Here is a 141,670-nt window from a genome sequence, read left to right as displayed (position 1 = left end):
TATGTGTATTTGTTGATGTGGTGTTTGCTTACATGTGTAAATTACTTTTCAATCTTGTGATTACTTTTTTCTACATTTAATTATTTTAATTACGGCCCAGCGCACACACAGAGCAAAGAACCGGGGAGCCCGGCTAACCCGTTCCCGCCATTAGTTTAAGGAACATGGCTGCTCTCTGCTGGGGGACTGCCACTGAACTTAAGATGGTTGATTCATTCCTAACTATGCGATATATAATTAGTCGTTTTATTATTCCTCTGGAATAATTTCCCCAGTTTGCCAGTTCAAAAATGTTAAACCTTAAAGGCAACTCTTCAGCTGGCAACATGTTTTTAAACTCAAATGAAATCGATTTCATTTCCCTATTTTCCGACATTGGATGATAGAAATTTCGTAATTTCTACAAATTAAACCTTGAACAATTTTGCTAGCTTGAAGGAACCCCAAAATCATTCTTCCCTTAGAAAAAACTTTAATTTTTTCAATAACATAATTAAAACATAATTTATAACAAAAAGTGTAATGTTATGGCTGAAGAAATCCAAGAAATAAGTTCGATTAAGCACTCCTTCCTGTTCACTTTAATTGAAAACCTATATTTTAGACATAAGTCCTTTAAAATTAAATTGAAAGGAGTACCTGACTTTTACATCAAATGCATTATGGACCTTTTGATATATCCATATTTCTAATGTCTAGTATCCATGATCATAGCTACTCCAACTATTGGGAAAAACCCCTCCAAGAATACATCAACCTACGATTTCTGTTGACGCAATCAATAAATTAAGTTACTATTGATAAATATTTCTCGATACAAGATATTGAAGAATCCTCTCTCATAGGATTCGACCCACTTCGCCATAGGCAGGCTTGGCTCAAAAGAAAATTAGTTAGTATCAAAAGATCAGTTACTCTATCGAATGCCACTGAGCGCACGTAATTCGTCAGAAAACTATTCTTATGCTTTATCAGATTAAATCTGATCTGGAAATATATCAACTAAAATAACTAATCATGAATAAATGGCATATGAATTGAATTATATAAACTATTTCATCTATCGATAGGAGCCCCGGCAATGTTCAGTCCATTAGAAAATAAAATATTTTATAATGGGCCGTTCTGCACGATTTGATATGTGCTCATGTTTTATTTGCGGAGATTTAAGCTGAATTCAACCAAAATTAAAGCAAACTTTTGCGAGCTTCGTCATCAACAATCAAATAGCATAATCGATTGATTGACAATCCTCCACAACTCTAAAATCTCGATCTCAATCTACGAATAACTAATCTGAGCGCAACAAATCTCTCAACTATTTCCTCCCTCCAGAAAATCGTATTCACTTAACTGCAAAAAAAAGCACACGCACACACGCAGGAGCGCTCCACTGCGAATTCCAACAGACCCATACTCAGCGGCAGTGTTATCAGAATTAATATCAGCATTAGTACTACTAGTAGCATCAGGAGTATCTTTAGATGCGGGTCGGTAGTAGTAGAATCCACCGTAGTATAAGCCGTAGGAATCGGAGATATCAATCGGATAATCAGTATCAGTCGTAGCTTCAGCAGCAACGGCATTCCCTAAAGTATCCGTGCCTTCCACAACTACTCATGATGCTGCCACTGCTGCTGCCACTGCTGCTGCCACTGCTGCTGCTGATGATGATGATCGATCGACCGATGCAAGTTTGACAGCTGCTTCGGCCACGAGTAGATGCGCTTTGAATCACAAGTCCGTCTGTCCACCTGTCCGTGCGTCCAAGCGTCCGGCGAATGCGTCAAGCACTTTGGCAAGTTGCGTGGCAGCTCTTAGTGATGCTCTCATGGCCACTGCTGATAAGACGGGACTACTTTTAATGGTTGGGGCGCCAGAGCCCCGGGTTGGATCGATCTGTGTTGATCGGCGCCCAGCGATGACTACGGGATCAGCGGACCGCGGACTACGGACCACGGACCACGGTCCATGGACTCTAGACTTGAGTCGACGACGGGATAAAGTCATTTGTGGGCAACCAACGCTGCTGCTGCCGCCGCTGCCGTCGCTGCTGCTACCTCTGCCGCTGTTGGAATTTACAATTAGAGAGGCCCCGAAATGAAAGCCAAAGCAGCGACTGGCGGGCGGCTGACGGAATGCGCCGTATCGCCCTGCGCCCTTCGTCATTCCGTCCACGTCTGTGCGATTTTTTCGGAGATATTTTTTGACCCGAACCCGAACCCGTCGCAGTCGACGTCGCAGCCGCAGTCGCAGTGTACAAGGGGTAGGCAGTGCGCCTTCAGCTGGGCACTGCGCCGACTCCGTAACTGGCATATAACTGTGCTACCAGCCGCTTTGGCACTGTTCTACATGTGGGTGACCAAACAGGGGAAGGCAGCAAAGGGCCACGAAAACCGTTCGGCTTTACTCCGAAAACACGACGCTGACGCCGTCTGTGGCAGCACCATCAATTCTCGGCTGCGACGGCGACAGCGACGCTGGCATCGACGCAGACGTCGACAACATTTTTGGCTGCAGTTTTCTTCGCGTTCTAAGAGTTCGACAACTTTGGGAAAACTGTCAGTTGGCAGCGAACTTAGAACAGGTAGACACGCACGTTGTCGGCCTTCCTCCTGGGCCCCAAAAAGAGAGAGTAACGGTACGCGACGCGACGCGAAGCGACGCCGAAAACGAAGCGAAACAGTATAGAAAGGAACATCGTCAAGACCCGAAACCCACACGAGAACCGACCAACCAACCCCCTCGCCAAAGCAAACGAAGTGTAGGCGCAGCCGAAGTGTGTGCGTGTGTGTGTGTGAATGTGAATGTGAATGTGTCCGAGTGCAGTCGTGAAGAAGAAGCAGGATCAAAGGAAGAGGAAAAGCAGAAGCAGCAGATTAGCTGGGAATCCCCCGGACAGGCTCCAAAGTGTTCCGATGCGTTCGTTCGACCATTCCGTTGGTTCGTCGTTTTTTGTTGTTTGTTGTTGTTGCTGCCGCGTCGCTAGCTCCGCTGCTTCTGTCAGCGCCGACGCCAACTGAGCTGGTCGCGCTGCTGCCGATGTAAAATTTTATTACCCCAAAACGCATCCAGCAGTCGGGTTTTGGACGTCCGGACTACACCGCCGCCTCGCTGAGACAGACGACTTTTATTGCAATTCTCTCGCCCAAGCGGCGAAAAGCGGCCCCAGACCCAGAGGGCAACCTCGTTTGAGAACTAACGGACGGAGACGGAAATACGGAGATACGGAGAAACACGGAGAAATACGGAGAGCAGCAAACAAAGACGGAGAAACAAAGAAATACAGAGAAGCACGGAGGCCACAGAGACATTCAAACTTTTGCGCGGCATCAAAGTTACGAGAAAAAACTTTTCCAAACTACGCGCAAAACTAAAATCAACTCTTCCGGAGGTCATGCTGCTTATAGACATAGACTAGCCCCTTCTCCCGGTCCCAGATCCGCAACCCCCGCAGCCACCCCCTTCCCGGCAGCACCCTCTTTAAAACAGTGCAGTGAAACAATAAGAAGAATTAACCAAAGTATAGTGGAAACAACAATTGTCCAAAAGTGGAAAGTGCGCGGCCTAATTGATATTGTGTATACGCCTCCGATGCCGGAAAAGTTTAACACCCTCCATCGGCCGATCAAGCCCTCTACCAAGAACAACTTTGAACTTGCAAATCCTTGAAGACCTCGCAGACGCAGACGCCGCTGCCGAGCCGAAACGTTGACAAAATTTCAAACAAATTTGACCCAACAAAGTGAGTGCCTAATAAAAAGTTATTTCGTTTCTCTAGTTTGAATTATTTTTGGTAGTTTTTCCTTGTTTTTTTTTTTGTTTGTTTTTGTGTTTTTTCTGGTGTTTTTCCATGTCAGTTTGTGTGTGTGAGTGCTTGTGTGCGTGCAGGTGCCTAGGTGTGTGTGTGTACGTGGAGGCAACGAAAAGATGAAGATCAGCAGCAACATTATCCAGCAGCAACTTCAGCAAAGCAACAGCAGCATTCACAAGCCAGAAGAATAACGAATGATAAAAAGACACAACAAATAAGAAAATCCCAAAAGGAAATCGAAGAGGAAAGCAAAAGAAAATGTAGAAGTGTCCAAGTTGAAAGTGTTAACAAAAAAGAATCAAATGCTTATAGAAAATCGTAAACACAATCGATATAGTCAACCGAAATCGAAACTGAAATGGAAAAAATTTACAAAAAACACACAAAAATAAACTGATACGAATATCGAAACAGAATCCGAAAAAATCTGAAACCAAACTCAAAAACAAAATCGAAACTGAAACAGAAACAGAAACAGAATTCACAAAATAGGTAAAGTTCATATATATTTGAATCTGTAATCAATCCCCTAGCCAATTTTGTCTCTCTCGTTAACCCTTAAAAGATTTCGAGTTTCTCGGAACGCCAAAGAACCGAACTGATCCCAAAACAGACCTTACCCTTAATTTAGCCACATATTTGTCCCGCCCCAGCCCCAAAAATCAAAAACTATCTGAAGCAAACCAAAAACAGAAATTGAAAACTGAAATTGAAACGAACGAAGCAGAAAATGATCCGCAAAAGAAAACCAAAAACGAAACTAAAAGCGAAATATATACAAGAAATTCAATGCAACAAGAATAATCACATTGAGAATTTGATAAATTGACAAACGATTATCGAGATTTTTTTAAGGGTTTTACTCATATTCGATGGATCGCATTTAGGCCATATTAGTGTGTATAACGAGTTGGTACCCAAGGAATGTTCCACACAGGAACCGCCAGAGAAGCAGAATGTAATTTCTAGAATAGAAGTCCGAATATCTGAATTTTTTCAGATACTGCGGATATTATAGATCGTTATTAACTACCAAAATTTCAGTAAACTTAAGATTTATCTTTCACATCACTATTAGTATTCGCTCGAATGAAACACATACATACGGGGTCCCAATCTTAGCTCCCACACATTTTCAACACAAATTATGAAGTGTTTTCATCGCAAAGAGTGCAGTTTTCAGCAGCTAAATAACTAAGAATTGTATTCGAATCGGCTTCGAATATTTTGACAGCCCAAGTCACAAACACTTCATTTCATTCAGGCAATTTTTCATATCCTGCAAACCTAATTATTCATATATACAAACATTATCAAAAAATAAGAAAGAAAAAAAGCAAGTACCTAGAAGTTTACCCACCTAAATTTAGTTTTTTTTTGGGGCCGTTATTTTTAAATGTACAAATGAAAAAAATTATGTTTGAAAGCAGTCTTTTAAATTTTAGAATATGTACCAGCGGATGGTTTTATAAACACACAAAATCATATAGAGCATATAGTAGTTAAAAGCAGACGCCCCATCTCAAAACAGGCAGCTAATGCAATCCATTAGGGATGAAAGGAAGGAAGGAAAGGAAAGGATCCGAAAGCTCGAATTCCCCATAAAACCGCAGTTCTTAATAACTCCCAAAGTTGATTGATATAATAAAGCCCACCCTGAACGTTAGAACATGGCTCTTCAGATTCGGTTCGATTTTGTTTAGTGTGGTACCGGGGCAGTTTCCTCTGCAAGCGATCCGATCTGCAATCTACTGGGATTACGGATGCTGATGATTCTGATGTTGAAAATAATGATGCTGGTTGCGCCGCTCCTGTTTACACACACAAGTTTCATCACGCTATCAAACACAACCATCAAAATTTTATTCAAATCCCAAACTCGAATCTGAATCTCTTCTGATCAGCGAACTGGCTTAGAGCAGAAGGGCCCACCACAAGATGGCGCTTTCCAAGCGTCCACTCACCAAGGACACGCCCTTGGCCGAGAGCAATAGCAACAGCAACAACCACAGCGGGGGCAACACCAACACCAGCAGTGATCTTGAGGCGACAGCCATAAAGCGCAGGAAGCGTTGCAGTCGCGATGAGGACGCGGCCCTCAACAACAACAATAACAACAACAACAACAGTAATAGCAACAATAACAACATATTGCCACAAAAGAAACGAAAACAGGGCCCCATCCCGGACAGCCCTGAGAGTCCTCCGCCAAGCATCCCCACTGTCGGAACAGCCGGAGTGGCTAAAATGACAGCCGCCGATGCAGATCAGGATGATGAGACCCTCATTCGGGAGACGCAGGCGGCATTGAAGAGTCTGTCCGGTAGCTGGCCCGATGCCCGGGCCAATCTGTACAGATTGCAGGAGCAGGACGAGAATCCACCGCCCTTCCAGAACCTCTTCGAAGAGAAGCAAAAGTATGAGGCCATTGCACCCAGAACTCCCACAACAACTGCAACTGTATCCCTGTTTCCACGTTTCCACAGACAGAAGGAGAATGACCAGGCCCGCCTCAATGCCGGCGCCACTCTCGAGGATCGCGAGCGGGGCAAGAAGCTGGCCCCGGTCACAGCCACAGGCACCGCTCTGGGTGGTGGACCAGAGGACATGGATCTGGAGGGGGCCGCCAGCAATGTGTACGCCCAGGCCGCCTCGGCCTTCAAGCCGCCCATCGACTTTATCAAACGCAACTATGCGGCCGCTGCCCACGCACATGCCCATGCCCAGGCCCAGGCCCAGGCCCATGCCCATGCCCACTATACGACAAGCGCCTACAATGCGGCCGCAGCAGCAGAGTCCGCCGCCGGATTGGCCTACTATGGCTATGCGGCAGCCGCCGCCGCCAGTCAACAGCAACAGCAGCAGCAGCAGCAATTGAGCCTGGAGCCGACTCCATTGCCGCCACGGGCCGCCTTTGACATAGCCAGCCAGCTGGGCGAAAAGCCCTCAAAGAACTCCAAGGAGCCGCTGGCAGGAGCATTGCCAGGAACGGGCGCGGGCTCGGGCACGGGCACGGGCACGGGTCATGGTGGGTCCCAGGTGGATGCCAAACAGTATACGATCCTGCAGCCGGCAGGCGTGGGCAGTCGAGCAGCCTCAGTGATGCAGGACATTGCCCGGGAAGGTGTTGTGGGTGTACCGCTGGTCGCCACTCCCCCATCCACGAGTAGTCCGCCCACAGGAGGAACAGCAGCATCGACAGCGACATCGACATCGACGCCGGCACCTAGCTACTCGCCGGGCAGCCAGAATCGCGGTAAGTTCTTCATAGTAAGCATAGTAAACGAGATTTTACAGTTGACTGTGATTTGGTGTGAATCAAATCCCGGACACTGTGCTCCAGCATCACAGTACTGTGATTCGTTGTGGTTCGGTTTGGTCTCCGGTTACGGTTCAACTGATCGATCGGCTGATGATGTGAGCGAGACTTCTTGTTGCATTGAGTTTACCACTTCAATTGGCAAAATCAAAAACAGAACAAAGCCCCACCCCCCAAAAGTCTCAACCCGTCCCAACCCTGCCCAAAAAGTGACAGAAACTGAGAGAGTGTTCCAGTGTGTGTGGTTTTGTGGATGAAGTATTATACATATGGATGTATAGAATGAGCGAGCGGCAGTACTGTACTCACTCGCCGCTTCAACTACATGACAGACAGATAGAGAGAGACTGAGTGCCCAAAAAACTCAATCTTACCCAACGATACAGCGGGCGATGACAGATGGAGTTCCTGTGGTGATTTGCCAACCCAATTATGAGCAAATTTCTGTGATGTGTTTTGATCAAAGAATGACCGATTACCCACCCACTAAAGAACCAACGAGTAGCGATGCTGTGTCTAACTTAATTACTCGCACATTCCTAACGAGTAAAAGGTATCCACTCAATTTGAATCAAAGAAAGGACAGCTGTGATCATTCATACTCGGGCAATAACCAGCGAGACTTACGATCAACGCCGAGAATAATATATTTATAGTACGGTGTAGTTTACCCTTGAAATTGGCACTTTTAAACTGTATTTATCTAAAAATCAGAATCACTTTTAATGTTAAACTAATTTATAAAAAAGTGTAATCCACACATCACCTCTTTGCTTTTGATGGAACACTTTATAAAACTTTTTTTCGTATGAGTACCAGATTTATTTGATTCCCTCATGAGAAACGTGCTATAGTGAAGCAACTTTCTTCACATAATTTGGACAATGGAATGTCGCGAAATGACGATTAGTGCAACCAGGCATGCTGTGATCACAGCATCTTAATAATTTTCAGACCCATTAGAATTCTGAATGAGAGAGCCACTCAATCTGCTTGCATAATAAGCAACATTAGGACCATTATTACAATGTTGGCTTTTGTTGTTATTATTTGCACATTTCACTGCTGCCACAGCACCCCAGATTCACCTAACCACCTCCTTGTATGACCCTTTCCAGGCATATCTAGCATATCTAAAAATAAAACCCTTTTTGCAGCTCATTCAATGCGCTCTCTCGATGGAAAGGAAAGGAGCAGGAGCGTGTGAGGGTGTGAGAGTGTGGGTGAGGCAGCCAAAAGACATTAAGCGATTTTGTCGTTATGAAAATGGGATCGGGAATGGGTATGAATATGGGGTATGGGAATAAGGTATGACTGGTGGCAGGGGGCAGCAATTTTGTTGGCTAGAATGGGACACACAACAACAACTAATGGCTTGTAAACCCTTTATACCACAACACACACACATTGAGAGCTAGACGTAGACATAGACAGACACATCTTCTGGCTGAGCGAGTGCCTCCTTGGCCTGGCAAGGCCTTGAGCTTTGCCTTTTACTAATTTCGCTGTACAATTTCCACAGACTGTCAGAAGTGGGTGGGAAAGCGAGGGTGTATGATTAGATATAAAGCATTATGAGCACGTTTTCCTTCAAAACCACTTTTGCATATTTATTTTGTCATTATGTTTTGGCATTAATATGCTGCAGAGGACCGCCGCCTTAGATGAGCCTTGAACATGAATACATATATAAATGTACGAGTAGGTAGGGTCTGTGTCTCTCTCAGGCTTGACTTTGGTATTCATATAATTTGAATGACTTTTTAAATAGTTGACAGAAGGCTCTAAAGCTCTAAAATAGAGGCAGTTTCGAGTGTTCGGTACGTGTGTGTGTGTGCCTGTGTGTTTGTGGCACGAAATAAGTCATTAGCGTGTGGCAGGCACTCATATTCCCCATTTTGTTGGTATTATTGTTGCTGCCTTTCGCTAATGTGGCTTATTAGGCTTAACCCTTGAGCAGCCTCATCTCCAGATATCTTTAGTTTCTTTTTATACCCTGCCAGATGGTATCTATCTCCTGAGTAGACGCTTGTAGCGCATAGAATAGGTATATCTGAAGCCATAGAGAACGAGTATAAGGCCCAACTAAAAACAGGATCCATAGTGAACCATCTTCAAAGTATCTAGTAGATGTAGTATGTTTATTATAGTCTTATGCCTGATTATATGCACACATGTCTTTCAGTTTTAATGACTTCTTTGATACAGATATTCCACCCTAATCTTAAAGCTGCAGTTGAATATGTTATATATATAATTATATATAGAAAACGACAAGGGTATCGAATGCTTCGGCCTGCGAGGCTGCCAGGTCCCAGGTCCTAACGTATCTCTTTTTGACTACCATTTTTGGTTAGTGGAAAATATTCTAATGCACAAACACTTGGCTCTCCACATGCTTCAGCCTCCTACTGCCACTTCCCCCTCCTTCATGGTTTTAATTAAATTCTAATTAGAGTCGAGTTGGTTTTTACCTTTTCCGGATGCCGCTGTTCTGGCTGCTGCTGCTGCTGCCGCTGCCGCTGCCGCTGCCGCTGCAGTTTGACATTTTGCCCGGCCACGTAATAGACACAACAACAAAAAGCAGGCAAGAGCAAAATATTTCGAAAAGTATTTCATTAACCAGGCCACCCTCCACCGCCACCGCCACCCACCCCCCGCACAACTGTCTAATATATATCACACACGTAGATTGTATGTACGGGCCGGAGGGAAGGCAGGATGGATGTTATCTTGGTAGGAATATGCGCTTAGAAAAAGGCCAAGTTTTTCCGTCTGCACGACATGGTTTGGCTCTGGGTCTGGTTTGATTTTTGAAAGATGTCGTACCCGGCCCCCACTTCCTCTACCCCCCTCCCTGGAGCTGTCTAATGTGTGTGTGTGTGTGTGTGTGTGTGTGTGTGAGCTTTTTAAAGTAAATAATGCAAAGCTGTTTTCCATCAAATTTTAATTAATTATTTAGGCTAAAAGAATTCGTACGTTCGCTTTTCCAGCATTTCTTCTTCAAGGTTGCTTTTTTGGAGAGGTTTCTGTGAAGTGAAAGGGTGGAAAGCGGGGCTAGCATAGGTAAAGGCATCGGGGGAGGGAAGCGAGTATGGATAGAGTGGTATGGGAATGGGTATGGACAACGTCAGGCTTGTCTTTCGCTGTCGCTTCCCATATAATTAATTAGAAAACCGCTCGCTCTCTCGCTCACCCCAGCTCCAGCTCCAGCTCCAGCTTCATCCATCTATGCCACTTCCACACTCTCGTGTCTGTCTCTTTCTCTCTCTGTGTGTGTGTGATTCTCTGTCTGACTCTGACTCACACTCAATCGCTTTGCCCAGAGCTTCGTTGATTTCACCTTTTTACTGTTAATTGGTTAATTGTAGATGGCGCCAAATGCCCCACACCGCATTGCACTGGCCAAGGACATGTCACCGGATTGTATTCGCATCATCGCAGGTACCGTTGCACCGTTTATCTCGTGTTGTGGTGTTTTGCGAAATCAATCTACATATCTTTCTCCCACTCTCTCTCTCTCTCTCTCTCTCTCTCTCTCCCTCTCTTTCTCTCTTCAACACACTCTCTGCGTCCTGCTCGAACATGCTTGGCCTGGGCAGTTTATCGGGTTGTCCGAAGCGCGATAAGGTTACCACAGAATGTAAGTTGTCCATTCCTATGCGTAGTAGATGATATATCTCTCTGCATCTATCTCTGTCTCTGTCTTTGTGTGTGCCTCTCTACCTCTCTACCTGTCTACCTGTCTCTCTCTTTCACTGGCTGTCTATCTCTCACTCTCTTTACACTCCGCTCATTCTTGCTTGAATGAAGAGTTCGCTGAGCTTTCAATTTTTCCCGTAGCGAAAAAAGCATGTTGTCTATGTTCATTTCTGTGTCTGTGTTGCGGAAGCTTTCCTGCTTTACCCTCTCTTCTAAAGCGTACATATAGCCGGCTAAAGGATCTACCTTTTAAATCTTATTTCTCAGATCAAGAGCTTTACGATTCACATTTCCAGATCTTGTTTTTATCGTAATCTCCTCAACGAAAGTGTCAGTCTTTAAATTTTATGATACACCATTTATGACATCTCATATTAAATCTCATTTATCTTTAAAATGGAATTTTTCGACATGGGCCCTTCTTTATCAATGACTTCCGTAACATTTTTCTTGGAAATTACTTTAAGATCTTTTCTATAACATATTTTCAAGAAGGTTATTCTTTTGTTTTCTGAGATTCTTCAGAATATAATTTTCTACTTATTTGTTTTACATCCACTTTTTAGTTCCACAGCTATTTTAAAATATAGTCTCTGCTTCTTTCCTTGCCCTTTAGTCCCCCTTTAGTCTCTTCCTTTCTCTTACCTCTCTACACCTCCAACTTTCTTTAGTTGCATGTTGCTTAGGGGCTGCGAAGGCTTCCTTTAGGAAAGCTTGATACATATATCGTTAGATGGCTCTCTCCTTCTCTCTATCCATAGCCTTTGTGGTGGACGATCTCTTTCTCTTTGTCTGACTGTATCTCTCTCTCTCTCTGTCTCTCTTTGTGTGCGTGCCTCTCTTTCATGCCTTCACTGGTTGTGGTATGCCTTTCTATTTGATGTTGCGTTGTAGTTGTGATAGTTAGAAAATCGCTGCCATTTCACCGCTGATCGTTAATGAAATTTCCCATCCACTCTTAATCGAAAACCCCGACCCGAATCGCATCGAATCAAATCGAACAGTGCTGGCACTGCACGAACAGATACTGAAATGCCCTACACCGGGCTGCAACGGACGCGGACACGTGCAGCCGCACCGCAGTGTGCACCGCAGCCTCTCCGGCTGTCCGCGCGCAGTCCGTCGCTCTGCCAGTCGTCGTCTGAATAGCGAGCCCTCGACCATTGATCGAACAGGTGCGTCCACGAGGCCACAGGGCCAGTAAAGTCCACGGAACCACCAGAACCACAGAACCACTACGCTGAGATTTGAAAATTCTCCAACTTCTTGAAGAATGATCCTTTAACCCGTCTCTCTCTCTCTCTCTCTCTTTTTCTACACTTTCTCTGTTATTTCTCGACATTTATTTATCATTTTGTTTGGGATTAAACGACTTTAGCGGACTTGGAAAAGCACGAAAAAGAGTTGCATCCATTGGATAAACTGAAGCTCACCTCCAGTCACTATCTGAACAACAACAACACCAGTTGCATCAACAACAATAACAAGTTGAGTGCAACAACAATGCCCATTATCAAATCGGAGTACAGTCCTGTAGCGAGCATCAAATCGGAGTACAACAAAAGCCCAATGCACTCATATCTGGCCAACGATGCAGCCGGCCCCGCCTCCAGTGTGACGGCCAGCGCATCCACGACACCGGGCACGGCCCGCACTGCGTCCGGCAGCGGGGCAACGAACGGTGGTGGCAGTGGCACAACCTCCTCCAATGGTGGCGACGCTAATCTGCATGCGCCGCACTTGAGTCGCTTTGTGGGGATGCAGAGTCCTCCCCAGCCACAGAGCCACCATCCACATGCCCACCACGTTCAGCAGCAGCAACAGCAGCAGCAGCAACACACACTCCACCAGCAGCGCGGACCCTTCATAAACGAGGGCAACGACGGTCCCGATCCCTCAGCCAGCTACCACACAGAGCACCAGCAGCAGCAGCAGCAGCAACAGCAGCAGCAGCAGCAGGCTGAGGAGCGACAGTACGAGCAGATGCGTTACGCCGTGGGCGGAGAGCTGCTGAGTAGCAATGGTGGAGCCAATGCCAGCGAACTCTCACCTGGAACGGCGCGGAGTGCCTACGAGGCGCATCCGCATCCACACCCACATCCGCATCCACATCCGCACCCGCCCACCTCGCTCAGCTCCCTCAGCAGTGCATCGGTGGTGGGGGCGCCCGCCTTCGCCACAGTGGACTCCGTGTCAGCGGTGACCGTTTCCGCTGGAGCCGGCGGCTTCGAGCGGTACGACCCCAACTGCTGCCCCAACGGACAGCGTCAGGTGGCGTCCGTGGCGGGCGTGGCAGCTGCCTCAGCATCGGCAGCGGCGGCGGCGGCAGCCTATCACTATCTGCCCCAGAGCGCCGACGATCTGCAGGTGCAGCAGCAAAAGTATCTGCAGGAGCAGCAGCTAATGCTGGCCAAGGCCGAGCACGAGGAGCAGTTGGCCAATGGCGGCGGTGCGGGGCCGATCTATCCACGGCCCATGTACCATTACGATCCCACCATGGGCCCCCTGCCCCCGGGTTTTTCCGCCATCAATCTGTCCGTGAAGATGGCCGCTGCTCAGGCGGCCGCCGCTGCAGCCGCCTATCAGAACCAGCAGCAGCAGCAGCAGCAACAACAGCAGCAGCAACACCACCAGCAGCAGCAGCAACAGCAGCAACAGCAACAGCAGCAGCAGCAGCAGCAGCAACACGGCAAACAGAGCTCCTCGCCCACCCCGAACGTTGGAGGCGTGCCAGCGCCAGCTGTAGACCTATCCGGGTCCACATCGGTGACCTCCAGCAGTCCGCACGGTTTCAATTCACCAGCCTCCCACAACCAATACAACCAGCGCATGGGCAACGGCAGCCCCCAGCCGGGGGCCAGTCCGAACATAGCCAGCCCCCAGGTGCCCAGTCCGCAGGGCCAGACCCTGGACCTCAGTGTCACCCGGCTCCCACACAGGTAAGCAGACAGCACTCGACAGTTTCCAGCACAGCATCCACCAGATCACTCATTAGTTGGGATTACAGCATCATCACCAGTCCCCAGTACGGCGCCGATGGCCTTGTCGTGGGTCATGCCCAGGGATTTGGCAGCGGAGCGCCCGGCGCCCTGGGTCCCAACGGACCGCCACGTTCCCCCCAAATGGAGCCCGTCGACTTCAGCGGCCCGCCGCGACCATTAGGCTTCGGACTGGTCGGACACATCAGTGGACCGCGGCCCTACAGCCGCGAATCCACACCGGACAGCGGCGGCTCTCATTACATCGAGACGTACAGAGATCCGAGCGGTAAGTAACCAATAAAAAAGGACGAAACAGTTTTATTGTACCCTTGTAACCCGTCGGTTTAACCATATGCCTCGTATTCCAGTTGAGTGCAATACATTTCCATGCTTACTGTCGGATATGTGTAGTATTTAATAATGTGAAACATTCTTTGGAAACACCCATCACCAATCCGGCAAAGAATACTTACACATAACGCCGCGAACATGCCTTTCCAGGACCAGCGTTAAATATGATCTCTTTGTTCTTCCAGGGTACTCCCCGCATCCCGGATACGGTATGGTGGTGCAGTCGGACTATCCACCGGCGGGCTATCATGGCTATGGTCCAGCCGCGTATCAGTGCAGCAATCCGTATGCCACGGCGGTAGGCCCCGGCGGCTATCCGACACCCGTCTCCGGCGGCTATTCGCCCAGCCCGGCCACCTGCTACTCGATGCCACCGCCACAGCACATACCGCAGCACGACAAGACCAAGGATGGGTAAGTCCGCGCTTAGGATGCGCCTCGGAGAGATGCTCCCTGGGCCTATAGTCAATGAATTATGCAACAAGGGACCATGTGTGAAAATATCCTACACTCGACAAAAAACTGTTCCAAGTTTATTCAACGGACAACTTTTCTAGTTGAAACAGCTTCTAAATATTAAATTTTTCCTTTTATTATTGTGGGAAATATGAATTTGGGAACATGGAAAGAACAGAACAAAATGTTTATTGTAGATTATTTTGTCTATGTATTCTATATATATGTACATCCCATCTATCTATGTCCCCATCACCCATCTATGTCACCCGAAAGTGTTCATCGGACAGTGTCCCACCACCACCTGATCCGAGCTCCGCTTCAAGAGAAGGGTCATTAAAGCTTTCAGGCACATCACTGGCGGACCACTGTGTCACAGACCCGGGACTTTAATATTTATGATTACGGCGGAGAGTTGACGCAGAGCGGTCATAAAACCAGTCCCAGTCTTAGTCCCACTCCCCACTCACAGGCAGATGGTTTAATGAAACTTTAAAACTGAAAGTTTCAAGACCAAAGTCTTAGCCACCACACACGCAAGCCCCCCCACGCCGTACACACTCACAAACACACATAGAGAGAGCAATCTTATCTGGCCAAGAGCACTCTTAGCACTCTTGGCCTGATTTAATACTTTTGGGTCAGCCAGTAATCCCTTTGTACGTATGTTCCATCCCGAACCATCCACAGATTGACGGGCTGCTCGCGCTCGGACCGGAATCATCTGCAGTCGCACTCGCAGGAGCTCAAGTGCCCCACGCCCGGCTGCGACGGCTCTGGCCATGTGACCGGCAACTACTCATCGCACCGCAGCCTCTCCGGATGTCCCCGGGCCAACAAACCCAAGAGCAAGCCGCGCGATGGCCAGGACTCGGAGCCGCTGAGGTGTCCCATACCAGGATGCGATGGCTCCGGTCACTCCACCGGCAAGTTCCTCTCCCACAGAAGGTGAGTTGGGTTTGGCGATTTGGGATGTGGGCTGTTCGATTCTGCATTGGTTTTCTATAAAAGGGATGGATATCTGTCTTTTCCAGTGCTTCGGGCTGTCCCATAGCCAATCGGAACAAGATGAGGGTCCTGGAAGCTGGGGGCACTGTGGAGCAGCACAAGGCCGCTGTGGCAGCTGCCACAGCTATGAAGTTCGATGGTAAGATCCCCGAAGACCTCAACAGAAGCTTTAATGATCCCCATCGCTCTATTGAACTATTTTTTCCAATCTTCCCTCTGTTTTTCTCTTTCTTCAGCCTGCACCACTGTTGGAGGCCAGGGAATCAAGAAGCCCAAATTCGACGAGGTCACCATGGTCTATCCCAAGGGTTATACTGGTAAGTGTCAAGGTCTCTATCTCTCCTTCTCCTTCTCTCTCTGTCTCTGCATCTCTCTCTTGCGCGTTTTTTTTCTGTTATGAACTGGGCCCATTGCCATTATACTACCCCACCTCCTCTCAAACAGGGCGGAGGTGGGGTCATAATGGCATTTTCATAAAGTCTGCAACACACAGAAGAATAATAAGTCCGAACCCGAAATAAAATGATGAAATTATTTGTTATAGTTTTAAAAAGTGATGATCGCCGGTCCTATGAGAAAACTATCTTTAAAATCCACTAAATATGGTTCCAAAGGACTCTCAAATTCCCAAGAGACAACCACCAGACAGTGGTCTCCTTCAAAGTCTCCTGATATTGGATATGCAGTATTATTGTTAATTTTAGATGAAAAATCCACGGGCGTTACGTCCAAAGCTCTTGATCTTTTAAATGATTGGAATCACTTTAGCTTCTTGACAATTTCCACTAGAAAAAGGCCGTTCTTTTCAGAAAGAGATCCTGAGAGCTAAAGCCCCTTTAAAGTGTAACTTAAGTGCTAAAATGTTAGTCATCTTCATGCATTCCAACTTTCATCGCTTCCACTATAGAACTACCCTAAGATTCGTAGAAGTCTCTTTCGAAAATATTTAAAAAATATTAAAAATAAAAAAACTAATCGAAATGGATACTGAGAATTAGGGTTCCGAAATTCTTCTCTGTTGTTGCTCGCTTTTAATCGAAAAAACTTTCGGTTGGAGTTTTGTGTGCGTGTGCTAACGTCAAAAAAAGTATACAAACAAAAAATTGAAAAAGAATAGATAAACGTAATCGTAAAGACATGAGTTACAAGTATATTCAAAGATGAAACACTTTATTTTTGGTTTTGGTTTCGGAAAATGCAAAAAATAAAATAAAATAAAACCATACGAATAGGAAATATAAATTCAAGACAAAATTTATCGTTTTCAAATTAAAGAGGATACGGGCTATGAAAAACCCCAACAATCCAACACCAAAATCCCCAAAACCCCACTCCACAAACCAACCAATAAATCCTCTATTAACCCGGTACATAACATGAACGATCGACCCGTTGAGATCTCTAAGCACGCACACACAACTGTATCCTCTGAATATCCTTGTGTGTGTGTGTGCCTAGAGAACAAGAGAAACTAAAGCAACCAAGAAGATAATACAAAAAGAGAAAGAAACAAAAGAAAAAGCAAAACATTTAAATTCCTAGTTTTAATTCTAATTTAATTCTGTGTTCCTTCTTTTCGTTTCGTTTCATGGTTTTTGTTGGCGTTTTCTTTTAGATTACGCAACATTTTGTATCGGTGCCGAGTATCTACTGTAGATAGAAAACGAAACTGATCAAAAACAGCCCGAAATACCGAAAACATGAAACCACAACCACCAACCAAAAATAAATGAAAATGCAAATGAAAAACGAGAAAACGAAAAGCGAAAAGCGAAAAACGAAACTGCAATTGCAATTGCACCAGCAAACAAAATCAAAAGATGAACCGAAATACAGAAATACAGACACCCCCAAATAAAACAAATAAAACAAAAAACATAGCATACATGTATGTGTGTATATAAATACATGCATATATATATGTAGTACATAGAGAAATGTTGTGTATATACACATATATACAGCAAATTGTTATACAGCCCACACAAAAGTCAAAAAATTCAAGTCTACCACAAAAAATGTACATACAAATATTCCCAGAAGGTCTGTCGATCAAGGTAAGCCCCGAAGATACATACATCCATACAAACATATGTCCATTAAAGATGAAAACACACACTGCCAATCATATCCAATCACGGCCACATCACCAGTCCCCACCACTCAGAGCCACACCTATACTCGTACACCCCAACACACACCACATCACAGCCCAGCCACTCTACTCAGGGCACAGCGATTCACTCGGTGTTTGAGGCACATTCTGTAATCTACTCGTACCCATATAAAGATAACTTCCTGTTTCCTGAGACCGTAGCTTTCGAACGCAGCTTCACCGAAAGGTTCCATTCGACGTTGACGCGTGATTGTCGATTTGCCGTTCAAACGAAATAGAAAAGCTTATTTTCCGACTCAAAGAGTACAATGGAATGGAACAAAAAGTGAAAAACAGAACATGCTCTCAATAAAGTGTTCCATATTCCGCAGTGCCTTCCTCAGGCATCCTAATGCCAAAGCATGGTTCCACGTTCAGTGTTGTACGAGTATTTTACTTTCAATGTTTTAATGCTGTAATTTCCAAGGGGGGTTTCACGCTCAGCGATGCATGTGCGTTCAGTATTAATTTAAGATCAAGCTGTTCCACATTCTCTGTCCCACGCACTCTATGATCCCCACTCACCCACCAACCCAACCCACACACGCTCCGATTGAGTTGCTAGCACACGCGCACATAGAAAACCCGTGGAATGCCAGAGACAAGACTAAAAAAAAACTAAAAATGAAGATTAAAAACAGAAGAAAAACAAAAAAATAGATCCTAAGAGAGCGCTATCGGCTACACCCACTAACTGTGTCCTTTGACCTACCCTTCTCTCTCCCATCAACCATCCTACTCCACCATGCAGGAGGAAGCGGCCTGGACATTGTCATGAGCGGCGTGGGCAGCTCCGGCGGTGTTGGCGGCGTGGGCGGCATTGGCCTCAACGTCAACGTTGGCCTCGGAGTCACCAGCAGCAGCAACAGCGCCCACAGCAGTCTCAGCAGCAGCAACAACAACAACAACAACGGAAACGGAAACGGCGGAAACAACGAGAAGAGCGGAACGGCGCCAGCCTCCGGCAACGGTAGCGACGATCTGAACACTCTGGAGGCCGAGATCTCCGAGCTGCAGCGAGAGAACGCCCGAGTCGAGTCGCAGATGATGCGGCTCAAGTCCGACATCAATGCGATGGAGTCGCAGCTGAGCACCAGCGATCGGGTACGTAGGCTCAGGTTCGTTGACGGCAACAAATTATGAGAACAAACACCATATCTAACTAGGCTAAGTGCACCCTTTTCCCTTTGCCCTCTGTAGCGTAATATGATGGTCATAGGGAAAGTTTAACGCGCCGGAAAGTTTGGCCAGACTTGTCGGTCGGGTGGGGGCTGGGGTTGCCTAAACTTTGACTCAAAACGAGACTTTGAGTGGAGTTCTTTCCCCCGAGTTCTTGTTATTTTTTTTTCATTTTTTATTTTTCTTGTTTTGCCCGAAGTACTGTCTATCGGCACCTGAGTTTTGTCTTAACACTTTTCAAGGACGTCTCCAAAGCGCCCGACAAAGGGCTGAAACAATGAGCCCAAGTACAGTAAAGTAAAGTAAAGCGGAAACTTTTATCAGCCGCCGTCAACGTCGACTCGTCATTGAACTAACTGTATTAACTTTGTCAAATTGTCGACTAAAAAACAGGAAAGGACTCTCGCGGTCATTCCTATAAGCAGCCCTAATAGTGGTCCGATTCCAATTAAACTGTTATGGCACAATAATCAAAAAAGTTTTGATGGATTAACCTTAGAAACAAGTAGGTAAGACTATAATATAATTGCACAGTGAAGGGCAAAGTGATGACAGCAAATGCATTATTGTGTCCTTTGCGAAGGAAAGCCTTGGTCTGAAGTGGAAAATGAGCCCCAAATTCCGTTTTAAAGTATGTACATATGGTGTGTATATATGTATGTCAAAGCTATGGATCTTCACAGCGTTAAGCGCAATATATATATCCATTGAATTTTTCCAGTAGGAATTATTTACGGTTCCAAGACGAGAAGGAATCAGCGCTAGATTTGAAACAACCCGAAATGCAGTTTTGACGTTCACCCCTCTCCATCAGAGTGTGACAGCCAACCAATCGGTGACGTTGCATCCGCACTGCATCTGTGGCAGCGAATCAGATTCCACTAGGTAGCAGGAGAGTGGAGAGGTGGCAGGAGACAGACACACCCCTAAACACAAGCGTCAAGCTCCCATATACACACACACACACGCATGTCCCTAGACCACAAGGAGTGTGAGTGTATGTGTGTGTCAGTGTCAGTGTCAGTATGTGTTTTGGTGTGTGTGATGCTGGTCATGCGCAGGCAGCTGCAGCCCCGTCAGAGGCGAGGCGCCAGCCCAACACGCAGCCAGCAAATCGCAGAACACCATTCGATTTGCTCCTAAAACGGACAAAGAAAAAAGAAAGAAAGCAGCACCAAAAAGAAATACACCAAATAACTGTGCTACGGTCAAAGCAGAGCATCGGCAGAGGCAGCGGCAGCAAGCAAGGGAAGAGGTGAAGCAGTACAAGCAGTACAAGCAGTAGAACAAGCATCGGAGAAAGCACCAGCCAAAGCAGAGAGCCAGCAGTTTTTCCGCAGTAGCAGAGCACAGGCAGAAGCAGTGGCAGAGGCAACGGCAGAGGGCACAAGCCGTATCCGACGCAGCAGCAGAGGCAAAGGCAGACAGCATTAACCTTTCGTAGCCTCCGCAGTGGAGAAGGGGGGACATGTGCGTGTGTGTGTGTGTGTGTGAGTGTCAGCTCAAACAACTCCGAATAGCGAAAGGCAAAGCTGAAAAAAATAACGGAACCTGCTTTTCCTCTCTCCCTCTCGTTTGTGCTCGTGACGGCATCGTCGATGATTCGTCCTCTGAACATTTTTTTCTGCTTCTCTTATTGTTGTTGTGCCTCCTTCTTGCTCTTCATTTCTTGTCACCCACTCTCCTTTTTTATTCGTGTGTTTGGTGCGTCCTTATTGGAATTTCAATTTGCCTGAGATACATAAATCCGTACATACATGCTCGTATGTGCACATAACGAATCATGAGTGGGTGTGTGTATGGGTGGGAGTGTGAGTGAGCGAGGTGCATACATATGTTTAGAGGTAGCAAAGTCCAACCCTCCCCATACCACAGGGTCGCCGACAGCCAAACGACTGGCCAGCCCTCAAATTCCAATCGAAAGGAACAGCCCTAACCTTCAATTCGAAACGAAACAGACTACACCTCCATTTCGATAATATCCCCAAGTTCCATTTGAAAGGAACCTAGTTCGAACTCCTTTCGAAATGGACAGCACCAAGCAAATAATTACAATCCGAATTTATCTATCGAATCATTCGCGCATCGACATTAAGATACACGGCACTCAGTTTCTATAGGAAATGAGACTTGCTTAAGTGTAATATCACAGAGATCTGATTGGTCCCTAGGTGTCTGGGGTTTGAAGAACATAGTTGAAACCTTCAGCCGTGACCATCGTATTACAATAGTACATTGCCCAACTCCATCCCTCGCACCGCCAGCCTTAAGACTTTCTAACCACCTCAATAACCTCTTTTCTTCCCATCCCCATAGGAGGCATCTCCATTGAGCGGCCATCAGCAGCAGCAGCGCTCCTCCAATGTGGCCATGGCTTCACCCAGCGGACAGTCGCCTTTCGCCAGCGTCAGCTCCACCAGCGGGACCGGAACAGGTCCCGCAACCAGCTCCAGCAACAACAACGGAAACGGAAGCAACGATCTGGGCCACTCGATCAGCAGCCTGACGCCAGGTTCCGGGAACAGCAACCCAAACACGAATGTGGGTGGCATGATGTCGCATGCCCCCGTGGACGGGAGTGTAGCCCCGCCCAATGCCAACCTAAACAACTACTACGAGAGCTTGCGCAACAACGTGATCACGCTGCTGGAGCACGTGCGTTTGCCGCCGCCACCGGCACCACCCACTTCGGTCTCCGTCTCGGCCTCGATCGCCGGCGGCCAAGTGGTGTCGGGGCATGGCTTGGACAGTGTGTGTGCCGGGGGTCAACTGGTAGCCGGAAGCGGCGGAGATCACGCCACGGCCTACTCCACATTGCTGCCGCCACCGCCACCACCCCCATCGGCCAGCAGCGGGGGTATTGGTGGCGGAATGTACGGTCATCAGGGTGGGACGGGTAGTGGTGGTGGCCCGCCACCGGGTCCGCCGCCGGTGCCACCGCATCATGCCTACACCGTGCATCACCCCGTCAGCTATGCCCACCCACACTCGCATCCGCACGGACATCCGCACGGTCACCCACACCCGCACCCGCATCCGCACGAGCATTTCGACTCGTACATCTCCAAGCTGCAGTCGCTCTGCGTTCCGCCCGATGTCTATGCCCTGCCCGACGACGCCGAGCGGACCGTCTACAACTCGGTGAAGCCAAGCATGCACCAGGACTACGGCAAACTGATGCCGACACCCATCTAAGCGAGGAGGATATCAAAGCAATAGTTGGTAGCCCCGATGTCCCGTCCAGGGTTCGTGAGTGTAAATATACTACCTATAGAGTGGAGAAGTGGAGGCTTCAGTGTCGGCCCCATAAAACGGACTATAAGAATTGTGGGGTGGGGATATCTGCTTTAACCTGAAGAACAAGACATCTCCCAGCCCAAGGATCTTTATGTAGCGCATAGATATCTGTAGAAATCTACGTATATATTGAGTCCGCCTGGAAAACGGACAGATCCTTTTCCTAGTGTTAGATTGAGCTGTTGCACATCCTATATCCTAGACGCTTTCGTCGTGTTGATAGAAACTGTATAAAAATTAAAACCTAAAGTAAGTGAGTAATAATATTCATAATACGATTTACGATTAACATTTTTTTTGTCTGTATCAAATACTAAAAAAAAAACAACTATAAGTTATAGAAACTTATAAATAGATATAGTAGTAGGAGTTTGAAAAAGTATATGTTTAATGTAGGCCATTTGTTTGGTGTTGATGTCTTGGTCAATTTTTTGCATACGAAATGGATAATATTCTTAAATATTTAATCAGCTCCTCCACCCACACACAAAACCCCACCCCCACCCTAGCCACAAACCCGAGCTCTAGCCCCTCAAAGTAAGTTTAGTTTAGAGGAAAAGTCAAACACCAAAAGTGGAGATACAAAAATAATAAAAACATAAACGGGAAATATATTCAATACCAAAGTTAGAGGATGTAATCGTGTTACTTTTTTTTGTTTTTTTTTTTTGTAATATTGGAAATTAATGGAAAAACGTGTGTGTAATATCAAGAGAACACCTACAACTAGATGTATGGTGTATGGGTATGTATGACTTTTGTGGTTGAGAGCAGGGAATACATATGAATATTCCATAAAAGATCATACACGAAGTATATGAATATATATATATGCGTGGTTGTCTCTGTAGGATCATAAGTTTTAATGTGACCCCATTGCCGGAATTGGCAAAAGGCCCCCCAACCAAGCCCCCACAAACGAAAAGCAAATTGGGAAAAAATCAATGAAAATAAATAGGCTAAAATTCAGTGCAATACATTCAAAAACGAATAGCGAAAAACCAAAAGCATAAATAATATAATTGTGTAATCTTAAGTAACAAAAAAGTAGTTGAACATAATGTCACCTTTTTTTGTATCGTCTTACGTCTAATCATAACATTAAATATAACTAAACGAAAAGAAGAGGGAGATAAGGAAAATAAATCGCCAGAGAGACGGAGAAGAGGGCACCCAAACCAAAAGGTAATTTAGACGAATTTTAAAAAATTAAATTAAATTTAAACAAAAAAAACAAAGCAAACCAGAAAATTAAAACCGGAAAACGGAAAGCAAACAGTATGGAATAATAGCAGGCTTAAAAAATTCATTGTACTTAATGAAGTCATAAATTATGATGATAAACAAAATTACACTAAAATAAATATAAATAAAAAAAATATTATATATATATATATATGAGTATATATAATATAATATTGTATTGTATGACAAGAAAATTCTGTAATTTACAAACGAAAAATATTTTATGTGATCATTGTCATTTTTTTTTTAATATTACAAGAAATAAATAATTCGAATACCAAATAAAGGATATACACAACATGATGTCTGGATGTTTCCAATGCGGGTCTTCGGGGAATATTTATATGGGACTAGAGACCATCGATCGGAAGATTCAGGACACAAACCAATCAATCTTTATGGGAGACTGATTCAGATAAATAAAAACAAAAGCAGCGTTTAACCGCTGAGAGAAAGCGTTCAAGGCTTATGCCAGAAACCCACTACCATTTATGCTCATATATTTTTGCTTTTTCCAAGTTTTAGAGGTCCTTGTTCTGTAGGAAAGCAGGGAGGAAAGCAGAGAACTACTTGGGTACTACGTATGTAAACCGATCTTCCCCAACCAGTTTGTAAACTATAATTGTTTTGGAGTTTTGGTACCACCAACGTGTGAGCAGTCGTTTCTAGAGTGTATGCAAACTCATAGACTACCTCAAAGGGGGCCCGCCCGGTGTCTTCAGCACTCTTCACCATCTTATCCTTTTCTGTTAAATAAATAAAAAGGTACAAATAAAAGTCGGATCAATGCTATTTACATCTTACCTAGGTACATAGGGTGGGTACATGTGTACGTTTTGCTCTAAAACTCTTCCTGATATTTCATTAGCCATTATAATAATTTTTCATTGTTGTTGATTGTTTGGTTGTGGGCACAACACCTGATTTCGTGTTGTCTTGAACGCTAATTAGAAATAAATTATTTAATAGATTAATTTATAATCTTGGATGTTTCTAATATAGCCAGTGAACTTCCGCTCCCGTTGGTGCGTAAAAAGGATCGATCATCATATGATTTTTCTTCAGTAATAAGCAGCACGTTACTGAATATTTTACAACTTAATTTTACTACCACAAAAGTAAATATTTCCCAAATGAAGTCCGTTGTGCTGTACAGCGGTTAAGATTTGTTAGGCTTGAATCTTGCTGTTGCATATTTCGTGGTGTTTGAGCCACGGACTGTACTTTTTTTTGTAAGTAATTACCCAGGGGCGGTGAGTACATTTACTTTAATTTAATAGTTCACTAATAAGTAGGCAAGGCTGATATGGACATCGGTTAGCAAAGTAAAAAGAGTATCATATATTACCTTAAATGAGGCCCTTGTACAAAAGTTTTACTAAAAACAACGTCTACCATCAGTATTGTCTTTGGTAGACACCCAACTATTGATTCAGATATCTGTCCGAACTAAAAATACTCGATTATTTACCTAATTGATTCTTTTCGTTTATTAATTTGCTACAAATATTCCAATATTTCCTCTTTTCTTTGCCTTACATTAGCATAAATCAGTAGGAAAATTTTTTTCTTTTTTTTTTTTTTGGTGTGGATGGGTTTTGGCCGGGCAATCGAATGAAAAATGCTCAGCAATTTCTTGGCAACATTTTTAATTTCAATTAGCCCGGGCACTGACCAGGAGAAAGCTCCGTCCACCGCTAAACGATGAAGGATGAAGGCGAACCCATGGGGCATAGAGGCAGAAATTGGGGACTGGTGAGGATTGCAATGTTTTCTGGTTTGCTGCCACTTGATTTATGTGGCTACATTAGACATTCCGCACATAGAGAGTTCCAACTACATACATACATGTGTACATATGTGTGCGAAAGGGAAATTTAGATGGGTTGAGCGTGAAAAAGAGCTATAAATGGGTTCAGAGTGAGAGGAAGATACACACGCTGTAACACGGAGTAAGAGAAGTAGTTGAAAGTTGACTAAGTGATTGCCAAAAAAAAAAAAACTAAAAGCGAACACGGCCCAACACAATTAGAACCGAAAACGAACTTCAATGAGAGGTTGAATGTGGGTTTGATCTAGTGGAATGGGTGCTCTGTAGTTTTGCTATTGACCAGCATGGAATATTTTTGGCTACCACCTAAGCACTCAAAGGGTTAAGCGCACAGAGGGCTAAGGGGGAAAAAGCGCCTTCTCCAAATGAGGGCAAAGGGTTCTTCGGTTCAGGGTCTGGGTCCCCCGGTCCGGGTCAAGCTTTGGTTTCTGGGTTTGCTCGTGTGAGCCGCAAAAATATTTGCATAGTTACCTTTAATGTGGTTCGACAGCGTTTCAGCAGTGGAGCTCGGTTCAGAACGTTTCAGATTGGTTCGGTTTGGTTCAAAATGGAGTGAAGTGGAGTGGAGTTCAGTTCAGTCTCGATGCAAAAGTTCTTCAACAACAAACGAACAAAAGTTTTCTTTGCACACACACACACACACGACACACATGTGTGTGTATGCGCTGGCATGTAATTTAAAATGAAAAATTCTATTCTTTTGACACAAACACATTCACACTCACACATACACATGCACAAACACATCCATATACGTCAACAAGCATTGATTTCATTTGCATAAATAAGGAAAAACTCGAATGGGGAACTCGACGAAAGTCTGCGGGTACCACGGGGTTGCTGGTCGGAGGTTGCACGGTACAGGGTGTGTGCATGGGGGCACCCTGTCTGTCCTCCTGATAACGTTCAGCAAACGAAACTATTGCCTACTTTTGTGCGCCAGGCATAGACAATCGAAGCCCGACACTGTGGTTCGAGATTCGCTAATCTTTACATAAAAAATCACTTTAAAAAGTGGGAGATTTTGTAATCCAAACATCATTCTACTGAAATATAACAGCATAGCAAAATAAGATTAGCTTCAAGGTTTGTTTTCGTCCTCCGAATTATATTTTCCATTCTCCAACATTACAATGGTCTTGACCGGAAAAAAAACACGGTACATAACGATACATTCTGCGGGTTCAACTGTATGTACATGAATGTTGTTTCTGCTATGATGCCTTTAGGCAATTTTCGTGAAGATTCGAGGATGTTTGGTCTCCAGGTTATATCCCATACGTTGCCCGTTCAATGAATTTAAATTACTCTGCATGTCACTGTGCAACGCACTCTTGCCTCCCCCTCGACCAACCCCCTCTAGATGGATCTCCACCCATTCATACGCTGTGGGCAACAGCAGTCAAAAATCGCATAAATTAAAAAACTGCACACACTCACGCACAGACAGAGATACAGAGAGAAAGCCACGGCGGAAGGAGATTGGGGTGGAGAAATGGCAACCCTTTGTAAAGCTCACACACACACACAGCTGTCGCTCACCACCAAGGAAGTAATAAAGTATCTCGAAAGTAACTTATTAACCATGCTGACAACGCTGCCAGCTCCTGGAGCGCTCCCTCGTAGCTCCAGAGCCGGAGCCAGGCTCTGTCTGTACACATACCTCAAAGACAGACGGGGGATGAGCTGTGAGGTAGTCATGTTTCATGTTTGCTAATTGCAAGTCGATTTTTCATTTCACATTTCTCTCCAGAGTGTCGTACTGGACCTGAACCTCAGATACAACCTGAACCCCAAAACCGAACCTCATCCCAGCTAGAGAGATGGAGACGAAGCACCACAACCTGAAGCTGGACAAGGAACTGATTGAGTCTGGGACTCCCCGGCCGTAAGTGGAATTTGTTGAGGTTTCCGCTGACCCACTCAACTCCAGCCACATCCCGGAAGGGCACACACACGCGCACTGCAAAGGGCAAAAATATTTAATTCAAAACAACAAGAGCAACAAAATAAAAAATCATCATATAATAGCATCGGGAAACGAAGCTTTGAATACTCTTACATATGATAATATTATATATTATACATATGTTTGTCTTATAGTCATCCTGTAACATCCTTAACCCTGAAACAAAAACCACACTAGAAACTAATAAGCTTTTCATCCAAAGATTTATTTTTCCAACGACTATTTTATGATATGTTTGGCTTGGGGGTCCCATTTTATATAGAAGAGTGTGTAGACAGACGACTGCAGAGTACTGACTTTGATGAGGAATATATAAAGTGAGAGGGCTTTCCTCTAGTTAGAATCGTAATAACCCCTGAAAGGGTATTAAACAGAGCAGAAATCATGAGGAGTGGGAGAAAAAGAAAGAGGCAGCAAATGGTTAATTTAATTACAAATTCTTTGCTTTCTTTTCCATTGTATTAAATTTTCATGGGCTCTGACATCAGTGTAACGGTACATCCATGCACACACATGCGTAAGTATGTGCGTGTGCTTGTGTGAATGTCTGTGCGTGCATGTGTGTAGCACCTGCTGTCATTGCCATCTTTGCTACATTTTGGACGCTTAAATACCCAAGAGACTTAAGAAACGGAGAGCATCCTCCTCAGCCATTACTCCCACCACTCATCAGCAATCACCCTCCCACACTCTCTCTTCCTACGACACACAGGCACACACACAGGCACACATGGTCACACTGATTGTCCTTTCAATGAAAAATAGCTCTCATTAATGTTGCTCATTAGCAGCCGCAACGGGCAGGACTTTTCTTGGCTTTGGCTTCGGCTTCGGCTTTAGTCCCGCTCCTTGTTTTGCTCCTGGCATTGACATTTCCCTTCTCCAGATGTCCCCCGACATCCTCCCCAATTTGCCCTCCTTCGACCATTCAGCAAGTGTCAACTGGCAAATGATTTGCCATTATTTACTAATAAAACTCATCGAGTTTCTTCACTCCGCTAATCGAATGTGGTCTCTGTGCCACCACCCACGCATCCGACAACCCATACTCATCTGCTGGACCCACTCTTCTCCTCCTCCACCTCCTCTAAAACTGCTCAAGTCGTCACGAAGAGGAAGATGTCCCAGTCAGGCAAAGGACTCTTAATTCAAAGCGACTCGCATGCTTATGCTCGCCAATGACCTCATTCGACGTGGCCATAGGAGGGGCACGATGTGGAAGAAGATGAGATGGCGAGAGAGGGAGTTCCCCAAAACTTTAGATGGCACAAGCTAGTTTCTCTGAAGCATATCGGATCTTGCAGATGGGAATCCAGAAATTCCCTAGCTCAGTCTTTTGCCGTTCTGGAAGATCTTAACTTTGGTTTGAGTTCGTTGCAAAACAAGAGAGGAAATAATGAGGAAAGAAAAAATATCATCGGATAAGCTATGTTTTATGGTTACTCGTATGTGAGCTTGAACAACAGGACCACGGTGCGCCGATTCATACCTACCATTAATGTCTATTTCGTTACTGGTGACAAATTATAAAAGATATTGATTATTATTATTTACAATGGTGAAGTAAATGCTTAGATCCGTCAAAGAGTAGTCTAACATTATGGCTTTCGAATCATATATACAGCGATTTTGCATAGTCCATGTCGATATACCCCATTCATTTGTTATAAACCAATCAATATCCTATTGGCTAATTGATCACCAGGAAACCTTACATAAGAAAAAGGGAAACAATATTTTAACCGTACTCTGTTCTATACATAGATGAAATTCCCCTCTTAGTTCAAGGTTGATTCCGATATGTGTCAATCATTTGTGGTCCCAAATGGTTTATTGAAGCCAGGGGTGGCCCAGGGTTCGGTCCAGCTACGGCTTCAGCTACGACTTCCACTTGGGCTGCCATTCAAACTCTTTCCTTTTCCGTTTCTTGGCATTTAATTTCGTTTATTCATTCGAATGACCACAAAATGACATTTGCATTTGGGCAGCGGTCAGCCCCAGACCTAGACCCAGACCCAGACCCAGACCATGGTCCACGTCCAGTTTTAGTGCGACTCAACTCCCACTGAGGTCTCATGTGCTCTGGCCTCGAGGGAGCAGGGCCCGACAGCTCTGGAGTGGAGTGGAGTGGAGTGGAGTGGATTGGAGCGTGCGCCTGTTAGAAGAATGGGGAGAGCCAGGGTCGTCTCTGGGGCTGTCCGTAATTCCGTTACAAATGAACGGCACAGTTGCAAAAATTTGTTTTGACAATTGAAGATGCTCGTAGCAGGCAAAGTGTGCAAAATTTATAAAACTATTAACTGGTCCTCCGTTTGTGTGTGTAATTAACTCTCTGCTGATTCGGCAATCGTAGGCCGAACCAAAAAAGCACAATTAAATGCACAGCACAAACACAATGCCCACAGCTTGCCCGGACATGCCACACACTGCACACTGGTCCCAGGTTGATTCTCGCGCTTTGTTCTTGAAACTTTCAATGAGATTAGGAGCAGAATGCGATAGTAAATAGTTTTGGAGGGGGGCTGTATGTAATTTAACATTAAACCACATTTCTTTTGTAGAACTTTTACACAATTTGTACAGAAAATATTGCGAAAAAAACTTGATATACTTATAAGAAAATATATACTTGATAATCGGCTGTTATTGGATTGAGAAAGCCTTCCTTTCTATCCATAAGTTTTATTGTATTATTATTTAACTAAGAAAAAAAACGTCTAAAAAACAATCTTAATTCGAACAGAAGCCGATGGTATAAAAATAATTTGGCAACGATCTACATATCACATATCTTGCACTGTTTTATCACTGTATATCGATTGGATCCCGATGGACCACTGTGCGTTGCAGTTGAACTGAAAACTGAAGCCCCGCTCTCGTCGTCATCAACATTCCCATCGCCATTGCCATCGCCATTGCCGTAGCCAAAAAGCAATTAGCAAAGTTTTCAGTCTCCAAAACACTCACGGTGGGGAAGGAGGACCACTCGTACACTTTGCCGGGCCATCATCAATCTGGTGCAGTTGCGCAACCCAAGCCCAAACCAGCTCAGCCCAACCGGGGACTGCTCCTCCATCCATTATGGTTGCACCTAACTGTGAGCTGCCATGGCCAGGGATTGGACAGGCGCGACCATCGTCATTCCCAATTATTCATGGATAATCTAACCCAAAATGGGACGTTAATTACTGGCGCATGTCCGATGGACATTCGTGAGCCGCTCTTCACACCTCTGCGCCTCCTTCAATGTGTAACTGTATTGTGTGTGGCATGAATTGCAGAAGCATTGCCCCCAAAGCGGGGACGTGAGCGGACCATTTGCTTTTTTGGCTCCAACTGTAAACAGCACAGAGTCACTGGGGCCCCCTCATCCGCATCCGCATCCGCGTCCGGGCCACACTCTTCGTCCATTTATCGGGTGATTAATTAAGCTACACGGATGCAGCGAATTCTGCTGCTGACAACTTCCGACCCCGGACCCTGGACCCCACCAATAGAAAGACAATGCTAAAGATTTACTAAAAATATTGAACTAGAAAGCGCTTAAATATGTAGTCAACGCCAAAATGACTAAAGAATTCCCCAATCTACTTAGGTTAGGTTAGGTTAAGGCGGTAGCCGGGAGGGGGGGGGATAAGAGCCTCCCGCCCCCAAGCTCACTTGGACCTATAAAAGGTCCGTTGTGTTGCCGCATGGGCAAGTGCCCCTTCGCGTTGCCCGAACCGTGAGAGCATACTACTGCAGGTTAAGGGCAGTCCCATCCGGTGGCTTGGATGTATTTGGACAAGGTCCCTGGTTTGATTTCGGACAGGTCCGAAATGTCCGTGAGGAAAGCGGCCCCGAGAATACGAAGACGACGATTTCCAAGGGCTGGGCAGTGGCAGAAGAAGTGGGGGACCGATTCCTCCTCCTCCTCGTCGCGACAACTCCTGCAGAAGTCGTTATGAGGGATTGACAGTCTAGAGGCATGAGTGCCGATCTGCCAGTGTCCCGTAATGGCTCTAGTAACTGCAGAGCACTGTGCTCTGCTGAGTTTATACAGCTCTGCTGTATCAATCTTAAGACTTTACAGGAAACGGTTTGCTGCCATCTCCTATTGGCATTTTGCTCGAACAATTCGTGCGTTAGGAGCCTGCACGTAGCCAAGGGCATCGCTACTTGCTCCCTCTCCGATAGGAGAGGAATCGTAGTACCCTGCCTGGCTAGCTCGTCGGCGGCGTCGTTCCCCTCGATGTCCCTGTGGCCGGGGACCCATATAAGGAAGAGATCTAACTGCTCTGCGATCTCGTGCAGCCATTTACAGTCGCTGAGTTCGACGATATTGAGCCTAGAGCTTTGATAGCTGCTTGACTGTCCGAGAAGACGCACACTAAGTGCGTATCTAGAAGTAGTTTGGAGACGATCGAAATGGCCTTGATGGCTTCAACCTCCGCTTGGAACACACTACAGTGATCCGGGAGCCTGAAGCAATGACTGATGTTCAGCTCGCTGCAGTAGACTCCGCCTCCCACGCGGCCGTCTAGCTTTGAGCCATCAGTGTAGAAGTGGACCGCATTTGCAGGTCCTGGTTCGCCCATCTCCCAGTCCTCCCTAGGTGGGATTGATACCTGGAAGGGCGTCGAGAGGTGATCACTAGGAATACAGTAATCTGTCCTCTCTGGTAATTGCGGAAGTCCCATCAGGATTTCCGAGTGCCCAACCGCGGATGCTTTCCACAGTCTGGCTTCTCTCATTCTGAGGGCGGAAAGTGTTGCCACCTTCTTTCCCATGAGATCCACAGGGAGGAGGTCCAGCACAGTATCCAGCGCTTCCCCTGGAGTAGTGCGTAGCCCGCCAGTTATGCATAGCTCTGCCATGCGTTGAACTCTGCTGAGTTTATTGAGGCATGTCCTTCTGTCTAAGGCTGGCCACCATACCACCACTCCATAGAGCATGATTGGTCGTATGATGGCGGTGTAGAGCCACCGAACTATATAGGGGGTCATTCCCCATTTTAGTCCGATGGCTTTCCTGCAAGTATAGAGGGCCACTGTGGCCTTCTTTACTCTATCCTCTATGCTCAATTTCCAATCGAGCTTTCTATCGAGGATTAGGCCAAGATACTTGGCGTTGTTGCTGAAGACTAGCGTTTCCCCACATAGTCTTGGGGGAATCAGTACCGGAACTTTGTACTTCCTAGTGAAAAGCACCAGTTCCGTTTTAGACGGGTTGACGCCTAACCCGCATTTGTCTGCCCATTTCGACATTTTCGTGAGAGTACTTGTCATGCACTCACACAACGTCTGCGGAAATTTTCCGGAGAATGCTATGGCAACATCGTCCGTGTACGCCACCACACGGCAGCCACCCCCCTCTATCTCCCGCAGCAGTGTGTTCACTGCCACGTTCCATAGAAGGGGCGAGAGGACTCCGCCCTGCGGTGTGCCTCTGCTGACAAATCTGGTACACGTTGACGTCTCCAGTGATGCCTCAACCGTCCTGCATTGTAGCATCTGATCGATCAGGCTCACCGTCCTGGAGTCAACGCCCAGATCCGTCAGTGCGCCCGTGATGGCGGTCGGAAGGATGTTGTTAAAGGCGCCTTCTATGTCGAGGAAGGCTACTAGGGTGTACTCCTTAAAGTTAAGGGACGCTTCGATGATCGATGTGATCGAGTGTAGGGCCGTTTCGGTGGATCTTCCCTTCCGATAGGCATGCTGGGAGTCTGAGATCAGACTGGACGGAATGCACGCCGTGAGATGCAGCCCCAGGAGCCGCTCCATCGCCTTTCGAAGAAAAGACGATAGACTTATGGGTCTGAAATCTTTTGGGGCAGTGTGCGAGGGCTTGCCTGCCTTGGGTATGAATACGACTTTGGTTTGAAGCCAGGTGTCAGGAATGCACCCGTGGGAGAAGATTCCCTCGTAAATTATTTTGAGCCAGTTAATGGCTTTATGTCCCGCGTGAATCAGTTGGGCAGGGAAAATGCCGTCTGGCCCCGCGGACTTGTAGGGTTTAAAGCTTCTGATCGCCCAGGAGATGTTCTCCTGGCTTAGCAGTCTCAGGATGGCATTTGAGGCGACAGAAGGAGGCGCGAGGTAGTTGGGTCTGTTTTCATCGCAGCCAGGGAAGTGGGTATTTAGGAGAAGATTTAGCGACTCATCGCTGGACGTAGTCCACGACTGGTCGGTGTTCCTCAATTAGTCCAGGGTGGGTGTTGTCTTCGAGAGAACTCTGCGCAAGCGTGAGGCTTCGTAGTTACTCTCGATTTCGCTGCAGAACTTACGCCAGGAGGCGCGCTGGGCTTTTCTAAGTTCTTTGTTGTAGGTTGACAGACTGGCCTTGTATTCGGCCCAGTTTTGCTCAACGTTTTCAGCCTCAGCTTTATTGAAGAGTCTCCGGGAGGCTTTCCGGAGTTCACCCAGTTTCGGATTCCACCATTCAGGTTTCTTCCGGCCTCTGTTCTTGCCAGAGGGGCATGCTTTGTCGAGCGCCTTATTGCAGGCGTCGGTAAAGATCTTAAGATGACGAGTCGTGGCCTTCGTGGAGAGCTCCTCCTCAGATGGGGGCTCAGGGAGAACACGACAGAGGTAATCAGAGTACCGAGTCCAGTTTGTCCGCCTGATGTTCCGGAATCGGACTGGCTTCGGTACTGAGAAGGAGAAGACAGTTTCCACGTACCTGTGGTCCGAGAAGGAGTGCTCTTCCAGGATCCTCCAGGATACAATGTTACGCTGTATCTCATGAGAGGCAAGCGTGAGGTCCAGGACCTCCTTGCGGTTTTTAATAATAAAGGTGGGATCACTACCCCGGTTTAATAAGACCATCTGAGTGGTCAGTAAGTAACTGAAAAGGTACTCACCCCTTTCGTTTGTGTCAGTGCTTCCCCACTGACAGTGATGTGCATTGGCATCGCACCCCACAATTAGGCCGATGTCCTTGGCCGAGCAGTCTGCGATTAGAGCCCGGAGAGGCGCGTGTGGAGGGGGGTCTGGTTGTTCATGCCCCATGTATGCGGAGCAGATCCTCAGTGAGCGCTCCTGGCCTTCGAGGCTCACTGCGGTGTGGTCTTCATTGCTGAAATTTGGGAGCAAAAATAAGTGCAACTCTCTTTTTGCAAGAATGCAGGTACGAATTTTACCTGCGGTTTCAGCTACGTATAGCTTGTAGTCAGAAGTCCTCAGACCGGAGACCCTGTTTCCGAGGATCCAGGGCTCCTGAATGAGGACTATGTCGGCTCCACCCTTGGCCAGGTGGAGCAGTAGAGCAGCGCATGCTGCCTTACAATGGTGGAGGTTTATCTGCAGGAGCGTCAACGACATTCCTGAGGCTCGCCTCCACCATTGTTGTTTCTAGATCGCTGTCAGGGGACTCCGACTCCTCCCCGACAACGATGTGGCTGAGACCTCTGGCTAGGTCGCTCTCGTCGAACGCGTAGTCGTCCAAGATGTCGTCCGACATCATGGACGCCGCATCCGACGCCGGGTTGTCTTCCTCGCACGAGGCCCCCTCTTTCGGGATCTCCGGCAGCTCCGGGTCTGGCTCGACCTCCGCTTGCCTGCCCTTGCGATCGGACTTGTAAGTGGATATGGTGACCTTCTTGTAGCCATAATCCACTACACCGTCCGACTTTGCGAGGAGATCAATGGATTCCTCATTTAGGATGAGGATGATCTGGCGCCTCTGCCCTTGGATATCCTCCACCTTTGCCACCTTCCAATCGGCTGTAGGAAGGTGGGGGTTGCAGACCTGCAGTAACCTGAGGATCTTCTCAGGCTCTGCAGGCTTAGCCGAGACCCACGCTCTGGCTCTCGGGCGACTAGGGACATCTTCCCACTTCACGGCCTCCAGTTTCGCCCCTGGATAGACCTCTTTGAGGGCCGCCACCGCCTTCATGTAGAGGGCCGCAGAGCGAGCGTCTTTGCAGGCGATGGCTTTCACCTTGCCTTGATGCCACACTGCGTCCTCACACTTTGGCGGTGGTCCGCCGTTCTCCTCCAGTTCCAGTAGGAACCGGTCCTGGAGCTCGTTCTCCACCAGGTGCCACTTATCGCGAGGGACATGGCCGTCCTCGGCGCCCCTGTCCAGGACACCGATCAGGGTCTTGCCCCTCGCCACCTCAGCGAACGACCGGTTCGTGAGGTGGGTCTTCACCCGCTTGGCTTGCTGGGCTTGGCCTGGCTGATTTGCGGGGTCCTCCGCTGAGCGTTGCCGCTTGTTGGGGGCCTTGGCTGCGCCCTTTCCGGCTTTGGCTGGCTGGAACAGTGGAAGGATTGAGGAGGCCCACAGCCTCTGCTCCTTTCCTTCGGCTGACGCCCTGAAGTTCGGGTCTTCGTTGGACAGGATGAAAGCCGCTCGTCTCCTGTCCTGGTACGACGGCTTTCCTCCCCGTGGTGCAGAGACGCTGCCCGCCGGGGCTCCCATGGGTTCTTCGGTCCCGGTGCGCTTACCAGCCGCGATTACGCTCTGCTTGGCAGCCACCCCGGTATCCGCTTCGCCCTTGGAGCCACCCGACTTGGAAGGACCCGATTGGCCTTTCGGGCCCCCCCTCGCTGCGGCTGCTGCCTGAAGACGGTGGACCGACTCAGTCTCCTTCCCCGTCTTCTTTGGACCCGGTTTTCCAGGCGCTGGTGCAGAGGGATTGGCTTGTCCCTCCGGTACTTTAAGAGGAGTACCGAGCTCCTTTGCGGTTTTGTTGGTTTTTATACCCGATACTCAAAATGAGTATTGGGGTATATTAGATTTGTGGTAAAAGTGGATGTGTGTAACGTCCAGAAGGAATCGTTTCCGACCCCATAAAGTATATATATTCTTGATCAGCATCAATAGCCGAGTCGATTGAGCCCTGTCTGTCTGTCCGTCTGTCCGTCCGTCTGTCCGTCCGTCCGTCCGTCCGTCCGTCCCCTTCAGCGCCTAGTGCTCAAAGACTATAAGAGCTAGAGCAACGATGTTTTGGATCCAGACTTCTGTGATATGTCACTGCTACAAAAATATTTCAAAACTTCGCCCCGCCCACTTCCGCCCCCACAAAGGACGAAAATCTGTGGCATCCACATTTTTAAAGATACGATAAAACCAAAAACGCAGAATCGTAGAGGATGACTATATGTTCTAGAGTGTAAAATCTCAACCAGATCGTATAATTATTATAGCCAGAATCAATAAAACAATTTCATTCTTTCTCGCTCTGTCTCTCTCTAACACACAGGTTTCATGGTCGGCTTTGCCAATTGCAAAATATGAGTTCAAGGATCTCAGAACCTATAAGAGCCAGAGCAACCAAATTTGGTATCCACACTCCTGTGATATCGGACCTTGACCGTTTCGTGTCCAAATTTCGCCACACCCCCTTCCGCCCCCGCAAAGGACGAAAATCTGGGGCATCCACAAATCTCAGAGACTATTAAGGCTAGAGTAACCAAATTTGGTATCCGCACTTCTGTTAGATCTCACTATAAAACGTATATCTCAGAATTTCGCCCCACCCTTTTCCGCCCCCACAAAGGACGAAAATCTGTTGCATCCACAATATTGCACATTCGAGAAAACTAAAAACGCAGAATCATAGATAACGACCATATCTATCAGATTGCTGAATCTGGACCAGATCAGATAATTTTTATAGCCAAAAGGAACAAATCAATTTGCACTGGCTACGCAGCGCCCGACGTCACGCTCAGACTGATTTTCTGTCTCTCTCGCACGCACTCTTTGTCGTGTCGTTTAATATTAGCGGCGTCTGCCGGAGGAGAGCCATACTGACTTAGTATCGGGTATAACTGTAGAGTTGCGGTCTCCGCAGCAATTCACAACGTTCCCCCTCGTTTTATTTATTGTTGGCTATTTCCATTTATTTACACTTATAATATTACAAACTTCAATGAAATAAATGGGAGAGTGGGTGTGGTGCAAGGGGTGCCTCTGGGGCTCAAAATTCTAGACAGAAGTCAAAGCAGCCGATAAATAATAAGATCTCGTAAACAATTCTGTAAAAGCAATGGTGTCAGAGGGAGATGGTGTATAATGCGTACGAATTTAAGAATCAGCATATCTTCGATGCTTACAATTCTTCTCATTTGTTTGATTATTTATCCAGTAATGCTCTCCGGCAACGCAAACTTGTTTATTATTGGTTGGTTTTGCTTGCGGAAAAATAATCATAATAAGAGTTATACAGAGACGATATGCATGCTTGATTCATTTTGTGCCATGCATTCGCTTTCTTCAAGGGGTGTTCAAACCGTTCAAAGGGTATACAAAATTCGGGGGGGTACACACAAATAGTTAAATGTAAAGATAATTGGTATTTTGTCAAAAATCTGAGTTGAAACTCGAAACTCACATATATATTTTTAAAGTGATTCTCTGTGGTATTTCATCCACAATTTCAGGGTTCTTCATTCCAAACACAAAAAAAAAACATTAATTAAAACTAGCTAAATTTCGGCAAGGGCATGCCAAACCTTGACTGTCTTCTTTTTGGTATGATCTATTGCCATACGAAAAATCTTCTGATTTCGGTTCGACACAAATTTACAAATAATTATGTATATAGTTACATATGAACGTCAGATACAGAAAATTAAAATTTTTGGAACAGCTCCTGGGGACAAATGTTCGTCAGATACTTAATTCGTATAAGTAAAATACAGGATCTGTTGTAAAACCTCCAGATAAATCCTATGCAGGCGAAAAAATATGTACTTTCTTTTTAAATATAGATAATATTAAGATCTACTACGGGCAATGTCCATTCTTGATATGGATATGCAATTGCAGATGTTGCTTACGCGTGGGCCAACTTGTCCGCGATAAATTTAATGAAATGGCTGCGGAACAATATCTTTGGATTGTCCTCGTGGGCATGCTCCTCGACCTGGCGCAGGTTCGTCCACTTCCAGAGTGCACGGCGCGCGTAGCTTTGGCGAAAGGAGGCAAAGATTTCGGAGGTCTTTTTGCTGGGTATATTATCCTTATAATACGACTCCTTGTTCTTGGTGTTGAAATAGTAGACCTGGTTGCGAGAGCGCGATTTGGCCGAAACATAGCTTTGGTTCAACTCGCAGAGCATGAGAATGCTGCCGGGAACAAAGAACTTGTTGTCATCGAGGGAGAAGCCGAAGCGCTGCGAATTGTCTTTCAGCACATAGTGGCGCATCTCGCTAAAGAAGGTGTTCATGTCCTGCAGTCGAAAGAATGGCTTGCTGCGCAAGGGACCGCAACTGCGCTCCTTCTTGTACGGCTTGTTCAAGCTACGCGCATACTTATCGCACATGCTGATGCGATCGCATAGCGGACGACGACGGATGTCGATGCCACCCAGGCAGATCCCGTCGATGATGTGCAGAGCGGGCACGCGCTGAATGGTGCGCCCCTCACCATAGAACTCGAAGACGATCTGGCCGAAAAATATGGAACGAGCCTGCACCTCAAAGGACGTTTCGACCAGCTCCCACTTCTTGTGCTCGGTGTAGCGGAGAAGATTACCGCGTGACTTGCACATGAAGAGGCTGCAGCTATTGATGTTGGTCTCTTCCCGCCCGATCGGCATGAATATCCAGTCCCTGACATTCTGCACGGTATTGGAGAGGGCTGCCACATTGTTCATCTCATTTGGCGCAAAATTGAGCCAGCTGCGATCCTGCCACCAATCGACGAGCAGCTCCTCGAGCAGGCGATCTGTTGGTTTTATTTCTGGCGCCTGACGCAGCTTATCGGGCAGTACCCAGCGCTTCAGGCACTCCTGACGTACCTCCGACTGGCGTGTTTCCTTCAGATCCGTGTTCTTGGCAAAGGTAGCGATCTTTCGCAGACCCACAATCTGCTTCTTTCCAATGGCATTGTTCGAGTCGATGATGTAGTGTATGAAATCTGCATCTGCAGCGATCTCGTTGGCGTCGAATATCTCAAGGATGTCGTTATCACTGTCGCGCTCCTCGTTAAGCATAATATTGATTTTATTCATGAAATTAGTAATGGCAGAGGTATCCTCCTGCTTGTATTTGCAGACAAGGTAGCGCTCCGAGTTGGCCGGACGACTGCTATTTGGCTTGATGATTGCGATTTGGTGGAAGCATTTATACATCAGGTAGATAAGACCTACGCTGAACGGTGTAAACAGATCGAACACCTTGCACACAAAGTTCCCGTTCTTGCGCAATATTTTGAGTGCGGTGAGGAACTGGCAGAGATAAAGCTGCTTCGACAGAATTTCCTGTATGTTCTCCTCGCCCTCCACTGAGAATCCTCCGTCGGCCATGGCAAAGTGCACGCCATCGGGTGTGTGACGGCGTATGTATTCGTTCAATGAATCCTGATTTTGGTCGTCGAATATGTTCCCATCATCTTTGATGCCATAGTAGGTATCAAACGACTCGGGGGAGGCGGCAAAGAACTTCTCCAACTTAAAATCGTTGGCACCGCGCAGCGTGAATCCGAATCCCTTTGCCTCCCACAATTTGCGGAACAGAACATATTCAGAGAAGCCGCCGGGGCCTGGGAAAGAGGAGCACATTCAGAAGAACTCCAACTGGAATCACCCGATTGGCATTAACTCACCCGCACACATGTCTGTAAAGTAGAGGAGGTCCTTGGGATCCACCAGAGGACGGCCCTCGAGATCTCTGGGATTGGTGAACATGTAGTCGCACATGGAGTCAATGTTGGCCATTTTGACGGCGGCCCGATTGAGAAAAATGGAGCTGCGTATGGTCTCAAATGGATTGCAGCGAGAGCGGGCCCTGCGTTTCTCGATGTCGTTAAGATCGTCAAATGCCGACTTCGCCGTAAGGATGTCATGGAGGACTGCTGGATTACAATAGCGGGTCTCATCATCTAGATTGGTTTTGCGTTTACCAAACACGACGGAGCGCATCAATTGATCCATGGCATAATGACTGGCATTCGAGCCCACATTTGTCAGCCACGCAAATGTCTCTGGCATCTCTAGCTCTTCGCAGTTGGGGTCCCATTGCCCAGCGGCTAAGTGGGCTGCGTCCAGCTTGAGGCCAAAACCGCGACGACCATCCAGCTGGACAGCTATAATGGGGTCCAAGCGACCTTGATTGCTCTTACCCAAACCCTTATCGTTCTCATAGCCCATTTTTTTCATCATCTCCATGGCCTTGTTGGAGTAGCTCTTCACCCACTCCCGCTTTATCTTCTTTGGAGTGGGCTCCGAGTTCTCATCGTCGGACTGTTCCTCCATCATGGCTATGCACTGAATAAACTAATAAGGAAGTTTCCTTAAACCGTACGGCAGACAATTTGTTTATATAGAGCTCAGTGTGGCCGTGGATTTATCGATAAGATGTACGGTCTGACCCTCAGCAATATACTTCACAGTTTCGAAACATACCAAAAATATACTGACGAATTATTTGTATTCATATTCCATCATATTCTACGATTTGGATATTCCGTTGAATATTACTAGCTAGCAGAACCCTCAGCTCTGAAAACATAATTTTATCTGATTGACGAAGTTAAGTTATTGCTTATATTGAAATGCTTAAGCAAAAAAAGTCAACAACAATTTCCACAAAATGAACTATTTTACATGGTAACTACACGGTAACTACACATTTTCTACATATTAGGTGCTTATTTATATACCGCTTAGAATTTATATTAAACTAAGTTTAATCCATTAAAAAGTATAACACCATACATTTATCAAATGCATATTGGCGGTTGAATAGGTTATCCTCCAGCTTAAAAGGTATTCTTTGCGCATTTTCAGCTCGCTCTATTAACGTATTTTCTGAATGGCTACTACCATACAACTTTAGTGGAAAAAATACATAGAATTTTTTCTTGGACAAACTGGCCATTTTTTAGCGGATATATGAAATTAAATATAGTTTTATATAATATTATATAATATATTTAAAAAACGTTTGACGGTTTTTTTTCCATATAATCCGCATGGAAGCGCCAGTGTGAAAAACCTCCTTTGTCTACTTTTTTACCGCTTACCGTTTTCTATGCCTTGTTTCAGACATTTTGAGAGATTGAAATTGAAACAATAAATAACTCGATACCGTTCACGAATACTAATTTGATGTGGCCTGGGCATGGATCCAATTGGAATTTCTACACGATTTCTACATTTTTTTATTGGACAAGAGGGTGGGACCAAGTCGCGTCCTAAAAAATATTGGAAAATACCAGAAATACTGTGAAAAGTATACAAATATTCAGGATATTTATAGGCTCTGCACACTGAGCCCATCCCCGGGGGAATGGAGGGATTTTTTAAAAGATGTGAAACTCCGATTCACACTGCCACCATCCACCATCCACCATCCGTCAAAAACAGCTGATGCCAATAACAAGTTCATTAGATTTGCGCGGAAGATTTATTAATTCTTGGTTCTTATAATGGATGATGAAGATATAGCAATTATTTCGGCTGTGGTTCAACAGCAAAATATTTTCTTGCACCAACTAATAATGTTGCTGTCAATGAATAATGATGATGTCGATGATGACTTTAACATTGACGAGGATGAGATGCTTGACTGGGTAACTGCCATAAAAACACAAAAGCCAGGAAGATTATGGTCGTTTGTGAGTACTTCTACTAACTTCAACCATAGTTTAAAGTACAAGGACATATTTTATGGTTTTAGAAGCGGTTCGGGACATTTTGGGAGAAAGATGTACCAGAAAACAACGAGGCGTTTTTCAAAGAGAGTTTCCGAATGGAGAGGCCCTGCTTTGATATTTTAGTGAATCGGCTTGAAGTGCTGCGAAAGAAGGACACCAACTGCCGAGCTGCAATTCCTTTGGAAAAGCGCATCGCCATTGCGCTATACACTTTGGGCTCGTCCTCTGAGTACCGAACAGTTGGCAGGCTTTTCGGTGTGGCTCCAAACAGCTCCTTCACGAGTTTTGCAGAGCACTTATCCACGAGTTTTCGAAGGAGTACATGTCGCCCAATTACCTAACTTCCGACAAAATTGATGAGTGCGTAAAGGGATTCGAAGCGATTGGATTTCCTCAGTGCCTAGGTGCAATTGGTAAGAAATTACTAAGAACTTCCATAATATGTTTACATATACACTTCCTTTTTATTCTAGATGGATGCCACATCGAAATAAAACCACCAGCAGCTGAGGCAGTAGACCACCATAACTGTAAGGGCTGGTATTCCACAGTCTTGCTTGCCCTAGTGGATTATAGGTATGCAAATATCTTGCACAAAAATATGTATTTATCAAGTTGGTTTAATGTCTTAAATTATTTAAATCCGATTCTTTTTAGGTACAGATTTACATATGTAAATATCGGCTCTGCAGGAAGGTGCAATGACTCGATGATATACCAGAAGTCAAGCCTTGCAAAACAGATCGAAGCATCGGCATTACTCAAAGAGAAAGCCAAGGAAATAAACGGCGTGAACGCCCCTGTAGTGCTTATCGGGGACTCGGCATTTAGGTTTCCAAAAAAGCTGATGAAACCTTACCCGTTTTCCACAGCCGCCTCTTTGGAACCGCGCACGTTTAACGACAACCTTTCCAAAGCTAGGCGAGTGGTGGAAAATGCTTTTGGCCATTTAAAAGCCAGATTTCGAATAATCGGAAAAGGTCTTGATAGCCACCACAAAAATAACAGCGCCATAATAATGAGCTGTTGTATTTTACACAATATATTAAATATGCACAACAGCGCGATTAATGCAAATTGGGAGCTTGCAACAAATGAGCAGCGCGAAGAGCCCGATACCAGCAACAGTTCTGCTGACTTTAATCAGTCAGCAGAACAGATACGATCTGCAATCGCAAAATATTGTGTAGACCGTAATGAAAATTAAAAACTTATTTATTTTTATTTTTTACAACTTCTAATAAGTCGAATTTTGTTTGGGTGCTGATCAAGTCCTGCACCATCTTCTCCTGCCTAACGTCGTGCTCCTCCTTCTATCTGTGGTGGTCCTTTTGTTGTTCGACACGCTCCTGGGCGATCTCTGCCAGCCACGAAATGTCGGTCTTTTTCTTTTTCTTTGGCGGACGCCCAGACAAGGTGCTGGAGCTACAAGATCCGTCCAGGTCCATCTCAATAATATCCGAAAAGTACTCATCAGGATCTGCAATGAACACCTTAAATGAAATATATTTTTTTAGCAATAAATTAATAAAACTTACTGTCGTTGTCCAATGTGCTCTGCTCCATGTTGTTTATCCGGTAGCACCCCAGAAATGAGTTTAATTTATCGTAATGTTGCCACCCAGATGGAGCACCCCCGCTCGGTCCAATTTTATTTTTTCAATCCTGCAAAGTATACAAAAATAGTAGGTTTCACAATCTTTTATTTGGCAGAGTCAATAATATTAACCTGTATTTTTTGGTCATGTTCTCGAGCTTTGTCCTTATCTCGCCCCATCCAAGCTCAGGCCCAGCCTCCTTCATGGACTCGGCCATCTCCATGTACACATCTGAATTTTTGCGTGGTCCGCGCAAATCTTCAATTTTCTCCTGCCATATGTCAATCAGCAGGCTCTCAAGCGCGGCACTCCATTTCACCCTGCCGCCTGCTGTTGTTCTCTTGTTTGCTGCATTGTGTAATAATATTATTAGACATTATCGATCAAATATATGTTCTGACCATTTACTTTTTCTCGATACTATTTTTGAAATTCAATTTAAAAACACCAATAGAGAAAAAAAAATGAACTGCTTTCGAATATTCCGTTCCGTTTCGCAGATTTTTCCATTTACTAGATTAAGCCTTAGTCGTACGTTCGCGACCACATATTTATTGTTATCGTTATGAAAACAAAAAATTGGATGAATCGCATCTTTTTTACTAAACATGGAGCTAACTAAAAAAAAGACTATCGAATCGACTAAAAAAAAACCAGGATACAATATTTGTTTTCTATATTTTATATACATTAAAAGCGTACGAACTCAGATCATCTCAGATTATAATTCAATTTATCACCTACAAATTCCAACCAAAATTCTGCTTTATTATGCTTTATTTTTTCGTTTTTGATTTTAGTTTTCAGTCTTCAGAAATATTTCTTATCAATAAGTTTTCAGTCTTCAGAAATATTTCTTATCAATAAGTATCATTTTGTCATGGATTCTGAAAAAAAAATAGCGGGTTGCTTCGTAATACAGCGTGATAAAAATGCCTTTGTTTGCATAAAATGCCTAACTTGCTAAAGGTCAACAAATTTTGAATTAGATGAGGCCGCTTTTCTGTTACCAGAACAGTTAAACGCAAAAATATATTTCTTGCCAACGTTCCGATAACCAAATCGGGTTGCGTCAGCTGTAAGCGCACAAACGAAAAGTGTTGCTACCCTGATTAGTTATTTGCCAGCCAAATTTTAGTTTGGGTTAAAAAATAAATTATTTATAAAGAAATCACAAGCTGAACTGCCCTGAAAATGGTTTCAAATTTATGTTAATGCATCACAAAGTCATGTATTTTTTATCTTTTGCAATTAGGATTTCTTTAATATTTTTCCACGCCCCCTGTGGCATCTACAATTTTAAAGATACAAAAACTAAATAACTTAGAATCATAACCACCAGATTGCAGTCGGATCAGTATTATAACCAGAAGGAACAAATGAAGTTGCATTGGCTACGCTACGCTCTCCGTATACTCTTTATCACACACACTCTTCCTAGTGCAGTGTGCGCGCTCTGGCCGAGGGAAATGAGATAAAACGGCTGGTGAGAATAGAAAACAGGAAATATGGGAATTGAGAAAAAGAAACACATGTAAAAAAAGCTGTACCAACTGAGTATCGGGTATGAATGTAGACACACGGCTTGTTGTTTCCTGGATTTGGTTTTATTTTCTGAATACCTGGGCCAGATCCAAGCAATCTTTACTTAAACTTCAAGATTTATTTTAGTCCTTACTCGATTTTGCAAACAAATTGGGGCATAATTTTAACTGAAATATATCTTAGAAAAGTTCGCATTAAAAATGGCGTCAATGGGTCAGGGTCAAAGACCGGATGGACAGGTTCAAAGTCCTATTTCGCCTCCAAGGTCAGCACGTGCAGGGTCGCTGCCGCCTTCCGCGAAAAATACGGCATTTGAAGAGAAACCAGCCGCGAGCCGTGGTCAGGCTCCGGAACCCGGTGGAGATCCACCTCTGGATCAGACCCGTTCTTCTGGTGTAACTGAGGAGACGGCAAAAGAGGAAAGACGCGGCTTGTTCGGACGAAAAAAGGGGATACTGGTTGCGACCCCGAAAAGTGGTTCACTTTCTAATGGATTAGGACGCGAAGTCCACATACACCAAGGCCAAAAAGGAAAATCAACGCGCATTCTCTACACCACTGATGAGGAAGTGCGCGATGCTCTCCTGGAGTTTGGAGTGTTCATCATATTTCTTGTTCTGACATCATTGGGTGAGTAGGTGATTAACATTCAAGGTGTTTACATCCGTAAGGTATAATGACCGGTATATATTCTGATATATAAATATTACAATATAATTACTAGAAAGTTTACTCGAATGTTTAATCAATCATGTATGCAAATTCAAACAACTCTAGCAAAAAAAAAAAATGTTTTTAAATATTCTTCCATGTTTAATAAAAACAATTATGCTTACTTCAGAAACCTCGGATAAGATTAAAATACGATAACCATTTCTATGATCTTAAAAGTCAGCAAACAACATGTTGCATCTATTTTTCTAAACTCAAGCGCTATTAAGATTAAAATAATTTTTGTTGCAGTAACTCTGTCTGTGCGTCACCCTCACATGTTCTACTTTAACGATACTATAAAGAAACTATTTTCCACTCGCGAAATGGTTGTGGCTCCATCCGTTACGGTCTGTTTTGAAAAGATTCTCACTGTCCCAGATTGGTGGGACTATTTGGTATACAACTTTATAAAAACATTGCACGGAGATTTGACCATAACTACAGCAGAACAAAATGACACTACAACCGGTAAAGAAAACGCTGAAGCGTTGCGTCAGGCCAGCGAGGATCACTGGAATGTGGAGGATGGGTATGTGGATCGCGATTATGATGAATCCCAGAAACGGAACGGGGAATTTGAACAACGACCACAAGATGCCGGGCTTGAAGACATCGGTGGAGCCGCCACGCTTGAAGCCCTCGAGCTGGACGAGCAAACTTTCTACGACAAAAGAGCTGGTTTTGATGGTTCTGCCAGTACTAGACAAAACTCGAAAGCAACCACACATCTCCATGGTCGCGTATATCTGCTCCAGAACCTTCTGCTCGGTCCCCCGCGCCTTCGGCAGATTCGTGTCCGCAGGGAGAGTTGCCAAGTGAGCGACGACTTCGTACGACACTTCAACACCTGCTACGCCGCCTATTCGGCGGGGATAGAAGAGAAAACCGGTACGCACAAAGGTACAGAGTTCTACACGATGGGCAAGCTGAACGCGACTCCGATTTGGACAGTGCTGGCATTCTATAGTACTGGTGGTTACATCGCTGATCTGACCTATGACAAGGCCGATAATTTGGAGAAGATAAATAAACTGAGGCACGATAATTGGCTGGATCGCGGCTCAAGGCTATGTCTGATGGAGTTCAATCTGTACAACAAGAATACGGACATCTTTCAAAGCGTCAAGTAGGGATCAGCTTCGATTTAAAGTTCAGCTCATTTAAAGCTTCTCTCCCAAGCAGACTTCTAGCCGAAATCCCCCCACGGGTGGTGTGATACCACAGACGCATCTGCAAACTGTCAAGCAGTATTCTTTCTTCAACGATGCCAGTCAGACTATGACTGTGATCTATATATTTTGGTATATCATGGTCGCTTATTATACTATCTGTGAGATTAATGGATTAAGAAAGTCGGGGATTAGAATTTACTACAGCTCGTTGCTAAATGTTATCGACACTATTGTATTAGTGGTAAATATTAACATTATTGGTCGCTTCCTGATCTACCTTTCCATTCCTTCGACAGTACTAGTGTACTAGTGGTAACAATTTTTGTAATCATCGCTTCGCAATCTACCTTTCCACTCCTAGCTTTGCTACCTGGCCTTGATCTACAACGTCTGGCATACATTCCAAGTTGGTGCCCTTACACGAAATGCCAAGAGGCACACGGGCTATCAAAGTATCGATGTTCTTTGCTTTGTGAACATCATCTATGTGGATATGATGGCCATTTTAGCTTTTCTTGTATGGATAAAAATATTCAAGTTTATCAGTTTCAACAAAACACTTGTTCAGTTTACAACTACATTAAGAAGGGTATTTTTTAATATTTTAATTTCAATAGATGTAATTTTTGATGATTTATTTGAACATTTGTAGTGCTCCAAAGACTTGGCTGGCTTCAGTCTTATGTTCGGCATTGTTTTTTTGGCCTATGCTCAACTGGGTCTTCTGCTCTTCGGCACTAAGCATCCAGATTTTCATAACTTCGTCACTTCAGTCTTGACCATGATCCGCATGATCCTAGGCGATTTTCAATATAATCTCATTGAGCAAGCGAATCGGGTGCTGGGTCCCATCTACTTTCTCACCTACATTCTACTTGTATTTTTTATATTGCTGGTAAGCTTTGAACATCGAATGAGTTTTGTCGGTTACCATAAGTTGTATTCCACTAGAACATGTTCCTAGCCATCATCATGGAAACTTATAACTCGGTAAAGAGTGAAATTACCCAAGGGCGCAGTCAATTGGGCTCATATATCTATAAGAAGCTGGCTGCAGCCATTTACTGGATCGTCCACTGTGGCCGGAAGGGACGGGTTCAGCCTACCCGCCGAACTGCTTCTGTCAATGAGACTGATGTGGATGGCACGATCGCAGAATTTGAAGAGCCTAAAGTGCTAGCAAACATAACCCAAGCAGAGTATATTTACCAGAGTAAACTTACCAGTCCCTTTTTAATTTTAGCTAAATATCTCTTTCAGCGCCCGTTACTTTGAAGAGGTTCCCCCCGATGTTCAAAACAAGGAACTATTTCAGTAAGAGCTCCGAAACTTTGATTAGTGCCATTTATTATTTGAAATCACCTTGGTTTTCTTTACTATCTCTTAGTCTAACAAATCGCGTAACACTGATTGAAGAAATTCTCGAACAGCTGGTCACCAATATGGATGATGTACTAAAACGCATCGAGAGAGAGCAAGGCGCAAGAAAACACTAAATTCGATGTACGAGTTTGATGTATCTCAACTAATGTTGGATATTGGAGCATTACTCATTACTACCGTATTCTTACAGACTCAGAACTTTTTGCACCTTTTTTTGATTGTAAATAGAATTAGTTCTGTTAAATAAAATCAGTATCAACAGACTGTCTCAGAACAACAAAATTGCTTTCACTCATCTTTCATTTCTATCATCAAAGACTGTCGCCGTGTCTTGAGACTCTCGTTTTCACAACGTAGGATACCACCTATTCAGTCCGACTCTTTCCAGTTCTAGTTGCAACGACCAAACTGAAGTCGGTTTATGTACGTACGCAACGTAGCTTATTACACTTATTTCTTGATCATGGTTAGCCTTTCAACGAAGCGAAAGTGAATAGATTCGATCTGAAGGAAGTTAAAATTGCAAAAATCTTAACAAAAATATGTAGCATACTCAAGCTAGTTGAAAAAAGGTGTGAAGTTTTAGATGAGTTTCTTTGTTGGTATCTCAGACTACTCTTAGATCTATGGATACACTGAAACTTATCCTATTTTATAGTTCTCTTTAAAGGGCTATACAAAATTACAAGCTAGTAGAGTTTAAAAAAACATTAACGGCGTTAGGTCTTCTGTCCCAATTGAGATAAAGTATTTAAGTGCTTAATTAAGAAAAGTAAAGTATTAAAAAATGTTTACAGAGTTTACATAGTATATCTATATATCTACATATATGTATGTACATATGTCTATATATATCTTAATTCAAAAGAATCTAAATATAGATTATTTTTCATATACATTGTGCATCTTCGTTCATATTGATTGCAAGACATTGGATTTTGGCAAAAATGAAAGAATTCGTGTCTATGTTTTCAGGAGCTGAGTTGCCTAGGGTTTGTGAAGGATTATTATGGGCAAATATTAAAAGTTAATGGATGTCGAAGCTTGGGCTATTTTAGTATGACCAGGTCAAAATTAGCAAGAGCAAGAGTACCACGCATTGCCACTAAACGAGGGGGAACGTTGTGAGTTGCTGCGGCGACCGCAACTCTACATTTATACTCGATACATAGTCAGTATGGCTACATTGGGCGACAATGTGTGCGTGCGGGAGAGACAGAAATCGTGTCTGAACATGTCGTCGGGCGCTGCGTAGCCACTGAAAATTAATTTGTTCCTTTTGGCTATGAAAATGATCCGATCTGATCCAGATTCAGCAATCTCATAGATACGGCCATTTTCTATGATTGTGCGTTTTTAGTTTTCTCGTATATTCAATATTGTGGATGCCACAGACTTTCGTCCTTTGTGGGGGCGGAGGGGGTGTTGCGAAATTTTATATTTATAGTGAGAACTAACAGGAGTGTAGATACCAAATGTGGTTACTCTAGCGGTAATAGTCTCTGAGATTTGTGGATACCCCCAGATTTTTGTCCTTTGCGGGGGCGGAAGGGGGTGTGGCGAAATTTTGAAACCAACTCGTCAAGGTCCGATATCTCAGGAGTGTGGATCAAAAATTTGGTTGCTCTAGCTTTTATAGACTCTGAGATCTAGGCGCTAATGTTTTACGCTAAGCAAAGCCGGCTATGAAAAATGAAATTGTTTTCTTTATTCTGGCTATAATAATGATACGATCCAATTCACACTCTGCAGTCTTAAAGATATGGTCATTCTCTACGATTCTGCATTTTTGTAGACACACGGCTTGTTGTTTCCTGGATTTGGTTTTATTTGCTGAGTACCTGGGCCAGATCCAAGCAATCTTTACTTAAACTTCAAGATTTATTTTAGTCCTTACTCGATTTTGCAAACAAATTGGGGCATAATTTTAACTGAAATATATCTTAGAAAAGTTCGCATTAAAAATGGCGTCAATGGGTCAGGGTCAAAGACCGGATGGACAGGTTCAAAGTCCTATTTCGCCTCCAAGGTCAGCACGTGCAGTGTCGCTGCCGCCTTCCGCGAAAGATACGGCATTTGAAGAGAAACCAGCCGCGAGCCGTGGTCAGGCTCCGGAACCCGGTGGAGATCCACCTCTGGATCAGACCCGTTCTTCTGGTGTAACTGAGGAGACGGCAAAAGAGGAAAGACGCGGCTTGTTCGGACGAAAAAAGGGGATACTGGTTGCGACCCCGAAAAGTGGTTCACTTTCTAATGGATTAGGACGCGAAGTCCACATACACCAAGGCCAAAAAGGAAAATCAACGCGCATTCTCTACACCACTGATGAGGAAGTGCGCGATGCTCTCCTGGAGTTTGGAGTGTTCATCATATTTCTTGTTCTGACATCATTGGGTGAGTAGGTGATTAACATTCAAGGTGTTTACATCCGTAAGGTATAATGACCGGTATATATTCTGATATATAAATATTACAATATAATTACTAGAAAGTTTACTCGAATGTTTAATCAATCATGTATGCAAATTCAAACAACTCTAGCAAAAAAAAAAAATGTTTTTAAATATTCTTCCATGTTTAATAAAAACAATTATGCTTACTTCAGAAACCTCGGATAAGATTAAAATACGATAACCATTTCTATGATCTTAAAAGTCAGCAAACAACATGTTGCATCTATTTTTCTAAACTCAAGCGCTATTAAGATTAAAATAATTTTTGTTGCAGTAACTCTGTCTGTGCGTCACCCTCACATGTTCTACTTTAACGATACTATAAAGAAACTATTTTCCACTCGCGAAATGGTTGTGGCTCCATCCGTTACGGTCTGTTTTGAAAAGATTCTCACTGTCCCAGATTGGTGGGACTATTTGGTATACAACTTTATAAAAACATTGCACGGAGATTTGACCATAACTACAGCAGAACAAAATGACACTACAACCGGTAAAGAAAACGCTGAAGCGTTGCGTCAGGCCAGCGAGGATCACTGGAATGTGGAGGATGGGTATGTGGATCGCGATTATGATGAATCCCAGAAACGGAACGGGGAATTTGAACAACGACCACAAGATGCCGGGCTTGAAGACATCGGTGGAGCCGCCACGCTTGAAGCCCTCGAGCTGGACGAGCAAACTTTCTACGACAAAAGAGCTGGTTTTGATGGTTCTGCCAGTACTAGACAAAACTCGAAAGCAACCACACATCTCCATGGTCGCGTATATCTGCTCCAGAACCTTCTGCTCGGTCCCCCGCGCCTTCGGCAGATTCGTGTCCGCAGGGAGAGTTGCCAAGTGAGCGACGACTTCGTACGACACTTCAACACCTGCTACGCCGCCTATTCGGCGGGGATAGAAGAGAAAACCGGTACGCACAAAGGTACAGAGTTCTACACGATGGGCAAGCTGAACGCGACTCCGATTTGGACAGTGCTGGCATTCTATAGTACTGGTGGTTACATCGCTGATCTGACCTATGACAAGACCGATAATTTGGAGAAGATAAATAAACTGAGGCACGATAATTGGCTGGATCGCGGCTCAAGGCTATGTCTGATGGAGTTCAATCTGTACAACAAGAATACGGACATCTTTCAAAGCGTCAAGTAGGGATCAGCTTCGATTTAAAGTTCAGCTCATTTAAAGCTTCTCTCCCAAGCAGACTTCTAGCCGAAATCCCCCCCACGGGTGGTGTGATACCACAGACGCATCTGCAAACTGTCAAGCAGTATTCTTTCTTCAACGATGCCAGTCAGACTATGACTGTGATCTATATATTTTGGTATATCATGGTCGCTTATTATACTATCTGTGAGATTAATGGATTAAGAAAGTCGGGGATAAGAATTTACTACAGCTCGTTGCTAAATGTTATCGACACTATTGTATTAGTGGTAAATATTAACATTATTGGTCGCTTCCTGATCTACCTTTCCATTCCTTCGACAGTACTAGTGTACTAGTGGTAACAATTTTTGTAATCATCGCTTCGCAATCTACCTTTCCACTCCTAGCTTTGCTACCTGGCCTTGATCTACAACGTCTGGCATACATTCCAAGTTGGTGCCCTTACACGAAATGCCAAGAGGCACACGGGCTATCAAAGTATCGATGTTCTTTGCTTTGTGAACATCATCTATGTGGATATGATGGCCATTTTAGCTTTTCTTGTATGGATAAAAATATTCAAGTTTATCAGTTTCAACAAAACACTTGTTCAGTTTACAACTACATTAAGAAGGGTATTTTTTAATATTTTAATTTCAATAGATGTAATTTTTGATGATTTATTTGAACATTTGTAGTGCTCCAAAGACTTGGCTGGCTTCAGTCTTATGTTCGGCATTGTTTTTTTGGCCTATGCTCAACTGGGTCTTCTGCTCTTCGGCACTAAGCATCCAGATTTTCATAACTTCGTCACTTCAGTCTTGACCATGATCCGCATGATCCTAGGCGATTTTCAATATAATCTCATTGAGCAAGCGAATCGGGTGCTGGGTCCCATCTACTTTCTCACCTACATTCTACTTGTATTTTTTATATTGCTGGTAAGCTTTGAACATCGAATGAGTTTTGTCGGTTACCATAAGTTGTATTCCACTAGAACATGTTCCTAGCCATCATCATGGAAACTTATAACTCGGTAAAGAGTGAAATTACCCAAGGGCGCAGTCAATTGGGCTCATATATCTATAAGAAGCTGGCTGCAGCCATTTACTGGATCGTCCACTGTGGCCGGAAGGGACGGGTTCAGCCTACCCGCCGAACTGCTTCTGTCAATGAGACTGATGTGGATGGCACGATCGCAGAATTTGAAGAGCCTAAAGTGCTAGCAAACATAACCCAAGCAGAGTATATTTACCAGAGTAAACTTACCAGTCCCTTTTTAATTTTAGCTAAATATCTCTTTCAGCGCCCGTTACTTTGAAGAGGTTCCCCCCGATGTTCAAAACAAGGAACTATTTCAGTAAGAGCTCCGAAACTTTGATTAGTGCCATTTATTATTTGAAATCACCTTGGTTTTCTTTACTATCTCTTAGTCTAACAAATCGCGTAACACTGATTGAAGAAATTCTCGAACAGCTGGTCACCAATATGGATGATGTACTAAAACGCATCGAGAGAGAGCAAGGCGCAAGAAAACACTAAATTCGATATACGAACTTGATGTATCTCAACTAATGTTGGATATTGGAGCATTACTCATTACTACCGTATTCTTACAGACTCAGAACTTTTTGCACCTTTTTTTTATTGTAAATAGAATTAGTTCTGTTAAATAAAATCAGTATCAGAAACAGTCTGTCTCAGAACAACAAACTTGCTTTCACTCATCTTTCATGTCCATCATCAAATCCTCTTTGTTTTTTTTAGTGAACATTGGGCTGAGCAATGGAAAAAAATCTGTGGCATCCACAATTTGGAAGATATGAGAAAACTAAAATTATTATAAGAACGGATTTTTATTATTATTATATTGTCAACTCAATTTGCAATTGCTACGATAGCGTGCCATGCGCTTAGTCATTCCCTCTCTTTCACATACTCTTCCATTTGCTCTATGGAAGGGAGCCATACTAACTGAGTATCAGGATTAAATGTAATGTCGCGGCCCTAGCTTCGGCTCATAACGTTCCCGCTCGCTTTAATTCTATAAAGCTAAGCCGAAACATTTTTTAAATTGTGGAGTCCTTTTTGAAAACTTTCCATTGTGGTGTGTCCAGAATGGTTTGTTGAAGATTCCATGTGGTAGCTTTTGTCTTCTATCATTTTTTGATATATTTTTTTTTCAGCATGTTTTGAATTGTTTGTCAAATGTTTGAAATTTAAATTTAAGTTTCTTTAATAATTTTGTATAGTTATTCATTGAGGAATTTGTTGAATGGGTTAGTTATTTAAGCAGTTCGGCTGTGAGAAATTGACGTTTGTCTTCAGTAGAACTGTGTTGAGATTTGAAAAGTTTTTATTATTTTTAGAGTGATATTTGGACAAGACATGTAGATGGAAATTCCGTAGTCAGCTTTCGATGATAAAATTGCATTAATGACGTTAACGATATTTGTAAAATTGCAATTGATCCTGTGGCTGGCGAGACATTTAATTAGTCTCACATATTTTTAATTGTTTTGAAAACAGTTCTAAGATTTATGCTATATATATATATGTATGTATTGTATTGATTTTGTATTCTTACGACTCTGTGCCCATTGAGTTATCGTAACCATGTGATGATTTCTTGAACCGTTTCATATTTTTATACCCGATACTCAAAAAGAATTTATGGGTATATTACCCGACCCCTGTGCGAATGCTGCCCACGACTGAAGTATTATAATGAAGTGCCCGTTAGGATCGGCTAATTCCTGGGGGTGCATCGACGTCAATAAAATTAGTATGTGTGTAGAACTCGATCACCTCACCTTTATGAATTTGATAAATAATTAACATATTTTTGTATATTTTTATTTTCATGTTAAATCACATAATAATTGTAAATGTTTGAATATTTAACTATAAGAAAATAAAATGAATGTTATTAAATTTGAAATCAGACAATTTATATTAATAACAATTTTATATTAACAGAAAATCTCCCTATGTGTTAAATTTTGAATGCAAATATCATAAACATTAAAATTACAAATATTCATGCGTTTTTGGGAAGATTTTGACCATATAGATATTTCGAGCTTAGGTCTTCTTTACACCTTGTTGTCTCTCAAAGCGTCGCAGTATGCTATCAATATTGGTAACAAGCTGTTCGAGAACTTCTTCAATCAGACTTACGCGATTGGTAAGACTAGGAAAAAGCAAAAAACAAAGGTTATAAACTATAACCCAAACAATTTATCAGGGCTCTTACCGAAACAATTCCCTATTCTGAACATCGGGAGGAATATTTTCGAAATACCGTGCCCTGAAATAGATATTCAGTTTAAATTATGTATGTTAAAAGTTGTACCTAGTAAATGTACTCTTCTGTGGTCATGCTCCTCCTCAGCAGCTTAGGCTGCTTTAATTCTGTGGCCGTGGAATTCTGATCAGCTTCATTGAATGCAGATGCTGGCTGGGCTAACCGAAAACGACGCTCACGGCCACAGTGAGTTATCCAGTAGAAGGCACCAGCCAGTTTCTTAATGACATATGAGGCTAATTGGCTGCGTCCTTGAGTGATTTCATTCTTCACTGAGTTATAAGTTTGCATGATGATGGCTAAAAACATGTTCTTGTGGAATACAACACATTAAAACCTATAAAATGTATTTAAGTTCTCAAACTTGCCAACAGGATGAAGAACACAAGCACAATATAGGTGAGAAAGTAGATGGGCCCGAGCACCCGATTGGACTGCTGAATAAGATTGTACTGAAAATCACCGAGGATCATGCGGATCATTGTTAATACTGAGGTCAAAAAATTATTAAAATCTGGATGCTCAGTGCCGAAAAGCAGAAGACCCAGTTGGGCATAGGCCAAAAAAACAATGCCAAACATAATACTGAATCCAATCAAATCTTTAGAGCACTATAAATTTTCAAAAAATCAATCACAGTTATTGTCACAGTCTAGTCAATAAATATTTTGAATAAAATGACATACCCTTCTTAAAGTCGTTGTGAACTGAATGAGTGTCTTGTTGAAACTGATAAACTTGAATATTTTTATCCATACCAAAAATGCTAAAACAGCCATCATATCCACATAGATCAAATTCGATAAGCAGAGAACATCGATACTTTGATAGTGCTGTTGCGCGTGGGCCTTGGATGTAATGGATTTCATTCTGAAGGTATGCCAAATGTTGTAGAACAAGGCCAGGTAACAAAACTGGGTACAAGAAAAATAGATAAGAAATGTAGATCGGGAACATAACTGTACAGAAAATAATAGTTACCACTAACACAATATTATCAAGAATGTTCATTAATGATGTAAAGTAGGATTTCCATCCTGACTTGCAGAATGCATTGATCTCACAAATGGTGTAGTAAAATACCATTATATACCAGAATATATAGACTACAGTCATGGTCAGACTGATATCGGTGAAAAAAGAATACTCTTTGACTGTTCGCAAATGCGCCTGCGGTATGACACCACCCGTGGGGGGGATTTCAGCAATAAGTCTGGAGAGAAGAAGAACTTGAAATAAGCTTTAATTAAAATCGAGGCAAACCCCTACTTAACGCTCTGAAAGATGTCTTTGTTTTCGTTGAACAGATTGAACTCCACCAAACACAGCCTCGAACCGCGATCCAGCCAATTAACGCTTTTCAGTTTATTTATGCTCTGCAGATTCTCATCCTTGTCGTAGGTCAGATCAACAGTGTACCCACCAGAGCGATAGAAGGCCAGTAAAGTCAAGATCGGGGTGGCGCCCAGTTCGCGCATTGTTCGGTATCGAGTACCTTTGTGCCATTCGGTGTTCTCTTCGGCCGCATTGGAATATGCGGCATAGCAGGTGTTGAAGTTCTGAGGGAAGTTACCGTCCATTTGGCAACTGTTCTTGCTAACGCGAATCTGCCGTAGGCGTGGTGGACCAAGCATAAGGTTCTCGTGCAAGAATAAGCGACCGTTGAGATGGGTAGTCAAATTAAGGCTGGTTTCAGCCCATGGGACAGCTTCGGCAGTATCGCTACGAGCACTACGACTTTTTGTGGTTTCGCCGATTTGCTCGCTCAGGTCAAGGTCCAGGTCCAGGCCATCGAGATTTTCGTCCCTGTCGATTTCATCGAGCTCGCCGTAAGGTAGTCCTGGTCCAGTGTCTCTTTTCCTAATAGAGGATTCATTATTGCGTTCAACATCCCCATCCTCCCCATACAGGATATCTTCGCCGGACTTGAATGAGCTCCGATCGGTTTTGGCTTCGTTAACGGATTTAGATCGTGGGCTTGTTGAAGTGCTGCTGGTCATATCTCCATGCAATGTATTTATAAAGTTGTATACCAAATAGTCCCACCAATCTGGGACGGTGAGCATCTTCTCAAAGGAGACCGTCACTGATGGGACCACAGTCAGATTGCGTGTAGTAAACAGTTTCATCATCGTATCATTAAAGTAGAACATATGAGGGTGACGCACGGACAAAGTTACTGGAAGAAAAACGAATTCGAAATCCAGGAATCATCAGACAGGAAGTCGATTGGGGTTTGATTATGGTAAATGTAAGGTACAATTTCTAATAAAGTAAAAAATCGTATGGTTAGACCTAGACAAATAGCTAGCCTGTCTAAATAAATAATCGAAAATATTCCCTTAATGACCCAAATAAATACATAAATTTAATATGCACCGCTGACCCAAATAAATGTGCAACAGACAGCATTTGAATACACACACTATTGAGATATTTATAGCATTATTATAATACACATTCTAGATGACCTGCATTTGGTCAAATTTCACACCATCTGCTTGAAACCATCTTAGATCCGACTTATGGAATATTCTTTTAAAATTTTTTTTAACTTAGTTAATTCTCTATTGAAATATTTAATAATTAAGTGTTTAAAATGACTTCTAGTTTAGAAATAATGTAAATTTTGAAATTAAGTCCATATGGATCTGGATGGATTTTTGTAGATTTTCCACAACGCTTTACCACAAATGTTGGACTTTAATATATAGCTCCCCAGAACGGTCAGATTATTGCTATATATGTACATATATGTAGGTAAAATTGAAATGTATTTTTTTATGTAGTTTATACAAATATGTTATTGATCAATTTTTTGTTGACATGTTAAAAGACTTGCAGTGATATACCGAAGAAACAGAGATCTTATCGATTGTAAAATCATACAACTCTTCTTTTATATTACTTGACCTGAACACATATTAAAAGTGATTTAAAAGTTAACTAAAACCGATAATTTAGTTGACGAACTATTGATATTTCTAACAATAACAGAGCTGGAAATTAAATGCGAAATTAAATGAAAAAAAAAAAGTGTTTGAGAATTAAAGGGTCATACAGCAACATCTTGGCTGCAAAAACTGTCTAGGAACAGGAGTCTAAAAGACGGTTGTTTTAATGGGCCTTGGAACTTACAAGTCATAGAAAGCTATTACTCCGATTTATATTTTGCGTGCCTTAATAAAACAGAAAACTGTTTCTTTATACCCAATCAACAGCAGAAAAATTCCTTTTGTTGCACTTGAAGTTTTGCAAATTCATCAAATAATATAGAATAGAATAGATCAAAAAGCAACAAACTGAAAAGGACTGGAAAATTTATACCATTCATGTTAAAAGACTTGGTTCCTGAAAACAATAAGTATTGGAGGCCTATAATAACACATTTAAAAATTATGTCCACTCCGTTTAAATAAATGTAACAGCCATCACAACAGCCAATAGCCATGTTCGTCCGTATTTTTTGACAACAAGCTACGAAAGGATATAACAACTAACGTAAGCGGATTATGGGTAGACTTCTATGATATCAATGTAAAAAATATATCCTTCAAAGATCTGATCATTATTACAGGATGAATAAAAAATAAAAAAGCTGCTATAAAGATTGCCTCCATCCGTCGTATTTCATTGAAGTATGGCTTTAATTTCAGCACAATTGCGTATTGAACTCACCCAGAGATGTAAGGACAAGGAAGATGATGAAAACTCCAAACTCCATGAGAGCGTCGCGCACCTCCTCGTCAGTTGTATAGAGAATACGCGATGTCTTAACTTTTAGGTGCTGTGGTACGGGGGTGTCGCGTCCTAGTCCATTCATAGCCGTGGCTTTTTTTTGACTCGCAATTATTTCATCCTTCTTTCGTCCGAAAAAACTACTTTTTTTCGTTTTCAGCGTGTTCTGGCTCTCTGTTGTGGCTGGTACCTTATGTTGGTCAGCTTTCGCAGCTGATTTTGCACCATTTCCACGTTTTGGGAGCTGGACACGAGGGAGATCCTTTACTCGGATCGTGGCTGGTCTTACTGCAAATGCAGTTTTTCTCGAAGTATGGGGCTGATTTGGATGCGACACTGCACGTGCCGCCCTTGGTGGCGCGTCAGGACGCTGATCCAGTCTATGTGAGTACATTTTTATTACAAATTTATCTTATAAGTTTTTGTACTAGGATTTTTCTAGTTTCTTGGAAAAAACTTGTTTAAATGGAAACTTAAAAACCGCTTGCTAGGTTCTTAATCAGATACCAAGAGTTACTTTAATGATACAGTCCCATACCTATACAATCACGAAATATATCTTCAGCTACACGGAAAAGAAAGCAGCTCGTTATGAAATCGAAATTTTTCCAGTCAAATCGATATGTGGATAATATCAACTCGATATCCATTCAAAATTTTTTCTCTCCCCAAAAGCTTTCGTGACAAAGAATTTTATAAAATGAATATAAAATCCTGTTTTGACCGTTTTTCATGCGAGATCGCGTCAGTTAAATCGATCTAGAATCCGCAACTCTACATTTATACCCGACACTCAATCAGTATGGCTCCTCTCCGCCAGAGGACGCACACATTCACCACGAAGAGTGTGTGAGAGCGAGAAAGAAAAAAAATGGCTCTATCGATTCAGCTATTTATGCTGATCAAGAAAATGTGTACTTTATGGGATCGGAAACGCTTCCTTCTGGGCGTTACACCACAAATCTAAAAATAAGAGGAAAATAACTTTTCACGTTTCACTTGATGGTGGTCTGGTGCCGCTCCATATACGGGATGATGACCATAAAAATGGTTTTACAACCATCCACTTTCAGCACAAATCTAGTAAAACCCTAATCTCTTTGAGTATCGGGTATAAAAAGACCCCATTAGACTTAGCTTAAACAATCAAAAACTTGTTTAAAATCTGTCATTTTATCCTATACGAGATGATTTGATTTTGTAGTTCCCTTAACCTTAGCCATGAGTTTCGTTGGAGCGGTAGTCGTGAGAAGCTAAACAAAATGTCCGCATGCCCAGAGTACCCCCCTCAGCCACTGATTTGCTGCGAGAGCTGCACGGGGTTGCATAGAGGGTAAGTATAAATACAATATAGCTCGTCAGCAATGACTCGTTATTTCTTTTTTTCCAGAAATTCTTTTCAGTCGTACTGCCCCCAGTCGTACTGCCCCCAATGTTACTCTACATCTTTTTGCCAGCATCCGGTCCACTCTCCGGAGGAGTTTGCCAAATTCTCGGACATAGGTATTCCATGCTTTCTGTGCAAGCAGTCGGATTGTACACCCAAGCTGGATTGTTGTGACCAATACTTTGATGAATGTGGAGAAAAAAATACAACTAAAACGGCGACTAGGGATGAAAATAGACAGACTGGTAAGCCGGGTACTGGAGCAAAGAAAAGAACGAAAAAACAGAAGACTGATGACGGAAATAAACAGACTGATAGAGCAGATAATGGAGAAAACGGATCGGGCAGACAGATTACTAAGGACGGAATTGAACAGAATGCTAAAACGGATCTTGGAGCAAACAGATCGGGAAGACAGTCTACTGGGGAAAGATATGGACAGAATTCTAAGAGGAGTATTGGAACAAACAGAAAGGGCACACTGCCGAATGGGGACGGAAATATGCAGAATGGTAGGCTTGAAAATGGACCAAACAGAAAGGGTAGAGAACCGGAGGCTGACGGCAATAAAAAGTCTGGTAAACCGGGTATTGGCGCAAACAAAATGGGTACACAGGGTAATGAACCAAAGAGGACAAGTAATAAGAAGACTGGGGACAAAAATGGACCGTCTAATGGCGCTAATGGTCCGACTGGACAACCTCCGGCTCCCTGGCCGCCTCAAGAAGGATTCTCTGTGCATGGAATAGGTCCTGGAACTCAGGGTATGCAGGGAATGGCTCCTGGATCGCAGGGTATGCAGGGAATGGCTCCTGGAACTCAGGGTATGCAGGGAATGGCTCCTGGATCGCAGGGTATGCAGGGAATGGCTCCTGTCAGTCAGTTTGGTGCTTACGGTGAACAAGGAGGTTTGCCTACTCCGGGTGCACAAGTTGCAATGACTGGGAACGAAAATGGAACGACTAGAATGTTTTCTAATGGCGCTAATGGTCCGATGGGACAACCTCCGGCTCCCTGGCCGCCTCAAGAAGGATTTCCTGTCCATGGAATGGCTCCAGGAACTCAAGGTATGCATGGAATAGGTCCTGGAACTCAGGGCATGCAGGGAATGGCTCCTGGATCGCAGGGTATGCAGGGAATGGCTCCTGGAACTCAGGGTATGCAGGGAATGGCTCCTGGAACTCAGGGTATGCTGGGAATGGCTCCTCTAACTCAAGTTATGCAGGGAACGGCTCCTGTCAGTCAGTTTGGTGCTAACGGTGAACAAGGAGGTTTGCCTACTCCGGGTGCACAAGTTGCCATGACTGGGAACGAAAATGGAACGACTAGAATGTTTGCTAATGGCGCTAATGGTCCGATGGGACAACCTCCGGCTCCCTGGCCGCCTCAAGAAGGATTCCCTGTGCATGGAATGGCTCCTGGAACTCAAGGTATGCATGGAATAGCTCCTGGAACTCAGGGCATACAGGGAATGGCTCCTGGATCACAGGGTATGCACGGAATGGCTCCAGGAACGCACGGAATACAGGGAATGGCTCCTGGCAGTCAGTTTCGTGTTTACGGTGAAGAAGAAGTTTTGCCCACTCCGCGTGCACAAGGTTCCATGCCTGGATATATAACAAAGCAAATACCAAGGTACAAGGATCCAGGATCCATGGCAATCGGTTATCCACCTCAATTATATCAAGCTCCAGGAGGTGGTCCACAAGATCTGCTAGGATATGGTCAACCAGCTGTGCAGGCAAATGCGACTTACGGACAAGGAGAGGCGCAATCAGCTCAATCGAGGAAGTCGCAGGAGAAGACCGGAGAAGATTGTGATCAGTGCAATCCCAGCAGAGATGCTATTCATCGGTGAGTGTCACGTCAGAGTTACATTAAGACCCTATACTTAGCCAGAATGTGTGTTGCCATCTCGTTCTCCTCCGACAAGGGAGAGTGTGTGATAGGGTTACGCTGACATTTCATTTGTTCCTCTTTTCTATAATACTGCTCCGATGAAAACATCTGATCCGGCAATCTGCTGGATATTTTCTCAGTAAATAATTCTATCCTATTTATTTTATTCTTAGGATTTCGAAATGGGCCTATTCCGGGGTGCACTCCCATAGTAATGTTTTAGGCAGAGTATCTAGGCAAACACTTTTAGATTTTAGAAGAAACTTTGAGTGTTTTCGCGGTTTATCGAACAGTCTTTTGGCATATTTAAAATCTTGCCATGATCTTCCCGAATGTAAATGGCTAGCTTAAGCTCATCAACTCAAACCTTGTAATTATTTAGTACACAGTATAATTTAATTTTATAAAGAATTCGTCGATTTCCCGAAGAGTTTTCCAGCCAAGTTCCATTTCAGTATTACCTAATTTTGACAGAGAATCTGTTTCCTTGGGAAGCCATTAGTCAATATTGAAATGTTTTGTGTCAAACAGACAGTCAAACTATGTATCAGTCAGCAAATGGTATTTAAAAGAAAAAAGTAAGACTTCCGCCTGGCTACTTTACTTACTGTGATGCAATAATTAATTAATAATATATTAATAATAATTATAATGATGCCGCTTAAGGAGAGAGACATAGGTAGGCAATGACTTTCCGCTTTCAGCAATCAGATCAGCCAACAATATACGCAACTGCCGGCTGATTCTGTATGAAAAAAAACTCTTAGATGAGCTCCGATTTCAGTTCCGCTAAGCCCTAAGAATAATCCGATCTATATTCGGCAATCTACTAGATATGGTCATTCCCTATGTTGCTGCGTCTTCAGTTTTCTCGTATCTTAGAAATTATGGATGCCGCAGATTTTCGTTCTTTGTACAGGCGAAAGAGGGTGTGGCAAAATTTTGAGACAAACTTTATTCAGTGTGATATCACAGGAGCCAACACTTAAAATTATAGTCTTTGAGAACTAGGCGTCAAAAAAAACGGACAGACGGACAGTCATACATGACTGTAGCGACTCGACTAATGATGCTGATCAAGAATATATAACTTTATGAGGCCTGTAACACTTCCTTCTGCGTGTTACACACATCTACCTTCAGCACAAATCTAATATACTCCCAAGCTCTTTGAGTATCGGGTATTAAAATAAAGCCCCAGTTCCGAGATCGATACATTAATCCAATGTCCAATGTCATCTGCAGAGTCCTTCAGTCGCTGCAATTGTCATTTCCCGAGAATGGTCTGCAGAATTGTTGTCTCCTTCTGCCTGTCAATCTCGACACTGCCAACCGGATAGATGAGGGCGATTCCAAGAAGGAAAAGGAATCGTCACTAAAACGCAAACTTGGCAAACGCGATGCAGATAGTAAGAAGGCTACATCTGGTGCTGCTTTACCCACTCCCATATCGAAAGAATCAATGCCAGCTTCGGCGAATACCGCAAATGGTTCCAGTGACTGCAGTCCTGTTGTATTTCCGGAGCAATCGATGCCATCCTTCTGCTGGAATAACAGTTTCTTTATTCAGTGAGCTAATTAGCACTTATTATCACTCCTTTATGTCAAGAACTCTCCACAGAGCCGACGAATGCACGCAGACGGGATCATCCAAGCCCAGAAAGAACCCAAAAGAATTGCCGCCTGCAGTTCAGTGCGAACATGCACCAGCAGAAGCCCCCATTTCGAGTGGTTTCAACACCTGCTGCAATGCCTACTGCGATTCCTGCTATTGGCCCTTTTACTACTACTACGACCCATACATCGGCTGCTACTGTTGGTACCCCAGCCCCAACTACTGCAATGGCTGCCAGAACTGCTGTCCTCTTAATCCGCTGGAGAAGATAAGCGAGAAACCCCAGCACAAGGAAGAAGCCCCAGTGCCCGCAGCAGCAGCGCCAAAAAAAAAGAAGAAAATTGCAAGGAAAAGGGCGGTGGGCCAGAGCAGATGAGCTGTAACCTGGGATGCACCATCTCCAAATGCCAAACTGCAGCGGTCCCCAGGGATATGAGGCAGGCTATTATCCCACGGCCCCACCCTATGGTTGCTCCGTTTATGGGCAGATTGAATTGGCCAACAGAATTCCTTGATCCAAGTGTCGGGTAGCTACTCAAAGCACGAATCTTGCAAGGACGCCACATTGTATGTGCACGACTCGAACGACACGTTCTGCTCTATGTCTCCAAATTTAACGTGGAATACACTTTTTACCATTTTGAAGAACAAGTCTATGAAAGAATAATAAATAAAAAGATAGATCTGATTGTGGCGAATTATCCATAGGTGTCACAGAATCTCTAGAGATCTAAAATAATGAGAATTGAAGCACTCCAGGCACTCCAGATTATTCTGTACTTTTTTATGTTCAGATTTGTAGGTAGCACGTAAGTATACTAATAGAGTGCATAAAGATGCACATCCACAAAAATTTGTAAATGTTAAATCTTAAATCAAATTTGTTATCAGTAAGAACAGCAAGGTCCATTTTGGACGTCGAACGAATAAAGCATCAAAAAAGCGAAATAGTAGAACAGAAAGAACAAATCAAACAAGATAACGAAATTGTGCGTGTGAGCATGTCACAATATCGTGAATACCAATCCTTAGAGGCCGATGTTCTTGGTCTCGCAGTCTGCGATGAGCGCACGGAGATGCGCGTGTGGGGGAGGGTCCGGTTGGTCATGACCCATATATGTGGAGCAGATCCTCGGTAAGCACACCTGGCCTTCGAGGCTCACTGATGTGTTATTGCTGAAATTTCCGAGAGAAAAATAAGCGGCTTCTTTTCCTGCTTCTTTTCTGTCTTGTAGGGGACTACGGTCACCGTATTTTAGCCGTAGTGCACAGAGCCGCCCGTCTTTCCGAGGACCTCTACAGACTCCTCGTTCGCCCCTTTGCCCACCCGACTTGGATTGGCCCGAAGCACAGCCTGCTTTCCGCGGGAAGCTTAGTTTAAGCTGGAGGTCGTCAGGTATCCAGAGTCCGCATATTATCCAATTCGGGTCAGGGCAAGCCCTAGCCCGAAGCACCTGTACCTTAGTCTGAGCTTACAGCTATGGCTCCCGAATGACACTAGCCTGTGGTTCACAATCGCAACTTTCTGCGACTGCCACGAAGAAGTCGCTAAGGATCCGGATTAAAATTGTAGCATAGTGTGGGTCTATTTGCAAAACTTTAATTTTGGTTCCCTTTGAACCCTTCTATCTTGAAAAAAATTACAAAAAGCAAACCTCCAAAAAAACAAGAAATGCTCTCCGAATTTTGGATTTTGTATCTTTCGAGCCTGTTATATTTCTGGATTCAATATGCTTTTGACCACAACCATGCCTCTCCCCAATGACTAATAAAGACCCTGGAATTGAGCAATTATGTAAAAGGCCAATGTGAGCAGAAAAAAACCTAAAAAGATAAGGAGTTCGCGGATTCTTTTACGAAGAATGCCAAAAAAGTGGAGGAGCTGCACATTCAGTCGATTATCCAAAAATAAGACGGCAATTATTTAGGATCCGATATGAAGCCTCGACTTTTTGCGACGACAAATGTGTCAGTACTTAGCGTTTTTATATGTCAAAAACCAATGCTAATCAATAAAAAATTACTGATTTAAATTAAGAATAAAAAGAAAAACCACATAAAGAATTTAATCTTGTTATATTATGCTTATGAATATGCATTATATGTATACGAAATTTTAGGAAAAATCCATGGTACTGAATTAAATTTTTTGTTTTGATTGAAAAGTTAATTAGTTTTATTTTAAAACCTATTATAAACAGGGCGACCATAAAATAGGCAAAAAAAAAAATTGTTTTTGCTCCTTTTTGTTAGAAAGTCTTCAGGGTATAATGACGTAGGACTTACTCTGTTAAGACCACTCAAATTTAGTCTGCGATGTTGGCAGCCGTGTATAAATATACTTACCACACGGCTGCCAACATCGCAGACTAAATTTCTCCGATACTAAATTTGGTGTTTGACAGTACGGCTGAATTAAGCTCGTATAGAGAATTAATATAATGGCAAGTTACAGTTAAGTATTCTTCATTTGCCCTGGACTTCGATTTAAGTTTAGTTTTTAAATCTGCATATGCCTTTGGAATAGCAACGTTGCAGAGATGAGTTTTGCTTCGGAATATGTAGCGGGGGTCCTATTCCTCCAACAACTCACGTAGTCCTCTATCATTTACAACACTGAAAGGTTGCACATCCATGGCTATCATTCGCACTACACGTCTGTCAATTACTTCCTAACGTTTCGGTCCGGATGGATACGAAACATCCCGAACCAAGAATCCCCCCAATGCCGTTGGTCCATGCTCTTTGTCTTCAGTCGCATTGTTTGGACGTATTCGCTTCAAATGATCCATTAGGTTCGTCGTGTTTTCTGCTGTTTGCAGACATTTTCCACAGTAATTACAAATTCCGCTTTGCTTATCGCTCGATCGCTTAAAATGCTGCCAAACATTAGAGCATTCTCGCTTATTTTTTTAAAGTCCAGCCTCGCAGTTTTTTTATGCTCCTATAATATAGAAATAATATATGTATTTAATTGAAATCATAGAATACGTAAATTCTCGAAATGCATATATGTATGTACATATGTATTTGAGTGCATGTGAAAAAAGCACATGTGCCTTTTACTCTTTTACTTACTCTTGAAATGTTTATCTATCGCTTAATAATTTTACTTTTGCCAACACATCCAAACTAACCCAACCAACTAACCTTAAAAGACTGTTTTAACAACGAAAATTTGAAGGATGTCTTTAGTTTTTTCTTTCATAGAAACGGGACAAGACATAAAAACTAAACATCGATGTTTTGCCCCAAACTATCGATGTTTAAAAAATGGGAAAAACATCCTGGTCCTTACGTGTTTGTTCTTGGTCTCACTGCACAGGCCTCTGGATGTCATAGGTAAGACAACGCTTGCTCGTTTCTACCTCTTCACCCCTTCCGCCCTTCTGACGGTTTTCCAGTCCTGTAACCGAGTCGTTGGCATGTTGTAGGGTTGGTATCTGCGCTGTGCCACCAGGCTACGCCTAGTTTTCCCCGACCCTTTAAAAATCTCTTGGTCACTCATCAACCACTTTTTACAATTTACTCCTCTCCTTCGGCAAATCCCTATTTAATCGCCTATGTATAAATATATTTAAACTAAATCTAAATTAATATGTTGGTAGTTATGATTTAGTGAACTGTATAATTTTTAATAGGTTTTATTAAATATATTTAGCGATTATATAATATCGGCGGTTATATATGTATATATATGAATAGAGGGTTGATTTGCGGCGGTACACCGATATGCGGGCGTGTGGTTGTGACTTTTTTTTTCTACTAACTTGATCTCCACGTAAAAAAGTAGCGCAAAAGGGATTTGAAAGACACATCGATGTATGCGTGAGCAGCTGCGGGCTTTGTCTATACGTGTGATAACGTTACAATTATGTTTTGGACACAAGCAGTAACAACACAGCTAAGCGGCTGATGATGCATATGCGACTAATTTCTCAATAGTTGGTGATAAATTATTTTGGTATTCTAAAAATTTACGAGATGAGAGACAACTGCAACTTATTGTTGCTGCAAGTGAGCAAACCCCATATTTTCCTCTCGCTAGTTATATTCGCTGTCTTTTTTTAATGTGCCAAATAACCTCGCTGTTTCTCTTTCCAGATCGTCGTGACTTTCTGGAGTCGGGCAACGATGCGAATGCCCACACGGCAATACACGGATCACAACTCGAAAAATCCACTGCTAAATATACAGGTACTTCTCGGCAGGGCTTCTCTGTCGGGCTGAATACCATCTGGCAAAACATGGTCCACAACTCTGGAAACAAGAGAAGGCAGGGCTCTTGGTTCTCTTGGCTCAAATAGTTCTGACTGCGAGAATTCCTTTTTCATTACAAGCATCATTATGATTACTGATGTGAACCAAATATAAAAAAAAAACTTCTCATAATCCCATATAAATGAAAATTTGTTTTATGTCCATGCCATTCGCAATACAGGTATTTTGACTGCAGCCAAGTACAGCAAAACGCCAATAAAACGTTATATTTCAACTACAGTGACCTAAACCTCTGCTGCACTATTTTGCAATGCAAAGTAATTGGTTTTAGTACAGATTTTTTGCCAAATTTCATCATCGAAGTACTGGTAAATGAATGATATTGGTTCCTTGGTCAGTGAACCATAGATGACTCTTTGCCATACATTTTTTGCTTCCTTTTCATTTAAAATATTTTTTCTCCATCCCAAAGTATCCCGATTTATTTTTTCCAAAAATTTCCTGCACTGTTTCCTCGCTAATCGTAGGCCCGCGATCATTGTAATCGCCCATAATCCTCTCCAGCAATGCATCTTCAATAGTGTTTTCTTTTGCAATAACATCTTGCATTGTGTTTTCTATAATAATTTCTAATGTGTCAAGTTTGTCTTTATCCTCTCCATTTTCACCGCAATTTTCATCTTTCCAATCATCCCACTCAAATCGGAAAATAAGTTCAATACGGGAAAAAAATTTGGGAAAAAATATTGCTAAAAATTGCTTAAAAAAAATTTCTATAAATTGTGTGAAAATTGCCAAACCATGAATATGTTAATTTAAGAGCGAATGCTTTTTGAGACGCCTGCTGCGTCTGTGCCTGCTTAAGAGCGGAAGCTATTTGAGACGCTTGCTGCGTCTTTCGATCCAGCTGAGGCACCAGTAGGGGAGGCGATTGAAAAGAATGGGAGAGGCCGTGCGAGCTCGTTAGATGGTTCGAGCGACAAAAGCTCATCCATGCGCTCAATGAACGCTTGACAGCTGAAAGAATTTTCTGCTTCTTCATTCGCAAGTCCTCTTCGTAGTTCTTGGTAACAGCTTCCGAGTTGAATCCCAAGAACTGTTAGCTCAGTTTTCTCTAAGACGTTTCATTTAAACGATTATTACGAGATCGAGATTACGAGATTTAAGCCGGCGGTTTTTATTTTATTGATGTTTCTGGCTGCATGCTCTCCGACCAGCAGCTGTCGTTTCCCTTGGAGTAGCAAACGTAAACTGTCGAAGGTAGTTTTCCAGCAACGAGCTTCTGAGGGACAGTTGGCACTTGTAGATCATTCAGGAGTTGCAAGCCACTAAATTGAGACTCCATAACTAAGAGCCGATCGTAGTGGTTTTTAAAGCCAACAATCAGCTTAAAGCCCCGACGCGTCTGCCTCATAAATGACTATATCCTTTCCCAACGCACGGCATCCTTTACAACTGTAAAGCAAACCATTACGTTTCGCGATAGCATCACGAACAAGGCCAGAAAACCCAGCTGGAGAAACTCGGCTAATTATGGGTGATCTCCTTCTATTTCGACAAAGACTCTTCTGCAACTGACCGCGGATGACTGCAGGGATCTTAACGACGCTTGGCTGTCAACGAATAGGTTGACCACATCGTTTGCTTGTTCTGTAAGCTGAGCAACCTACACTACTATCTTGATGACGAAGACTTCCTGGAATATGCTGCATCGGTACCGTATCTTGCATGCCACCCTTATATCGGGGTCTATACAGTATAAGCCCACTCCTACTCCTCCATCTATCTTAGAGCCGTCTGTATATATATTGAGGTGCTCAATCTGGTCCCTTTTCTTTTTCCAGTCGTCGGATCGCATAGATGAGGTTGTTTAATAGTCGATACAAGTTTGGGGGGTTATGTAATCGGTAAAGCTCATGTGATCATGCTCCTGCCAATTGAACTGTGCCCGTATCCTTGTGAACACAAGGACTACATTGGGTCTCCATGCCAGTATGCTGTCCAGTATTGTGGCGAGATAGTTGCCTTGCGTTTTTGGGGTTAGCCTAGTTTGGTCGATTTTCGGGGGGTCCATATAGGTACCTTGTACCTCTTGGTAAACAAGATGATGTCCGTCTTGTCCGCGTTGATACTGAGTCCTACTTCTTTCGGCCACTCACATATCTATCGGAGTGTGGTTTCCATTATGGAGCTAAGGGTCGATGGTTCATACAAGCGTATATCCGTTGAAATCTGTTGATGAAGTCGGCGACCACCAAATTCCACGGGAGGGACTCCACCTTGAGGTGTCCTCCTGCGTACCCATTTACCATTGAAACGGTGCCCCACACTGAATGCACCCGTCTACAGCTTGAAAGGTTCTTTTTCCAGAGGTTGATTGCTGTGTGTGCGTGGTCGATTTAAGGCGATCCATGGGCTATATTCCCATCTCCATTGGATAGGGATATACCCCATACTTAGACATGCTGAGTATATTGCGGGAAGCCAAGGGGTAATCACCTGGGAATGTTCCGTACAGTCCAGATTCTTTTATGCCCGCGAAGGAGTCTATAGTCCAGTGGAGTATCTTAGAGGTCATCAGATCAGTTGGGGATGTTGTTCCTGGATTGCTAGTTCCTGATGCTTTTTTGCATCAGTGACCTCGGTGCATCCAGGAAAATGGGCCTCCATTAGTTCTGTTAGTGTTTCTTCACTGACCTCTGTCCACTGTCCGTCATCTAGCTTGAGTTGACTCTGTATAGTGGGCTAATTTAAAAGCAGCTTCCGGAGTCTTGCGGTTTTAGATACTTCCTCGATGTTGGAGCAGAAGTTCCTTCACGAGTTTCGTTGCGCCTTACGTATTTCCTTCTTGTAATTCCTAAGCTGGATTTTGTATTCCTCGTTGATAATCTTTGCTCGCTTGTTTGGCGATCTTAAAGAATTCCTTGAGGTTGTTCCTTTATAATAAAAGATCCTGGTTCCGATTTTTCCGGTTTGCACTATGCGTGGTACGCATCCAGTAATTCCTTGGATAGAGTCTCTATGGACTTCTCTATAACCTTCGTAGATTTCACTGAGCCCGGATTCCGCACTTGAACGGAATGTACTTCTGATCTGAGAAGGATGGTCTTTCAAGGACTCTCGAGCCAGATACCAAAGTACTCCCCAGTTACGAGTGTTAGGTCTAGCAAGTTTGACGAGGTGGCACCTACGAAGGTGTGTTCCTCCCCCACTTTTGCTATGTCTAAGTTAGTTGATAATATAAAGTCTAGGAGTGACTCACCTCTGTCACTGATGTCGGGGCTTCCCCACACATTGTGGTGGGCAATGGCGTCCGTACACATAAGAAGTTGGTGGTTTTTAGATCCGGCTTCTGTCACCAGACTCCTTAGTCGTCGGGTGATGCGGGCCTGTCGTGTGCCATGTAGCAAGAAGCGGTTTTCCTCACTTTCCAGCATCACTACTGGCTGGTCATCCGTGCTATAATGAGACATAAGGTGAGCATGGATTCCCTGTCGTACGAGTACGGCGGTTCTGCTCCTGCTTACCGATATTGAGTAAAATAGATTGTTGTTTGAGGACCTTAGTCCAGCCACTAAATTGCCTGACGCAATCCACCACTCCTGGACTAAAGCTACGTCAGCGGGCCCTTGCTCCATGGCAATAAAGAGCTCTGCCGACGCTATCTTGCTTTTATGCAAGTTGAGCTGCAGCGTCATGGATGGCTGGCTCTCTTACACTCGACGGGTTGACTACTATCGTCAGGTCACCATCCTCCTCTTCCTCTGAGTCTTCCACCGCAAGACCCTGGGCGACCTCGACGATCGTTTCCAGACCTAGGTCCTTCTCTACCTCGCCCGCCTGCAAGGTGTGCGAATCATTGTCACCGGGGTGGCGCTTCTTGAGGCGCAGGTATACACTACCCATGCCCCAGGCCATCTTCCCGAATCTGGGGTAGAGTAGATCCTCCGCTTCCTTATTAATTTGGAGGATGATACACTGGCCCCCCTTGTTGGGTAGCGGGCTCCCAATGTGGAGGATCCTCCAGTTCGCCGTTGGCACATCTGCGTTCTGCCGCTGTAGGAGCTTCAACGCACGGTCCCCTTCGATTGCAATGGGGAAAAGTACCTTCGCTTTTGGTATGGATGGGATTAGCTCCCTGTCTACGACCTCCAGCTTGGCCCCCTTCCACATTGCTTCCATTTGGCAGACCGTTTTCATTAGCCACCTAAGTGTTAGATCGTCGTTACACTTCAGGATTTTCACCCCATTTAGCCACCCAGCACCATCGAAAGTAGGCATGGGGGATGCCGGATCTTCCTCCATCCGTTCGAACAGTGAGTCAACGAGCCGCGCGTGCACCAACTTCCACTGCGCCGCCGTCATCTTCCCGTTTTCGTCGCTCCGGTCAATGAGCGCCACGATCAAGTGTCTTTTGCACACGTTGCTGACCTTTGCTTTCGTTTTGGGCTTCTTCGCCGGTTTCGGTGGAGGGGCTACGCACTTGTGCGCGCGTTTCTGCTTACTCGCCGGAGTGTCCTTGACGGTACACTCAGTCGAGCGTTTTTTCTTGGTGGCCAACATCTCCTCGACCTTGTTCGCGAATCCACCATTCGCCGCCTGCATCTGTGGCAGCTGCGCGTAGTGTCTGCGACCGTCCTCTACCTGTTTCTCTGCCCAGGCTAGCCTAGATTTCTCCTCTTGGGAGAGATCTGCCTTTCCTTGAAGCCGGCTCAGTAATTTGAGGGCCGCCTTGTACTGAGCTTTCGCCTTCATCCCCTCCCTGGAACGCTTCGGCCCTTCCCTGCGCTGGGAGCTGGTACCTGGTTCAGGCGAGCGTATGATGTCTTTTTCGGTTTTTCTTATTGATAGCACGCTCTCCAGGTCCGAGTCTGTCTCGACAGCAGCACCCGCGCAGCTAATCTTGCAGCGAGTCGTTTTTGTGGCAGTAGTATTACAACCGACGTAGCCTGCTCCCGCCACGACCAAGGTGTGACCGCTGGCGACACGCAGAGAGGATTGCTCCTCCCCGTGCCCGCCGGTGGTAGCAGCCACGCTTTCCACCGACGTTTGGGTTGACGTCCCAACCCGTGTTTGCTCCTTTTTCCACTCCATTGCTGGCCCGAAGTCCATACGTAGTTGATATTTTTCGGGAGAACCACCCCCTAGCGTTTTATGCCTACCCGCCAGGCACCTCTAGCCATGGCCCTGGCTCAGTTCCCCCGAGACGAGATCGGGAAGACGCTGTACCAATGCCTTTGCTAGACACTGCATTACCGCGGACAGAGCAAGCGACAATGCATTACACTTGTCCGGAATAATGCAGTGCCCATTGCCCAGCCGGCACCCTCGTGGAGGGTTCAGCTAGAGGATTTTTGCCAGCCACTTTAAATTCAAATTTAAAAAAAAACCTTCTTAAAAAGGTGGAACAAATGCAATTTAAGAACTCAAGTTTGTAACGGAAGTGTTTAGAATCGAATAACAACAAAACTTCTTATATTTATCTGATAAAAAAAATAACCCATGAAATATTTTCATTAAAAAAGGTTTCAAAAAATAAAATCAACAAATACATGACTTATTGATGCATTAATATAAATTTGACGCCATTACCAGGGCAATTTAGCCTTCTTTATAAATAATTTTTTCAGCTGACGCACCACGATTTGGTTATCGAAACATTGGCAAGAAATATTTTTACGCATAACAGCACAGATGTGCGCGTTACAGCTCAGATTATGCGCGTAACATGCGCGTGAAAGAACATCTGGGTAAAGACAGACCAATTTAATTTTTGATATACATGCTGTTATTCACAGTTCGTCAGACATGTTGAAAACACAGGTGTTTCCTCTAAGATGTCTTGATCTTCTTATATTACGTACAAAAAATGAAGGCATTTTTATCACGCTGTATATTTACGAAGCAACCAGGTTAGCTGATCTTGTCTGCCAGAATTGATTAGAACACATATCGATAACACAAATTTGTGAAAACTGGAGCACGTAAAAACGAAAACAAAACGTTTTGCCGAAAACGAAACGCGAAAAATTAAGTGAAAACCGGAGCCTGACTGATTGTGTGTGTTACACTAACACATTCAAAGCGTCGCTGGGCTGGCTGGCACATTCTGACGCGACGGGAACCGAATGTCAGAGCCGAAGACCCTGGCAGACAAGCCAGAAAGTTCGTTTGCGGCATATTCGTTGTATTTACTGACACATATACTGTATGGTTAGTGGTTAATCATAGAACTCCGACCCGGAAAGAAATTACGCAAACAAATTCAATGTTGATGAAACCGATGATAAATTTCTGTAGAACCTGTTTGTTAGCGGCTGTACACCACCAGTACTCAGCTAAAAAAAAAGGAAATACCGATTAATACTAGAAAATCTGCAAAAAGTATGTGATAGTATTTTTTAGCATCATTCTAGGCACGAGAGGATTATAGAAATAGAGCCATGCATAAAGCCATAAAGCAAACTTTTGCGACTACGATTTGGCCAAAATTCGCACGAATTGAAAGTTGGGTGCTCCAGTTTTCGCAACATTTTCCTATTGATAATGCTTCTGTTTTTCTTTAAAACATTTAAAAATTTTAGTTAGCTATGCCTTCGTTTTAGAAATCGCATTATTTGTAAAATTCATGAATTATAGAACAAATGACATCTGTACCCTTATGAAAACTATTAAAATCGATATTTTATTTGTTGAAGAAAATTCGCAAATTTTTCTTGTTTAAAACAAAAAAATTTCAATTATGAACATATATGTATTAAACTTAAAACATACGCAATTGTTTTTATACTATTTTTCCGCTCATAAAAATGTATATGTACGTGCAATGTATACTTAATTTTTTGTACCGCAAGTCCATTACCCACCGTTTTTAACCTGTAAGAATCTTACGATTTGCGAAAACTATTTTCGAAAACCGAAGCATGGCTTAAATTCTAAATTCAGAGTGGTGCCTTTGAGTATTCTGAGTTCAACGCTAAAATGGACGGCAAAAAATAGAAACCAAACAAACAATTAGTAGAATTTAGCGGCGACGACATAGTGAAATTATGAATCATTAATACATTTAATACTAAAAAAATCGTATTTCACTACACTTCACGGCTAGCATAGTCGCATGTTCACACTAAAATCGTTGTAGACGTATGTAAATCCATATTATCCAGCTCCCACAAATAATACATTCCTGCTTGCCTTCATACAAAATTTCAATTTCTAACTGATTTTATTTGTAAACAAACATAATATTGTAGCTGTAGGGTAGGGCATGCACATCTGGTCTCACTCGGCCGCTTACAAAATGGTACGTTTGGCTTGCAAAACTTTTTTCGTATCCAAGATCTAAGCTTTGTAATCGGTTCAGGCGTTTTTGAGTTATTAAAATAGTATTTTACACAACCTTCTTATATACATATAAAGAAGATAAAATATATAATGAAATATGGATTTACATACGTCTACAACGATTTTAGTGTGAACATGCGACTATGCTAGCCGTGAAGTGTAGTGAAATACGATTTTTTGAGTATTAAATGTATTAAACTAAAAACTAACACCGTCTATCGATAGGAATATCGATTGTTTTCTCTCTCTCTCTCTCTCCTCCTCCTCTCTCGTCTTCTTCTTCTGTGTGCTCTGTGTATGTGAACTTTATGCAATTTAATTAAAAAATCGAACAAACGGAAATTGGAAATTAAAGTGAATTCGAAGTGCCAAACAAATTAAACTCTGAATGGACACATTCAAATGATTATGAAATGCAAAGATGTAAAGCTCAACGCTTTTGCGTGCATAGAAAATGACCGCAGCAGGGGAAAACCAGTCATTAAATAAAAGAAACGCATGAAGTAAAAATGCTTATTTACTCGAAAATAAAAAATATCCGCGCTGATAAGTTAGAAAACATTAACTAATTGCAAAATGTAAGCTGCTGAATCGAAAGAATTCTATATATATATATGAATTAAGCATTTTTTATTTCTTTGTGTATGCGTGTGTTTGTGTGTGTACATACTCTTCTTTTTCCTGTTTTTTTTTTGTCCAAGTGAAAATGGCAACTGCCACCAAATAGAAAAACGGATTAAACTTGCTTAAATTAGAATTGTGTAATACTTGCCATAGCACTTAGCAAAAAAATTGCCAGAATTGATCTGTTACAAGAGCTGGCGCACTGCAACGAACCGAAATACATTGTAGTTGCACATATTTATTTGCTCTCCGTGTGCCACTGCATATGTGACTGCAACTTTTTATTATGCAGAAACCAATTTACGATGTGATACTGTATAAAAATAACGCAGAATTGTTCAGCGATTTACATCGCTGCAGATATTTCGCACACCCATATTAACAAATGCCATCGCATTGAGGCCTTTATATTTTGTGTTGTGTCTGACCAAAAACAAAAAAAAAACAAGAAACATTAAATAAAGAATCGAAAAAATAAATGCGGAGAGTAGCCCAAAAAATACTTTTTTAAGGTAATTGTTGTCCCGAAAGGAATATGCAATGTAAAACAACAACCGACCAGCAAGCGAATGTAGATAATTACGTATCTATGCGCATACATACTCGTATGGATGTATGACCACGCTAGTTTGTATTTGTAACCCGTCTTTGTGAGAGCGACATGGCAGCTCTTTGTGCAAGTCTGTGCTCGGGAAAATAAGGCGTGTTTCTACAAAAAAAAAAATGATGGGCAACAAACAAAAAGACTAACAAATGCTCCCAAGTGAACAATTTAAATTCATTCGTGTAGCTTCAAGATTGATTTCCAAAGGTTACTCTATCGGCAGCGCGAATGGTCAAACGCACGCCCCCACATCCGAGCACTTCGTATTCGGTGCATGTGTGTGTGTGTGTATTTTTTGTTTTTGCATCTGCAACATGGCCAAACGCAACCCTTTTTATGAAGTTCCTCCGCTCCGCTCTGCTCCGCTCCGTTCCGTTCCTCTTGTCAACGTATAATTACGTGCCCCATCGCATCTATTCAGAACTATACAATGTGGAGGCATTTGGCCGCTAGCCGGTCACGTGTGTACTCCACGCCTTACCTTTCTATTCAATGCAATTACCGACCGACGTTTCCAAAAGGGTTTATTGTTGGGCAAAATGCATCGGTATTCAATTTTAAAAGCGCCGCAACGCTTCAGCAGGCCGGAATAACACACACAAAAAGACAAACACATAAATCTAATAATGAAAATATTATTGATAAGTGTGGCGTACGGCATGGGCAGTTCTGAAAGATGTATGCCCGCATGTGTGCGAAAGACTTGAGTCACTTGATTTGAGTCACTTGCACACGTGAAAGACACCAAAATTGGGAGCTGCTACCTTTGGATTGGGTTGATATCCCAAATGTTTGTTCCTCTTCTTCAGTTCTTCAGTTCGCGCTGATAAGGCTAGTGAATGAAGCGCAGTAAAATCAGGGGAACAAAGGGCAAGCTACAATGATATTCAGTTCATCCATACAGGGACGGGGTGCGATTTTGTTCTCCACCTTTGTTGTTAATTTTAACCATTTTTTCCAATTTTGTTTGCAGAAATATATATAAAGCTCGAGTAAGGGAAAGGCGCGGAAGGAAGGAACCATTTTGAGCGAGTTGGAGCTGGGTGAGCTGGAGCATGATAGACAGCTATGCCTTCGGTACGCCCTGGTAGTCTTAAAGATCCGGAAATAGCCGATCTATTCAACAAGCATGATCCGGAGAAGATCTTTGAGGACTTGCGCGAGATCGGCCATGGATCGTTTGGTGCCGTTTACTATGCCCGCTGCAATCTCACCAAGGAGATTGTGGCCATCAAGAAGATGTCGTATACGGGCAAGCAGAGTCAAGAGAAGTGGCAGGACATCCTCAAAGAGATACGGTAAATGTGTAATTCAATTTTAGTTTCAAATTAACACTCGCTAATCCATGGAAACCCCTCAATCCCATACAGTTTCCTACGTCAATTGAATCACCCGAATACCATTGAATACAAGGGTTGCTACCTGCGCGAGTCGACCGCCTGGCTCGTGATGGAGTACTGTGTGGGTTCCGCCTCGGATATTATCGAGGTGCACAAGAAGCCCCTGCACGAGGACGAGATCGCCGCCATCTGCCTGGGGGTGCTCAGTGGCCTGAGCTATTTGCACTCCCTCGGTCGCATCCACCGTGACATTAAAGCTGGGAACATCCTGCTGACGGACAACGGTATCGTTAAGCTGGCCGACTTCGGTAGTGCGGCCATCAAGTGCCCCGCCAACAGCTTCGTCGGCACCCCCTATTGGATGGCTCCCGAGGTTATCCTGGCCATGGACGAGGGCCAGTACGACGGCAAGGTGGACGTGTGGTCTCTGGGGATCACTTGCATTGAGTTGGCTGAACGAAAGCCGCCCTACTTCAACATGAATGCCATGTCCGCACTCTATCACATTGCCCAAAATGAGTCGCCGACGCTTCCGGTAAGTGAGTACTTCTTCAGAAGTACGGAGAATAGACACAGACATAGGAGCTGTTCGATAGACTTGAAGTACTTGTGGGGTCCCCAGTATCTGCCACTCTCGTATCGGTCTTATCTGCGCTTGGCGTTGTAGTGGAGCAGAGCGAGCGTAAGATCTGAAAGTCATGGCCGAGTTCCACTGCCTGTCCGCCCTCGTTCTCGCACGTCCCATCGTCAGGGCCAGTGGTCTCCGTTAGAGCTCTAGTTGTCCGCGGAGTCTGTGCGACGCGAGGCACAGTCCCGCGTACGAGTCTACTTGTGGTCTTACAGGATACTATGGCTTTGATAGCAGCCTGGCTGTCGACGCAGATCGCAGATCGTGCCCGGAGGTGGTGGCGGGCGTTCGTATTACAGCCCAGGTAGGCTTTCCCGTCCTTCCTTTCGCAAGGGGCCACCGTCCGGTCCTGGCTGCCGTACCTGGCAGTACCATTAAGCTCGTTCCAAGTTCTTGGCGCACCCACAGGTTGTGGTGTGAGAAACACGCTGCCCCGAACCCTTTCGCCTAAGAGCCAGGGCACATAGATGAGGTCTGTATCTACCGTCCTGTCGTCCATAAGCCACAGCACACTTGAGTGAGGCAAAGGATCTTGGCCATCAATGCCAGTGTGGTTTCCTCCGTAATGAGAGGAACCCACAACGTTTTCAATCTTTCTACTGGGAACCTGGTCTGTGGGGACGACACTGCGGCAGCTCCTGGCCAGCCTTGAAGCCTCTCGTGGCTTCGGTCCCACAAGGTCAGCGTATTGGGGGTCGAAGGTCTTAGCCAGCTCTGCCTCCGACACTGAGGAACCTATGAGGAGCAAGCTTCCGTCCCTGCTTACCGGCTGCAGTTCAACCATGGTCTCCTCCACAGAGGCTTTAAGTAGGGAAGATTTAGATTGAAAATGCAGCTAGAAATTGGAGAACTCTTAAATAATGCCAACGACTATTGTAGTCCTGAAGGCAGGCTTGTCCACAAATTGACAATAATTCACAAATTTCTTTCCTGCTTCAGAAGAATGACTGGTCAGATGCGTTCTGTAGATTCGTCGAGCTGTGCCTGAAAAAGATGCCTGCGGAACGTCCTTCTTCGGAAGAGCTCTTGATGCATGAGTATGTGACACGACCGCGCTCCGATACGGTCCTGCTAGAACTAATAGCCCGCACCAAGTCGGCCGTGCGCGAATTGGACAACCTCAACTACCGCAAGATGAAAAAGATACTCATGGTGGACACGTGCGAGACGGAGAGCGCCGTGGGCGATGCCGATGACCAGCAGGACGATCATGTGGGCGGTGACAGCAGCAAGAGCAATAGTATTACTTCGGAACACTCCATACACTCTGTTGGTGTATCGGCAGCAAGTAGTCAGGTATGCCTATCCACAGCCCCACTTTCGGCAGTTCTGGTCGGAGCTCTGATCATTTGCATGCGTCCTCTTGCAGAGCTCTTCTTCGAATTCCATACCGGCTGCAGCACAGAATCATCACCATATCGCTGCGCACCACCATCAGCAGGCGGCTTCTGCCGTGGCCGTTGCCGTGCATCATCACTATCATTCACAGCAGCCGCAGCCGCAGCCCATCAGACTAAGTGGCGGCGGCGGCGGCGGCGGACAGCAGCAGGCGGTACCAGTCGGAGCCGCTTCGCGGAACTCATCGCGACATCGCAATCGACCGCCGTTGCCCATCATGCACACCATGAACAACAATGTGACGCCAACGAACTCGGCATCTGTGGTGCCAGCGCCCGCCCCGACGCTTTCCGTGATCACGCATATTAGCGGAATGGGACTTGGCACCGGAGGCAGCAGTGGGGGGTCGCCCGCCTCCGGCTCCGGCTCTGGCCCTGATCGTATGCCACCCATCGTGTGCCAGCCGCGCTATCTAACAACTCCTGCCGCCCAGGCAGCCGTTTACGCGGCCTCTTCGGCCTCCTCGCAGCAAGCCATCTCTAATGCGGTCAACGATCACGGCCCCAACAACTTTGCCACCATACGCACCACCAGCATTGTCACCAAGCAGCAGAAGGAGCACATGCAGGTGCGTTTCCGTCTTTTCCCTTTCTTTGTGCCCGCTCTCGCTCTGTCTGTCCTCCTCCTCCACTCTCCCGCGGGCGGGTACGGCACATACTCTGATTCCTTTCTATCTGTAACCACGATCATTCTGTGTTCCCAATAGGAGGAAATGCACGAACAAATGTCGGGCTACAAACGGATGCGACGCGAGCATCAGGCTCATCTCGTGAAGCTCGAGGAAAAGTGCAAGGTCGATATGGAAGCGCACAAGACAGCCCTTGACAAGGAGTACGACACTCTTCTGCATAACTTCACCAGGGATCTCGAACGGCTCGAGGTAAGTAAAGCAGCAAATGAACGCTCTGGGCCGTAGTGATAGCGAAAACGATTGCAGAATAGGCACCAGCAGGACGTGGAGCGTCGGGCAAAACAGACTAGCGCAGCCGAGAAGAAACTACACAAAGAGATTACTCTGAAGCAGGACGGCGATCGCAAGGTGTTCGACTTGAATCGCAAAAAGGAATACAAAGCGAACAAGGAGCGCTGGAAACGCGAGCTCTCCATGGACGACTCAACGCCGAAGCGTCAGCGTGATCTTACCTTGCAGTCGCAGAAGGATAATCTGAAGCAGCACGAGGCGCAAGAAGAGCAACGCATGCTACAGGCACAAAAGCAATATATCGAGCTCGAAATGCGCAAATTCAAGCGGAAGCGCATGGTTGTGCATCACGAACATGATGATCAGCAGTTACGAGACGTAAGCAAGACACGCACCAGGTGGCAGGTCTGTCAGTGGCAGTATCTTAATAGTCTCCTTCCTTCCACCCCCCCCCCCCCCTTGCAGGAGCTCAGCAAGAAGGAACAACAGCTAGAGCAAGCGCATGCCATGCTCTTGAAGCACCACGAAAAGACACAGGAACTGGAGTATCGCCAACAAAAGAGCGTGCATCAGCTGCGAGAGGAGCAGGTGAGACATTCTAAGTGGCAGCGTCCCAACCATCCAGTCAATGTACTAAGATAAATCTTTCTTTCCCGCCGCCGTGGAGATAAACAAGCAACACGACACGGAGTTGCACAATCAAAAAGACTATATGGATCGCATTAAAAAGGAGCTGCTGCGCAAGCATGCGCTCGAGTTACGACAACAGCCCAAAAGCCTGAAGGTACGCATAGCCTCCTGATTCCCAATTGAATCACTAAACGTTTATACTCTGGTTCTTGTAGCAAAAAGAGCTGCAGATACGTAAACAGTTTCGGGAGACTTGCAAAACGCAAACGAAGCAATACAAACGCTACAAGGCGCAAGTTCTGCAAACGACACCAAGAGAACAACAGAAGGAAGTCATCAAACAGCTGAAGGAGGAGAAGCATCGGAAGCTTACGCTGTTGGGTGAACAGGTCAGTAAACAGCTCCAGCCAAAGAGCCATCTATTTGATGCTGTCCATTCGATTGTAGTATGAACAAAGCATTGCGGATATGTTTCAAAGTCAAAGCTACAAACTGGACGAAAGTCAAGTGATCGAGTGCCAACGTACCAATGAGCAATTGGAGTACGAACTAGATATGCTGACCGCCTATCAGAACAAGAACAAGAAACAAGCCCAGGAACAACGGGATCGTGAGCGTCGTGAACTGGAGAATCGTGTCAGCGTACGGCGGGGTCTTCTCGAGAACAAGGTTTGCATAGCCAACAACATCCGTGTTTTTTGTACCTATATCTGTACCTGTACTTTTAGATGGATGCCGAGTTGCAGCAATTCAATCAGGAACGCGCCGAGCGCTTGAGAATGAAACATGAAAAGCATGCTAGAGAATTGGAAGCATTTGATAACGAGTCACTTGCTTTAGGTTTCAGGTAATTCATTTTGATTTGATTGAGCCTAATCGATAGCAGAAGTGCATTCATTCAATCCATTCATCGTAAATCTCGGTCTTGCAGCTCTTTATCGCTCACTGAGGTATCCCGTGAAGCCTATCCAGATGACGAAGCAAGTCTGTCTGGATCTATGATTAGTTTAGCCCATAGCAATAGTTCAACAAGCTTTCCAGCTGGTTCGCTATAGCATAGACAACATCTTCATCATCAACAACAACAACAACAACAACAACAGCAGCAGCAACAACAGCAACAACAAGAACAAGAACAATGGAAACAAAAGAAAGCGTTAATTAATATGAGCTATTTAAATTTTAATGCAATTATAAAGCGAACACAAAAACAACAGCATAATAGAAATCCGACATAAGTAACAAGAACTGCAGATAACACTGTAACAATAACACAAAAACAACACTGACACTTGTCACTTGTTTTTGTAGTAACAAAAGTAAAACAAAACAAAAACAGCTACTTATTAATATTTACAAAGGGCAGAAAGAAGCTGGCATAGTTTTGTATTAAGATAAAATCGATTCACGAGAACATCAACAGAAATAAATAACAAAAAATTTCATAAATCGAAGTAAAATTATACAATTTAGCTGCATGATTACAAACTTAAGCTCAAAAGTCAACCACAAATAATAACACAAGCTGAAAAATCAAACAAACAAGAAAACCAACAAAAAGTATGTATGCCGAGTGCATAAGTTTAATTAGTATTGATATTACTGGACAATTGAATCAATTCATAATTTGTTGTGTTACCCATTTCTGCTTTTTTTGCACTGCAAAATTGTCGTGAATTCGCATCGTCGGATTGCCCTTGCATTTGAATGTTTCGATTTGTAAATGTTTCTTTCAATTCATTATAGTTAACCCGAAGAGTTTACGGACATTGTACCTCCATGTCATTTTTGCATGTTAGGTTCAATATTTTCGATCTGTGTGTGTATGTTGTTCTTTTTCATTTGGCTGGATACATGCAAAAATTTATTTTTGATTACAGATAATACATGTATTTCATCTTTTTTTTTGTTGAACAAGAAGTCTTATGGCCAAATTTTTGTATAGACGAAATGCAAAGAGTTATGTTTTATTTACCATTTATTTTTGTTTTAACAAAAAGGATATTAAATACATAAACTAAATATTCTTATTTTAGAGTTAATGCAAAGTGCTTAGTCAAAACAATAAAAATTGTATAGAAAATTAGACCGTATAAATGTTTAATTATTTAAAGAACTATTTTTTTGGGGAAGTATATTCGTTCAGTTGTTAATCTGAGTTGAGACACGCATCAATCGCACACACTCTCGTCTGCGACCATACAGCAGCAAAGGAAAGAAATGAAAACTAACTAATACATATACGAGTACATTTGAAAATTACACTTATTGTAGCAATTAAATTTCCAGTATAAAGTATAAAATTATGAAATGAGCCTACAGCATTTTCCGTTAGTAATTATTTAAAACACATAGAATACAAATTCATATGATTAATTAGAGATAGACACAAATATGGACGGACAGAGACGGAGACAGAAAGACGAAAGACAGATGAGCATGATTTGTTAGATAATATGATGATGATCGTGATTATTATTTCGGAGGTGTATTGCATCCAACTACACAGCTGGATAATTACTTTTGTATGTATTAATCAACCAGATTAAGATTCAAAATATGATTATTATGATAAAAGAAGGAAATGGAACACATGGAAATGAGAGAAAAAGAGATAGATAAAGAGCAACATGGGGAACTTAAACCATATGTAATATTTTCTATATCTGTAAAATGGATTAATTTTATATTATAATTATTATTATATAAAAATAAATTGTATTTTTGCATTTATGGTAAATGAGAAACGGAAAAGAAACAAAAATCAATTTGATGCACGTCGATGTCTATAAAATACCACTTATTTAAAAATACACAAGCATTTCTCAATTTTGGTCAGTGGGGTCGCAGACAGCACACCTGGAAGCACCAGCGCACCAGAGCACCAGAGGTCGATGCCACAGTCGACAAAATACTAATTCAATAGTATAGTGTCTTAAGTGGTTGCCAATGTTAGTTCTAGTAGTGTAAGCAGCGGCGGCAAAGGCCGCGGCTCTACTTGGCACCCGGTACACAGTCAGTATGGCTTCCCACCGCTAGATGGCGCACACTGCGCGTGAGAGTGTGTGACAGAGAGAGCGAGAGAAGAGCAAGCGCGTGAAAGGCATTGCGTAGCCTCAGTTTTCTCGTATCTTTAAAATTGCGGATGCCACAGATATTCGTCCTGTGTGGGGGCTAAAGAACGCGGCACGAAATTTTGAAATCACTTGTAGCCGTGCGATATCACAGGAGTCTGGATACAGAAGAAACCATTTTTTGTTTTATTTTTTTGTACTTAAAGTTGAATCAATAACTTCCTTAGAAACATAAAATTTCATAAATAATTCAGCCACGCAACGATTTTATAATCAACCAGTCGCAATGCTGTACTGAGTTCAGTCCCAGTACCCAGTCAGTAAATATTTAATATGATGATTTATGCAACTTAGGCAATATATTTAAGCACTCCCTATATGCTCTTTCCACAGTTGCAGTGTGCACATTCCGATATATCTCCCTCTCTCGTTCTTCACATCCAACGAATCAGCATTAGGCCGTTGTATCTGGCTCACTTCGTCAGGGGCGTACACTGGACGAGGAGGAGAGATAACAGATGAGCGAGCAGATGTTCGCCCTTTGTGGAGGTGGAAGGCAGCGTGGAACAATTTTGAAATACTCGTGTATATATGATCTTATATAGGCTCTTATATATGGCTATACTGTCCCGACTATGGATGCCGACCAAGAATATACCTTCTGGTTATTATCAGTCGTTTCTATCTCAGCGAGTACTCTATGATAGGGACCGTATCCTAACGACTTTTGTCTTTTCAGTAAAGAAAGCTATGTTACGTTATGTAGAGGTTTCATTTGATGTAGATCTAGAACTGAGCGACTAGTTGGCATAGAAACATAAACGACAGACTCCTATCGAATTAAACAAGGTCAAGATATGTTTGCATCGGGCGCTAAATAGGGAAGCGAAGGGGTGCCTTCCCTACCCAATGGACCGTCACAAACTATCTTTGGAACATAGATATATGTACTAGAAAATTGATAAATATGTACATGGTTTTATTGCTATGCTTATTATTAAGCATGCCAATTTTTTATAAATGTAATATATGATTAGACGATAGAAAGATATTTTTATACAGCTGAAAGTCTTTGGAAAACTACATTAAAGGCTTCTCTTTAAGGCGCCGATTGCGTACCAAAACACAGTCGATAAGTGGCCGTGAACGAGACCTTGAAGCGGTGCGTTCAGGTGCTCATCAGGCTGTCAAGGAATGTGTTTTTGTTAATGATCTTGGTGGTGGCGATCAGGAACTCTACATTGTTATCCTCCTGGTCGGCTAAAAAGCGCAGGGCAGCAATCTCCGCAAACGTGCATCCTCCTACGAAGCAGACTAATACAACTCGCGGAACATGCAGCAGCGAGCCCTCGCTAACCGTGGAGCCCGCGTTCCGACCGCCTATACCGATTAGCTGCGCTTGGAAGTCCTCGAAGGTCGGCCCATGCAAATTGTTAATCTGGCTCTTCAGTGTCTGCCAGCCCAGAGGCTTTAGAGAAAGTTCCACCAGGCGAGCGGTCAGCGGAGCGTAGAAGCTGTGCACATAACTTATGTCCTTCGGATCTACCTCAGCATTATCTTCTACGGTTAGATGTAGCGTCTGCAAGGATTAAAGATACAAAATTTAGTGGTATTTTCTGGTATTGAAGATATACGCTTGCTCACCTTTCTCAGCACAGCATATGCCCGAGAATCCGTCTGCGGATGCAGCAAACCGGCCATCTCTAGGTTGCTGAAGGTGAGCAATACCTCCAGACCATAGACTTGAGCCACCTCACGCTTGTAGTGGTTCAACAGCTTGTCCTTCAAACCGGAGGCGGCGGCACACTGCAAGCAAATAAGGCGCATCACGTTGCGTAGGTCGGCCTTGCTGGCTATTTTATCCTCGATGTAGGCACTTGGCTTGTCAATGTCGGCGCAGACCATGAACTCTTGTTCGGCAGCCAGGTCGTCTGTGAAGGTGGTATTGTTCACCTGTTCCTGGATAAGGCCGGCTATGGTCGTGTGCTCTGAGGTGGACTTCTTCTGGGCCATCAGCTGGGGTAATACGTTCTCCACAAAGGACTTAATCTCCTGCACGGTCTTGTCCTGTGATGTGGCGTGCATCTGGGTGTGGATCTCCCTGGCCTTGCGGGCAAGCAGTTTAGTCACTTCGTTAAAGTTTTTGTTGCGCAGCTCCGCATACAACTGCTCTCCAGAGTGCATCAGGATGGTTTTCTTCTCCGATGTCTCGAGCAAGTGTTCTTCGGGCCTACGGCCTTCTGCTGTCTTATCGGAGGAAAACAAATCGGCAGGAAGGCTTAGCTTGTTTTGCCGAATGCCGTAGAACTCGTCGATGAGGCCCTCGTAGGTGAGCTGCGTGGCCAGGGGGCTGAGCAGGTCGATGCCCCTATCCAGCAGTATCAATTGATCGATGGCCCCTTTGTCGCCGTTGTACAGCGACTTCTCCTCCATTCCCAAATGTTTGGCTTGATCCCAGACGCGCTGAGCCTGGACACCCTTTCCGTAGATCTTTGGAATGCGGCCATAAAGGCGCTGCAGCTGAACGAGACCAATAGCAACCTGGTACAGAGAGCTTGTGTCGCCATCGATGCTTACGTCGCGATAGGCATTGGGTAACTCCATTGTCACCACGTCCGCATCTAGCGGAAGAAAGCTCCAGGACAGCTCATCAATGCGCCCGAAGCTGCCGATCACGCCTTTGTTCTGTAACTGGTTAATGCATAGGCAAGACCGTCGTGGCGCAAAAAGAATATGGAACTGGCGCCCAGCGACCTGACCATACGCTTTGACGTGACCCACCAATTGATCCATAAGCGAGACTCTCGGTCGCAAAACGTAGACGATGTTTCTAATATCTTTCGGCAAGACCAAGTCCGGCTTGAGAGCCACAAGCCTAATGCCTCGGTCAGCAAAGAATTTTGGCTTAGTTACTAGCTCGAACGGTCCAATCATTGCCTCGTCCAGCACGATGATTGTCGAGCCCTCGATCCTATCCAAGTGTTGTACAAGCTCACGGTAAGCTGCCTCCTGCAGCAGTTGGAGGTTAAAGCGCTGCCCCGGACTCCTCAGGTAGGGAAACATGTCGCTGGCTCTGTTTGGTGTTCGCATTTGTGTAATTATTGTGTCATTAGAGTCAAATTCTAGTCGCTCGGGTCGTTGACGATGCTTTGCATCCCACACACATAAAGATTTCTAACAACAATAAAGTAATGGTGTCCTGCTGCAATCACTGGAGGGTGGTACTGAGGCATACAAATTTGTTCCTAAACTGTGACTTCTGGCACAAATAAAAATATTTAAAAGTATTTGTGAATTATTAGTGGTACTTCACTAGTGGTCGTATTTTACTACACTTCAATACCGGTCAATCATGATGATATTTTACACTGTCCCTCTCTTTCAGTCCTACTAAAAGCGCTCTGACCCCATGTTTATTTTATTATTACTTGTATTAAATTAAATCATTTTCCCTATTTGTGCATAGTGTGACCAAATGTACATGCTCTACGACTAATGGCCATATGACATTTAGGAACCAAATTTGTCACAGGGGCCTGTCCTTTTTACGTTTTTGCGGAAAAGAAATGCAATAAACATGTATTTTATCCCCTTATAAAAAATTATGAGTACCGGGTATAAATTAAATAATAAAATCCATATATTCGGCTGTCATTCGACTGCCTCCATTGGATTAAATTTTTCTTCATTATTGCTTCTTTCTCGCTTGCTTCCCTTTATTTTTTTTGTACGCATACCCTTCCCGTTCGACGACGAGAGATAGAATATTTCTATATTTCGCTCGCGCCCAGAAAATACCATCTGTTGCTTATCCAGTATTAATCGGTACTTTTTTTCGGATCTGTTCACCGCCTCTATCTACTGGAATGCTAAAAGTTAGCCGCGAAACATTTGGTCGACCAAAATGCATTTTTCTTACTATTTTCTTATAATTTGATATTGTTAAGCACACTTATAAAACTGGGTGGGACAAAATAAATCAACACGATATTCTAAAATGGCAAAATAAATCTGCACGATATATATTAATCGCAAAAATGCACGCGATATTTTCAATTGAGAACAGTTCAAGCGCATATTTATGAGTGTTTGTGTTTTTGCTAGTATTGGAATGTTGTAATTTTACCGCTGCTTAATGCATTATAGCAACAATTCGCCCACGCCATTATGAGTAAAGTTGATCTAGTGCGTGTGGTACTACACAATCTCATTGTCGAATCTCAGTAAGTAAATTGGACCTCATCGAGTGCACAACTGCAAGTGCTATTTTTCTGCAAGTAAAATTAGTACTCTAAATACCAAAATAATTTTTTTGTAGAGCTCCATACACGCCAGACATCATTGTGAGGCATTTTCGTGCCACACACGAGCAGCGTCTCTCATCTAACGAGCTGCTGCATTTACTGGCAACCATCAGCCAAAAGCGCCCAAACTTTCAAACAGTGATCACCGAGGTCACCCATATACTTAAGACGTCAGTATTCTAATATAATTCCTTGGGTGTCTAGTTTTTCACGTTCCTTTCCTTTCAGGAAGGATCCTATGTACGCTTTGCTTGTATTCATCGAACGATTCAGCTGCGAAGACATCGCCGGTAGCCACTTAAAGATTGAAATGCCCTCAGCAACTAATCAGAGCAGTACTGGCTCTCCTGTCAGTGCCTTGTCCTTGGCGAGCTTTGCGCCAAGTGCGTCGATTAGGAGTCTAACTGACGATAGTGCCATACATACATTGTCAAAGTCCCAAAGCATTCCCACATCAACTCCCATGAATTGTCGTAGAAGCGAAGTATCCCCAGTCCGCTCCACGGGGGGATTATTTGGACGACGCAACCACAATCTAAAACTGTACCATCAGAAGCAGAAAACCGATCCAGAACGCGCCGATTTGAGTGTGGTTAGAGCGAGCTATCCAAATAGCCACATTTTCTCTAGTTAAATCTAATCAAAATTTATATCTTTTGCATCCAGATCAAAGAGCGCGTGCTGATGGCAGTTTCCAGCAGTTCTCTGAGTAACTACCGTCCGCTGGGAAGTACAGAAGTTAATTTGATGAAGTCCTCCGCCAGTATTAAGACCAATAGCTCCACTAGCTCTGTTCTAGCGGCGGCGACAGGTTTGCCGGATGAGTATCGCACGCACATGCTCTGGGATTACTGCAAAGTGGACGGAAACAAAACGGTGCAGCCGGAGCTTGGCGCCCTGCCATTGGAAAGCCAGCAGCGGGTCCTTCTAAAAGAGCTGATCCATTGTCTGTGTGGCACCCGAGGGAACTTTATTGTCCCTATGCCGGCAGATGCGAACAGTACAGGCATTGCTAAGTATGAAACATATTTCACTATCCATGCGCACCTGGATAAATCGCTAACAGAGCTGCTGCAGGATATCCTTCCCCTAGCCTCGTACTTTATAGGCATTCAAAAAATGATGGCGGCCACAGATGGCCACGGGCAGGTCGTTAACTCTCTTAATGCGGCTCTCCAAGATCTAACCAACGATTTCTACGTAAGTGTGTGCAGTACTAAATCTTCTGACGCCTCTAAAAAGAATATTTTATGGGTTATCCCTCTAGGTGCTGGTTGTACAATCTGAGCAGGAGCTGCAGCAGCAGCAGTTGACGGTTCAGAAGCTTCTGTACTACCTGCAGCCGACCATCTGGGTGATGGAAGAGCTATGGACGACGTTGGTGAATGTGCAACTAAACGAGTTCCAGGGAGCTGCAGTGCTGACGCATCTGCACGGGCGGATAAAACGGCTGGAGGGGGACAGGGCGGCCCAACAGATAATGATCAATCTGACGCACCAGGCAGCCGAGCCGTACATGCGAATGCTGCAGCTTTGGATCCAAAAAGGAGTTATTGTAGACCGCAACCGTGAGTTTCTGGTGGAGGACAACGAGGTTGTCCACCAAGGCGAGCTGCCCGAGCACTATTCGGACGATTATTGGGAAAAGCGCTACACCGTGCGTCGCGATCGGATCCCTTCCTTCCTGGAGAAGTACTCGGACAAGATACTGCGAACCGGCAAGTACTTGAATGTGATCCGACAGTGCGGAAAGCGAGTGATGCCCACCCAGCAAATGGAGCTTCAGCTTGATCCGACCAACGAGCGACACGTGTATGTAATCAACGACGCCTACTACTTTGCCGCCCGCATGCTGCTTGACGTACTACTTACGGAAAACGACCTTATGGGGCATCTGCAGTCGGTAAAAAATTATTTGTTGCTCAACCAGGGCGACTTCACCATGCAGTTTATGGACGCCTGTGAGGACGAGCTATCTAAGAATGTAGATCTGGTGCTGCCCATGACCCTGGAGAATCTGCTAGGTCTTACATTAAGACTCTCTTCGGCCCGTAATGATCCCTACAAAGACGACTTGCACTGCGAGCTTCTCACCTACGACCTTGTTACACAGATGTCAAAGATCATGAACCAAAAGGAAGAATACTGGCAGTCGCAGGACCGCCTGGACCTCAGTGGTCTCGAGTGCTTCGCCTTCACCTACGAAGTCAAGTGGCCTGTCTCGCTCGTCCTCAACCATATCGCCATTTCCAAGTACCAGATGCTGTTTCGTCAGCTCTTCTTTTGCAAGCACGTCGAGCGTCAGCTTTGCAAGTGAGTATTCCAGATCTATTCTTCCAGATCACGTCGCTTCTTAGCCCTCGCCTTTGCTATTTGTTGCAGGATTTGGAAAGAAAACTCTATCGCTAAGAAGTTCTCGCCGCAGGCCGCTGAACTGTATCGATCGGCGTTCACTCTGCGCCAGCGCATGATGAATGCCATACAGAACCTGGAGTACTATATGATGATTGAGATCATTGAACCCAACTGGCACATCTTTATCGAGAAGATGAAGAAGGTGGAGAACGTGGACAATGTACTCAAGCTGCATCAGGACTTCCTGGACTCGTGCCTCAAAAACTGCATGTTGACTGAGTCCTCGCACTTAAATCGAGCCATATTCAAGTTGTGCAAGATCTGCCTCAAGTTTTGTGACTTTATCCAGGTGAGACTGTTACTAGAACCTTTCACAAATTGCTATGCACCATTGAGTGCTGCCCCTGCAAAGATAACTGTTTTATTCCTGTTTATATACGTATGTTCTGCGCTTTCCTCTGCTCTCCTCTCCTTACATTTCTCTTTCTCTTGCTGCCTGCCTGCAATAAATTGAATATAAACCAAACACCCTTGATTCGACCTTAAAGCTCTCGCAGCGTTTTTTCCTCGACGCTGAGCTCAAGTCAATGGTCTGTGACTCCAGCGACGACAATACAAATAACTCCGACGTTGATCAGGGAAACTCGAATTGTCCACAGGTATTACGCATTAATGGCTATGGAAAGCTGCTCTGATTTCTACTTGCCTTTTTCGTATCAGTGTTTTTGTGTTGCTTTTTTTTTGCTAATGATTTATCTGGATTGCATGTTAATTTCAACCGCAGCTGAAACCACATTATTTATGTTTTTTTTTTTTTTTTAAGAAATTGTAATGAAGTGACTATTTTTTATGGATTTATTTATTCATATTTTCTTATATTTATTTTTTTTTTTTAGACAATAGACATTTATAACGCTTCTCACTAAAATCTTCTTTGGATACAAATCTGAATGCTCTCTTTTTAAGTTGTTTTGATTGTTGTATAAGTTGCTTAAACAGACAGTAACAGACAACAACATAGTTTTATTTTTCTAACTGTGATAATTTGTATATTAAAATACAAGTTTAAAACCCAAAAAAAGACTAAGTTGTGTAAAATAGGGGAAGCATTTCTGTTATCAATCCCAAAATGTAGCAGATTTTCATAGGAAAATTCAACCTTAAATAGATATAAACTTTCCACTCTAATTTAAGTTTTCACTCCACAATAGAGGCGCACGATGACTTAGTTTTTTATAATTTTGGATAAAAACCAATAAACACAAAAAACAAACTAATAAATATAAACAGAAAATTGGTTATATAGACATTTTACATATCCCTACCTTTATTTTCCTTTATTTACGGTAACCTTCTTTAAAATTTACAAAATTTAAAAGAACAAGTTTTGCGCCAAGTTAAAACCAAAAATTATTAGTAGGCACTATTAAAATTTATCATTAGTCATTTTTTTTCCATTTTTTTTTTACTAAGTCGTTTATTATTATTAGTAACAATTAACACAAATAACAATATAAGATAATATTATGTATTGTAATTATTAAAACTACGTTTATACAATTTTTAAATTTATTTCAAAATGTCGTATGTACATCCAAAACAAAAAAGCTTTCTTCAAGATAATTTTCCTGTTATATTCAAGTAGATTAATTTCTTCTCCGGTCCATGTATGCCCCGATTTTATTCTACAGAAGTTTAAATTCGGTCACACAAACGGAAGACAAAAAACAAGATCACGACACATTTTTTTAAACTTACTTTAAAAAAAAAACTCTCCACATAATCTATACATTTGTAAAAAACATGTAAATATTTAACGCAGCGTTTTTTTCATATGTCGTGTGTGAAAGCTCCATGCTGATTAATTACAACAAATCCAGCAATTTTAAAGTCATCGAATGCAGCTAATTGATCTATCTATCTATCAGCGGGATTTTAAATGATTTTACCAGTAAAAATTTTTTTTTTCGTTCCGCTAGATCAGCGTGTTTTTTTGGGGACTAGCTTATTCAAAAAGTATCTTAATACTCCACAAAACTTTAAAGGGTTTCAAACAAAATATTTTTTATTTTGATAAGGAGGTCAAATTTCTTCCAATAGATTTTTTCGAAAAGTCAGACTTTAATACTGGGTGACTTTTTCTTCTTTATAATTACATACATAATTAGTTAATTACTTAATTAAATGTAATCAAAAAACTGTTTCAGCTTGTACCTTATCGATGTAATATGCCAGAAAAGTTATGATTATGAAGAAACCTTTTTTATTTTGGACGTAATCAATTTCGTTTCGATAGATCAACCAAATCGCCAAGTATTTATTTTCATCTTCTAAAAAATATAAATGGTTGTGTATAATGCGTGGGAGCGGTCTTGTTTGCAGCCTAACAGGCTTTTTTTAAGATATAGTTTTATTGTTTTAACTTCACGAGTATATCAAATCCGTAGAAGCGTAGAAGTTCTTCCTTACTTACTAAGGACTTACTCTTAAATTTACGCGTTTAAATATTTTCGATCTTGAAAAATACAAAAATTTAAATGCTTAACTAAATTTCTATTACTTCTGCCAGTTCGAGAGCTCGTTGGATTCGACAGATACGTTTTCGGAGCGCGTAAAACGCTTTGATCTGGAATTTACCGGACTGTTGATATCTTTTCTCAAACAAATCAACAATATGGCCAAGAAGAACACCGCCGATCGTTTCATGAATCTGGTGCACCGAATCAACTTCAACGCCTTCTACTCCGATCAAATGGAAAAGCTTTGCGTCAAAGATGCCATGGGCTGATTCAAAAGAGCAGGCGAAAAGTGATACCAAAAGCATAAAAGATGAAGCAGTATAAAACATAAAAAAAACCATCCAATCTAAACATGTATTTTTTTCATTCCCGAACGCCTTCTGGTGTTTCATAACACACAATAATTATTTTTCATTTAGCTGTAAAGTATCTTTTTCATTAGATCGTTTTAATAAACCATGAAAAGCTAGTTGTTGCTAATCAGTAATCTCATATAAACTATTTTTGCTTGCCATCTTCAGTTAAGCCAAAATAATCTGATCTGTAAGTGCCATAACAGAAAGCCTTATATCCAAGAGAATCAGAGAAGAATCACATTACGTACAAATTGTAGCTCGGTTTTACGACATGATGCTTTGATGCTGTTTAAGTGTATATTCTTTTTGTGCGAATTCACCTGAATTTTAAATGCTTAAAATGGTTTTTCCGCGCGTCAAATACAAAAATATGGAGATATATTCGCCGCAAGAAGTTTAGGACAAATTGTGCTGATTTTCTTGAGTAAGACACCAGGGTTTATGTACAGATATTTTGTGCAGAAATACATATGTTACTTATGATCAGGGATCGTAACGGTTATAAGGTACATATATCTAAAAAATCACACAATAATAGTTATTCATTATTTGTAAGAAAAACTTCTTCGATGAAAATAAAAATGTTTGAGTTGTATTAATAATAATAAATAATAATATAATAAATATCTTTGAGGAAAAAATAAAAAAAATTAAAAATAATTATTATCCAGTTTTAAAAATAAATTTTATAATTTTATATTTATTTATTGCGGGAATAGGGTGCTTAGGGTTAGCCAGTCAGTTGATATAAATTGGATTTTTTTGCTTTGGAAAATATGAGAAAAAAACGTGATTAAAAAGCTGTGTATCCGATTTTAATGTTTTACAAATCATTATCAATATTTTTGAAAAGAATTAAGTATCATTTCAAACGCATACATTTTTTAAATTTTGGTCAATTTTTTTTAATATTCCTCAATAAAAAGCTTTTTAAGCTAATCCTCATTTTGCTTATTTTTATATTTTAGGAATAGAATCCATCGTGTATGCGGTTTTCGTAGTTCCAACTTGAGTTGAATTGTTGTCAAAAAAAGAATATGATGAAGCGTTAAGGAAATAGGAAAATAACAACTATAACAATAACTTACATGGTTTGGCTTATTGCAGGTCGATATCTTTGTAAATCTGAAATATACAAATTTCGTGTCACGGTGTTTGTGTTTGAACTGCTTCCAAACGGCTCAACCGAAATATCTAAATATCCCAAAATTCATAGATACAGGCAGGCTCCATTGAACGGCTTGCCCATCGCCACGTATCTAGATTCAAACATGTTCCTGAAGTCCATTCGCAATAGTTCACAATACGGCGGAAAATGTTCAACAATTCAATTCAACATTTAAAATCAAACATCAAGTGTACCACAAATTGGGTTCTTTGCTGCCAATGCCAAACAAAGAACATACATTTTTACAAATATACTTTATGGGCGGTGAGCACATCAATCGTGTAGACCATTGTTCAGCAAAGCGTGTGCCACGGCACATTGGTGTGTCGTGGAAAACATCTTTTATTGGTTTTAGTAATAAGTAAATATTAAATAAATATAGCTTTCTTCTTTGATGTACCTCTAAAGTTACTTGATTTGATATCTGTCACGGACTCTCCAATCGCGTAGATGCAAGTTGCAGCTACAATAATCTCCATTCGCCAAAAGCCAGGCGTATAGTCGACGAGTCAGATGACCTATTGAAAGAGCAGATTGAATTAGTGAAATCCTTCAAAACACACCCACATTCTATCCGAAATTACGCGTAGCAAACCCGTAAAAAGTGGCGCGGGAGTGGGATTAAATATGATTAAATATAAACGGCTAAAAGGGAGGGGCTTGCTGCAGTTACGGTGGAAAGCTGCAATGGAGAGAGCAGGGTTCAAAGTGATGACCTCGAGTTCTTGGAAGAGTTTAAACGCCAGTTCAAGACAATAAATAAAACGCATGTCAGCTTGCGGGTTAGATTTGAAAACACCATGTTTTTCACAAATTCAAAATTTATAATTTTTATACCCGATACTCAAAATGAGTATTGGGGTATATTAGATTTGTGGTAAAAGTGGATGTGTGTAACGTCCAGAAGGAATCGTTTCCGACCCCATAAAGTATATATATTCTTGATCAGCATCAATAGCCGAGTCGATTGAGCCCTGTCTGTCTGTCTGTCTGTCCGTCTGTCCGTCTGTCCGTCTGTCCGTCTGTCCGTCCGTCCGTCTGTCCGTACCCTTCAGCGCCTAGTGCTCAAAGATTATAAGAGCTAGAGCAACGATGTTTTGGATCCAGACTTCTGTGATATGTCACTGCTACAAAAATATTTCAAAACTTCGCCCCGCCCACTTCCGCCCCCACAAAGGACGAAAATCTGTGGCATCCACATTTTTAAAGATACGATAAAACCAAATACGCAAAATCGTAGAGGATGACTCTATGTTCTAGAGTGTAAGATCTCAACCAGATCGTATAATTATTATAGCCAGAATCAAGAAAACAATTTCATTCTTTCTCGCTCTGTCTCTCTCTAACACACAGGTTTCATGGTCGGCTTTGCCAATTGCAAAATATGAGTTCAAGGATCTCAGAACCTATAAGAGCCAGAGCAACCAAATTTGGTATCCACACTCCTGTGATATCGGACCTTGACCGTTTCGTGTCCAAATTTCGCCACACCCCCTTTCGCCCCCGAAAATCTGGGGCATCCACAAATCTCAGCGACTATTAAGGCTAGAGTAACCAAATTTGGTATCCGCACTTCTGTTAGATCTCACTATAAGACGTATATCTCAGAATTTCGCCCCACCCCCTTCCGCCCCCACAAAGGACGAAAATCTGTTGCATCCACAATATTGCACATTTGAGAAAACTAAAAACGCAGAATCATAGATAACGACCATATCTATCAGATTGCTGAATCTGGACCAGATCAGATAATTTTTATAGCCAAAAGGAACAAATCAATTTTCAGTGGCTACGCAGCGCCCGACGTCACGCTCAGACTGATTTTCTGTCTCTCTCGCACGCACTCTTTGTCGTGTCGTTTAATATTAGCGGCGTCTGCCGGACGAAAGCCATACTGACTTAGTATCGGGTATAACTGTAGAGTTGCGGTCTCCGCAGCAACTCACAACGTTCCCCCTCGTTTAAGTTATTTTTTCAAACTTTGGACTTTGAAAACTCGGAAAAAGTAAAAAAAAGGAACGAATAGTCATGTAGCAGTGAGAGAATACAGAGAATGCACGCGAAAAAATCGTGTAATATATTATTTATTATATATAATATATTTTATACAAAATTATGGATAAACGCATAATCGGAGCCGATGACTGCCGCACGCTGTTCGCAATTGGCCCAGAATGAATTTTTGGTTAATGCGTTGAGGGTGGTAGGACATGGGTTGGAGAGGGGGTAGGACATGGATTTTCTTGTCCTTATTATGGTGGAAGTCCCTCATCACCGTTATGAGGGAAATATCGAGAGAGCGAGCGCTGTTGTGTTCTAATTTTAGTCATGTTCCCGCAGTGCGTCTATTCCTATTACATCTAACGACCAATATTCCAGCCATTTACATTCCTGTAGAATAAACGTACATCTCTCTCTTTCCACCAGCGGCTTTTATATATCGCTTACACCTCCAGGTGGTGCACAATGTACGATGACGAGTATGAGGAAGAGCGAGCGCGTAGCAGGGGGCTAGTCAGAAACGGGAAGTGGTTATATTCATTTTGGCTATAATAATGATACGATCTGATATTGATTCGCCAATCTGGTAGATAGGGATTTGGGTTTATATAGAGATGTTGCACGATAAAACAAGATACGAGCAGTTAAGTAAGCTAAGGACTGTTTGCGACAAGATTTTCTGGACGGAAAATCTAGTTGCTCTAGCTTTAAAAATTTCTAAGATCTAGTCGGTTATCAAGATGGACAGTCGGACAAAAGGACCGTTATTGATGCTGATCAAGAATATACTCGTATGTACATATATATTTTTTGGGGTCGGTCGCTTCCATCTGGCTTTTCCCCTGTACTCTTGAGTACAGGGTATGGTGTAATGAGAAAAATGTCGCCCTGCTGTTTCCGAAAAAGTGCTCGGGGCGTACATATGTCAAGTTTCTGTCGTTGCCGTTGCCGTTGCCGTTTAGAGTGCTCCCCTCCCGCATACGCATCTTGCTATGCCCTTTTGAACGGACACTTTGCGACAAGCGAAGAGAGCTTTTGGGACAGTTTGAGCACTTGATGAGCGGCACAGTTTGAAATTGGAGACTTTTAAATGTCCTCTTATAAAAATCGTTCAATTTGCAACTTTAAAGGGCGAAAGAAGACTCTGCCTGATCTTTGTTTCCTGTTTTTTTTTCTCTTTATTCATCCCAACGGTTGACATTCGTGAACTTATCGAGGAAGTACAATCGGTCGAACCAACGCATAGCCAAAGAGAAAAGGTGTGCATGGCTCGGTATATTCCATACGATATGGAAGCGCTCGCACTAGGTAGATAAGAGGTATTAAAAGGTTTCCCTTGACTATTTTGTATTTGTGTGTGTTCCGGGATAAGTAATATCTAATAAGGCGTTCCTTCTTTTTCGCAAGCAACATTTCAACTCTACTGTGTCCCTTATTTTTTTGCAAGCGAAGTTTCAACACGCATACCCTCTTTTTTTTAGTTCTGAGTACAACTTCTAACCCAATTCGACTCGGCTAAACGTAATTTAAAAAAGCCAAAACATTTTTGTTCAAGTCTGAGGTGAATTTCGTGCAGTTTACACTAGACAACAAAATTGAACTTTTTCTGAAAGATTTGGAGCTTAACAAATTTGGAATGAGCTATGTTTTTTTTAAAGTTGTGGTTCTATTTTTTAGTTTTTAAAAAGCATTAACCCAATGCTTTTTCTTCACATAATTTAAATATCTTACATCTGGTTGTATTGAATTTTGCTTTTCTTAAAAGCAGATAAATGTATTTTTAGGTCGGGCCCAACACTTTGTAGGTTCAGCTTAACGTTTGGAAAATATGTTGCTTTCAAATTCAAAATTTGTTCTTTTAAGGATAAGAATTTCATATTTTTATATTAGTAAAAAAAAAGAAAAACCATTTTAGATTTTAAAATTTTTTAATTCTTGTAAATCATCAATTGCCCTCTAAACATTATATCTTCAGACCGTAACTGTGCAAAATTATAAATTCAAAAATAATATATAAAATATATAATATATAAAATATATGATATATAAAATATATAATATATAAAATATATAATATATAAAATATATAATATATAAAATATATAATATATAAAATAGTATGGTAACCTGTAGGAAAAATATTAAAAAATATAATTTTTTCAATTTAAACTAAAACCACCCTCACAATATTTGGAAACAACTTTGGACGCCTAGTACGAGTATAACAAAAAAAAAAAAAAAAATTAAATAAAAAAAGTATATTTAATTAGTTCTAAGCCAATATAACATATACATACATATAATACATTTGTTTTCCAAATAAACCATCTAAATTAGGATATCAAGAAATGTATATATATAAAAATGGTGTCCGTCACATATTTTATTGTTTTGATATCAGCTGCTGAAGCTGATCAAGAGTATATAAATCACTTGTTTTGTTCCCTAATAGATTTTCACATAGTACTTTTCGATTGAATGTTAGAGTCGGCAATTGACGCGGTAATCTGAAAAATCGGCAGGGTCAGTAGATAAAAAATTAAGTTTTTCAGCCGATCAGCATCCGCTTAAGAGTGCCCCGAAACCACAATCCGCCTGCGAGGGATTAGCCTGTGCAGGTACAATGCTCAAACTGAATTCTCCACCTCCTGTAGTCCCGTAGAACCCCTGGGGACTCCTCTCAACCCTCGGCTCAGCGTCTGCCACAGCTGGCAAACAAATAGCGATGATGACAACAATTTAAAATCCATCAAGAGCACAAAAAGGCCTCATTAAGTCAAGAGGGTGACGGCAGGAATGGGGTAGGCGTTGCTGCCCGCTACCAAGGGGTGAGAAGACGTGTACCCCACTCCAAAGCCAACACCCGCCTCCCCGTTTGCCAAGCGCAAAATGTAAGCATAAGACACAATAGTAATTATTGCCCAAATAATTGCAAATGATGAACCAATGCACACTGGCACTCCTTCCTTTTCACGCTCTTGTTATATGTGGCGTGCTGCGGGGTGACTGCTGTAGTGGAAGTCTATGAATGGGGTGTCATTTTGGTCCATCACCATTTGTCCGTCACAAGTGCACTACATTTTTTTTCGGATTTTGATTTCGATTGTCATCTAAAACGTCAGCTCGATGTTAAACCATATTTTCATCGCATTTCTTATCATTGCAAAAAAACACTAGGCAACAAAATCGGTGAGCTGCAGCTACAAAGTGCTCAGGTTCATCTATCAGCTTTTCAGAATTGCAAAAATGCATTACAACCAGATGTAGGATACTTCAGTTGTGTGATATAAAAAATGGACTAGCTCTTACAAAAATAACTTTGAAAAAATACACATTTTTTAAATGAAATTAAATTATGTATGTTTGTTAATAGGGGCTCGGCTTATTTGTTTAGGCGAACAAACTTTGTCGAAATCTATGATCTCTGGATCTAAAAATATTCCTCTTGGTATTCAAAACTGAAATAAAAAGTTATAGACAGATTAGACAATGTTTTAGGGGTGCAGACTTGTGCTAAAAATTAAAAAAAAACTTTTGTTGGCCGATGGGATTGCCTTTTCTTTATATTTTAGAATATTAAGATAAGCTCTGAAAATTTATGATCGATATGTTTAAATACAAGCCCTTTAAATAGTTTATATTCCACATTTCATACTAAGTTAAAAGGTTGTTATACCCGATACTAAAAAAGAGTATATTAGAGTATATAGTATATTAGTGGTATATTAGATTTGTGGGGAAAATGGATATGGGTAACGCCCAGAAGGAAGTGGTTTGAACCTCAAAAAGTATATATATTCTTGATCAGCATCAATAGCCGGGTCTATATCGTCATGTTTGTCCGTCCGTCCGTCTTGCCTAGTTTTCAAAAAGCAGACCACAAAGGACAAACATCTGTGGCATCCATTTTTTTCAAGTTACGAGAAAACCAAATGCGCAAAATCATAAAGAACGACCATATCTAGCAGACTGTCGAATCTGGATCAGATCGCATTATTATTATAGCCAGAAGGAACAAATCAATTTTTAGTGAATACGCAACGCATTTTTCGTCGTGCAATGTGTGCGCCCTCTGGCGGAGAGGAGCCATACTGACTGAGTATCGGGTATAAATGTAGAGTCGCGGCCGTGGCTGCGACTCACAACGTGCCTCTCGTTAATATTAAACGGATATTGGCAAGAGTTTCGTTTGCGATGTGCAATAACTTGCGGAGAGATTTCCCCCCCACATTAACCAAAAAATCTTTGTTGCGAACAGCGGTACCAAATTACATTGGGAAAGAGAGAACGCGGCAGTCTTCGACTGCGATACCAATTCCGCCGATTACGCATAATTACGTATTAAATATATATATGTATTGTACAATATAAACGAGGGGGAACGTTGTGAGTTGCTGCGGACACCGCAACTCTACGGTTATACCCGATACTAAGTCAGTATGGCTCTCCTCCGGCAGACGCCGCTAATATTGAACCACACGACAAAGAGTGCGTGCGAGAGAGACAGAAAATCAGTCTGAGCGTGACGTCGGGCGCTGCGTAGCCAGTGCAAATTGATTTGTTCCTTTTGGCTATACAAATTATCTGATCTGGTCCAGATTCAGCAATCTGATAGATATGGTCGTTATCTATGATTCTGCGATTTTAGTTTTCTCGAATGTGCAATATTGTGGATGCAACAGATTTTCGTCCTTTGTGGGGGCGGAAGGGGGTGGGGCGAAATTCTGAGATATACGTTTTATAGTGAGATCTAACAGAAGTGCGGATACCAAATTTGGTTACTCTAGCCTTAATAGTCGCTGAGATTTGTGGATGCCCCAGATTTTGGTCCTTTGCGGGGGCGGAAGGGGGTGTGGCGAAATTTGGACACAAAACGGTCAAGGTCCGATATCACAGGAGTGTGGATACCAAATTTGGTTGCTCTGGCTCTTATAGGTTCTGAGATCCTTGAACTCATATTTTGCAATTGGCAAAACCGACCATGAAACCTGTGTGTTAGAGAGAGACAGAGCGAGAAAGAATGAAATTGTTTTCTTGATTCTGGCTATAATAATTATACGATCTGGTTGAGATCTTACATTCTAAAACATATAGTCATCCTCTACGATTCTGCGTTTTTGGTTTTATCGTATCTTTAAAAATGTGGATGCCACAGATTTTCGTCCTTTGTGGGGGCGGAAGTGGGCGGGGCGAAGTTTTGAAATATTTTTGTAGCAGTGACATATCACAGAAGTCTGGATACAAAACATCCATCTTTGAGCACTAGGCGCTGAAGGGGACGGACAGACGGACAGACGGACGGACGGACAGACGGACAGACGGACAGACAGACAGACAGACAGGGCTCAATCGACTCGGCTATTGATGCTGATCAAGAATATATATACTTTATGGGGTCGGAAACGATTCCTTCTGGACGTTAAACACATCCACTTTTACCACAAATCTAATATACCCCAATACTCATTTTGAGTATCGGGTATAAAAATTACCTTATCATAAGCTCACATATATACAGACTGAGAACCGGGTATAAAAGTAGAGATCCTTCCGGGGCTCAGAACCTTAAAAATTATATTGTTGTACTGGATGCCCAAGAAAGCGAACCTCGGGGGCCATCCACCATTTTGAATTTTTGAAAACTGACTTAAGTGACGAATTTCAAGCGAATCCGATGAATTTTTCAAATGAGTTTCTACCATGTTTCGACCATATTGGTTTTTTTAGGTTAGAACAAATTATGTGCTCCTTCTGGCTATAATTATAATCCGATCTGATCCAGACTCGGCAAATTGAAAAATATAGATAGATATAGATATACTAATTTTCTATAGTTCTCTATGATTCTGCGTATCTTCGTATCTTCAAAATTGTGGATGTCACAGATTTTTGGAGGAGGTGGAGGTGGAAAGTGGTGGAATTTTTAAACAAGCTTGATTCAGTGTGATATCGCAGGTGTCTGGATACAAATTTTGTTGCTCTAGCTCCTATAGTCTCTGAGAACTAGGGATGGAAAGACGGACATGGCTCAATCGTCTCTGCCATTGATGCTGATCAAGAATATACATACATATATACTTTGTGGGGTCAGAACCGCTTCCTTCTTGGTGTTACAAACTTTCACCAAAAATCGAACTAAAAATCGGGTATAAAAATAGCCATGGTTTCGTGAATCAAGTAAGTGTGAATGTATTTAGGTATAAAACTATAGTTTCCAACATAAAGTTTTTTTATTTTTCAAAACAGAAGAAAATATTCCTTATTTACAAATTTTCAACCAATTTTCCTATGGTAGCCATACGGTATTGAGATCCGATCTTGGCGGATCCGCCTTATATACGACTTATATAAACGCCACTGAGCGCCACAGACGTCGAAGCTGACGCTAACGCTCACCGAGCAGAACTCTTTCATCATTCCAAGTGATTGCGAAAGCCAACACCTCGGGGTGTCGCACTATATTGTGGCGGGGGGGAGCAGGGCTCGCCAGAGCAAACGAGAGGGATGCATATACGGTGAGTGGGCAAGAGGACAACTAATGGAAAACTGCGTGAATATGAGCCAGCGACTGAAACCTCTTATGGTTTGCCCAAACTGCTGTTGAACAGTACGTTTTCTACCGTAATTTTTGTATTCGATGTACATTTTTCTACTCCCTTTATTCGCATCACTCGAAAGACTAGAGCTTAATAGAGGACTATCTCGAAATACTGTCTGATTACAAAAAAAAACTCTACAAAAAATTAATAAAACCTCAGTTGAGTAGGTTTTCCATTTCATCGGATGTGCGTTCTTTGCTAAAAGTCGCGAGGGTTTGCATGATGCAGTCCATTATTCTCACGAAGCGTCGGTGAAAAACCCGACGTGTATCAGCAGGTTTATATTTTTTTTTACGTTGGGGTTGTTCCCATTACTAGGACTCAGCCACCCCATCTTCCAAAATTATACCAGTTTCCTACTCCTCCGTTTTTCTTCCATTTGCTTGCATTCTCCCGAACACGGCGATGTCAATGTGTCTGTAATTTGAGTAGGACTGGCCCCGTCCGCTTCCATGCAGCTTTGGGTCGAACATCGGGGGTACAAATGGGGAAATCGCATCAGCATCAGCAAAACGTAAGAAAGAGCCACAACAATATTAAGCAAATGGAGATCTAATGAATTGTAAAATTATGTAAGAACCAGTCGAAGCGTTGTGACTCGACACTTTTAGTACCCGGTATTTAGTTGTTTCCTGCACTACCTTATATATCGCTCACTCCGCTAGATGACTCCACTGAAGAGATAGAGAGGAAGTAGTACGGAAGTTAGCCACGGGCAATTGTTTTCTTCATTTTAAAATTATGTTTCGATCCAAATTCTGCAATCTGGTGGATAATTTCATTCTCGTTTTCGGTATCTTCCAATTGTTAAAGCCATACATTTTCAAGACTTGTCCGGGCGGTAGGCGGCATAGCTCTTATAGTCTCTGAGTCTCTAGGTGCTCATCGGGACGGACAGACAGGCATAGCTTTTGTAGAATTGTTTTATTTCAACAGTGTGTCAGGTGTTGAGCCAGGCGTTAGTGTCAGTGGTCTGCTCGAGCATTGTTTTAAAAGTGCCAATATTTGAAGTTCTTTCTGAGTAGCCTGGTGGTACGCCTGTTAAACCCCACAGGAAAGTCTACCCAGACCTTTACTGCATCTTTACTGATCCGAAAGTAGGTCAAAATCAACTTATAATTCTTTTGGAGATTTCAAAGTCCAGGATGTCGGATCTGTTGGCCAGTAGGTTGGGTGTCCAGACGAGTAGCTTGATGCAGAGAATTAGGGCAACTCGCGGAGGGCTTAGTCGTGGCCTGGATATCATACAACTGGGCAAGGGTATCGCAACATAGTAGGCACTTGTTGTCATACACCTCCTTCAAACTTTGGATAGTTTGTATCTGAAACTTGGAATGCCTTGCCGCTGAACTTTGGCAAATTAGAGTGATGTGGTTGTGAGGAACTATTCGTCGCTGCCGAAATGTACAACGACATTGTAACCACACAAGTTTCTTCCAACTGGGACTCTCCGAATTGTCTAGTTCTAAAATGTCGATCTCGAGCTGCCTTGGTAATGTAGGAATCTAAGTTTTCCAAACGGCATTGAACTTGTAATGAACTTAGCGAAATTTCACCCTCCTCATTCGATTTATATCTTTTCCAGCCTTTTATACAATTTTGTAAGCTTCGCGCTTTCATACATCCCGCTCACGGTTGCCCTCTCTTCATCATTATATTGAGCCATGTTGGTCTAAGGTTTTAATTAAGTTAAGGAACCAAACAAAACGTTGGCTGGATTTAAGTTCTAGAGTCCAATTTAAGAGGGCAGGCGTAATCAAGTTACTTTAGCGGCAATAAAATGCTGAATTGCACTGCCTTCAAAGAGAGTATTAGGTTCGATTCGAACACGCTTGAACGAAAGAACCGTTCGAAAAGCCATCTCTGGCTCGACATATCAAGTTCGAACTACGTTCGAACCGATACAGAGCGTACGATGCGTGAAACGCTAAGCACGCGCAGAAATATTTTTACAGATGGGCTCTAGCTTACCTCTGAAAGGGTCAATGTTTTATTGAAACGAAAGACCAAATACTGCAACCCAAGCTTCGAAATTAGCGGTATGATACTCTTCCCTTTTTATACCCGATACTCAAAATGAGTATGGGGTTATAGTCGATTTTTGGTGGAAATGGATGTGTGTAACGTATAGAAGGAATCGTTTCCGAACCCATAAGGTATATATGTATGTATAGCCGAGTCACTATAGCCATGTATGTCTAAATCAGATCGGATCAGTATTAAAGCCAGACGGAATAAATGAAATTGCAGTTTTGGGTCGTCGCCCGAAATTTGATTCATACAGATACAAATGTATCTCACAGGTGAGAATGATCAACACGTCACTTCTTGAAAAATCGAAGTCCATCGGGGGGGTTTTTTTTTTGTAACTTTTAAAACTGTCATCCGTGTAATGTTATTAGAGCATTGTCATTTGAGACATCATATTTTTCACACGTAAATTGAAAAACAATCTTGATAAATCGCATTCCATCGAGGGTATTTTTTGAACTGCTTACGCAAGTGAGATGGGGTTTGGCTGAGGGCTTGGCCCCTAGTTATTAATCTTGTCCATTATCTTAGGAGCTATGTACTTTTAAATAGTTTTTTTTCCTTTAAACTATTTTAAATTCTTTGTCAGTCTATCGTGGTTTTTTCCGCGAACGTTGTGTGAGTCGTGTGTTTGGGGTGACTGATACTTAAACAAATAATATGATTGAATTGAATCAATTCTGTAGACTTTGCCACCAAGGGCGTGACACACATTCATACTTACACCGATGCACACGTGCACAAAAACAATCGTACTGAAAATAGGCAGGGAAAGGGATGTGGGAGGACTCCAAGGCATTTTCATACTGAACCGAATTAGGAAGCTCTTATGAACAGGAGGTGACAAAATTAACACACACGTGACCCGGTTTGCCACTTCTTTGGATTTTTTTTATGACTTCATGATGTTGTTGCAGGCCCTTGCAAATTAGAGGCACGTGTCCCACTGAAAGGTGTGAGGCTGACCATAGAACCGGGAGACGGTGGCAAAAGCGATTTGTGTCGAATGATGTTTCACATTGTCCTGCACGACAGCCGCCAATCAATGACAATGCAGTGAAGTCCACACAAAAATAAATAAATACAAACACACATTCAAAAAACCTCGAAGCTTTATCTGCACTCTTTAGCTGTTATAGTCAGGGGTTACACTCGTGGCTGGTCCCTGGGATGTTCAAAATGTTACCTTCCACTTAAGTATGGTTTAATACCCCTCGAAAAAAGTTGAAAAAGCACTGATTTCATAGAGAACTTATGTATTTTCATCCTTACAGCTATAGCAATAAGCTTATCGTAACGATTTGGAATCTATTTAATAGAAGACTAGATCATTATTACACCCGATACTGAAAGTAGAAGTGTGTGTAACACCCAAAAGGAAGCGTTTCCGACTCCATAAAGTATATATATTCTTGATCAGCATTAATAGCCAAGTCGATATAGCCATGTCTGTTTACTTCTCAGAGACTATAAGAGCTAGAGCAACCAAATTTCGTATCCAGACACCTGTGATATCGCACTGTTACAAGTGTATCCAAATTTAGGCCCGCCCCCATTCCGCCCTCACAAAGAACTATAGCCAGAAGGAACAAATGAAACGCCTTCCACTCTCTCCCTCTCACATACTCTACCTCGTTCAGTGTGCGTGATCTGGCGGAAGGGAGCGAGATAAAATAGCGGGTGTTGTTGGGAGAATAGAAAAAAAAAGACAGATGTAAGAAAAATGCAAAAAAAAAGGGGAACAGATAAAATCTAATATATACAAATCTCCCAAACAGTTCAACCGATTTTTATGAAATTTTGTATTGGCAAAAAATCAATTTGTCCCTTTTGCGAAACGACATATGAAATATATGGTTCAAATTACATAAATGAGCTCACATATATACTGACCGAGTACAGGCGCGGCCCCTGCCTCGGTTCACGCTTGATTACATTTTAAAATCTAAATCATAAAATAAAATAAATGAAATCCGATCAGAGCGATATATAGTATAGCTGACATAGTTGAACCATTGACCAAATATCGTTTTTTCAACTTTGTCGACACTTAAGAAACGTTGTCAAATCTGGCTTTATATTTTATTGTTTTATACAAAAAGGATTATTTTTGAAGTTGATACATTTGAGACACTTGAGTACCATACACAGCTATTTTTATATGGGTCTGTTTTTTATTCCCTTGAAGTCTAGCATACTCTAGGGATATGGGCATTTCCGCCAAAATCTTCATCATGCCAAAAAACATTAGTAGTTAATAGAAGCAGATAACCATATACATTTGTGCAGATATTATTTTCCGACATAAATGTAATTTCATTAAACTTAATGTGACCTATTAAACCTATTAAAATAGGCCAAATTTCACTTTTCAGTATATTTTGGTATTTTTATAGTCATGTTTTCCATTAATATTATCTCCCATAAGAAAGATAATTCTTGATAAATATTTTCCTCAAAGTCTCTCTAACATATTGAACTATTTACAAAAAATCCCGGAAAATTTGACCAATCTCGGCTAACGGTTAATTTTGTAACTTTTATCACCCCGGAATTAGGTTACCTAACGCTGGATGCCTCAGCGGACTTATAACCAAAAAATTCTGGAAAGGTTTGTACATTGAATAACTTGGAAATTTAGCAGTCAACACTTCATATATTAGCCAAAAAATATTACATAAAAGATAATCCTACCCACTTCACAGCGTTTTGCTATTTTCTACCCCAACCTCAAGAGTCACTTTTTTGTTTATACCCGATACTCAAAATGAGTATAGGAGTATTTTAGATTTGTGGTGAAAATGGATGTGTGTAACGTCCGGAAGGAATCGTTTCCGACCCCATTAAGGATATACATTCTTGATCAGCATCAATAGCCGAGTCGATTGAGCCCTCTCTGTATGTCCGTCCGTCCCTATGAGCGCCTAGTGCTCAAAGACTACAAGAGCTACATTTTGTATCCAAACTTCTGTAATATGTCGCTATTACACGTACATATATTTCAAAGGACGAGAATCTGTGGCAACAAGATTGAAGATACGAGAAAATTAAAAACGCACAATCATAGAAAATTAATATATGTATCAGAATGCCGAATCTGGATCGGATCGGATTATTATTATATATTAAGAAATCAGTCGCTACGCAGCGCCCGACAACACGCTCACACTGATTTTCTGTCTCTCTCGCAAGCACTTTTTGTCGTGTCGTGCAATGTTAGCGCCGTCTGGTGGAGGAGAGCCATACTGACTAAGTATCGGGTATAAATGTAGAGTTGCGGTCGCCGCAGCAACTCACAGCGTTCCCCCCCGTTTTAATTTGTCTTTTTCATTATTTTTTTTGAAACATTTTGTTTGTACATTTGTCGGTAACGAAACGGCGGAATGGAAATGCCCATATCCAATTTCATTTTGATATTTCTGCTATGTTTGTGTGTATTGCAAAGCATTCAAGAAACTAATGGACTTAATTAGACAACATACTCAGACACGCACAAAAGGTAGAAACCTTTAATAGCGTTTAGGCACGACAAGGGACAAGGGAAAAAAGTGCAAAGTAAAACCGGGAAAAAGGGACTGGAAAATGGGTAAAAAGAATGGCGAAATCGAGAGACTGGGGGAGGAAGGAGACAGAGATAGCAGACAAATTTAACGGCGCACACAGACATCAGGTGAGAGTACGGATTCGGGTAGGTTGGGGTTCGCATTCGTGGTATTGGGCAGGCTGCGTTACATGAGGAACGAGAAATTGACAAAAGCAAAAATGACAGCAGCATCAGCTAAATGAGTTGAAGGACAAACCCGGCTGAGGGTGATGTAGAAGAGGCGTGGGTTGGAGTGGGATGGCATGGTGGTGGGGGGTGGGGGGTGGTTGGAGCAACCTACGACGGCGCATATCAAAGCGCTGGCAAAATGGCGTAATTCGATGGTGAGGCGAATTCGGGCACTTAACAAGAACCCAGCGATTTTCACATTTCTTTCTTTTTGTTGCCTTGTTTTTTTCCTTCTTTCTGCTCTGCTCCTTAAACTTTTCCCTATTGCCGCTTTTACCCCCAGGTTTTTTCCTTCTTGCTATTGCTTTTAGCGGTAAATAATGAAAAGTTAAAAAGCCACATCAATGAGAAACATTTTTGTTTCTTGGTTGGACAATTTCGGGTGGTAGGGTAGCACATTTCATAGTCCTCCTAGCTGCTCTGTGCGCAACCCACAACCTGTGTGGGTTCAAGAGTGGCAGAGTGGCAGAGTGGAAGTGTAGGAGAAACAACCATTTGAGGGAAATCCCTTGAGAAAATCCAAATGATTTTCCTATTCTTTTTCCCCCCTCCACTGGATTACTAGAAATGGAAATATATTAAGTTGAACTCAAAGGAAACTACAAGCAAAAACGAGAAGGAAAGTTGTGAGCCGCGGCCTCTACCGCAATGAAAAATTTCATAAAAATCGGTCGAACTGTTTGGGATTTTAATACTTATTATATTTTAGATTTGATCTGTTTCCATTTTTCTTTACATGTTTTATTTACATCGTTCTTTGCTTTCTTTTGTCACACCAACGTCAGCAGCTCTAGCTCTCCAGAGGCCGCACATTGCACGACGAAGAGTGTGTGAGAGCGTTCCTTCTGACTATAAGAATAATTCGATCTGATTCAGATTCGGCAATCTGTTAGATATGCTTATTCTCTATGATTTTGCCAGTAGGGCCGGTAGGGGGGGCAAAAAGCTTGATTCAGTGTGATATGACAGGAGTCTGGATACAAAATATGGTTACTCTTGCTCTTATAGTCTCTGAGAATTTTCTATATTATGGTATACATGTAGTTGTACCACAGTGAACTCTTTTTCCGTGAAAGCTGTCAAGATTAAAACTTGTGACACGGCAAAGTTGTTCAGGAGTTCCATGACCTAGTCTGAATCCAAATTGAAATGGTGGTAACATATAAATAAAGATAAATAATAGAAACATGAAACAATAACCACGTACATAAAGTATGTACATAAATACGTACCTATATACATACATATATCTGATGTTTTTCCTTGTGTCCACTTTAGTTTCGGTTTTTTCCGATTTTTCCCCCACCCCAATGTCCTGCGATTCCCTATATGCTCCAAGTTCTTTGTGTCGCCCGCTTTTTATGTACATATATGTAAGTCGCATGCGACAAAGCTCGCTTAGCTGGCAAAGCGGTGCAGCATGTGGGGGTTGTGGCCAAGAGCGTTCTTGTCTGCCTGTACAGATACAAATTGTAATGATACACAAATTAGTATCCTAAATGGATGCTTAATAGCCTGCTCCACTGCCTGATGCTCTCTCCTTTCCTCTCTCTCTCTCTCTCTCTCTCTCTGTCTCTCTCTCTGTCTCTCTCGCGCTCTGCGTCTATGTGTGGATGATAACTTTGACAACATCAAACACAGGCGCAGCGCCCATGTATGTATATAAATACATACATACATGCATGCATATGTACCCCTTAACATGGCGTGGTGCATTTTAATGCAATCTTAAAGCTTTCACAAACATGCTGCAATTTCTGCTCACGCACACATCAATAATTTACATACATACACACACACACACACACACACACATTTGTAAGGCCAGCTTCGGGGAACATCGCAACGTTTTAAATACAGTATATAGGGGGTTCTGCAAAATCGAACTTTGTAGTTCTGAAAACCTAAGGAACGCGGGTATCAATGGGCTCTCAAAACTTTGTAGCCGATAGTTTTGCGAAATTATCGGGTTTTAAATAAAAAATTGTGGCTCTTTCATCAAAATATTGATTTCAGAAAATTATTTTAATTTTTTTTTTAAAGCAATAAAACATTGCGACTGTGATTTTGTTAATTCTGGAAAAGAGTGAATAAACACTAAACCAAATTATCAACTCATACTAGACTTGGTTTAGACTGTCCATAAATGGACAATTTTAGTTAAACTCTACTAAAGATTTCTTGAGCTCTGAAAATAGGAAATATTATGGTATTATTTCCCGAAATATCAGTGTAAAGTACGTGCTTTTAAGTTTACAAAAAGCGTTTTAGAATATTTTATCCGTTTCGAGTTTTCCGCGACCATTTTGTATTCCGCATCCTTCATCTCGCACACCAGCCATTATATCTGGCGCACCTCCGCCAGGGCGCCACTCTGTGAAAGAGAGAGAGAGTAATGCTCGAAATCAATTGAGTGAATTCGAATGCTACGCCTATAAAGTTTGAATGAGTGAGTGCACCCTCGTATAACTCATACACACAACATTTAAACGACGCGGCACGAATTGAATGAATGACTGTTTCCGAATTTACTCGAATGCATTCAATTTTTTTCCGCTTTTGATGTACTTAAGGAAAAGAATAAAGACAAAACATTTGTTTTATGTAATTTATATTTAATTTATTTATTTATTTAATCTACATATATTTTAATGGATAAACATAATTTGACTAAAGTTTTCTGGATTGGTGGCCATGAGACCACGCTTTTCTGTTATTCAATTTCTAGTATCTGAAAATGTTCCCTCAGAGCTTTGCCACTCACAGGAATGCAAAATATTTATAGACATTATTTATAGACAATCATGATATATGTACTTGGTCTTTGTTGTTTTCAACCTGGTGCAGTTTTATACATATATTCTGCAAATTCATCAGGTAAAGGTTTTTCAGCTGCTTCTAACATATTTTCTATAAGAAAAGAGAACATAATTTCCTTGCAGTCATTAATTTCAAGGTTTCTTTCCGTAATGGAAAATTGTATGAGTTTTTCTGTAGGTAGGAAAAGAAACAAGGCTATTGTGTGAAAGTACTGTTGATAAAATTTTGGTGTGTAGTGCGGATTTAAATGCAATAATAGGGTAATCGTTGCTATCGAACAGATAGGTTTTAATTTTCTTTAATTTGTTAATATTCGGATCAATTAGGTGTATGGTTGGATGTTCGTTGCTTCAGGATTTTTTAACATTTTCAAAAACTTCTTACAGACGGACAATGTGACTTAATTGATTTAAATGTACATATGCCTTTAATTCTTACAATAATTTGAATAATTGAATAATAATAATTTAAGATCTCTTAATATATTTTTTATATTAATCTAATTTATTTATATATGTAGATATCAGTAAATAATAAACTGTATTCCAGCTATTTGCGCAAAACCATTTTAGAGAAAGTAATATACGTTTGATCCAGACTTCTTAAAATATTTGACAAGCTTGCTGCAAATAGCAACTATTTCCCCCATCACAGGAACTGTGATCATTTTGATAATTTCGATCTGTAATCATTGGGGAAGTCTTTCAATATCTCCCCAATTTTTTGGGGCAAGTTCCTATTTCCTCGGTCCTTGCAAGTTCCCACCAAGTTCGTCTTTTGTGTGGGTGGGAAGGGGCGTGGCCCATTCTTGAAACAAGGATTTTGTACACAAAATTTGGTTGCTCATCGGGACGGGCAGACAGACATATGTATGTAGCTATATCGAGTCGGCTATTGGTGCTGATCAAAAATATTTGTACATATGTATGTACTTTATGGAGTCGGAAACGCTTTCTTCTGGCTATACACATCCACTAGAAGACTAATATATCCCTAAAATCTTCGGGTATATTAAACTGGAAAGGTTTTTATATTTCATAGCTTGGATAATGAACACTGAATATTTCATACCAAGGTACGATTTTTAAGGGATGGATAAGCGTTAGGTCGGCCTGTGTATTTCGAACTCTTTAAACTTGAATTCCTTTTGAACCGTTGAACGATGCTCCGAAGTCGGCACCTTGGTTGGGGAAATGCAGAATAATTTTCCTCTCACATTTGTGGTTTATAGTCCTCACCTCTCATTGTTATACATTTGTGGCGGTTTGGCAAACATTGCTCATTTGATGAAACGCCAGTCTAATTTATAAAAACACAATTTTCCAACTCCTAAAACATTTAAATTTAAATATATTAAATATATCTATATTTTTTTAATATTTTTAGTACGATCTCAAAGTACACATAATTTTTCGATGGCGCAACAATTTGCCCCCAGTTCAAAAAAGTTTAGATTTTCAATAATAAACAGACATTTTTTACATTAAAACTAAAATGGTTCCTTGCATGTGTATTACGTGTTTTTTTTTTCTGAAATATATATTATTATATTGTATTAAATATACAGTTTTAAGCACCCTTCTGTAGAGTTTATCTACAAATTACTAGACTTTTCTAGGCTAGAAGTATCATCATCGCTCGCCTTACAGTCTGAAAAATATTAAGCTTTCAAATTCAAAAATTAAATTAAATTGGCTGTTTTACCCACTGTGCATTGGAGGTATTCTGAGATCTAAAACCGGACACTCCCACAGAACTACAAAGAACTGAGTGTGGGTCCAAAAAATATGACCATATGCAAAAATTTCAAGAGCTTAGCTCATCAAAAAGTGCTAAATGCAAAGTGTGCCAATATTTTAAACCCCTTTTCGTTTAAAAAATTGTACAAAATAATGCAATAAAATTACGGCTATAAAAATTAGCTAATCTTACAGGAAATTCGTCGGATAAACTTATTGTTCTTCTGAAAATCGTGATGGAAAATCTCCTATGACAGCAGTAACAGAAAATTTTTGCTGCGCCTACACTTAAGTCCGGCACTGTACATATAGAATGATGAGCATACCAATGCATTCATATAACCCTAACAGTTGATACAAATTCATAATTTTACAATTTGTATAAGGTCCCAATAAAACAGAGTGGGTTCCAATGGACTGCTACCCCAAACCTACAAACATATGTATGCACTTATGTATTGCAATGTTCCCATTTGGGCACATAGTCTTGTTTCTTTTACTATAATTTTGACCGTAACTGTTCCTCCGTGTTCCTTTTACAGTTTGCACATTTTTAAGATTTCCCGTTGCTTTGTGTGGGTGTGTATGCGTGTGTGTGTGTGCATGGGGAGGTCTTTGGTTGACTTTAACATTTTCCTCTCTGTCTATGTTGCTTTCGAGGGGAAACGCTGTAGTCATTTCGAACCATGCTGATAGAAATGAGTTAGAGAGGGTGGAGAGAGGAGAATGAACCGAGTTATATGTAGGTACATGTGTACGTACATACATACATACAGACATTTATTATGACAACGACAAGAGATACGATGATTAGCCCATCGCAGACCACTTCAAAGCAAAACTAACTTAACGGTACAGGCCAGGGCCAGGCTCGGGACCTGGCGGACGCCGCTGAGGAGCTGGATGATTTCATGCCATGAGCGACGGCGTTGGTTCCATGAAAATGGAGCAGTAGTCAACCATTTTCAGGCTCTCAGTCGAATGTATTGTTTTAAGGATTAAAGAGACAGATGGATAAAAGGACAGCGGTGCGCAGCTGCAAGTATGCCGAAAGAAAATGGCAAAGAAAATGGGCAACAGCGCAGGAAGTCAAGTGCTTGGGCGCTGCCGCTCCGCTGCCTCTGCTCGTTCTCGGTCCCTGCTACCACTGCCGTCGCCACATTTAACGAAGACTAATTCATTGCGCAGCAGCAGCAGCAGCAGCAGCAACAAAAACGACAACTTTGTTTTGGTGCTCAGCGATTGGTGCGCCACCGTTGACCCAAAGCGGGCATGCGCCTGAGCGAGACAAACGTAGAGACAAGCAGCGTTCGAGTTGCTCTGCCAAATGTCGCAGCCAACCAACGCCGTATCGTTGCCTTCTCGCTCCTGATTTTGTGGTTGCACTTCACGTCTGTCTCTTTCTATGCCCGGCACTCCCTCGCTCTCTTTTACGGCCAGCACCGAGTGAAGCCTCACTTCATTTGGAGCATGCATTGCGATATCAACCTGCAGCTACTCTGGTCGTCACATTCGAGTAGAAATATTGGCGACAGTTGGAGCAACTGCAACTGGATGTAATGCACCAGAAATGACTTCCCAAGCCCTTCTCTTGATAGATTGCCAAGGCGAGCTTTTAAGCACACTGATTGAGGTAGTGGGTACTTATTGGATGCCAGCTGGGAAGGCGTGCCACTTTCACTGTGCAGGAGTGCTCTCTTCTGGGCTGCACTTGTAAGTGAGTAATCAGACATTTTTGGAATATTCAAAAAATAAGTTTCGTGCAATGGAATAAGTGTTGGTTTTTCGCGACGCCTGGACGAGGGCAAGCGAGCGGTGAGCAACAAACTCATGAGCGGCTGCAGCGTAACAAGGCTTATTAGATAAAGAAAATTATACTTAACATGCATACGGCTATAGCTCTGGCTTCGTAACTATCGTTACACATACGCCCGTATTTACATACATATCGACATGTGTGTGTATGTATGCACGAGAATTTATCCTGCATACATATGCGCATACACATATGTATGTACGTACATAAATATGTATGTGTGTTGACTCTCTGTCGCAAAACAAACGAAGCTAGGGCGACTTCAGCGACAAAGGCAGCAATGGCGACGGCATTGGCAACAACTAACGAAATTAACCAAACAAGTTAAAGCGAGACAGCAAGTGACAGCGCCGTGCAAGTGGGCAGGCAATATATGTATTTCACTTTCAAGGCACAACTAGCATGTGCTGCTATCGCATTCATACAACGTGGTCCTTTGCAACCCAACGAACGCACACACACAGCCAGACACGGGCACACACACACACACACACACACTATAACTCCCATAAAGACACTCACCAACACAAGTTTCATTTTTCGAAAATTATTAGTACGACTAACGATTCGTGGTCTCGACTTCACAGACACATACATACACAGAGTCGGGGTGAGGGCTAACCACCAATCGTTCGCGCGTAGCCCGCAATTGCCCCCACAGCAACAGCAGCAACCACCAGCAGTAGAACCAGCGCACAGTCCTAGGGACAGAGTCAGCGACAGCAGCGCCAGCAACGCCAGCGTATGCGTCAGCGTCGGCGCCGACGTTGCCGAGCACATGATCCTTAATTTCGTTATAATTTTGTATGTTGCTTGAAATTGTATATCATTTTAAGTTTGATCGGCCGCGAATACGTACCGCCGTGCCTAAGCCACCAGCAACAACAAGAGCAACGAAAGCACCAGCGAGGAACAGCAATAGCAATAGCAACAGCACACAGCACACAGCACAGGGGCACACGATTCACTGCTCTCTTAGGGAAAGGTGCGGAAAGGAGACGCGAGACGCGAGACGAGTCGAGTCGAGTCGAGTTTATTAAACACCCAACAGTCAAACACAAGCACACGTTGCGCCGCAGTTGAGAATATTCGTTCTCATCTTCTTTGTTTTCGCTTTTAAATTCTTCGTTTTATTCGTGTATCTAAGCAAATTTGCACAGTGGCTCCAAATACTCTCGTCATAACGGTAGACAGCACTCGGTCCACGATCCGCAATCCACCATCCACCATCCACAATCCGCAATCCACATAAACGGTAGAAGCATACGCTACGGTACGGTACATGTGCGCGCTTGTAGCAAAGAAAACTGCACTGCAATTAACTGCCACTGGCGACCACAAGAAGGAAAACTTTTCCAGCGCTTATCCTTTTTTTTATGTGTCGTGTAGTTTTTTTCAAGTGCTCCTACTGTTACAAAAATAGCAACAACGAAACAAGTGTTGACTCGAGTGGAATTCGAATTGCAGTGCAATAAATCGAAAGAGCACGACGAAAAAAGCGAGACTAGAGACAACGCAAGTTGTGCCGGAACATAATATAACCCGTAAGCCGTAGTCAGCTTCAGTGCGATCTGATCTCCAGCGCCACTCCCGACTCCTCTACCCGCTAATTGTTTTTTTTTTCACGCCACGAGACCGCGTTCGCCGCGAAACAGCTTTCAGTTGGATTATTCAATTGACTTCTTCAAAACGTATATCGATACGCAGCGGTTTTACGCCGGCCACAAGTTGGATTTCAAACATCAAAGTTGTGCCGGCGGCCCTGGTTCCGGTGGTGGTAGTGGTTGCGCTGCTGGAGGAGTCGTCGTCGGCGGCAATACCAACTCAGCAACACAGCATCAGCAATCAGTAATCAGCAGCGGCAACAGCGCGAGCAACGGCAGCAGCAACAGCTCGGCCCTGTCGCTCACCCACAACCACCCGCACGTCCACAGCAATCACGCCCACGCCCACGGACAAGCGCTAGCGATCACACACGGCCATCACGGTCTGTTGCCGTCGGTATCCGTTTCCGGGCCCCAGCAACAGCAGTCGCAACACTTGCCCGCAGGAGTGGGCGCCGCCCCGCCTCTGCTGCAGCAACAGCAGCAGCAGCACAATCAACAACAGCTGATCAACAGCGGCGGAGTGTCCGTCGCCCCGACTCTGCTGATCGGCAACGGACCGAGCTCATCCGGAACGGGATCAGGATCGGGCGCCGTGTCAGCAGCCGCAGCGGCCGCAGCAGCAGTCGCCTCGATACCACAAGTGGCGCCCCACAGCCTCGGCCTCAGTCCGCAGTCCAGCGCTGACTCGCAGCAGTTCAACATCTTCCCGGCCATCTTCAGCCGGCAACTGAACTTCTCGTCGGGCGGGCAGGCAGGCAAGCTGAGCATGGACGAGCTTCGCCCGAATCTGGTAGGCGGGCTATTGGGCCTGCAGCAGGGGCTGCTCGAGGATCATGCCAGCATGCAGCACGGAGGCGTCCAGGACTCCAAGTTCATGTCGTTCCAGGACCAGCGACTGATGGGCATCGGCGGCTCCCACGAAAACCGTCTGCTCAGCCTCGCCACGTCCGTGCAGGACACGCGATCGCCCATCACCACGCTGGACAAGTCGTCCACGTCGTCGCTAAACCACCAACGCAAATGCAGCAGCACGCCAGAGGACTTCAGTGCGCTGTACTCAGGCCTGCCCACACCTGGAATGGACTCATCCTCGCACCATCACACTCCGGCCCACACGCCACCCTCACGACTCTCCGACCACACAATATCTGGTGAGTGTCCCTGTAAGTGTCCCCTAATTTCCCCCTTATCTGGCCACACAATAGCCTAATGGATATGGCCATGGAATTATCCTTTAACACCCGAAACCCTTTGGCTTCAGCTTTGCCTCTGCCTTGGCCTTTGTCCTTTGCCCCTACCATTTCTGGTTTACTATTACCCAGTACTCTTTATCCCTTTGTTCCTGGCTTATAGTCTGCGTACATGTCCTGTTCTCCAGTGTCCCCCGCAGTTGCCAGCCCTTTCAGAACATCTCAATACACACATCTCACACCAGCCCAACACAATGGTTGACTCATGGGGCAAGATGTCAAATGTACATTCTGCATAGGGACGGGCTGACCCATTTCGCAGTTCATACAAAACAAACTTGGGCGATGAAGGACGGAGGCAGATCCAATCGATCTACTCTATTGAGTGTAAAATGTGGAAGTGGAATGTACGAATGTTAATATGCAATCGATCTTTGCAAAGTATCTAAACATTTTAATTTTCATTTTGATTATTTCATTTCCTTTTACTTGGGGACTTGATTCCAAGGTCGAACCGCATGGACAAAGACTTGAGTCTCGGAGATTACGAGATTGCATCTTAGGACAATGAAATCTTTCCTTCTTTGTAACGCTGTAGTGGCTAGTCCATTAAATCGGATATTCTTTCAATTTAAGTTAGCTTTGCCCATGAGTAGTTATAATGTTAGCGGTATGCAATATTTTGTAGGATATACTAGTTGCCTGAGTAAGCCATAAGTTTTCCCCATCGACCTGCGGATATGGTCACTCCAAATCAATGTTTTGCTAAACAAAAACTTAGGTTATTTGCACTATTTATACGTATTCGATAGACGCGATAGTTCTTGAGCTTGACTTCAAAGGCTGTCGGGTCTAACTATACCCGGAACTCGAAGAAGCCAGAGATACATACGATTATATTATTCGACGTTTCCGACCCGTAATTCTATCCTTCTCGATGTGCCCCAAGATCTCAGAGACTATCAGAGCTAGAGCAACCAAATTTTGTATCCAGACTCCGCTGATATCACACGGTTAAAAGTGTATTTACAAATTTCGCCCCACCCCCCCACAGCGTCGAAAATCTGTGTCATTCACAAGAGATAAAGATACGAAGCGTAAAGAATGACCATAGATACTAGACTGGCGATAGGCGATCTGGATCATATCAGATCATTGTTATAACCAGAAGGAAAAAATCAATTTGCAGTGGATACGCCCTTACCCTTTCTCTCTCAGTTTTCCTCATGCAGTGTGTGCCCTCTGTTGGTGGCGTAAGAAGCGTAAGAGAGGGACAGGTGTAGCGGAAAAATGGAAGCAGACAAAATATTCTTCTCACATTCGAATCAAATGGGTCATTGGGTGGAAAGATGATAAACAGAGTGTTCTAATACTTAGAACATAACTAGAGGTCGTGGTTCCCCTCTTTACCTTTATATTTTCCTCTCTCTCGTGACAAGGTCGAACTAAATTGAGAGAGATCGCGGATCCAAGTCCCCCCGCATTAGCCATCGCATCAATTCGTCTCTTTTACAAGAAGCAATACCAAAAGATATATATTAATATATACTGAATGTGTATCGGGAGCCGCGGCCTTTGCCGTAATTAAGGTTATTGTTACACTCTTACATCGGTAAACTCATAAACTAAAGATAGTGGGCAGACTACGTACCTTTGGACGTCTCTTCATACATATGGAGAGAGCATGAATTCTTACATACATTTGGAAAATCTTACAATTTAGCTGTAAATTAAAAATATCTAGAATAGAACCGATTTCGGCGCCCTTTGGAACTCCACGGACCTTAACAGATAATAGCGACGAAGACTACAGATTTTTACTGCGTGATTTCACATGTACATACGTACATATGACATGGTTTACCGTTTCAGCATCCGTTGCTTTACTGTCAAGTACTGTTCAAAATTCACATTATTGTTGTCCTGCTGTTTTCGAAAGTTTCCCCGTGGATTCCTGATTCCCTTTCTCTTTTTTATGTCTTGCATTCAAAGAGTTCAAAGTCAATCATGTTCAAAATTAATTGAGTGAAATATAGTGCTTCGCAGATAGAGTTTAAGTGAATGGGTCCTCCCGGAAGACTCATTCGCACAACGTTTAAGCGAAGAGGAACGAATTGAATGGGGATACGGGTATATTAGACTTATGGTGAGTTTTGGACGTGTGTAACGCCCAGAAGGAAGCGTTTCCGACCCCATAAAGAACATATATTCTTGATCAGCATCAAAAGCCGAGTGGATATAGTCATGTCTGTCTGTTTGTCACGTTCGATGCCTAGTTCTCAGGGACTATAGGAGCTAGAGCAACCAAATGTGTGTCCAGACTCCTGTGATATTACATCGAATCAAGTTTGTTTCCTCCTTCCGCCCCACAAAGGAGGCAGATCTGTGGCATCCACAATTTTGAAGATGCGACAAAAACGCAGAATGGTAGAGAATGATAGCCAGAAGGAACTTGCTCACTCATTCAGTAGGTACTCATGTATCATGCGTACTCCCGTATCACCAGATGACACATCGATGACAGTGTCACCACACCCAATGATTACAGCGATGACCCTGACCCGCCGCTGAAGGCAGAATTCATGGCACTAATGTGAAGAGGTCCTAGGACATAAGTGATGACTAGCAATCATAGATTTATAAGCGATGTCATGGATTTAGAGGCGCTGAATTTAAAAAAAAAAGTCATGGATTTATTGTTTATTTATTTACTTAACTTTGTTCTGTGTTAATTGCCTTGTGAATCAGCTTTTCTGCGGGCTGTTTAGGATGGCTATGGATTAATTCATTATGTTTTTGTTTATTTTTTTGCCTGCTTTTGCTCGGAATTCTTCAAATCTGTTCGACTTTTAGATCAGCGCCGGGCTGTGCATTTTCTCCAAAATGAAAATGAAAATTCGCGCCAAAATATCTACGTGCTTGACTCGAGCTTCACGTGTAAGGGTTTTTTCTGTTTTTGATTTCGTGACCACCGCAGAGAACTCCAATATATTTTTGTATTATTTGAGAAAGTTTGCTAATATTTGCAAAATGCAGGCCAACACAGGTTTTGAGACGTGGCTGCTGAGGCCTTCGGCTGAATACTACAATAAAATTAGCTTATTCTGTTTAAGTCCCGACTAAAGATGCACACGGGCCGCTTTTCTTAGGCCCGGCACTGCCCGGTAATAATATATAATATTTAGCAAAGGCCCGTCAAAAAACTATTAAGTTCTTAAAAATAAACGAGAAAAATCCATTAAGATATTCTTATATAGGAATATAATTGTATCCAAACTAGAGCCGGGTTCGCCTATCATTGGGAATGTCACGCTTGTCCCCTAACATTTTTCGTCCCAAAAGTTTAAAGTTAGCATTTTTCCAAAAATTTAAAATTTGAGTATCGGTGGAAGATTTATAGGAGTGGCTAAATTTATTTGGACGTCTATTATATTGTTTTGAAGTCGTCTTGATTACTTGTCTCGCTCTAGCATATTGATGTATTGATCCTATTCGGGCCTATTCGGGCTTTTAGCTTAGGCCCGGACGACTTCGTGCTCTTCTCGATTATGAGCCACGAAGTCCGCAGTTTTCATGATGAGGCCCATGAGCCTCTAAGTCCGGCCCGGACCGCACCCATCTCTAGTTTCATTTAAAGAAAAATCATTAGCATAACATAATAAGAGACGAGAAACACAGTTTTTCCACGATTCAAAATTTTATATATTTTTATTTCCCTTTTTTTAAATTTTGCAAAAAAATAAAAAGCCAGCGTCTCACTTTTTACAATTATAATCCGATCAGAAGACCCTAAGCGGATCGTGCAACGAATACTTTAGCCTACAAAACGGAAGGGACAACGGTCTATAGTTTCTAGGGTTTCTAATAGGAATCGTGAAACTTATTAAAGGCAATCTACTAGGGTAAGATGGCATTCTCACATCCATTAAGGCCCCGCAAAGCCCCGCAAAAAGTTTTTCTGGACTGATTCTATACGGTCCTGGAGTGCTTTGTACTGAGGGAACCATACATAAGAGCTGTATTCTAAAATCGTGCAAACTAGAAATAAGTAGAGAGTCTTTCCTATATAGGGGTCATAGAATACCTTTGGCCACCTCTTTATAAACCCAAGCACGCCCATGGCCTTATTTACCGGGGTAGAAATGTGTTCAAAAAACATTAACTTGGGGTCTAATAAAACACCGAGATCATCAACCAAGCTATAGGGTATAAGGAGCCAACAAGGGGCTGGAATGATGAAATGTCATTACTTTACATTTCGAGGCATTAAGGTGTAACAAATTTGCACGACACCATGACTGAAAGTTATTGAGATCGCAACTGTGAAATTGAAGTGAAATACCCTGATACTGAATACAGAGCTTAACATCATCCGCATACATGAGAGAGTCGAGAGTTTGTTAGTACCAAGGGCAGGTCATTAATAAGGAGGGTGAAGAGTAAGGGGCCTAGATGGCTGCCCTGTGGTACCTTTACTGCTGAGGAGAGGAAGAGGGACTCTTTTCTGTCCTTCTCAGGAGGTTGGACGAAAACCTCAAAAGGTCAAGTTTCTGTGCTAAAAGGAAGTGGTTTACAGAGTGGAATGCTTTATTGAAGTCAGTGTACATAACATCCATCTGTGAGTTTCATTGAAAGCCTTTGACGATGAAAGAGGTGAGCTCTAATAAATTTGTGGCAATTGTGGTAGCCTTATAAATCCAGGCTGAGTTGGAGATATAAGTGATTTGTAGAGATGGTGCAGGTGCGGAGTTAAAACCTTCTCAAACATTTTAGAAATAGCGGATAACTTAGAAATACCTCTATAATTCTTTGCGTCAGACTTGCTGCCTTTCTTATGGAGAGGAACTATACACGATTACTTTCAGATCAGAACCCAAGGCCTCTGCGCAGTAGAGTAGACCGCCGGGAACTCCGCCAGGATCCGGCTTGAAATGTTGTATTTTTTTAGACTGGATAACTCTTTGGTGAGCCAAGGGAGCTTTCCAGATCTAATCAGACAAGAAAGCTGAACTTAAGTATCGAAAAGTTTCTCAAGTACATTGTAGAAAACGTTTATAATTTCATGAACAAAGCTATATATGTTCTGTTTACTTTATTAGGTCGGTGATGAGACCTTCCTCTGTACGTTTTAAACTTCTCACCAATTTAGTATTACTCTCTTGAAGTTTATATATTTTGTTATTAGGTCGCGTTCTAAGCTGCACTCCAAATTGCATTCTTTTGGTCTGTGGGCTGCTTGGACTGTCCATAGATACTCAGTCAGACATTTTTTCTTGAGTGAATCCTTTAATCCTTTCTTGTTTACTTTATCTTTAAGCTAGCCTTTGTAAAAAATTTGCATTTGCAAGGATTTTTTACTGCACTGAAGCTTGGTTTAGGGCATCTGGAACTGTTGAAATATCACACATAGGAGAGAAGAAATCAGTGAGCCAATAGGGAGAAGTTGTCCAGTTTTTGTAGGAAAAAAGGACACTTTTAAAGTGAGCCACACGTCCAAAAGAGCTTGCGTTGAAAGCTTACAAAAAGGAGTATCCCCAGTCCCATTGGGAGTTAGCAAAAAGTGTCGCAGGAAAAAAGCAGTTTGACTCTTTAGTGCCTGGTAAGCGGACAGCTGTTCCTTCTGTAGAGAAACCATAGATCAGATAAAATTAGGTTGCACGGTAAACATTCTAGTTAGAGAGCAATTGAGAGGTATCAAAATACGATATCTGTTATGGTTTTGGGAGCCATATCCATTTTATGGAAAAGTCTTTTTTTTTTCAAAGCATGCCTTTTTCCGCTGGATAAACCAGTCTCTATTATTTCCGGATCTGATGCATGCTGGGAAAATACAAAAGCCTATAAACATGATTTGTAGCAATTGCAGAAAATTGGGGACGAAATCCCGATGAGCTCTGTCGTACCGCTAGAAAGAGGAATGATGAAACATTTACAATTTTTACTAAAGAAAGTATTCAAAAATATATATTCAAACAATCTCCGGTGCTCACTTTCACAAAAAAATTCAGTTCTACTTTGGAAATCGCAAAAATTGGTGCGCACGTTTCAGAACGGAAATTTTGTTCTTACCAAAATACAAAGTAAACGGCATTTAATGCCACAAACCAAACCCAAAATGCAAATTATATTATTAATGACTGCATTAGCATTTAATTGACACCAGTACCGGAGGATAAAGCTTTTTTTTAACCTCAAATTTTGCTTTGAAATAATTGGGCAATGCAACAACACTTTACGTTTTCGTGCTAACAGCTGTCATGGCCCGATTTGGTTCTCGATACATCGGATACATATCGATGACAAATATTTGCGTAAACGGGAGCACCTAAAAGTGAAAGCGGAAAGTTTTATTTGGAAAAGTATACCCAAAAGTAAGTGAAAACCGGAGCCCGCCTGATTGAAAGCGATTTTAGCCTAGACTACATACTAGTTGGGGATAGTTTTTAAAGTAAAGTGCATTAGCTATTGAGGATTACGCGGTATATATATTACAGCACTCTACCTGAACTTGGCGGTCCCTAATTACATATTTAGGGTACGGTTTCAGCCGTTTCAAGACTGGGAAACCTTTTCATAGCAACTTTCATGGAAGCGAATGCTCGGAAAATTTGAAAAGCTAGCCTTAAATTGAAGTTCAGGCGCATTTCCTGTAATCGGTAGATGAATTGTATAGGTATACCTATCCACGAATATATGTATAACTGTTCTTAAAAATACCATATATCTTTTACATTTTCAATTGATTTTGGTTTCGTTAAATCTCGGGGACGTAAAGGCGCTAAAAATTAGGTTGTTCCAGATATAATTGTATCCGAGATCCTGGTATCTGTACAGACAGACGGATAGTATATCAGTACATTCGGCATGCACCTTGTTCAGAGATTTTATCGTCCAAATTATCCCTTTTTTTTACTGTTGCCCAATAATGGATGCATCCGTTGGTTTATCTGTCAAATCTTTGACCCATATGTGCATCAGGCTATCTGCATCTGGATCTGGATTTGAGATCGTTTGACCCTGGTTGAAAGGCAACAGCAACCAGGCCAGATTAAGTTGGAACTCATCCCGGCACGCCCCAACAAGGTCAATTGCGTTAGCCGGCGACACAGCATAAATGACGGTATTGGCGGTGTGGTCCGAGGTATCGGTGGAGATTGTATGTGATTTAATTAGTGAGACGGCATTCAAAATGTTCTACATAGTTTGCATTTTGTTGACGAGCTAAGCGAGCCAATTAAACGCCAAAAGCAACAGGTCAGGTTCTGCGTCCCCCGTCCTCCGTGCTCCGTCCAGTGTCCAAGGTCCTGTGTCCCTACTGTGACGTTTGCAGGTTGTTTAACGCCTTTTTGGGCCCTGGGCACGCGGCAGGTAACCGACTTCAGCAGAAGTGGCCAGCAGATCAAGCCTCATCCCGGTCGGAGCTGTGAGAGCTGGGACCTGGGACCCGGGACTTCTACCTATATTAATGTGCTAGACATTTGCATAAATTATCCCATATTGCATATTCATGCGACTGGCATCATCGTCACCATCGTCAACGGCGCCAACGTGAACGACGTGACCCAAGCTCAAAACTTTTCACCTTTTTGCCTTTGCCGTCGTCGACCGGCGGCGACAGCGTCGGCATCTTGTGGCCGCATCGCGGTTGCTGTTGTCTTTGGCAATTATGAAACATTTTTGGGTCAGAGGTCAGGGGTCAGGTGGAGTCGCTGGGCGCCGCCCTGAGGTTTAACTTTTTACGCATATTAAGCAGATTTCACTCCCCACATTCGGGCACCGGATTCTGGATGGGTATCTGGATTTAGTTGACATTTTCTAACATTAATTAACGCGTTCTCCTTTACGTGTGTGCTATTTTGCAGCGGAAGGTGCATTCAAGAAGCTTAAGCCGGAACCCAACAGCGGCCTCTCGACAGTTTCCGCCGGCATCACGTCGCCCGGAAGCGGATTATCAACGCTGAGTCAGCACGCTGGCCACACCCCAACCACAGCATCCTGCCCTACGCCAGCCAGGCGGAGACATCGAACCACATTCACACAGGTCAGAATTCACTGAAGGCCCTTTTTCCTTTTCCCTCTGCCCCATACCCATGCCCCTCCCTTCCCATTCCCATCCCGCCCCCCCTTTCCGTCCTACCTAAATGATACATTTTAATTAGATTTCGTTAAGGTTACTCTTGTAGTTAAAACTTTGAATCTGCAGCAACAAGAGCAACAACAAAAGGAAGGTCAAGCTTCAGTAAAAGCATACAGACTTTTCTTCGTTCCTGCCAACTAGTCCTGTTTATGTAGCGGATCATGGCTTATAGCCACTCTGAAACAGAGAAGAGGGCTTACAAGTATGGGAGTATGGGGCTACAAGTATCCACAACAGCACTTAAAGAGTATATTGCAGGACTACATATTAGATTCGCGTAGATGTATCGCACATAAGGGCATTTTTTCTTATAAGTCCGCGGAGGCCTCAGACGTACGTTCCTGGGGGGATAAAAATATACCTTTAGCCGAGATTGTGATTTTCTGGGATTGTTTTTAGATAGTTCCATATGCTAGAGACTCTTTGAGGAAAAACTTTTATCAAGAATCATCTTTCTTAGGGGAGATAATACAAAAGGAAAACATGACTATAAAAATCCCACAAAAATACCGAAAAAGTAAACTTTCGCTTACTTTGATAGGTTTTCACATCAAAGCTAATGAAATTATATGTCAATTGAAAGAATTCATTTAGTTTTAATAAATTACAGAAATACAGGGTGCGCCATCTTTTAGTACGGTATGAAAACATCGAATAACTTAAAAAAAAAAACAACCGATTTCCATAAGTGAGGTATTTTTATTTGGTTTGCTTCTCTATAATATATTTAGACTATGTTTTGAAAACAATATCAATTAAGTGGCAATTACAAATTGCGCTCTTTTCCTGCGTTTGCCATTAACTTTTCGAGCATCTCTGGTGTTGTAGCGTTGATTTCGGAACGAATGTTTGCCTTAAGTTTTACAAGAAACCCAAGCAAGTCTGAACCATACTGAAACTGAGGCATAGCTATAGATAGGAATAGGTGGAAACAAATGAGTACGCTTTGGGTGCAACCTCATCTGTACGCTAAATTCCAAGTCACTTTCATTTTTTTTTGCTAATTTTTTGGTAGTTTGAAAAGGAACGTAGACTAAATGACGACTAATTAATGAGTCTTTACCTATCGAATAAAAAAGACGTAGGAAACATATTAATTTTGACACTAACTGAGTGCCATTATAGTCATTATTTTGAGGTCTTATATCGTCTGAAGAATGCTACATACAAAAACTACTAAAAAAAAATCTTTCACCTAAAAAATCATAATGCAGAAAATAAACTTTTTGAGGCCCAAGTCTATAAAAAAAACTCTCTATTTTGTTGCATAGTGTAATATGCCAGGAAAGAATGGTGCACCAGCCCGAGAAAGTGTAGACCCGCTCATGGCCGTATGACATAAGACTGGAAAACAGAAAAAGCCTAGCAAGCAGATCCCATTTTGGTGACCCCACTACACCCCATCGGCTCTTCGATAGCTCTGAAGTCGGTTACCAACACTTATTTATCGTTGGGTCTCTCAAGCCATCTCTGTCCTTGCGAAAGTTGGCAAAGTTTAATGTCATAGCCCCATTAGCAAAAGGGCATCCTTGGGCAGCTCTTCGAGGCTTACTAAATTTTACTAGAGTGCCCGAAATAGGGCCATCTTAAATGCAAGCCCTGCATGGAGTGAAAGTCCACCGAAAAGATAGTTAGATAGAACAGGGAAATGACGATGAACCGCACAACAAAATGGGCTAATTATAAACTTTACTTTCAGGAACAATTAGCGGAACTGGAAGCTGCATTCGCCAAATCGCATTATCCGGACATTTACTGTCGCGAGGAGCTCGCGCGTACAACAAAGCTGAACGAGGCACGGATTCAAGTGAGTAATAACATGGCATCATCAATGACAGCTCCCTCTGCCCTCTCCCCTCTGCCCACTGCCCTCTGCCCACTCCTTGAACAAAGCCAATTACTCCTATTTCAACAGTTGTTGAGTCGAAATCTGAATTAGAATCGGTTTGAGAATCAAGCCCCCAACGAAGACGACGCTGAGGCTGATGAGGCTGATCTTGGTCTGCGATTAGCGTGCGATTATTCCAACCGACTGAATTCGGCCCACGCCTGGTGTTGCTCTAAAGTGCTCGTCGAATGCCCCTGGGGTTCTCGGCGACTCGGCCAGGCCTTCTCCCTGCTGGAAGCGGCTCGGTTTGGCTTGCTTCTGCTGCGCTTTCAAGTGCGCCGCGCCAATAATTAATTTATAGTTTTATCATGACTGCGAAATAAGTGAGTGCGGCGGTCCCGGCTGCCCATGTCTGACGGGGTGGGTTTGTCCGGACAATTTCCACGGAGGGTTGCAGCCCTGCTCGTTCGTCTCAAACGTATATCGTCGCGTTCGCGTTCGGACTGGAAACATATCAAACTTCTCAAAGATAAAATCTCCATTCCTTTTGCAGTTTGCAAAGTAGAAAATTAACTTCTAAAATTTCAATTACTGTTGAAAAACAGGATGTTCTTTTAGTCATCTAATATGTACATTAAAATTCATCAAAGAATGTTTTATCACTCAAGATGGAACCAAAAAGGTTTGCAAATTACATTTTCCTTTTTACAGGTTTTTATTTGAATTGATCTTTACAATAATAACGTTTTATTTTTCATGGTGTGGGTTTTTTTTTATTTTTTAAAATTTTATAATTCATAAAAAACATTTTAAGACCCCAAATCTATCAAAAAGTTGATAAATATGGATCAATAGCAAGATCTAAATACTTAGGATCATCTTTGGGTACGACTTAAAGCGTAGAAGGGGGGATCTGTTGAAATTATGCTAATGCATATGGTCGTGTCTTACGAGAGCTGTGTGTAATAAAAAACTGATGACAAATTTATATACAGATGGACTTGGGAACCGTAATCTGTATCTGAGTCTATCCATTGCCCGTTGCCGCTACCCCTGCCCCTTCTCCGGTTCCAAACAACTGTTCACGATCAAATGACAGGCATCGGCCTGATTCCGGACCCAGACACAGACCCCGTGTGCCTATTAACAACTCGTAAACCATATTTTTCTACAAATGTTCAAATATTTACACTGGAACGAGTCGGTGCAACCCTCGTGCCGGGCGCGACCGCAGCGCGATAATACACACTCCACTCCACTCCCCTCGCCTACTCCTTGACGTCTTACTTCCCCGCCCTCGAGCCGTGCCCATGGCCTCTCCCCTCGGCCAGAGCTGCTGGTAATTTGACTAGTTCTCGACGTCGCTTACAACTTAACTTTGGCACTCACTTAGCACGCTGCAACAACAAGAGCAGAGACACTAACAGAGTCCGTGTCTACGGGTACATCATACTTTTCGTAGATGTCGCAGAGGCCGACAAATTTTACATCGTAGAAAAATTTGATGCTCATTCCGGCCCGGTCTGGCCTGCCCAGGGGTCGTCTCGCCTGCTGAAATTGGACTTGTGCAGGCCAGGAGGAGGGTGGCCCGACAGGGACCACTCCATTTGGTGGAGATGAAAGGGCGTTACTTAGCACATCTGCCCGGAAAATCTGTCAACCAAAATTGTTTCTCAATTGCAAAATTTCACTGAATGCAAACAAATACCCTCTCCACCAAACACACTCGAATTTGCTTGTTATTTTGTATAACTGTGTTCCACTTTCAAGACGAGTGCGTGCTACGTGATAAGGGAATAAAAGAAGTTCTATTTTTGAAGCCGGGAGTCAGGAGGGAAGGGTTTCCATATAACTTTTGGATCATGGGAACACCATAAAGAAACTAGGTAACAAAATGTGACTTTTTGTATCCCTCTTGAAGGAGTATTTCTTCCTGAAATTGGGGAGAATTTCGAGACATCTCCATAAAGTACGAGTATAAATAGACTTGATCATCATGACTGTTTCTATGCTAGAAACTCTCCCAATTTTAAAACTATTTAAACCACATTTTTCTTTAGACGATATCTTCAAATAAAAGCTCACCACTTTTCGTCTAGATTTTATCAAAAAACAAACACCTTCATACATTACGCATCTCCGCTCTTGCGTTACGTTTTTTTCGCACAAAAAAAGGTTAAAAAACGAACGAAAAAGTCGAATTTTGAAAACAAAAACAAATTATTCTAGTTAGACAGTAATTTACATAATTAACCTATATTCACCAAAAAAAATTACAAAACAATTACTAAAAATATTTTATAACCTGAAGTTACGTTACAAAAAACAGAAGTGGTTTTTTAGTTTGGGCTTCAAAATTAAAAAAAACTGTGCGAGTTGTGCAGGTATAACATTTTTGGGCTAGTATATAAAGTTTTGAGAGTTCATTTCGCACGTTATTAAATATAAAAGTTTTGCTGTTTTTTTGCCATAAATCGGGGAATAAAACGGAGTTTAACCACAAAATGCGGCATTTGAAGGATTGGTCAAAAGTTGATTTGTGCTTTCTAAAATTAAGTTAAACTTATGCAATGCAACGTCCTAACTAAATATCTGACAAAATATAACTACATATGTGAAATTATAGTGGAAATTTTTGAATGTTTTAAAGAAAAATTAAAAATAAAACACCCGAAAAGTCGCAAAAGTCGCAAAAAACATAATTGAGATAACTTTGTAGTATTTTTATTTAGTATGTATTTAGTATCTGTATTTAGTAGTGGTACTTTGTTTGCCCATAAGTACTACAAAAAAATAGAGAAGAAAAATGGAATTTAGTAGGATCCTTATTATTCGTCCTTGATGGACATGAAAGATATTGAATCATGGTTGAAGAATATTTTACAATTATATTGAATTATTATGTTGCATTTTTTCTACCCGGCAGTCGAAGAGTATATACGGTATATATTCGACTTGTGGTGAAAGTGGATGTGTGAAACACCGACGGAAGTATGCGTTTCCGACCCCAAAAAGGATATATATTCTTGATCAGCATCAATAGTCTGTCTCCGTCTGTCCGTCTTGCTTGGCGCCTAGTTATCAGAGACTATCAGATTTTTTATCCAGACTCAAGTGATATCGCACCGAATCACTGAATCCGCCCCCACAAAGAAGGCCCGCATCAATAATTTTGAAGATACAAGAAAACCAAGTACCCAGAATCATTGAAGATTACCATATCTGTTTATCTAGATCGAGTTTCATCCAGATCGGATCATTATTATAGGCAGTTCCACTCGTTTTCTTTTTTTAATGACTTTAACAAAAAAAGAATTTTGTTTTGTTTAAAACTTTTTTGATAGAAAAAATCTAACCGTAACCATTGAAGTCGCGACACTATAATACACATTAGAATTTTCTGGGTACCAAGCCATTAAAAGAATAATATTTTGTAACAAATTAAAAAAAAAAAAGGGTAAATTTCTCTATTTGCTGTTTGAATTTTGGTATATTTTATTATTGAGAAAACACACTAAAAAGTTATGGAGAGAAAATGTGGAAACTTTTGTGGATGTCCACCTGTTCGCCTGATTGTCTGATTGCCTAGTGTCAAATCCTTGTCCTTGCCAATTAAAATATGTGATCATGGGACGTATTCCTTGATTAGACTAAAATAGGCGAAACTTTTATCAAAATCTGTGCTGCGAAGTAGGGGCTTTCCAGTACTCCACTGCTTCTTTATGCAGGTTAAGTTTACTTAGAAATTATCTGGCTAGCAAATCCGGCAAGAAGGCTGGCAAACAATGTAAATAAATTATATTTGCCAGCCATGGACAATCGCAAAAGAAAGCATATGTCATACAAGAGCTCTGATTCAAATGTTGCGGCTTCAAAATTGTTTAAAAATTGGAAAAGAGTGGAGCTTTTCTGTGGCTCTCCCGAATATCTTAATTTCCAGACTATTCAGAAATTCAAAATCAGCTAAAATGGATATAAGCTTGTCTTCAATGACTAGTTAACATTATTAATTATTTGGGAACGTTATTGTCAAGTAATGGAAGCTCGATATTTTCATCAAACTAATTCCACAAATGATGGCAAGTATTTTTACTAACGATGCACAGCGGTTCGCTTCTTCAAAGCATGTTGTAAATATCATAATTTTTGAAATATTTCCATACTTGATTTTTGAAAAACATTAAAATTAACCTATTTTTAACAGTCAAACTCAAATTGTTTTTAATGGTAACGACAAAATGTGATAACGGCTGCAGCTTAACCATTTAAACGATACCTTAACCGAAACCTAATTAACGTACACATACGAACAAATATAAAACAACAAAAATTATTCCCCAAAAAAAAACAAATGAAACGTTGTATTTTCCCGACGGTAAACTTGAGATACAAAATGCTTCACGGTCCGTCATGTAAACATCGAATAACTTTGAAAGAAAGCAACCGATTTTAAAATACGAGGTATTTTTATATGGCTTGGTTCTTTGAAATTTATTCAGAATAGTTTTTAAGCACAATATCCATCAAGTGGCCACCTTTATTGGACACAATAAAACATGCCCTTTTTGCAGGTTTTTCCAATACTTTTTCGAGCTTCTCGGGCGGTATGAGCTCCTCAATGGTATGAGGCTTGCTGGCGTAATCTTTGCCCCCATAGATACCAAAAAGAAGCCCGGAGGCCTCAAATCTGGAGGTCTGGGTCCAATCAATATCTTCCATTTTTTTTTGCCGGACAATAGATAGTATCGAATCGTTTTTAAAGCTTTCAAACTAAAGTCTGCCTGTACTAGGTCGTCTCTATCGAGAATTTAAAGGAAGGTGCATTCAGAAAACCCGCGTGTGCGATAGATTCATAGATAGATAGATATCAGAATATCAAAGAAAATAAAAAAACTAAAAAAACTAAAAAAATATAGATATATGTACCAATTTACGACGAATCTCCCAAGAGCATTAAAATGAGTATTTTTTGAACGAAAGCGCTTCATCGGATCCAGCGAATCTTTATGGAGGCATGTCGAAGAAACGCTTCTACTTAAAAAAATGTTTCGCCTGAAGGATAAGGTTTTTTTTTCGAAATATCGAGGATACCCACACAAGGCCTCCTACCTTACAGGCTGCATGCCAATCGGTTTCGAAAAAAACGTAGTCTCCAAGCATCCATTAGCTCATTACCTTGATTCATAGGTACTTTTCCACAGACATGGATTTAATTTCTTTCCTTTTAACCACTTTTTTGGCGATTGTACAACCATAAATATATAAATATTGAAATAAATATTTAGTTATAAATATTATAAGCTTTACGTTTTCAAACGTTCGAATTATTTAATTATTCAACAAAAGCTTTGCTAAATGCAACAACGACAAATTAGATTATTTGCAACGAGTTTTCGAAAAACAAGGCTTTATCCGGCGGTTCAATAATTCATCTACTTCATAATTATAGACTGCGCATATAAATTTAACAGCTAATATTCTTGACACTAATAGAAAATATAGAGAAATATTTTGGGCTATTTTGGGTTATTCAAGTTTTGGTGACTGTCTCCGCGGTGCTCACACCCCCAGCAAAATAAAGATAATTATACTTTCAAAGTCTCGTATACATTAACTGTTTTTCACCAGAAGGACCCAGTACTCGAAAAGTTTGGGGATACACGTATATTAATTTTGTGACGTGTAGCGCACACTGCACGAAGAAGAGAGTGTGAGCGAGGGAGAGAGAGAGATAATCAGTAAACGAGTCATCGCAAATTGATTTATTCAGATTCGGTAATCTAGCAGATATGGTAATTCTTTATGATTCTGTGTGTCCTTAAATCTGTAGACTCCAAAGATTGAAATATCATATCCCGAGATACATTTATTTTTGTGGTGTTCTTGCTACCAAATTCGTCGGCTTTTGGGAAAAAAGAGGAAACAAATAAAAAATAAATTATAATCGCATAAGATTCGTCGCCAAATAGTTCGCCAACGAATAAACCTATGAAGGCTATTCCTTTTGAAGGTCTTAGGGACAAAACTGTATTTATGACCTGTCTCAGAATATATTTTATCTCGAAAATATCTGAGCCGGGCTCAGAGTAGATCGCTCATCTTTCAATGGGCTCGGTAAACGTAGCCACAATTGGGAATAATATGGTCGGGTTTTTAGAAGAATATCGTTCTTCTCTTGTGGAAATTGGTTGTGATGGAAATTCTGTTTAAACTTGAAGCAAATCTTAATCGATCCTCGAAGTGGCTTGCGTGCTTGTTGTACGCGAAGGAGTTACCACTTGGACATATTTTTTTTTATTATTGTGGACGGTACCACAAAAGACCTTAAAAGCTTTACTGGCAGCATAGGCAAAATTGTCTATAAATGTCGTGATTTGTCGTGATGTCATATATTGTATGTGCCGGACTTAGATGTTGGCACAGCATTGAACATTGAACGATGCTCCGAATGGGTATCGGTAGCTCTATTTATAAATTGGGGAATTTTGGGAAAAATGCAGAATGATTTTCTTTTGAGATACCACTCAAAGGCGACGTCTCTGGCCACCAAAGGAGGTATTTTGCGACTGAATATTGCCCAGTTCCACAGAACTAGAGCTACATAGGTGTGAATCCTTGTCCAAAACAAATGACTCATTAAAATGTTGTAAATGCTAAGTGTGCCAATACTTTTGTTCCCCTTCTTCTAGACCTTTTTTCGTTAAAAAATTATAGAAAATAAAGCAATAAAATTACGCTTATAAAAACTATCCAATCTTATAGAAAATTGATTAATTTATCGGATACAACTTTATTTCTTTGGAAAATCGCAATGGAATAGCTCTTCAAAGAGCCGTAAACTCAAAACTTATACCCAATGGTGTCAGAAATGCTTTGGAAACGTCTCTCCCTCTTAATGAATAAAACAAAAATTCCAATAAATAATAATGGTAATAAAAATAGCAATAAATTTAATTGTCGCATTTCCTTCGGAGTTATGGGTTTGTGTGCTTGTTGTAAATTTTCTTGATTGGCTGGTCGGTCCACCGGGGGTCACGGCTTTAAGCCAGATGAGTTAAAGCCTTAAGAAATGAGACCTTACGGGCCATGGAAAAAAATATTGGATAACGTTTTTGCTATTTGCATGTACTCGTAAATATGTAAGAATATGTGTGTGTGTGTGTACCTATTCATGTGTATGTGCTATGTACATACATACATATATGTGTGCCATCAAATGGATCCTTAATTGAGTTACTCCGCCCACACACACACACACACACACACAAGCAGCTAGAAATTGAATGGCATATAGACATTCGGACAGAGACAGAGAAACATTCAGACAACGCTTTTCATCCCTCGAACAGAACTCGAGGTAGCAGGAGGAGCAGTTGGCAGCGCCATCCATGGCTCATGGTTAAGAGCATTATTTAGCAGCAGCACATTCGCATACACACAACATGAGGCACCAGTACAGACACGGGCACCAGCACAGGCACGGGCACCAGCACAGGCACCAGCACAGGCACAGGCAAGCAAACAAGCATATGTACATACGATGACGCTCTGACTGGAATTTTTATGCTGGCAGCCAACCAAATGAAACCGAACGAGCAATAAAGTGGGCACTGAAAACAACCCCTGAAAGCAAGCAGGGCCCGGACATGACCATGCTTGTATTTTTCATTTAAGCTAACACACGCACCCAGAAACATATGTACATATGTATGTATTTATGCACATATATACTTATTAATTTTTATATAGTGCGTATACATAGCCATGGACAAAGATAATAATAATGAAAAAAAAATAAATAAATGAAAGAAAAAACCAGAAGACGAAACGGCGAAACGGCGAAACGACGAAGCGGCGAAAAGAAAGAAACAGTTACCACCGTGATGCCCTCCAGTCCCCATTAACATTCCACCCCCGCGCTTCAGACGCCACCCTCAGTGCCGCCATTACTTGTGCCTCCTCCCTTCCGCGCCGTACCCCGTACCCCGTACACCGTAACCTCTTGCCTTCCTATGTAAGTAACTCAAAGCAAGCTGAGCATCTTTCAAAATGTCGGACATTTCTTCACAACGCCGCCGAACCCCGGGCCCTCGTGCACCCTCCATGGCAGCACTGGCTGTTGTCTAGGGCAGAGCACAGCTTTCATCTTAGCAATTTCTTTTTGCCATCCCAGATAAGGACAGGGTACACGGGCGACGTCAGGATGAGGGCCACCTTTTTTAATATCTGAGCAGAGAAGTCGTCCCCCCCTGCCAGCTGCCAGCTGCCGGAGCTGGGGCGGGACCCGACCCTCGAAGCAAATAGCACCGTCAACTTATTTTCAATTTCAATTTAGAAGATTTTTTCACTCAGAAGACGTTGGCGTCGTCGTCTCAGGCAGGACGGACCAGGGCGGCCAGGGCCATTGCCAAAGCCAGAGGCAGAAGCATACGTAGCGACAGAGGGCTCAGTGTTTGCCATTTGGCTTCGCCGTTTTCTTTTCCTTCATCGTCCGTCACACACACACACACCACAGACTTTTCCAAGGAGTTTTCGGAAACGGAAAGGAACGGGCAGGGGAGACATCAAATTGGGATGGAGCAGCTTAAAGGGGCCAAAACTTGAATATAAATTTACTTATTTCTCTTGCTTGTTTCCGTTCGCAGGTTTGGTTTCAGAATCGACGCGCCAAGTATCGCAAGCAGGAGAAACAGCTCCAGAAGGCGCTGGCACCATCTGTAATCCCATCGTGCAACGGAATGATGCGAAATATTCAGGGCTACAGTGTGTCGCGTGGGTACCAGCCATATCCCCATCACAATACCATGAACCGGTATCCCCAGGTAGGCCACAAAGGGAATTCGGCAAACAAAGTAACGTAAACTAATCCCGTATGTGTATATCCATTGCAGGATCTTTTCCAAATGGGCGCCTCCTCGTATCCGGGCATGACGCAACCATTTTCAATGGCGCATAGCACAAACATGGGGTCTGTTGGCGTGCGTCAGGACTCGATGGGTAAGCCTCTACTTACAGTATCTATATATCCCCGCGGCAGCATCTCAGAACTTTCCTTGGACTTGGCTTTGTTCATCTGCGACCGGTAGAGTGATCTATGCTCAGTTTTCAGTTCGAAAGAGCATCCAACAGGAGAGACTTTTGAGTCGAGTTCGTTTAGAGTTCAAAGAATAGTTTACGATCCAACCACGAAGATGCCATTCCCTCTCTCTCCTTCCATCGCCACCTGCTTAATGTGTTATCTAAGGGAATTACCGCTGTGGAGGCGATTTTTGATTATAGGCTTTCGACAATGGCACTTCCATAATCGTAGTATTTACCGGATTATTTAGATCGAAGAAGCGTGTGCAAGGAAATTTGGTGCTTTTGCATGGCAGGGCAAGAGCATGGGGGCTAAGAGCCTAGCCGGATATTAGCATCTGAAATGAATTTCCGGGCCTTGCCCTGCCGCCGTATCGACCCTTCTCACGGTGTCTTTGGGCAGCAAAAAAATGTTCTTCCATTACAAAAGAAAAGCCTGGAAAAACACCAGTAACAATTGCCAAACAAAGCTGACCGAAGTAAATTTAATCAATTTGAAAATGATGATGATTTTGTGCCTTTTTTTTTGTCGTCTTTTTCAGGCATGTCCCCGGAAGATGAGTGGTACAACAAGAGTCTATCCGCCCTACGGATGAACTCGTCGCATCATCCGAACCTATCGGCACCAATGCTCCAATACCAGACATAATCAAAAACCTTTGACGACTTCTTTTAAAAGATCGCTCCACAGCCGCCCAGTCGTGGGCGGTTGATGTGCGGTGTTTTAAGGGCGAGTACGTCAAATGGTGTCCCGCAACACACGCATGCATCCGTGAATACTTCTATCTATATCTATGCATATATCTGTGTATATATGTATATAGTATAAATACGAGAGTGCGGCAGTCGGTAGCTTTCAGCCCTACGCCCCAGCTCTAGAGTACAGATCCGTAAAGCAAACCAAACCGGTCAGATCGCAGTTCGATCAAATCGTTCGGTTACACTTCTAGCTCCATGCTAGATGTACCTATAAGACTTGTTGATATTATCCTGTTTTTTTGTGCACTAAATGTCTTAGAAGGAAAGCGAGTAAGCCGAACCAGACGCGAAGGTAAACAAATAGAAATGGAATATACTGTAATAAGAAACTAGTCATAGGATTTAATTAAATTGTGTATTGAGATTTTAGCGTGACATTATTAAGAATAAAAGTAAACCGAAAATCACGAATAAATATATATACATATATATACCGTATATATATTTATAGCAATACACATTAGCGATAGGATTAAGTATGTTCCACTCCACACAAAGCAGACAAGTATGGTCTGATCGAATCTGCTACTGACTCAGCGATCAGTGATCAGTGATCAGTGCTCCAACTGAAACTTCATTCTCCATTCTTCAACGATTTTTAATTGCCTGCCTACTATATACCAAATATCGAATACTCGCTCGTGCAGCATACGTACATAGTAGGTCGTAATAGGTCCAAAATCCTCCCCAGTAGCCCACTCTACTATCACACAACTCGTTCTCGTTCTCCCCGATGATCAAGGGAGATAAGGCCCGAAGAATCCAAACCAAGCTATCGTAAAAAACTATGAAGCTTTCGAACTATATCAAGATGTGTCGACTTAGTTATACTAAGGGGTTTTTTTTTAGCTAAGCAATTCATAAAAAAGTTAAATTAAATTGTAATACTAACTAAGTCCAAACACGAAACCAATTAAAGTACATATACCATATATTGTATGTATATTTAAATAGGAAAAAACCCAAAGCAAAACAAAACTACAAAAGTAATTTTTAATTAATTATGCCAGACACACCATCAATGGAAATAATAAAAGTAATACAATTTAAAAACAAAATCTATATGTACATAATCTAATATATCTAATAGTGTTACGGTGTTTTATGGTTCAACTCCTCTCAACGGCTCGACTAATTTTAATACAAATTTTTTCTTATAGTTGGTATGAAACATTATATGTTACCTATGTCTAGAGCCCTGCATGAGCGGGAAACAGAATCGATTTGGGACTTGGATTCGGGACTCGCTTCGTTCGGTCCGACTGAATCAGCGATTCAGCTTTCTCGTAGCTTCAAATCTCTCGCCCAAAACGGACCGAATGAAGCGAGTCCCGTCATTTTTACTGTGTCAGATCCGAATCAATTCGCTGGTTTTCTCGTTCATTCTCTAATTGATTTTCTAGTAAAGAGAACGAGAAAGCAGCACACAAACTTGGTGATTTTTTGCTTCGTCCTTTGCCTAAAAAAATGTATTTGTGTGTGGCCTTTGTATGAGTCGTGGGTGCCGAGTGCACAAGATTTTTGTGCATGCACGATACCCATTTCCGTGTGTGCTATAATGTTGGATTCCGCCGTAGTATGTTTCGAATCTCTTTAGAAAAATGAGAATGAAACTTGCTCGAATTCGGGTTTTAGTGATTCGAAGTGATTCGAATCCGCCTGTAAGCAGGATTTATAATGATCGAACGCGTTAAAGGAGCATGAGTATAGCTGAGATTTTATAAATACTGTGGAATCATGCAGGGCTCTAGTATGTACATTACAGTTTCCTGTATTTTTCGTTTTTTATGTTTTACAATATATCCTAATATTTCAAAAAATTGTTTTTAAAATTGCATTAAACCGTGCCGAATTGTGTTAGAAGTTGGGATTTCACATACTCATACATTTTGGTTTCTGGCAATCTGTTTTACAGTACGAATATATACATAAATATATAGATAAAATACAGTGCCGCTCAACTGAATAGGTTCAATAGGAACAATTTTCAAAAGTAAAACCTCTAAATCTTTTCAACCAACTTACCGTTTTTGATGAGATAATTTGATTTGACTGATTATTATTATTAATGATACACGAAGGATCAACTGTATAGGTTCAAGGGAAATCATTTTAGTTTGTGGTCTACACATGATGAGTTACCGATGTCAATGTTTTTTCCTATTTGAATTCAAGGTATGTATATTCCGTTGTTTTCTTGTGAAATGGATCGCCAGAAGCAATTGAACGAATTTGAAAACGGGCAAATAAAGAGACTATACGACTATACTACATCGGCGCAAAAATCAAACGATTCCAAAAGGGAAGTTCGTGATTTTATTTGCACTGAAGCAAAATATGGTTAAAGTATTTAAGGAAGGCCTCAGCACACGTAGCCAGGCGACTTATCCTTATAATTCCCAACGTTCTGCATCAAAATCAGGTAAGAATGTGGTGTTAATGCAAGTTTGGAAAATGTAAAACGCCTTATTCGAGAGGAAAAGCTGTGAGTCGCAGCTACGTCCGCGACTCTACATTTATACCCGATACTCAGTCAGTATGGCTCCCCTCCGCCAGAGGGCGCACACATTGCACGACGAAGAGTGTGTGTGAGAGAGAGAGACATGCGCAGCCAGAAACGATTCCTTCTAGGCGTTACATACATCCACAAGATTATCCGGAATCTGCACCATGCTTTACCTTATCGGCTTTGACCGGGTAGGTTTTCCTAGTTTCCTCCTATTCATCTTTTCCATTGACTTTTTTTATGGGTTCTTTTATTTTGTTATTCCCTCCAGCTCTTTTGGCCGAGATCCTCTCTGGCCACAAACTGCTCAGCCGCGATCCCGTCCTCTTATCCCACCAAGGTAAAGTTATTCAGTTATTATTTATTTATTTTCTGTATTTAACTCTTCCTTTAATTTTAACGGTCACTCCTTCCGGTGGCCAGAAATACCTTCTGCGTTCC

The 141,670-nt window shown here is 42.5% G+C and overlaps 11 protein-coding genes and 1 pseudogene across 22 annotated transcripts; 8 read left to right on the top strand and 4 right to left on the bottom strand.

Annotated features, from left to right (window-relative positions):
• The first annotated feature begins 2,583 nt into the window (after window positions 1-2,583).
• LOC108165089 (hormone receptor 4) lies at window positions 2,584-23,569 on the top strand. Of its 7 annotated transcripts, none has more exons than XM_033396523.1 (11): window positions 2,584-3,745; window positions 5,719-6,231; window positions 6,301-7,070; window positions 12,214-13,774; window positions 13,843-14,102; window positions 14,353-14,581; window positions 15,314-15,571; window positions 15,658-15,770; window positions 15,868-15,948; window positions 18,538-18,890; window positions 21,282-23,569. In XM_033396523.1, exons 2-11 carry the CDS (start codon window positions 5,753-5,755, stop codon window positions 22,158-22,160), a joined length of 4,983 nt encoding a protein of 1,660 aa, XP_033252414.1. In that variant the 5' UTR covers window positions 2,584-3,745; window positions 5,719-5,752; the 3' UTR covers window positions 22,161-23,569. The 7 variants fall into 7 exon arrangements, with proteins under 7 accessions (XP_033252414.1, XP_033252403.1, XP_033252418.1 ...); XM_033396512.1 differs by having other exon boundaries at window positions 13,831-14,102; XM_033396527.1 differs by adding an exon at window positions 11,840-12,010 and having other exon boundaries at window positions 5,719-7,070.
• Window positions 23,570-37,361: 13,792 nt separating this feature from the next.
• LOC108164611 (cap-specific mRNA (nucleoside-2'-O-)-methyltransferase 1) lies at window positions 37,362-40,597 on the bottom strand. Its single transcript, XM_017300451.2, has 2 exons — window positions 39,845-40,597; window positions 37,362-39,781 (listed from the first exon to the last, which is right to left on the bottom strand). Exons 1-2 carry the CDS (start codon window positions 40,494-40,496, stop codon window positions 38,073-38,075), a joined length of 2,361 nt encoding a protein of 786 aa, XP_017155940.1. The 5' UTR covers window positions 40,497-40,597; the 3' UTR covers window positions 37,362-38,072.
• Window positions 40,598-41,571: 974 nt separating this feature from the next.
• LOC108164764 (protein ALP1-like) lies at window positions 41,572-43,330 on the top strand. Its single transcript, XM_033390737.1, has 4 exons — window positions 41,572-41,857; window positions 41,920-42,309; window positions 42,370-42,472; window positions 42,554-43,330. The coding sequence occupies exons 2-4, from the start codon at window positions 42,219-42,221 to the stop codon at window positions 43,101-43,103; spliced, it is 744 nt and encodes a 247-aa protein (XP_033246628.1). The 5' UTR covers window positions 41,572-41,857; window positions 41,920-42,218; the 3' UTR covers window positions 43,104-43,330.
• A 1,809-nt stretch (window positions 43,331-45,139) lies between these two features.
• LOC117194915 lies at window positions 45,140-48,584 on the top strand (annotated as a pseudogene).
• Window positions 48,585-50,180: 1,596 nt separating this feature from the next.
• LOC108165151 (polycystic kidney disease 2-like 1 protein) lies at window positions 50,181-53,614 on the top strand. Its single transcript, XM_033399844.1, has 8 exons — window positions 50,181-50,702; window positions 51,036-51,912; window positions 51,969-52,200; window positions 52,321-52,548; window positions 52,612-52,854; window positions 52,911-53,158; window positions 53,220-53,273; window positions 53,347-53,614. Exons 1-8 carry the CDS (start codon window positions 50,273-50,275, stop codon window positions 53,453-53,455), a joined length of 2,421 nt encoding a protein of 806 aa, XP_033255735.1. The 5' UTR covers window positions 50,181-50,272; the 3' UTR covers window positions 53,456-53,614.
• A 1,267-nt stretch (window positions 53,615-54,881) lies between these two features.
• LOC108165118 (polycystic kidney disease 2-like 2 protein) lies at window positions 54,882-59,788 on the bottom strand. 2 transcript variants are annotated; one of them, XM_017301177.2, is made up of 8 exons: window positions 58,899-59,783; window positions 56,490-57,399; window positions 56,202-56,433; window positions 55,907-56,134; window positions 55,589-55,831; window positions 55,282-55,532; window positions 55,170-55,223; window positions 54,882-55,106 (listed from the first exon to the last, which is right to left on the bottom strand). In XM_017301177.2, exons 1-8 carry the CDS (start codon window positions 59,350-59,352, stop codon window positions 54,998-55,000), a joined length of 2,481 nt encoding a protein of 826 aa, XP_017156666.1. In that variant the 5' UTR covers window positions 59,353-59,783; the 3' UTR covers window positions 54,882-54,997. The 2 variants fall into 2 exon arrangements, with proteins under 2 accessions (XP_017156666.1, XP_017156668.1); XM_017301179.2 differs by lacking the exons at window positions 54,882-55,106; window positions 55,170-55,223; window positions 55,282-55,532; window positions 55,589-55,831 and having other exon boundaries at window positions 55,985-56,134; window positions 56,209-56,433; window positions 58,899-59,788.
• Window positions 59,789-60,096: 308 nt separating this feature from the next.
• Window positions 60,097-68,812, top strand: LOC108165067 (spidroin-2-like). Of its 3 annotated transcripts, none has more exons than XM_017301115.2 (4): window positions 60,097-60,291; window positions 60,349-62,199; window positions 63,490-63,813; window positions 63,866-64,584. In XM_017301115.2, the coding sequence occupies exons 1-4, from the start codon at window positions 60,221-60,223 to the stop codon at window positions 64,233-64,235; spliced, it is 2,616 nt and encodes an 871-aa protein (XP_017156604.1). In that variant the 5' UTR covers window positions 60,097-60,220; the 3' UTR covers window positions 64,236-64,584. The 3 variants fall into 3 exon arrangements, with proteins under 3 accessions (XP_017156604.1, XP_033243843.1, XP_033243845.1); XM_033387954.1 differs by lacking the exon at window positions 60,097-60,291 and having other exon boundaries at window positions 61,569-61,775; window positions 61,835-62,199; window positions 63,866-64,588; XM_033387952.1 differs by lacking the exons at window positions 63,490-63,813; window positions 63,866-64,584 and adding an exon at window positions 67,964-68,812.
• LOC108163279 lies at window positions 66,602-73,449 on the bottom strand. The gene is made up of 3 exons (XM_017298483.2): window positions 71,608-73,449; window positions 71,343-71,539; window positions 66,602-66,803 (listed from the first exon to the last, which is right to left on the bottom strand). Exon 1 carries the CDS (start codon window positions 73,190-73,192, stop codon window positions 71,753-71,755), a length of 1,440 nt encoding a protein of 479 aa, XP_017153972.1. The 5' UTR covers window positions 73,193-73,449; the 3' UTR covers window positions 66,602-66,803; window positions 71,343-71,539; window positions 71,608-71,752.
• Window positions 73,450-75,699: 2,250 nt separating this feature from the next.
• Window positions 75,700-83,490, top strand: LOC108158234 (serine/threonine-protein kinase Tao). 2 transcript variants are annotated; one of them, XM_017290478.2, is made up of 13 exons: window positions 75,700-76,002; window positions 77,626-77,950; window positions 78,023-78,527; window positions 79,563-79,916; window positions 79,990-80,586; window positions 80,725-80,898; window positions 80,956-81,318; window positions 81,406-81,528; window positions 81,608-81,724; window positions 81,786-81,959; window positions 82,018-82,239; window positions 82,299-82,417; window positions 82,502-83,490. In XM_017290478.2, exons 2-13 carry the CDS (start codon window positions 77,721-77,723, stop codon window positions 82,623-82,625), a joined length of 3,102 nt encoding a protein of 1,033 aa, XP_017145967.1. In that variant the 5' UTR covers window positions 75,700-76,002; window positions 77,626-77,720; the 3' UTR covers window positions 82,626-83,490. The 2 variants fall into 2 exon arrangements, with proteins under 2 accessions (XP_017145967.1, XP_017145959.1); XM_017290470.2 differs by having other exon boundaries at window positions 79,560-79,916.
• A 2,112-nt stretch (window positions 83,491-85,602) lies between these two features.
• LOC108158250 (vacuolar protein sorting-associated protein 33A) lies at window positions 85,603-87,988 on the bottom strand. Its single transcript, XM_017290490.2, has 2 exons — window positions 86,289-87,988; window positions 85,603-86,223 (listed from the first exon to the last, which is right to left on the bottom strand). Exons 1-2 carry the CDS (start codon window positions 87,732-87,734, stop codon window positions 85,813-85,815), a joined length of 1,857 nt encoding a protein of 618 aa, XP_017145979.1. The 5' UTR covers window positions 87,735-87,988; the 3' UTR covers window positions 85,603-85,812.
• Window positions 87,989-88,639: 651 nt separating this feature from the next.
• LOC108162622 (gamma-tubulin complex component 2 homolog) lies at window positions 88,640-94,323 on the top strand. 2 transcript variants are annotated; one of them, XM_017297448.2, is made up of 8 exons: window positions 88,642-88,867; window positions 88,963-89,118; window positions 89,177-89,540; window positions 89,615-90,148; window positions 90,216-91,261; window positions 91,331-91,652; window positions 91,852-91,962; window positions 93,873-94,323. In XM_017297448.2, exons 1-8 carry the CDS (start codon window positions 88,812-88,814, stop codon window positions 94,089-94,091), a joined length of 2,808 nt encoding a protein of 935 aa, XP_017152937.1. In that variant the 5' UTR covers window positions 88,642-88,811; the 3' UTR covers window positions 94,092-94,323. The 2 variants fall into 2 exon arrangements, with proteins under 2 accessions (XP_017152944.1, XP_017152937.1); XM_017297455.2 differs by lacking the exon at window positions 91,852-91,962 and having other exon boundaries at window positions 88,640-88,867; window positions 93,873-94,091.
• Window positions 94,324-97,812: 3,489 nt separating this feature from the next.
• LOC108156911 (homeobox protein ARX) lies at window positions 97,813-139,754 on the top strand. Its single transcript, XM_033388901.1, has 7 exons — window positions 97,813-97,846; window positions 117,707-118,882; window positions 126,784-126,962; window positions 128,758-128,865; window positions 137,532-137,708; window positions 137,778-137,883; window positions 138,507-139,754. Exons 1-7 carry the CDS (start codon window positions 97,813-97,815, stop codon window positions 138,611-138,613), a joined length of 1,887 nt encoding a protein of 628 aa, XP_033244792.1. The 3' UTR covers window positions 138,614-139,754.
• Window positions 139,755-141,670: the final 1,916 nt, after the last annotated feature.

This window comes from Drosophila miranda, chromosome XL (assembly GCF_003369915.1).
Source record: "Drosophila miranda strain MSH22 chromosome XL, D.miranda_PacBio2.1, whole genome shotgun sequence".
In the NCBI taxonomy this organism is placed as follows: domain Eukaryota; kingdom Metazoa; phylum Arthropoda; class Insecta; order Diptera; family Drosophilidae; genus Drosophila; species Drosophila miranda.
Note: the sequence above shows the minus strand (reverse complement) of the source record. Positions and strands in the feature narration are given on the sequence as shown.

Coding starts and splice junctions, on each gene's coding strand:
- LOC108165089 (XM_033396527.1), top strand. CDS start 5,753: ATGGCGCTTTCCAAGCGTCCACTCACCAAGGACACGCCCTTGGCCGAG. Junction 12,011..12,213: donor CTCGACCATTGATCGAACAG/GTGCGTCCACGA, acceptor AAACGACTTTAG/CGGACTTGGAAAAGCACGAA. Junction 13,775..13,842: donor GTCACCCGGCTCCCACACAG/GTAAGCAGACAG, acceptor TTGGGATTACAG/CATCATCACCAGTCCCCAGT.
- LOC108165151 (XM_033399844.1), top strand. CDS start 50,273: ATGGCGTCAATGGGTCAGGGTCAAAGACCGGATGGACAGGTTCAAAGT. Junction 51,913..51,968: donor GACATCTTTCAAAGCGTCAA/GTAGGGATCAGC, acceptor TCTCCCAAGCAG/ACTTCTAGCCGAAATCCCCC. Junction 52,855..52,910: donor TTGTATTTTTTATATTGCTG/GTAAGCTTTGAA, acceptor GTATTCCACTAG/AACATGTTCCTAGCCATCAT.
- LOC108163279 (XM_017298483.2), bottom strand. CDS start 73,192: ATGGACTTCGGGCCAGCAATGGAGTGGAAAAAGGAGCAAACACGGGTT.
- LOC108162622 (XM_017297448.2), top strand. CDS start 88,812: ATGAGTAAAGTTGATCTAGTGCGTGTGGTACTACACAATCTCATTGTC. Junction 89,119..89,176: donor GTCACCCATATACTTAAGAC/GTCAGTATTCTA, acceptor CTTTCCTTTCAG/GAAGGATCCTATGTACGCTT. Junction 91,262..91,330: donor GTCGAGCGTCAGCTTTGCAA/GTGAGTATTCCA, acceptor TATTTGTTGCAG/GATTTGGAAAGAAAACTCTA.
- LOC108164611 (XM_017300451.2), bottom strand. CDS start 40,496: ATGATGGAGGAACAGTCCGACGATGAGAACTCGGAGCCCACTCCAAAG. Junction 39,782..39,844: donor CTTTACAGACATGTGTGCGG/GTGAGTTAATGC, acceptor CCTCTTTCCCAG/GCCCCGGCGGCTTCTCTGAA.
- LOC108165067 (XM_017301115.2), top strand. CDS start 60,221: ATGTCCGCATGCCCAGAGTACCCCCCTCAGCCACTGATTTGCTGCGAG. Junction 60,292..60,348: donor TGCACGGGGTTGCATAGAGG/GTAAGTATAAAT, acceptor CTTTTTTTCCAG/AAATTCTTTTCAGTCGTACT. Junction 63,814..63,865: donor AATAACAGTTTCTTTATTCA/GTGAGCTAATTA, acceptor AACTCTCCACAG/AGCCGACGAATGCACGCAGA.
- LOC108164764 (XM_033390737.1), top strand. CDS start 42,219: ATGTCGCCCAATTACCTAACTTCCGACAAAATTGATGAGTGCGTAAAG. Junction 42,310..42,369: donor TCAGTGCCTAGGTGCAATTG/GTAAGAAATTAC, acceptor TTTTTATTCTAG/ATGGATGCCACATCGAAATA. Junction 42,473..42,553: donor CTTGCCCTAGTGGATTATAG/GTATGCAAATAT, acceptor GATTCTTTTTAG/GTACAGATTTACATATGTAA.
- LOC108165118 (XM_017301177.2), bottom strand. CDS start 59,352: ATGTACTCACATAGACTGGATCAGCGTCCTGACGCGCCACCAAGGGCG. Junction 57,400..58,898: donor CCTTGTCCTTACATCTCTGG/GTGAGTTCAATA, acceptor TTTTTCTTCCAG/TAACTTTGTCCGTGCGTCAC. Junction 55,533..55,588: donor TTGTGTTCTTCATCCTGTTG/GCAAGTTTGAGA, acceptor GTATTCCACAAG/AACATGTTTTTAGCCATCAT.
- LOC108158250 (XM_017290490.2), bottom strand. CDS start 87,734: ATGCGAACACCAAACAGAGCCAGCGACATGTTTCCCTACCTGAGGAGT. Junction 86,224..86,288: donor CATATGCTGTGCTGAGAAAG/GTGAGCAAGCGT, acceptor TAATCCTTGCAG/ACGCTACATCTAACCGTAGA.
- LOC108158234 (XM_017290470.2), top strand. CDS start 77,721: ATGCCTTCGGTACGCCCTGGTAGTCTTAAAGATCCGGAAATAGCCGAT. Junction 80,899..80,955: donor GGGATCTCGAACGGCTCGAG/GTAAGTAAAGCA, acceptor AAACGATTGCAG/AATAGGCACCAGCAGGACGT. Junction 82,240..82,298: donor GGGGTCTTCTCGAGAACAAG/GTTTGCATAGCC, acceptor CTGTACTTTTAG/ATGGATGCCGAGTTGCAGCA.
- LOC108156911 (XM_033388901.1), top strand. CDS start 97,813: ATGTACGATGACGAGTATGAGGAAGAGCGAGCGC. Junction 118,883..126,783: donor CTCCGACCACACAATATCTG/GTGAGTGTCCCT, acceptor GCTATTTTGCAG/CGGAAGGTGCATTCAAGAAG. Junction 126,963..128,757: donor ATCGAACCACATTCACACAG/GTCAGAATTCAC, acceptor CTTTACTTTCAG/GAACAATTAGCGGAACTGGA.